General features: G+C 42.1%; 2 protein-coding genes across 2 annotated transcripts in view; both read right to left on the bottom strand.

Moving 5' to 3' along the window:
- The window catches only part of LOC145407841 (uncharacterized), a 205,923-nt gene extending 191,821 nt beyond the window's left edge, over window positions 1–14,102 (bottom strand). The window contains exons 1-2 of the mRNA XM_080278699.1: window positions 13,957–14,102; window positions 9,201–9,439 (exon numbers count right to left, since the gene is read on the bottom strand). Of these exons, the coding sequence (XP_080134825.1) occupies window positions 9,201–9,439; window positions 13,957–14,102 (385 nt within the window). The remainder of the gene's footprint in view (window positions 1–9,200; window positions 9,440–13,956) is intronic.
- A 12,652-nt stretch (window positions 14,103–26,754) lies between these two features.
- On the bottom strand, window positions 26,755–136,154 carry LOC145407696 (uncharacterized). Its single transcript, XM_080278562.1, is given in 19 exon segments — window positions 26,755–31,775; window positions 35,612–35,717; window positions 38,152–38,317; window positions 41,812–41,893; window positions 42,880–43,012; window positions 44,010–44,110; window positions 45,905–45,955; window positions 49,801–50,010; window positions 51,076–51,236; window positions 51,306–55,889; window positions 55,995–56,608; window positions 65,153–65,367; window positions 65,821–65,893; window positions 89,247–89,304; window positions 92,325–92,523; window positions 95,178–95,324; window positions 100,784–100,939; window positions 101,362–101,442; window positions 136,137–136,154. Coding segments are annotated over 19 exon segments (10,284 nt in total). The 3' UTR covers window positions 26,755–28,646.
- Between the last annotated feature and the right edge of the window lie 8,025 nt (window positions 136,155–144,179).

The following is a 144,179-nucleotide window of genomic DNA, read 5'->3' as shown; positions in this document are numbered from 1 at the left end:
GGAATGGGCCTTGAATAGGTTTAGATGCGTCACAGTGAGTCTGGAATGGGTTGGGATGGGTCAAGATGGGTTGGGACGGGTCAAGATGGGTCGGGATGGGTCAAGGATGGGTCGGGATGGGTCAAGGATGGGTCAGGAGCGGGTGAGGGCGGGTCAGGAGAGGAGCGGGGCGGGGCGAGGTGGGGCGGGGCAAGGGAGGCAGCCTAACCTAGGCGACCCACCACAATGCTGCAATCTCACACACACACACACACATACACACACACACACACATCAGAACGCACACACACCGTTCTACCTGCCCCTGGTCTCGTCCGCAGCACTACGCGAAGTCAAAGGGTAAACATCTGTTTCTTTGAATCCTCACCGTAGTCACAACACCGCGCAAACACACAGTAAACACGAGGTAAACAATGCCAAGGCGGGAGGAGAGGGGAACGTATCCTCTCTCCTCGCTGGCCATGAGGTAACTGAGAGCTCGTCTGCTGACTTTCCAGCCGATAAAACACCCTAGCCCCCCCAACAGACCCCCATCTCCCATGTGGAGCCTTCGTTTTCTGTGGGGGCTTCGGTTTTCTTTCTGGTTTTATTCCACGTCTGCTCCTATTGCTTAATTTTTCCCCTAGTAGTTTTGCATTTCCATCCTTTGTTGCTTTTCCTCTTATGGAGTTAAGAACAACCTATTTTTACTAGAGTGCAACAAACAATTTACACAGAAGTTAATTCATACATCAGAATACATTTATACTCTTTCATTTAAACTTGGTATAAAGTTGCAATCTCTCCATGTCGAATCCACCAACCCAAAGCATCACATCCCGTTATTTGTCTGTGGATACACATCAAACGCCTCGGATGCACACAGCATGCACCTCAGATACACCCGAGACGCACACCAACACACCACCAATACTGTTACACTAGGATTTTCCTAGTCCAGTGAGAGTCTTCTAAACAGGGAGGAACACCAAAGCAGGACTCGATACACCTTAAGAGTACAAAGTAAACACAGAAACTCCAGATGGCAAGACAAAAGATTTGTTGACAATAGGTTTCACATACAGTTCAATGTCCGAGATCGTCAAATCTATCTGGAGGAAATGGCCCATTGGGGCGAAGGGGAATTGGGGAGGGGGAAGTCTGGAGGGAGATGTCCCGGAGATGACACTTACACTCGCCGCCGGGGTATTCTCCGCAAAAGGAAGGGGGCTGGGGTTTAACTCTACGTCTGTACGGGTGTTGTGGTGTACTGAATTAGTGGTGATAAGACTAAGTGGGAAATAGGCTACGACCCTGCCTCCGGAAAAGTGGAGGCCCGACGTCTGGCTCTTTCTCCCTCTTAGTCTGGCGATAGGGTTGTGTGCCTTGTGCCCAGAGTGGGTCTAGCGGTGAAGGCAGAAAGGACCGGAGACAGTCGGGACAACAAGTTTATGTCACCACGTCTGGGATTCCTTTTCCTGGGGTAGGAGGGCACTCTCTACCTGTGTGTGTGTGTGTGTGTGTGTGTGTGTGTGTGTGTGTGTGTGTGTGTGTGTGTGTGTGTGTGTGTGTGTGTGTGGCTGGCTCCAGCTTCAGCGTCACACTGGGGAAGCCTGCCGGACTCCGGGGAGTTCATATTCTGGAACTCCTTCTGAGTTGCCAAGCCCCCTCTAGCAAGCTCGGGGATGCTGCATCTGGCAAGTACACGGGAACACAGGAACTCCTTCTGTGTTGCCAAGCCGCCTCTAGCAAGCTCAGGGGTGGCTCAGGGGTGCAACATCTAGCAAGCACAATCAAACACAAGAACTCCTTCTGCGTTGCAAAGCTGCCTCCAGCAAGCTCGGGGGTGCCGCATCTAGCAAGCACACTGGAACTCCTTCTGCGTGGCCAAGCTTCTTCTTGCAAGCTCGGGGATGTCACGTCTAGCAAGAACACTGGAACTCCTTCTGCGTGGCCAAGCGCCTCTAGCAAGCCCAGTTGTGCTACCTCTAGCAAGTACTAAGTTGACAAGCCCTCGTCGCTGCTGGTACTGGTGGCTCAATCTGCGATAAGGGTGGTGTTGCGGTTCCGGGCTAAAGGGACTTAAGGCCGCAGGGTGCGGCGGCTCCCTGTGTCCTTCTTGGGCGGACACTCGTACCTTCGTGACTCAGTTGTCGCTGCACACATTTTCTCCTGACCCTTTATTAGCTGAAACTGCGGTAGATCTTTTGACCCGTCGTGTTGGGGCCCCAGGTAGTTTAAATACAATACAATTTGATGTTATGTTCAAACTCATAAAACTAAGGGTACACCTTGATAGATTTCATCTTTCTAAAATGTGCAATGACTCACTGAGTGAGTGAATGACACAGTTAGGGGCACACAATAGATCTGGCCGTTCCTGTTGGTGCGGCAAAGAAAAAAAAATCATAATATTCCTCCCATTCCTTGGCTTTGTTCTTGTGGAAAGAAACAAGTAACATGAGAAGTTTCTACACTCCTCTTTCCTAGTCTTTCCTTACAAAAAAGAAGAAAAAAAAAAAAAGATAAAAATTTTCTCTCATAATCATGATTTTCTCCCCAGAAAAAACAAAAGGCAAGAGAAGATCCTGTACTCTCGCCCTTCCCATGAAAAATCAATCATAGTTACGGCAGGAAACAGAAAATAAGATTGTTTAAGAAAAATTCAGACCCTGAGAAGTACAGTTGCTGCGGGAATAATTTCAACCCAATCCATAAAGATAAATAATGAGACAGAGAGCAAGGAATTTCGAATGGCACGTGAGATACCGGACGTCAAACTATATTTCACCATAATAGCCTACTATGTACGAATATCATAAATGTCACTACCTCACACACACTCACCCCCTTAACCCCTCTCAATCACTCAATTGCACTCTTCATCCCTCTCATTCACTCACTCTCCTTTCCTTCATCCCTCTCAATCACTTCCTTCACACTTCTCTAACACCCACTCTCACTTCCATCACCCCTCTCATTCATTCACTCTTACCAAGTTCATCTCTCAATCACTCACTCTCACTCCATTAAGCCCTCTCATTCACTCACTCTCATTCCCTTCATCCCTCTCATTTACTCTCACTTGCTTCATCCCTCTCAATCACTCACTCTCACTCCCATCATCTCTCTCATTCCTTCACTCTTATTCACTCCATCTCTCAATCACTAACTCTCACTCTCATAATCCCTCTTATTCACTCACTCCCACTCCCTTCATCTCTCAATCATTCTCACTTTTAATCCCACTCATTCACTCACTCTCACTCCCTTCATTCCTCTCATTCACTCTCACTTTCACACTTACTCACTCATTCACTGAAATAAATGCTCCCACCTATATATACTGTAAATTACTGTAAGGTTGGATATACAGATTTGATCTGATTCCACACCAATAAATTACACATTATTTATAAAAGCGGTTTTACCTCTATGAAAACCTATCATGATGATGAATGAATGAATAAAAAACTGTCAGTTACATCTACCATTCAAGGCCACTGGTAAAAAGAGATAAATAGATATATAAATAATATTATAAACAACAACAGCAATAACAAAAACAATAATATCATCATCATCAAAATATCAATACTGTGCTACTACTACTACTACTACTGCTCTTATAATCTAGTCCACAACAGGTAATATGGTGTGTGTGTGTGTGTGTGTGTGTGTGTGTGTGTGTGTGTGTGTGTGTGTGTGTGTGTGTGTGTGTGTGTGTGTGTGAGAGAGAGGGAGAGAATATAAACAGATCTAGAGAGGGCTACTGTGTGATTAGACAGAAGAGATACAACAACTGGACAGACAGATTATTAGAAACACTGTGGCAGACTTCGTAAGACCCTACTGAAGGTGAGCAAAACCGTCAAAAAAGTGGCATAATATTTAACATTCTCCTGTGATTCACTCAAGTGCATAACATCGTTTGGTATTCGCTGGATTTTTTTTTATTTTTTTCACATTTTCTGGTTCGTAAGACTCAAATGACTGAATATGATCATTGGCATTAGATGGTACAGAATGCTAGAGTTGTCTCTCTCACGAGAGGTTTAATGGTCATCTCTATCTATCTATCTATAGCCTGATGCCTTCATCCTGTATAGGGTGGCTATAAACAAATTGCCTCCATGTCACCCTGTCCCCTGCCATTACACTGTCCTCCCCCCAACTCACACCCTCCTCTCTCACCTTTTTAATGGTAAAAGGATTACTTAACGCTCTCAGGCTCCTGACTTAGGCTCATACAGATAAACTGCCTGGCATCTGATGGAACAGATTGCTAGAGTTGATGTTAATGACTTTTTTTGTGTGAAACACTGAAACTTGTGACTTAAAAATGAAGACTGGCAAGGATGCTGCCCCTAGAGGAAAGCATGGTTCCACTAAGAGTGTCAAGGGCAAGCCTAAAAGGCTAACATTTTCTTTTTTTCGTCTTTTCGTTATATGGTCACAGGCCTCCACCCTATCGCCGCTGAAATCATTTTATGATGATCCCATTATACGATATATCATTAAACAACAGGTTTTCATTTCACAAAATTTCATCACACAGTGAGGTGTAACTACTGTATGTGTGCTGGAGCTCCCTGGGAGACCAGCAGCTTACAACTACTCCTCCTGCAGAACAAATCTCAATAATAACCAGTAATAATCTTCCTTCTACACAAGACGTACATATTCCAATAACCTGTAGAGCTCATCCCATCATACGTACTGATGGGCAAGCCTTGGAGACTGCACTCTTTTCAAATATATAAGCTAAATTCAAATTTCCTCATATAATTCAGTTGTCCCTTTGACAATCCACTAGATTAAAACAGCTTTGATCATCAGGTACTAGATGTGCCACAGCATAAGGAAACCCACCCGCTGGTCTAAATTGTCAGATACAGTAGATGCCATGATTTAACAAACTAACTCAGCCAACCCCTATTCTGTTTTCTCAAATTATCCGCTGTTGAATTCCGCAACCAAGGTTCAACATCAGGGAAATTTTCCAGTATTTTGAGGAACTTTCTGCTCAATCCTTGAAGCCAATGGTCAGGCTGAGTTCCTGTCAATGTGCACCCAAATCTTGCAAACTATGCTAACTCTCAATGCTACATACAGCAGTCTGAACCCATAATTAATATCCACACTTAAATACATTACTGTGTGCAGTACTTACTTAGTAATAAAATATGCACACATAAAGAATAAGGTGAGGATAATGGTGTACCAAAAACAGTACACTAGTTCTTGTATTGTAAATAGGGATAGCAAAATACAGTAAGGCTTAACTTCGAAAATAGGGGGTTCTGCACTTGTTGCAGAAATATGCCAGGCACAGATAGCCATACTGGCCCCCCAAAACCTTTGTCAGGCCTGGGGGTGGTTTAGTCATTGTCAGAGTCATCCTCCATCAGCACCAGAGGTGGTACTGGGGTGACAGTGGTCATACACTTGGGTTTTCTTTACTCCATACTCCTTCATCACCACCCTTGGGCTTACTCCGCACTCCATCTTCTCAATTATTTCCAAATTCTGGATAAGAGAAGGCCTCATCTTCTCCTTTGTTTCCTGAACCTTAGGCATGGTGCACAAAAGCATTGGTTCACTGAAGCAAAACACAAATAAGACCGCAAAACCAATGCAAAGCCACACACACGCTAAGTTACTGCTAACAGTAGGGTGATCACGTGAATACTGTATTGAAAGGACTGCGCGATGTCACCGAGTCCCCCCATTGCCACTACCCAGACAGGTTGGCGGGGGGGTGTGGCAACACTGCACACCGCCGGCCAGGGGAATGGTCTGCTATAGGCTCGATGATGTGCTCGATTTACTGAACTTTTTAAGGAAATTCGATAGCTTTTGGAATGGAATTTCCTTTATGGAATTATACTTAAATTTATGGAAATTTTCCATTAAATGGGGAAGAAAAACAATGGAAAAAAAATTCTCCTGCCATCTTGGTCTTCTGCTAAATCTGCGTACTGTAAGTCGAGCATCTACTGTACATTATTAATTTTTATGAAGTATATTTTCATACTATAAGCTGTTTTAGAACCACATAGTATTTCATTTTTCTTCTCAGGATGACTGTTTTTATATTACAGAGTCTGCAAAGGAGTCTGAGGCATGCCTACTCTCACCACGGTCGTCCAACTCTGACATCACAGTGTTCAGAGTTGCTGCAATCACCAAATGTCCCACATCAGAGGCAATGAAATCAACCTCCCCAGTTCCACCATCAGCAGACCAAGACTCTCCTTCATCTCCCTGAACACTGCCTAGTCCTAACCCAGGGTCAGAGACCCCTCCATCTATCTCCAAACTGGCTACCCCTTTCCCTCGTCCAAGTGGTGAGAGTGGAAGGAATCTGGAGAAGTGATTGGTGATTAACACCAACAACTGGCCTCAAGCCTTGGACAATCAATATTGAACTGGTAAGTGCTCTGATGTTATTTTATAATATCACAAAATCGTGTTGTATTACTTCTGTGGAAGTATTGTGGTGCTTTAGATGGTAAGGTATTATATCTAGGTTGGATTTGGATTTGGGTAAGGGAAAATCAAGTGGTAGGTGGGGGCACTCACCATCCACTCACTCGATGTAATGCTGCTCTCGGGTGACTGCCCTCTCCTCTTTTCTTCCTTCTTTCTTTCCTTCCTCTTCTGTCTATCTTTCCTTCACTCTTTTCTCTTCCTTCTGTCTACATGTGGCTCTACACTGAGTGACAAGCCAAATGGTTTCCTGTACACCAGGAAACCATTTACTAGGCTGAGAGGTAACCATATACCCAAATTATGGCACCTGGTGGTTTAATGGGTAATAAAGGTGCTCCAGTCAGATTGAGCCTGTGCAGGTTTATATCCAAGGGATGGTTGGGGTCTATTGCTCATATAATGCCACTCAGGGATGATTGAGGCTGGTCACTCTCATTTTAAGTGCCAGGACCAACTTGCCTTGCCTTGGGCTCCTACAGTCCTCATGGGGCAACACAGGATTAGATGATGGATGGATTGATGGACGGATAAACTCTGTTTCATACAACCACAAGGAACAACTGACCCTTTTTATCAATGAAGTTAACAATTTAGTACTCAACAGAAAATACTGATAGAGATGATAATGGATGTGTTTGGCATCCTTGAATGGCATGCCAGGGGGAGGGAGATTAGGACTGTAAATGAAGAGCTGAGAGGAAGGATAGGACTTGAAGGCATTAGTGTTGTGATGAGAGGGAGTAGATTAAGAGGGCTTGGACACGTGGAGAGGATCGAGAATGACAAATTGGTGCTGAGTGTGAGAGGTGTGAATGCTGTGGGTAGAGTTGCCAGAGGCAAACCAAAACAAAACCTGGGACGAGGTCATATAATGTGACCTTAGGAATATGGGACTGAATACAGAGGCTGCTAGAGATTGAACAGCATGGAAAGCGCTGCCATTAGGTGACCATGGCCAATGTAAACATGTTTGATGGAACCTTTATAAATGAATGAATGAACAATATACTGTGTTGTTGAGTGAAGACGAAGGGGAGCTGCAAGGCTTGGTGGATGAGTTTGGGAGAGTGTGTAAGAAACGGAATCTAAAGGTGAATGAAGGGAAGAGTAAAGTGATGGTCTTTGAGAGAGGTGAAGTCAGTGAATGTACAGAGAGGTTGGATGGTGAGGAATTGGAAAGTGTGAGTACGTTTAAGTTCTTGGGTAGTGTGATGAGTAAGGATGGAGGTTTGGAGGGTGAAGTGCTTGAAAGGGTACAGCAGGGAAGAAAGGTTGCTGGTTCTTTGAAAGCAGTGATAAGAAACAGAAGTGAGCATGGAAGTGAAAAAGTTACTACATGACAGTACTGTGATACCAACTCTAACGTATGGAAGTGAAGCTTGGACGTTGTTGGAAGGACACAAGTCAAGAGTGAGAGCAGTGGAAATGAGTTATTCAAGAGGAGCCTGTGGAGTCACATGGAGGGACAGGCTGACGAATGAGGATATAAAGGAGCTTTGTGGTGTGGATGTGGATGTGACAGGAAGCATTATGAGGAACACATTGAGGTGGTTTGGCCATGTGGAGAGGATGGAGGGTGAAAAACTGACGAAGAGAGTGTATGTGAGTGAGGTGGAGGGGGGAAGAGGGAGGGGGAGGCCAAGGATAAGATGGAGGGATGGGGTGGAGAGGTATATGAGAGAGGGGGGTGTGAGTTGGGAGCAGGGCAGTGAAATAGCGGGGGACAGGGCGACTTGGAGGCGATTTGTTTGTGGCCACCCCAAACGGGATTGAGGTGTCTGACAATAAATAGATAGATAGATAGATCTTTAATTTTGCCATTTTGACCACTATCGTGCCATTAAATCACAGGCTAAAAATACGGGATGGTGAATTTTTTACCATTTTGCTAATGAACAAAATTCACTATATAATATACATGAAACACTGAATTGAAGTACAGAGAGTCTTCATTATAAAACATTCTTTTTTGCCACTAAGTCCTACGTATGTTACACAAAAATTATGCATTAAACGTCCACTATTACCCATACACCTGATTCGCTGGTTCACCACAATGTACAATATCAGTTATAGGGACATTATATTAATTTTGAAATTATCACTGTCTTATAATTAAGTCCTTACTGAAATTTCATAACAGAACAATGCAGCTGAGAACTTACCAAGGCTTAGTTTCAAATGATGTGAAAAATGCACAAGAGGAACACTTCTTACCTGTAAAAGAAGAATTTCATCAGTTACTAGCCATTTAATATTTTTTTTTGCCTCATAATGCTGTGTTGCTCCTAGCACTCTGGTTAACCTCTTCAACTCATAGAAAAAACTACCAGACGGGTTAACTCTTGATTCCTCTAGATCATTCTATCCTCCTTCTTCACTTCCCAAGTCTCACTACCATACAGCATTATACTCCAAACACATGCTGCATAAAGTGACCCCTTAGCACAGAGGTAGAGCCCTCTTGATGTCAAGACAGGCAATTATTCCCTGAATTTCTTCCAACCAATCTTTACCACAACCACACACACACACACACACACTCTAAACAAATTCCAAATCATTAAATGATGTAGTTAGCAATTTGTCCAATTGCAGACTGCCTGACAGCATTGTCATAACAGCTGGCAATTTAGTCCAAGTTAGAGGGGACAGAATATAATATACACAACTGTGGACATTTACATTAAATGAAGATACTGGTAAGGAGGTGAAATGTGTCTCACCTGATGCAATAAACTGTTGTGTAGCATCCAGCCTGGCTTGGAGATGCAGTGCCAGCCATGTGAGGATGGAGAGTCCAGTGAGTGCCAGCAGCAGTAATGCAGATCTCAGTGCTTCCCCTGGGGTGGCCAATACTACCCCCCTCCACCCCTGACCCCCACCTGCCCCACAACACCCACAGTACCGTCCACTCTCCTCCTCCACACTGCTTGGTGACACACGCAAAAGGTCACGCTCTCGTCTGGAAGTACAGTAAAAAAAAAAATAAAATAAAAAATAAAAAGAAAAAAGAAAACAGTATAATATTTATATAAAGCTTTCCATAACATGGACACTACTATAACAAGAAATTACAGAGAAAATGGCAGTCCCACTGCAGTTGTGCAACATCACTTACCAAGCTGTCAGCATAAAGAAGCACCCCACCCTACAAAGCTTAAGATGAAGCTTTTCCAAAACCATCGGCAGTTATAGGAAACCTACCGATATATAATTAAAAAGAAAAAAAAAAAAAACTTGAGTACAGTTCTTCCTACATGCATGAGCCATATGAGTAATAAGTAACCAAAAGCACTACAGAATAAGAAAGGTGAAATTTTTACTCCTAATACTTTTCTCTCGCCTACTGATCCCTCAGTGGCTCAGTGTAAACCCTACCCCGTTAAACTAACTGCGAAATATTACAGATGAATGACCAAATAAGATCTCAATAATTATCACCTTCCAGAAAACTTCCAGGCATGGGATAACTGTCACTAAACGGTCCCCAAGCTACTTTGTCCCCACAGGACTTGCACACTCAGTTAAACCTCTTCCTCTTCTTTCTCTCACCAAGAACCAGTGCCATTTCATTCCCTTCTACATGGCATTAGGTCTTCCATTCCAATGTTACCTTCTACTTAACATTCAAAGATTCTTATCAGCACCCTATCCACATGCACTCTGAATGTCCATACCACATCAACATGAACTATTTCCCTCTACCAAATGTACCTTACAACTCATTATAATTGTGTGTGATACATCACAAAAAAGAAGTAATGAAAGATGATGAGTGTGGATGTTGAAGAACCAGAATGTTAATGATGCATTCCCTGTTAAAATGTTGAAAATGTGAGAGAATACAAAGAACAGTGTTGGTGTAAGGACCACTGGAACACATTAATACATGGCATCCTGAAAGAAATGGGCAAAGTCTATGACTGGACAAGGGGACCTCTTAGATATAATACATCACAGCAGTGAAATGCCACTGGAGATGAAGCAGTAAAAGAGAACAATTGATTGTTCAGGATTTGGCAAAGGGGCAGAAGTAAGAAGCAGTATCTGGCTGCTTTGTGCAGAACCAAAAAGGGAACTACAGTAGCATGATGCTGTACAGCAGTGAAATATAGGAGGTAAAAGATGATGTTCAAAGAATTACAAATAATGAATGAATAATGGTGAGGCAAATGAGTAATGCCACACACAGGGACAGAAGAATCTGTGCAAATTATGGAACACTTAGGCATTAAGAGTGTTCATGAAGTGATGCACACGGGTTGGCTAAAGTGGTCTGGATATGTGGAAAGTATGTATGTATGAGAGCAACTGTGCAAAGCACTGTACACTACTGAATGCAGAAAGGACAGCCCCGGCTGGAAGGTCAAGGAAAACATAAAATAACATTTTGAAAAGTGATCTCATGGTTAGGGGACCTGACTGCTATGCTTTCTCACTCTATCACACAAAAGACAACCATTAGCCAATGCCAATTAACAACCATTATCCATGCTTGATTATGTTTGCAATATTTATTATAAGGCATAATCAAACTGTGGAATTTTTAATACTGCATGGGAACTACTGTATTTTAGTGACTGAAACTGACACAGATGTGTAAGAAACCAAAAATAATAGGAAAGTTGCAAAAGGTAACAAAAAGTGTTATACAGTAATGAACAATCAACATGTGTGGAATAATAAGAATGAATAAGCTGTCATAGTTTCAGTCAGGGAATTAAAAAAAAAAAAAAAAAAAAAAAAGATGGAAGAAGTGGAATTCGATATAATAGGAAGTGACGTGTGAGTTAAAAAATTTTAACTGCTAGCTATGCATTGTGTAGATAACATAAGTAAATAGAGTGTACTCATATGTGCTGTGTGCTGAGGGACTGTAGCATAAAAGGACTGTGCACACAGGAAAACTGACAAGGTACCGGTATGTGGTGCCATAATGCTGTACGCAAGTACAAGGTTCAGGATGGATGGCAAGAATAAAGCAATAGCAGATGAAGAACACACATTGTGGCAACACAGAAAAGCCACTCGCCTTGTTTAAGCTGAATATTGCAGCCACAATGTGATGCAGATTCTCCTTTTTACACTAGTCTCCTTGCCAACCTGTCATTAAGCCAGAGGTAGAGTATAGCTTGCTCTCTCTCTAGTATGGTATGTATTAAGAACCAGTCTTACAATATATATGCTACAATAAGACAGAAAATAAGTAAGAGTAACAGATGAATAATTACAATACTGTATACAAGTACACATAGTCAGCCAGCATAACCAGGAAGCTGATTCAGTATATCTGGATCTCATCATTAATATCCTACCCTTATTTACCTTTACTTGAGGCCAATATGAGATGTGAGGGATCCAGAAACTTGAAGACAAAAGAGAAGCACTAAAGTTAGAGAATTATCAACAGAGACCCCAGTAAAATGAGCTACAGTACACCTTTTGTTCCTTTCCTCCTTATCCTAATTCCGCATGTTATCTTCTCGTCCATCTTATCAGATCTCTACCGAAAACCACAATCTTTCTCACACCTACTTTTCATTTGTACTTCTGTTTCATTATCCTTCTGCTGCTCTACTTTAACAATTGTATTGCCTTGATTTGGCCTATCTCTTCACATTCACATTTCTAGTACTGTAACTTTTTGTTAAACATCATTTTGTACATCATGGTCCATCAACTCCAGTTTGCTACTCTTCCATCCAGTTATATATATATATATATATATACTCTTCCCTTTAATCAGTCCACTACCATACCGTACAATAATTTCCAACACAAGAAGGATCTCAAATAGTGAAAGAATAAATGAAGGCTACACTGAAACCCCCCAGCTGAAAAAGTCTCTCCTAAGCAGAATAAAACTGTCCTTAATCAGCACAATTAAGCTCGAGAGATAGCTACATCATCGGATTGAAGGGGTAAAAATCTCTGTGTCATACTCATCTTTTCTTACATCAACACATACCGGTACATAATCAAACGGTTCCACTACAGCAGTGATTCATTTTATTAATTTCTCAGTCTTAATGTCTGTGCTTCTGGATGCCCTCACACTAATAAAAGGTGCCTGTTATTTATTAAAAAGCCCAGGAGTGACAGCCTCATACAGGTTCAATTACTTTGAGGTGACCAGGGGTATTCTGATCCTGTTGTGCATCAACAGATGAAGAATGCCCATCTATTCTTAAAGATACTGGGCTATGGTAATCTAGTCTCCGCCTTCTAAACGTTTACGAGTCATTTTCTGGGATTGGTTGTTGCTACTGTGCCATTAAAAAAGCAGTCTTCCAGCAATAAAACACACAGTAATTACGAAGAATGAACAGACGTGAAACATCCCAATTACAGAATGATGCAGAAACTATCTGGAAGCCTGCAGCATAGTGCTTATTGTTCCCACCAACTTGAGTTACAGTACTGCACTACGCATGGCAAACGTACATAAATTTTGAAAACTACTATACACAAGCTCTCCAAACATGTAAAAACCAATCTAACCTAAATCAACCTGACCTACTCAACTACCAGTAAATTAAAATATACATCTAGAGTGTTTAGTAGTATATAATTATACATGAGGGTTTATCTTCATGGCAAAAGAGGCACAGCAGGTATGACCATAAAGCAGAAATTTAATCACATCAAAAAGGAGAATATGATACTGAATTCAATGACAGGAGTAGATTAGCCTATCTTTTGGCAAAACTATGAAGGTAGACAGTCGCTACTGTATGCACTAAAATTAAATTAATGAACAGTATCACATAAAACAGTAATAGCCAATCCCTTTTTGCCCCACTCAGAGCACTGAGGCCTGATGGTAGGCAAGTAGAGTCCATTAACGGTAGGAGACTGACCAATGCCCCTGGTACTGTACAACAGTCTGACTCTTACCTTATTTATAAATTTAATTTGGCTCAGAATTTCAATTTTCATTGATTTTTTTAATATTAACCTGTAAAATACATATTTACTTGGCCAACCCTCCATTTTTCCTGATCATTAAAGCCCTCCCAATTTTGTGCAAATGTTAATGTTGTCACTGTGTTGGAAAGTTCAGACCTTAAAACCATGTCATTTGAGAAGGAATGATCAAATCCGAACTAACTACACCAAAAGCCATTGAAAAATGAAACACTGGTTTCTTCACCAAAATGCATTGGGAATTTAATATAATTAACCATAAAATGAAAATAAATTTGTCTGCACCACCTATGTCCGATTGTTAATTTACCACACTTTTATAATAATGTTTTTGTACATAAGTTAATACTGAGAGATCTGGATGGTCAAAATTATTATTTTTTTTATTTTTTTTTTATTTATTTATTTTTTTTTTTGCCTAGTTAACCTTGCTTATTAGATGATCTAACCTAACTAAGTTAATTAGCCTAGATGAAGGGCGTGGTTGTCCCAAACTCCAATAACACCTAACAGCGTCATATTGTACATGAAAATAAACTGCCACTGCCTTACCTCTTTAGCCTTTTCTTCCTCTGGGGTGGGGGATTGTCTGGCATGGGGGCGAAGTGTATGACTTCATGATCAGATTCCGACCCCGACAAGTCCAGTAATTTGTACGAATCCATACTATTGTTGTTTAAATAAGACCCTGAGATCATTTTGAACACTTGACACACTGAAAAGCGCCACGTTACATTTCAAGAGGTTTGATTACGCTATCAGAGTCCACCTGACAGAATACATGCTGTTAAAGTTCCCAATAGATGGCGTTAGCGCGATGTAAACAAAAGGGTCTTTAACTTTTTAAAGAGAGGGAGTGTTTTAATTCACCAAAACAAAAACACGTGTTTAAATGTATGCCCATGCTGCCTTAAAACTTACCCGTGGTATATGTACACTTTAAGGCAAAAAAGACGACAGTGATTCTGTGACCCCTGTTAAAGCTGGCGGGCTGTGAGCACTGTTATGGGACAACAAAAACAAGACAATTCGCCATCTGGACGATTCCCCGTCGTTTATTTACTACCTGTCTGTCCATCTATTGCCAGACGCCTCAATCTCGAAAGGGGTGGCATAAAACAAATCGCCTCCATGTCGCCCTGTCCCGCACCATTTCACAGCCCTCCCCCAGCTCGCAACTCGCTTTCTCGTATTCCTCTCCTCACCATCTCATCCTCGGCCTCCCCCTCCCTTCCCCCCTCTCCACCTCACATACTCTCCTCGTTAGTCTCTCTCTCCATCCTCTCCACATGTCCAAAGCAGCCCAGTGTATTTTTCATACTTTCCATCACATCCACATCCACACCACAACGCCCCTTCACTTCCTAATTTGTCAGACTCTCTCCATGTAACTCCACATGCTCTTCTCAAATAACTCATTTCCACTGCTCTCACTCTTGACTTGTGTCCTTCCAACAAGGTCCAAACTTCACTTTCATGCGTTAGAATTGGTATGCAATACTATCATGCAGCGACTAATTTACTTCCATGCTCACCTCCCTATTTCTTATCACTGCTTTAAAAAAAAAAAAAAAAAAAATTCTTCCCTGTTTCAAGCACCTCATCCTCCAGACTTCCATCCTTACTCATCACACTACCCAAGTACATAGATGCACTCACATTTTCCATTTCCTCCTCATCCAACCTCACTGCATTCAGTGCCTTAATTTCTCTCAAAGACCATAGCTTTACTCTTCCTTACATTCACCTTTAGATTCTACTTCTTACACACTCTCCCAAACTGACTCACCAAGCCTTGTAGTTACCCTTCGTCTTCATTTCAGTACCATCTCCAAACAACAATACATGAAGTTTCCAAACGCTGCCCTGTCATTACGGCCGCTTCCGCATCCACTTCTGTACCTTTTATCTCTTTCATAACCCCATCCATATACAGATTGACCATGGGGACATGACACATATCCCTGTTTCAATCTAACATCGAGATTTAAAAAATTCACTCAGTTCACTATCCACACGCACTGTAGCCTTAGCACCCTCATAGCCTACATGCTCTTCACGGCATTGAGCAACTTTCCCTTTACTCCATATATTCTTAGTATTCTTCATATTCCTTGTCAGTCCACTCTGTCATAAGCTTTCTCCAAATCCACGAAGGACACATATAACTTATTTCCCATCTCTAGAAACTTTTCCACTAAAGACCTAAGGATGAATATCTGATCTACACTACCTCTTCCCTTCCTAATCCTATCATATACTTTGCCTACTACACAAGAAGACCAATGCCCCTATGATAACCACATTTATTATCGCCCTCTTTTACTAAGGCAGAGCGATAATGTTTTTGCCCGTTATCGCCCGCCTTTACCAAGGCGGAACAATAATGTTTTTTCCCACCCCTGTGTGTGTGTGTGTGTGTGTGTGTGTGTGTGTGTGTGTGTGTGTGTGTGTGTGTGTGCTCCCATTATCTCATGAATGGCTTGAGCTATCAACATGAAACCTTCAAGGTATCAAGAAATGGCCAAAATCTTGGCCGAGTTCGAAAATCGGGACTCAGGGTCAAGGTCACATGGCTGAAGCTGCCCGTTCCCTGCAGTCCACATCTTCCTTTTGTGGGATAGGGAAGGATTTGAGGGACGTTTGTATAACCAGGCAGCTCCACCGCCCGGTTATATCAATACCACCACGTGAAGGTGTTCCTCTCGAGCATCAAAGACATTAATCATTATTAGGGATCGTTCTCAACCACATCTCTCTCTCTCTCTTTCTCTCTTGAGAATCGATACATCCTTCATTATCCCCTTCACGGAGCACACGCAGAGTATATTATTCCTTCAAGGAGTACACAGGGAGTACACTATCCCCTCAAGGAGTAAACAGGGAGTACATTACCCCCTTCAAGGAGGATACAGGGAGTCCATTACCACCTTCAACGAGCACACAGGAGTACATTATCCCTTCAAGAAGTACACAGGAGTACATTACTCCCTTCAAGGAGTATACAGAGAGTCCATTATCCCCTTCAAAGAGCACACAGGTAGTACATTACGCTCTTCAAGGAGTACACAAGAAGTACATTGACCCCTTCAAGGAGTACAGAGGGAGTACATTACCCCCTTCAAGTAGTACACAGGGAGTACATTACCCCTTCAAGGAGTACACAGGAGTACATTACCCCTTCGGGGAGTATACAGGTAGTACATTACCCCTTCAAGGAGTACACAAGAGTACATTACCCCTTCAAGGAGTACATAGAGTACATTACTCCTTCAAGGAGTACACAAGAAGTACATTACCCTCTTCAAGGGGTACACAGGGAGTAGTTTACATCCTTCAAGGAGCATGCTGGGAGTACATTACCCTTTCAAGGAATATACAAAGAGTACATTACTCCTGTAAGGAGCACACAGGAGTACATTACCCCTTCAAGGGGTACAGACAGAGCTCCGTACTCTCCTGGGGTTAGGAAGCTTCATCAGCGATATATTTGTGGATATGGCTAGTTAATATCCTTTTGTATGATATTTATGGAGTATATGGCCATGTTTGAAGGATTTATGTAACACAGAAGAGGACAATAGGGTGTAATAAGCAAAATAAATAGCTAAGGAAGAGGTATTAGGAAGCCTGAGTCCAGCATTCACGCCCTACGATACGTCTAAGACCGAACTGACCCTCCACTGTGACCTTGACTTTCAATTGGTTATTCTCATTTTTTTTTTCTTGCCTGATCCTCAACAGCTCCACTATTTCGTTCATATTTCGAAAGTGTTCAAGCTGACTTTGACCTGTTATCTTGACCTTTCGCTGAATGTTCTAAAAAATACTGATAATAATAATAATGAAAATAATAATAATAATAATAATAACAAGACAGGAAGAAATCAGTAGGATAGAAGTTGTGGAAGCAATGAAGAAAGTCAAATTGGGAAAGCCCTAGGAACTGATGGAGCGTTTGGTGAAATGCTGAAGCATGTAGAAGAGATAGTAGTAGAATGGATGTGGAAGATGCGCAGATTGGCCTGGGAGGAAAGTAGAATACCGGAGGACTGGAAGTCAGGTATAATTATTCCCTTGTACAAAGGAAAAGGGGAAAAAGAAGTGTGTGATAATCATAGGGGCATTTGTCTTCTTAGTGTAATAGGAAAAGTGTATGGTAGGATACTTATTGACAGAGTTAGGGAAAGAACAGAGGAATTAATTGGAGAAAAACAGGGAGGCATTAGGAAAGGAAGAGGTTGTGTAGATCAGATATTAATTCTTAGATCTTTAGTGGAAAAGTTTCTAGAGAAGGGAAAGAAGTTGTATGCGGCCTTCATGGATTTGGAGAAAGCATATGACAAGGTGGATAGACAAGGATTGTGGAAAGTACTAAGAATATATGGAGTAGATAGGAAGTCGCTGAATGCTGTGAAGAGTATGTATGACGGTGCTAAGGCTGCAGTGCGTGTGGATGGTGAACTGAGTGAATTTTTCTCTTTGAAGGTTGTGTTGAAACAGGGATGTGTCATGTCTCCATGGTTGTTCAATCTGTATATGGATGGGGTAATAAAAGAGGTACAAGGTAGGGCAGTGGATGTTGGAGTGGCCCTAGTGAGAGGGGGAAGTGTTTGGAAACTCCCTGTACTGTTGTTTGCAGATGATATTGTGTTGTTAAGTGAAGACTAAGGGGAGCTACAAGGCTTGGTGGATGAGTTTGGGGGAGTGTGTAAGAAACGGAATCTAAAGATGAATGTAGGGAAGAGTAAAGTGATGGTCTTTGAGAGAGGTGAAGTCAGTGAATGTACAGTGAGGTTGGATGGTGAGGAAATGGAAAATGTGAGTACGTTTAAGTACTTGGGGAGTGTGATGAGTTAGGATGGAAATTTGAAGGGTGAAGTGCTTGAAAGGGTACAACAAGGAAGAAAGGTTGCTGGTTCCTTGAAAGGAGTGATAAGAAACAGGGAAGTGAACATGGAAATGAAAAAGTTACTACATGACAGTACTGTGATACCAATTCTAATATATGGAAGTGAAGCTTGGACGTTGCTGGAAGGACACAAGTCAAGAGTGAGAGCAGTGGAAATGAGTTATTTAAGAGGAGCCTGTGGAGTCACATGGAGAGACGGGCTGACAAATGAGCGTTGTGGTGTGGATGTGGATGTGATAGGAAGCGTTAGGAGGAACACACTGAGGTGGTTTGGCCATGTGGAGAAGATGGAATGTGAGACACTGACGAGGAGGGTGTATGTGAGTGAAGTGGAGGGGGGGAGAGAGAGGGGGAGGCCGAGGATGAGATGGAGTGGAGGTGTGGGTTGGGAGCAGGGCAGTGAAATGGCGGACAGGGCTATGTGGAAGCGATATGTTTGTGGCCACACCGTGCGGGATTGAGGCGTCTGGCAATAGATAGATAAATAATAATAACAACAACAACAACAATAATAATCCATCCATCCACCCATCATCTAATCCAGTGTTACTCCATGAGGAGCATAGGAGCCCGGGGCTAGGCAAGTTGATCCTGACATTTAACCCCTTAACCGCGGGTATTGTTTTGGTCTGACTGTCCTCTCCCGCGGGGGTTTCAGCCAAATGTAAACAAACCTTTAAACCTTAATAACTCTGCACAGAATAAAGCTAGAGAAAAAAATAAGGTACCATTAGAAAGTACAAACCTTCAGCTTTCCATTGATGTAGGTTTCATGACTTCGTTGACTTTCACAGGACGGGGAGAGCCGTTAGAAGTGAGGGGTGTGAAATAACTATTTTACGCCCCACACACCAGTACCAAATGCCAACCACTCTCTCATAATAGTAATATAAACATATATGAACACTGTACATACGATAAACACCCACTCTGTGTTCACTGAGGTAGGTAAAAGGCACTTCCCTGCGGCTGCGCCCGCTCTTCACTGCGGCTGCGCCTCACTTCACTGCGGCGGCACTTCGGCTGCGCCTCACTTCACTGCGGCGGCACCCGCTCACTGACGTTTCCTGCGATCTTTTCATTCTTTCTAACTTCTAATATTATTTTACATATAATATGGGCAATGTACATTATATTTACAATGCACTTATTACTATATTGCGTCACTGGCGCATCACAGAATTACATAAGTGCCGCAGAATTCCACAAGTGCCGCAGATTCTCTTATTACAATATCACTTATTATACTGGCCAATATTTCCTTTATTTTCTAGGCAAAATATCCCTTATTACTACATTATCCATTATACAATTATTGGCAAAGCACGTCACTGTCGCATCACTATATATCACTGTCACTTTCAGTATTTACTCAGAGAGTGGTACTCGGCAAAGCACGGAGTTACACATAGAGCGACTTGGCATTCAAGGCACTGGTGTGTGCTCATTTTTCTCGTCGTAGGCCTTCGTGTGGTGGTTGAACATACTCTGCAGCGGCCCTGTGACAACCTGCCGCCTGCTTTAGGAGGCAATTTCACAAGCTGGTGCCGGCTCATGTAATTGCGGCACTCAAGACGGTCAGGTTGTGTGTCAGAGTGTCGCCTCGGGATCAATGCCGTCACCTGACCAAATCGTTCAAGTAGCTGCTGCACGACAGTCTTGGAAAACTGTCTCAGTGATGGTTGCCTTATGCCCCCGACTTGTGTCTTGTAAAGAATGAAGGCATTGAGCATGCACATATCGAGCATGTGCAGGCAAGCCTTCCTGTACCATCGGGTGTTTCTCCTGAGACAGTCTATTTCGCCAATCATCATATCAGACTTATCAACGAGTCTCATATTTACATTATAATCAATGACGGCATCAGGCTTCATGATTGGCTCTCCCGTCCTGTAGCTGACCTTCCCAGTTCTCTTCATTTCCCCCTTGTGGATGGTGCTGATCATATTGACAACCTTCTTGTCATGCCACCTGATCGCAAGAAGCTTGTCTGACTTCTTCAGGTGAACATCTCCCCTGGATGATGATGATGCTTCAGGGGAAACTAGGCCACTCTTTCCTATAGCTCCGTACAGTGCCAACAGTGCCAATGCCGTGTTCAGCAAGGTATTTGGAGAGTTTCGGTGCTGTGTAATAATTGTCTGTGTACAGCACATGATTACCACCAAAATACCTCTCCATCAGCACTTTTACAACGGAGCCAGAGAAGCCAAGGGGGTCTTTCCTGTTCACATCCATTGTGCTAGCCGAGTAAATGACAAAATCCATTATATACCCCGTCTCACAGTCACACAGCACAAAGAACTTTATCCCAAAGCGGTGGCGTTTGCTGGGGATGTACTGCCTGAATTTGAGACGTCCTCTGAACAATACCAGGGACTCGTCTATGACGACTTTCTGCATAGGCCTGAAAAATCGCATAAATCGATCCCTAATCTTGTTGAGGAAATCCCTCACTTTCCACAAAGGGTCAGTTTGGGACGGGTTGTCATTATCAGCGAAGTGCAGGTATCCAAGCAGCTGTCGGAACCGATCCCGTGACATATACTTCCCGAATATGGGGATAGTAGTTATGTCATCCACGAGCCAGTACTCCTCCAACTCATGTCTCTTTATATGGGGCATCAAAAACATGAGTGCAAAAAAAACATACAGCTCTCTGATCCCGACAGGCAACCACGACACTTGCTTTGGCGAGCCAATAGGTCCCAGCCCTTGTGCTGCACACTGAGTTGCATACCTATTGGTCTCATCGCTGACATGCTGCACAATTTCATCATCAAGGAAAGCCAGGAAGTAATCAACAAACTCATCACCTGCGTTGCATGGGAAGGCAGGCTGTATTCCAGCATTTGTCATATCAAACGGTGGATTGTGTGGCTGGAAATCTCCACCGTCAGTCCAAACAAATGCATCAACTTGCCCTGTGCGTGGTTCAGTGGCAGGGGCAGGTTGCATTCCACTCGTTTCCCCGTGAGAAGGAGTTGATGTAGAGGCAATGGGTGAGGCAGGAGGTGAGGCAGGAGGCAAGCGGGAGGTGGGTGAGGCAGGAGGCAACGGGGAGGGGGTGAGTGCGGGGGCGGTGAGTGGGGGGTGGCGCGGGTGAGGGAACTGAGCGGGGGCAGGCGGGGGGTTTCTGACCTGGTGCGTGGTGAAACTTGACCCTTTCTACCCCGCTTATCACCTCGCTTATCGCCTCGCTTATCGCCCAGCTTTGCCCTCCAACTGCCACGCATCCCCTTTGTTCTAGGCCTGCCTGCACGGCCTGCACGGCCTGCCTTCCCTCGCTTTGCAGGCTTTGGTAATTCGTACTCCTCAGATGATGTAGACTGAGGAGAGGGCACGACAGATGATGATGATGATGATGTGAGGGCAATTGGGCTAGGGGAACGGGAAATTGATGGGAAATGCGTACTAGGGCCTGGTGTGGGAGACGTGAGCCTGCGCTTCACTCCCTTCCCACGTGCAATACCAGATTTGCCCATAGGAGCCTTTCCTTTCCCAGAGTAAGTTGGGGGGGGGGGGGGGGAATCAACACGATCACTTTCATCACTGTCACTATCAATGGAAAATGGTTCACCACCAATCACTGCCAAATCATCACTGCTTGCTGTGAGTGTGTCACTTTCACTGCCACAATCAAGAGTAGTACTTACTGTTTTGTCCAGCTCAGTTCTAATTTCAGGAGTGCTCAACCCCTTCTGCCTCGCCGTCGGCAGTTCCTTTACCTGTGTAGAGGTAGAGGGAACACTAGCACTAAACATTGTAGAGGAGGAAGCGAGCGACGATGAGTCGGGACGGAGCGCCATTATCACGCACAGAGCTGGACAGATACTGACTGACGCGGGTCAGAGCAGGGGTGGGGGGGGTCCCCTCGGGGTTGGAGGAGGGAGGTGTGGGATGGCTGGCGTGAAAGAACTCGACAGCTACTCTTGTGTGAGAATATTTGCGCGCCGGGAAAACGCGCGGTGTTCAAAATATTCACGATCATTCCAGAATGCCACCCGCGGTTTGGTCCAGTTTTGTCGCCGTCATTCTGGAATGACACCCACGGTTAAGGGGTTAAGATGCGTGACCAGCCTCACTCATCCCTTAGTGGCATTACGTGAGCAATAAACCCCAACCATCCCTTGGATATAAACCTGCACCGGCTCAGTTCGATTGGAGCTCCATAATTACCCACTAAACCACCAGGCGCCATACTTTGGTCATATGGTTACCACCCAGCGTAGTAAATGGTTTCCTGGTGCACAGGAAACCATTTGACTTGTCACCGGAGTGGCACTGGCCACCCTTGAAATATGGTTGGCTACCCCAGTGCTTAACATAAATTTACGAGAGAACACCACTGACCCCCACCCACGATATTTTCTGTGGGGACTCCATAATTCTACTTGCCCACCATCCCACTGAAAATCCGAGCTACGCTCATGTTTCATCGGCTGTCAACAAATTAATATTGTTCACAGTCTCCTACTGAACATAATTATTTGCCTGGCTATATGAAAACCTGATGAAACAAAGTGTTACGTCTCCAGAGCTCATCCCTGATGCCGCGATAAAAATGTCTTAAGTAATATTTCCAATATCTTTTATGCATAACAGCAGGCACCCCCGAGGATGAGGGGGAGAGAATGAAGAACACTATCCAGTGTATCCATTTATATCCAGCTACATATCACAGAAGGTGACATGCAACTGACAATGCCAAGAAATGTCCTGTCTATCATCTGTACCCACCTCCCCTCCAGGAAAAAAAATAAAAAAACTAACAAATGGATACGGACTAACGAAAACAGTGCTGGAAATCGTCGTTATTAATAAAATATACCAGAGAACATTAAGGTGTAATATGCAACATGCGAAGGTGGTGTTGCGATGATGAGGTGATGTAAATTGGTAGAGCTGGTGACGGCGTCATAAGCACTGGACAAAGACACCAGTTGTTTCCAGTAGTTTAAATCGCCTTCGGTAAGCAAGCCAATATACATTACTGAACTCTACCTATATAGGCTACAAAGCAAATAGATACTTGTGTTGCATTATTAAGCATCCTGTAAGATCGATTTCGTTGATGAAAATCAATATAAGTGATGTTTCCACCACCAAATTTTCGAACTGCCAACTCTGCTGTGTGGACCACGGGAAGCGTGGGTTCATCATCCCCGCCAGAGCATGAGGCGCTGTTGATGGGGTGGGTCATCTGCGTGTTCCTTTCTTTCCCAAAGCCAAGTTACATTAGAACAATTTTTGTGCTCATTTGTTTGTTTGTACCTTTCTGGAGTCACCAAGAAGTAACATGGACGACGAGGAGTGACAGGGGCGTGATGGAGCCACGTGGCGGAGATGGTGAGTAGAGAGAGCTTGTTTTTGCAGGTCCGTGCTCAGGATTCTTCGAGAGCACCAGGCGGAGTTTGCTGTCCTCTTTCCATTTAAACATCATTCCCCATCTCCCTTTTTATTTAAGCATCGAATACTGACAACACCGAAGCTAAAATCGCCCTTTTATACTTATAAGATAATAACAGTAGCAATCACCTGGAGCAGTACCAATAGATTTGAACCGTAGACGCCATCCACTCAAGCCCCGTCAGTTTAGGATTTTCATTTTTTATATAAGGTACCAACAATAAACTGAACACAATGTGCTTCACTGATAATGCATTAACGTTGTGAGAAGTGGATGCAACGTATAGAGCCACACGGAAGTGCGCGTGTACCCCATGACCCCGCCGCTGAGCACGGGCCTGCTCGTTGTTCTTGCAGCAGGAGTGCAGCCAGGATTTTATGATGGTGGGGGTGAAGCGAATGTTAATTTTCAGTGTTTTTGAGCTAACACTGCTTGGAAACTGGGTAGTATATCTAGATGAACAAAAAATGTATCGAGTGTTATATTGCTAAGAAAAGCCCCGGGAAACCGTGACTAATAGCTGAATAAGTAAATAATGATATAAAGAAATTACTATATGTATATTCTTCATTGATGCATTTGAATGAGTTTTGATACATTATGGATGGGGAAGGCATGGGTCTTTAGCCCCCCGTACTGGCTGCGCTCTTATCTTGCAGTGTATATATTTAACTTATTTTCTTTATGCTGTGTCCACATATTTGGTTAATGTTGTGCCCTTCTTGCAATCGTTCTTGAAGTGTACGTATCAGCTTCTATATAGTTTTGTGGTATATATATATGGATATTCACAGATATGTCTAATATCTTGTCCTTCATTCCATCATTCCTGCAGTGTATGTATTTAGCTTCATGGTGTGGTACATATTGGCATAGTTTAAATATTTTGTTCTTCGTGTTATCATTCTTGCAGATACATTTGGCTTCTTTGTAGTTTTCTTTATTTGTGTGGATATTCCCATAGTTATGTAATGTTCGGTAAATGTTATCGTTTTTTCAGCATATGCATTTAGTTTATTCATAATTAAGTCGATATATATGGGTATTCGCATATTTGTTCAATAGTTTGTCCTTGGTTCCGTATGTCTAAATATCCTATTAACTCTGGACGCGCTATTAAATAAAAAAAAGTACATTGATTTAATCTGAGATGAGATACAGCTTTGGGCTGTATTGTAAGTGGCATAGGAGGCTTTGTAGCACCTCCTCCTCAACGATTTATACATATTACACATTACCTTTCTTTTGTATGTTTTATTTATATCATTTTAATATCATCAAAGTTCGTATCAGTAACACGCAAAAAGATTTTGAGGTGTAATGTGCAGAGTATTAGGGCTAGTATTCTCGGCGGGGGAGGAGGCACCCAAACACCTCTTCCTTAGCGACTTACTTTTGGATATGGCTGTTTAATATCCTCCTTATGTCATTTATGCAAAGTATGGCGATGTTTGAAGGATTTATGTAACACAGAAGAGGATAGTAAGTGGTAATAAGCAAAATAAATCGCTTAGGAAGAGTTGTTAGGGAGATTACGAGAATATGAGCTTAATATTTTGCAAACTTTCATTGTCGTTTGGGGTGAATAAAACTTAGCAAGCATTCATTGCCTTTTTGGGAATATTAGGATTTAACAAACATTCACTGTCCTTTACGAAAGACTGCAACTTAGCAATTATTCATTGTCGTTAGAAGGTGTAAGACTTTAACATGCAACCATTGTAGTTAGAACACTATGACAGCAGGCATTCATTGTCACATGGGAAAAAATAAGACATCAAACATTCATTGTCGGTACATGATTAAGGCTTACCATGTACTCATTGTCTTGTGGGGGAAATTAAAACTTAGGCATTCATTGTCGTTTGGGGATAATTAAGGCTTAGTAAGCATGCATTGTCGTTTGGGGGAAATTATGACTTAGCAAGCATACATTGTCGTATGGGGGAAATTGAAACTTAGCAAGCATACATTGTCCTTTGGGGAAAATTAAGATTTGGCAAACATACATTGTCTCCTTTAATGACCTTCTCGTAGTTAATTGGTACCGTATGTTATCTTTTTCCTTCCTCTTCCAGCATCCCTAGCTTCCTTCTTAACAATAACAATTCACTTCTCGAGTTCAGTTTTCAGTCTCGCCTGTTCTTCCTCCTTACTTTATCCCTCTTTCTTCATTTTTTTCTCACTTCACCTTCCTGCTCTTTTTCTTCCTCCTCCTACCTCTGCGTTCCCCCTGCTGCTCCTAATAGGCCACTTTCCTCCTCCCTTCCTTTCTCTCCCCTCCCTCCCTCGTTGCCTATCCATTCCTCACTCACTCTCCATCTCCTTTCCTCCTTCCCTCCATCTCTTTTCCTCCCTTCCTTCATCTCTTTTCCTCCCTCCCTCCTGCTGCTCGTGCTGCTTCTGCTCCTCCTCCTCATTGTTTCCTCCCTCCCAGGCTGCCTGTCTTTTCCGCACTCATTCTCCATCTCCTTTCCTCCCCCGCTTCCTTCCTTACCTCCCCTCTTTTCTCCTTCCTTCTTCCCTCTTTTCTCCTTCCTTCTTCCCTCTTTTCTCCTTCCTTCTTCCCCCTTTTCTCCTTCCTCCTTCCCTCTTTTCTCCTCCCTCCATCCCTCTCTCTTCCTCTCTTTTAGCGCAAGGCTCTATCTTTACCTTTTCGATCCCACAATGTACTCGATTTTATTTAGCTTTAGGAAAGGCTTTTCAAACTGAGGAGATTAGATACAGCTTTTACCGACCCCTTTGTACAAGAGGTCTCTCCTACGAGGGGTAGAATGAATACAACAATAGAATGTTACCAGGCTCAAATGGTTAAGCTGAATAAAATAAAGTTAGTCTACCATCATTATCATCAACATTAAGAATGACTAAAATTAAAGCATTATTAGGCTGAAAGGGTAAATGCTACCCATCATCATCACTACACTAATTCAGTACTTAAACAGACAGAGGAGAAATAATACTAAGTATTTTGTTTTAAAATTCATGTGAAAATATAATACAAACTTGGAGTCATCACAGCAGGGACCACAGGCTGTATTCTTGTTGGCTTAATAGGCTTCTTAGCACTTGTTCCTTTGTTGTTTTTCTGATCTACTACATTTTAACATTCTAATGTATATTGTTAACCTCCAGAATCTAAGTGATGTCCAGTTTTGTGTAGTCTTGCTGGTACGAGACAATTATATTCAAATCAGGAAAGGTCTCTAATACTGAAGAGGTTCATTATGGGTACTGTATGTCTAATCCCTCTAGTTCAAAAAATTTGTCCCAAGCTCAGTATAATACAGTAATGACAAAATGGCAAGAGTAAAACAATGAAAACATTCCATGGCTTAGTGGGTTAATATGGCTTTATGTCGATAACATTTCCATAAATAATGCAAAAAATAATCAACCCTATCACAAGGGATTGATGAAAAAGAGCTGCTATACAGCCTTCTAAGCTCATGAGAATACAACCCCTCATCAGTGCCACCTCCAGGGTCCCCAGAAGATCCCACAGCATGTTTGAAAACCCATAATTTTGCCTAAGTGAATGATGACCAACTTACCAGTCATCATATACGTGTACAAAATACTGTTCTAACATATCCTACAAATACACAGATGAAATTAAACAATGTGGGGCAACAGAATCTTAAACAGGCACAAATTCAAGATTTAACATAACTTCAAACTGACACACATCAGACTAATCATCACTGATGCCCCTAAAAAATCAATAAAAAGCAGTAACTTCTGAACATTTAACGAATTAATTTAAATGAAAACTACTGTAGGGTAAATATTTTCAGTAAGGGGCAAAAATTACTCAGGCTTCATCACCTGACTGTGGCTCTCTCACTGTGCATCATTACCACCACCATGCCAGTACTCCCACCCACAAGTCACATCAAGTATGCTCTGTACAAATTAATTTCTTTAATAATAATAAAAAAAATAATAATAATTTTACACAAAGTTGCTGACTGGCTGCAACCTTTCAGTGATAATTCTTGTGATAAATATAAATTTTCTCTGACAACTTAAAAAGTAAAACTGACAACTGATTATACCATTTTGGTGACAGTTCTTTGGTAGTTAACCAAAAGAACATATGAGGTTAATGGTGCTGGTGGTGGAAAACATCTGAGGCAATGTTTTATCATTATATGTACACACTAATCCTTTATAACAATCTGACAAGTGTCAGAGTAATATGCAACAAATGAGCATAATACTTACTGCTGTACCTTGCATAGGAAACATCAAAGCAAAGTCTGAGCCCCTGTTTAACCCTTCTGTCTTTGGTATAAAAAGACCTGATCAAGGCAGTATGGGTCAATACTTCCATGTGCAGCCATGAGCAAAATATTGCTGACAGTACTCTGCCAACATCATGTCCTGCCTTCCCTATTTCTTGTTCTTCCCTAAAGTACAGAAAGTATCCTTCCCTCTCAAACTCTTCTGTTGTGCTTCATATTTCAATCACATAAATACCGTTCACGAAACCCCTTCCACTGCCACGGCACTGGCAGGTAAGTGTTGACGAACTTTTCCTCATGGCTGTACGGCAAGTCTTCGTCATATGTCACTTTTTTTAATACATTATTTTCTGCTATTATGTCCACAGAAAACTGGAAAAAATTGCTATTAAAGTATCATTGTTAGCTATAATGCTGGTCTGCACATTCCCATCAATTTACAGTACCAGCTATAGGGGGAAAAGTTGTGATACTTTTAAAAACACTTCTAGCATATAACAAGGACTTCATGTATAACAGTAAGCAACGTAATGCCTATCATGCAAATAAATTAAGTTATGTAAATTCTGTGTGCAGTACTATAAGGAGCACTTTAACTGGATGTTCCATTAAGTCAGGTGCACTTCACTCACAGCCTAAATGTGGAATACAAACACCAATAAAATCAGTATGCTCAATTCGAGTCCATTTCATGAGGCTGATGCTTCTCACAATTTTTCTCAAGAGGCTGTGGTACATCTTGGACAGTGGAACTGCTGTTATCACCGACTATTTTGTTTTCAATATCAACATCCATTGGGTCTTCAGATGTTGGTTCCTGAGGTTCATCCTCATGGTGACCATTAGTCATGCTAAGCTCTTGATTTTCTAAACTTTCTTTATTTGAAGAATCAGGCTCCATTTTATTATCTTCATTAAAACAAGAATCTGAAGAAACCAATGGTGCATCGATCTCCTCTTTATTCTCATCAGCTACTTTCTCAGTATCTTCAGTCTCAATTACACTATCCTGTTCTTTCTCATGTTCTGTATGGCTTGGTATTTGATGTTCACAGTTTTGTGTTTTCATATCACACATCACATTTCCATGCAACTCTGCACTGGAAGTACCTGCTTCATTAGCTACAATTTCAGTAGGTTCTACATGATACTGTGCCGATTTTGATCTTGAGGGTCGCAGTGATATCACAAAATCATTTGGTGCATCAACTATATCACCAGAATGGAAGTTAACTTTAATACGTTTTGCTGCAGGAGGATCACAATGATCATCATTATCCTCTTTAGAACTCTGAATAGGTTTGATGTTGCCCATTTCATGAGCAAACACTGTATACTTTTCCGGTGATGGCTTACTACCCCCATCTATGTTTGAGCCTCCACCAGTTTTCCCTTCTACCATACATGGTGTGCTAATCAGTTCCTGCCGGTCATGGCGCATAAATCCTTCAGGAGTGACGTACTTGAATGGACGGAAGTGAACCTTGGTGTGCTCTCGAATGAAATTAGGTTGAGAGGCTGTATAATCACAAAATGTACATCTGTAAGATCCATACCCACCATTAGCATGGTGTCTTAAGCTATGGCTGTCAACTGCATCTCTTCTAACATTAGCATAAGGGCAGTACTGGCAGTAATAAACTCTTCGTTCCCTCTCTTCATCTTTTTTAGAGGAGTCAGCCACTCCCTTTTTATTTTGCAGCAAGAGATGCTGACGCTCAGTTGTTGTTAAGTCAGCCTCTTCCAAGTTTTCTTTATTAACACTACTCTCTTCTCTGTTCCTCAGTTTCTCAATATGAGAAGTATCTGTAGAAATGATAGGTTCATACTTTGGATCTGAATCTACAGGTGGTGGTGATCCCCCTTTCTGGGAAGCCATTCTTTCATGGTATTTATGACGATTTATGTGCATCATGAAGTTGGCATAGAACTTGACAGAGTAATCACAAATGCGACACTTATACTTGTGATGTGAACCATGCAGGTTTGAGTGAACATTGTACTGTTCAACCTTTTCAAAAGCAGAGGGACATTTTTTGCATTTGTATCTCTTCTCACGAGATTTTCCAGTGACCTTATCAATATGCATTGGGTAGTGAAGATTAGGATTCCCAATTCTTTTTGGATCATCTTCTTCCATATCTTCTTTGTCTCTCTGTTCCTTTTGTAATTTATGCTTGCCAAATGTTTGCATTTTACTACTTGAACCTGCATCACAGGGCTTCACTCCCCCTTCCTTTTCCAGTTGAGTTTTGCGGCGTAAAAGGTCCACACCAGACAATGGAACTTGCTCTTCAACATAATATTTAAACTGAGGACGACTCCCATCCTCAACACTGTTGGATGTTCCTGGACGCAACCCGATCAGCTTGAGTTTGATTGGGGGATGGCCAGACTTAGAATCTCTTTCATTGTTTTTGGAATACAACTTGGATTTAATAGTTGCCTCTAAAGCTTTCTGGACTTCCATTTTCTTTGATGCTTCCTTAGCAGATTTTTCAGCCTGGTAGTTTTGGTCATGTTGAGTATGGAGCTGAATGTGCTGCTGTAAGGAATCTTCAGTTTTGCCAGCATAGGAACAACGAGGGCACGGGTGAGGATTCTTGGCCCCGTGCAGGGACTGATGGTACTGTAGTGTTACTTGCTTACTGAATGATGCTGGACATTCGTCACACATATATTTGCTCGTGGGTGGTGGCTGTGGCAGCACAGCTGAAGGAGTGGATGATCCAATGAATGTCTGCTGGTTAGGTCCTCTGTCACCTGTCTGTAAAGTTTTCTCCCTTGCTACATCAATGAGAGGAATATGAAGTCCTGGGACAGGTGGATAACTTGAGGCAGTGCGATGCTGTCCCATCATAGTCCGAGTACGTTGCTGGTACTCAGGTGTGTGAACCTTCAGGTGAGTGAGGAGGTGTGCTGACTGACGGGCGCCATAACTACAATGGTCACATGTAAGAGGAAGGTTGGTGGTATGGAAGCGTGTATGAATCTGAATCTCTTTCTCCAAAAAGAACCTTGCTGGACAATGCTGGCAGTAATATAAAACTTTCTCATCAATTCTGTTGCTTTTTGTGTCATCTACAGTAGACAAAGACTGGGGCAATTCAGAGGATGGAGTAGATGCTCTGGAAGTTAGCTGTTTCAACTGATCTTCATCGCTTAAGGAGGAATCCACAACTGCATGACACTGTCCCATTGAGCCTCCATGAACCTTTAAATGGGCAGACATAACACCAGCATTTACACTCACATAAGAACAGTATGGACAGTGCAGACCTCCAGCTTCCTTACTGATATTTGTTTTATGCATTTTCTCATGTTCTTGGATGTTTGTCTTGCGTAAGTTGACGTGGGGACAATGGCGGCACTTAAACATCTTGAAGAAGCGACGATCTCTTGAAACCCATACCAGAGGGATGTCCTCCATGTGCACTGTGGATTCATCCAATAATTTGGGGAGTTGTGCAGAGTCAGGAAGTGCTGTGTCCTCCCCAGTGTCACCAGTTGTTGCTGCATTGGTGACTGGTGTGATTGTAAGGGATGGCGATGGAGAGTTGGAACGCTCTTCCACCTGGCCCATAACATCACTTGCCGCACTTCCTTCAACACCATCCACAATTCCATGCACCCGGATGTGCTGGGACAGAAGGTGACGGCGGGTGACATTGTAAGAACAATGGGGACAGCGGAATGGTAGCCCTTTGGGTTTGTGGAACTGGCGGTGGTGCATGAGTTTAGAGCGGCTCCTACTCTCATAAGGACACAAGCCACACACAAACTGTCGAGGTCCACCATCATCCTAAAAAGAAAACTGAATATTAATCATGGGTAACAAAATGGACAGTAAATATTTAAATTAACACTGAGATTCAAGCATTCCTGATTTGTAGGCTTTTTTTTTTTTTTTCCCCTCAGTGCTGTTTTATTATTAAATAATGTAACAATGAAGGATGGGACTGGAATGTCCTTGTGTTATGATGAGGAAGGGTTGACTGAGATGGTTTGGGTATGTTGATGTGATGGGAGATAAACAACTGGGTGTGGAAAATGAAAACTGTGAACAATAGGGTAGGGTTGCGAGAGGCAGACTGATAAAGACCTGGGATGAGCTCACACAGTGTGACCTCAGGGATAAAGGACTGGACAGGGAGGCTGCCAGAGATCGAGCATTGTGGAAAGCCGCAACTTAGTGACTTAGGCTGATGCATACAAGCCTTTATAAATGATGCAATACATTCTAGAGCTTATAGTAGGGGGGGACGCTCACCATCTACTCACTTGATGTAGTGCTGCTCTCAGGCACCTGCCTTTTCCTCCCTTCCTTCTTTCCATCCTTCCTATTCTTTCTTTCCTTCATTCTCTCCTCTTCCTTCCGTCTATGGGTAACACTACACTGACTGACAAGCTAAATGGTTTCCTATACGCCAGGAAACCATTTACTATGCAGGGTGGTAACCACATAACCAAATTATGACGCCTGGTGGTTTAGTGGGTAATTACGCGCTCCAGTCGGATTGAGCTGGTGCAGGTTTATATCCAAGAGGTGGTTGGGGTTTACTGCTCATGTAATGGCACTCAGGGATGAGTGAGACTGGTCACTCTCATCTTAAATGTCAGGACCAACTTGCCTAGCCCCGGGCTCCTATGCTCCTCATGGGACAATACTGGGTTAGATGATGAATGAAAGAATGAATGATAACTCTTTACAAAAACATATGAAGCCACATACATTCGCATATCATTAGTCTACTAGGTATCATATTAATATCAGAGATGTTTATGTGGCATGACAGTAGGTCATGTGAAATACAAGCTAATACTGTTTTAAAGTTCAAATACCAGACCTCTATTGCCTGTTATCCAACAAGGTGAGCTTATGAGGTATATGTCATTACAGTAATGTCAAACCAATGGTAAAATAATATTAAACATATTGTAGCTCCAGATATCAAGCAACATATGACTTAATGATGATACAGTTACAACAAACATAAAAGTCCGCACACTTTAACCATGATAACTTAAAAACTTGGATTTGGCATTTTTGTCAGTAATGAACTATATCTAAAAAATATGCAGTATCTTTACAAGTTCCTCCCCTCCTCTGCTGCCACCATTACAATTGAAAAACCCTTTATGTGAAAAGATACAGTGCACTGGCAGATCTGAGGGTGTTGCCCATGTTGTCCTGGTAACAACCCAGGTTTTTCACACACAGATTAGAGGACCTGACATAAATAGGGTTGTGCCGATTAATCGGCCAATCTGCCGATTAATTGGGGCCGATTAGTTGAAGACGCTTATTTTTGTCTTTTATACTAAACTCTATCTAAACTCCATAACATATTAATGTCAGCATGTGAGTAAGGTGATGTTACCAAAACTCTGATACCCTCTCCCAAGCATTTATTTCAAACAAGTTCCACAAATATATATTTGTTACTGGTACCGTACATTATTAGTTTTATGTCCTTCTGCTTATTTTTATCGTTTCCCGTATTATGGAACAGATAGGCAGATAATGAAAATAAAAGAACCAAGATTTTCATCTTATTATAATTATTCATTAAGACTGAAACATTTTCTGTACACTATCATTTCTAGTAGCAATTAGGATCACAACAAGAACAAGAAAAATGGCAGATTCTAACAAATTACAACCAGGATGCACAGAGCAAGATGTTGCAACAATGGAAAACTAGACTACAGAAGAGTGGCAAATGACTAAAACTATTTGCTCTCCATACCGGAGATGGTAGTTGGGCAGTAAACAAAGTAAAAAATAACATTAGGGTGATGTCTTTAACTTTGTGCTACGAATAATTTCATGAAGATTGATCACATGTAAAATTTCTTAATAATCGGCTGATTAATTGGTATTGTTTTCATTTTTGTTTTTGAAGGCTGCAACATCCTTGCATGCGTCGGCCTTGGTAACCTAATGACGGCTCTCCATGCTGCTCGATCTCTGGCAAGTTCCCTATTTAGTCCCTTAACTCTGAGGTCAAACTCAATGACCTTGTCCCAGGACTTTTTCGGTCTACCTCTCACCGCCCTATCCCCAACATTAACACTTCTCACTTTCTGCACTCAATTATTATCCCCCACCTTCTCCACCTGCCCAAACTACCCCAATCTACCTCTCCTCCACACAACACACTCCAGTCCCATCTTACCCCTCAATTCTTCCATCGTAAACCTAGTCCCCCCAGGTGCTGCACTCAAGGACACACTGCACATCCACCTAATCATTGCCATTTCTGTATGTATGAGCCAGTGAATATCCTCTTCCTCTACTGCTCAGGTCTCACTACCATACAGCATTACACCCCTAACACATGCTGCATACAATGATTCCTTAGCACAGAGGGAGAGCCATCTCAATGTCGGGAAAGGCAACAGCTCCCTGAACTTCTTCCAACCACTCCTCACTCTAGCCACAGAGCCAGCTCCTGCCCCACCTCCAGCACATAACATGTCTCCCAAATAACAAAACTCTTCCACACACTCAAGAGACTCATTAGCAAGTTCAATCCTTTCATGCCTGGCAATATCCACCTCTCCTTGACACACTGCACACATGAAATCAGCATTATCTCACAGTCTACCTCTAATACTGCTACATCTCTTATGCACCCACTTATCAAAAACACTGCACAAGATAAAATTACTTCCCACACCCTTGTGACAAATTGCACATGGCCACTCTCCCTCTTCTTTGACTGTACCATCCCCTGCCCTAGATACCATCACTTTTGTTTTATCTGCATTTACTCTTAAGCCCTTGTGCACCACACAATCTCTCCACTTCCTAAATCTTTCCTCTGCCTCTCTTTCATTCTCTGCAATCAACACCAAATCATTAGCATACAACATCACCCACGGGAGTCCATTTCTGAAGTCACTTGAGAGGGCTTCAAGCAACATGATCAACAACAAGGGACTCGAGACTGACCCTTGATGTGCACCAACATTCACGGAAGACTCATCACTCAAATCGCCATTCACCTTTACCTGGGTAGGAGCACCCACATACATGGCCCTAACGATCCTAACCAGCCATTTCTTGATCACAAGCTTTTTCATTGCCCACCTCACCACCTCTCTAGGGACTCTGTGAAATGCCTTCTCCAAATCAACAAAAACAAAGCACAGTTCCCTTTTCTTTCCTGTATATTTTTCCAGAAGCTGTTGAGCAATGAAATTGGCACCAATGGTCCCTTTGCCTGGCATAAACCCAAACTGCATCTCATCAATATTCACTCTTTCACTAATCAAACCTTCTAGAACTCTCTCCATTGCCTTAATTATCTGGTCTAAAAGCTTTATGCCTCTATAGGTTCCTCTTTCCAGGGCATTACCCTTCCCCTTGTACACATTTACAATTACACTCTTCAGCCAATCATCTGGGACAACACTATTGCCAGACGCCTCAATCCCGTTTGGGGTGGCCACAAACAAATCGCCTCCAAGTCGCCCTGTCCCCCGCCATTTCACTGCCCTGCTCCCAACTCACACCCCCCTCTCTCATATACCTCTCCACCCCATCCCTCCATCTAATCCTCGGCCTCCCCCTCCCTCTTCCCCCCTCCACTTATATATCAGTGTGTTTTTACTCCCTTCACATTTTCCTACCTGGTTACTTGGTCCTGGAGAGCTACTGTTGCTCCTGTTCAGGCTAGCTTGGTCCAGGACGGCCCAGGGACAGTCATCATGTAGGCTGAGATGCTCAAACAACTCCCTGAAAGAAAATTTGTAACCATCACGATAATACAATTTTTCGTTACTGCAGTGAGTTGGAATAGCATTAAAGAAAATGAAAAAGTAAAATGCAACTGATAACAGCTGACCACATACTTCTGGTACTGCCATTTAAGTGCACCGGTGTGGGGGTAGACACCTGATGTCCAATACATTTAAGGGTATCAGACTAACTCACTTCCATTGCTGGCAGTGTGACAGAAAACCTCCAATCTCCTCTTGAAGACAGAACACATGCAAGGCTTTCACTCCAAATGGGGTGTTGTAACCACTATGTCACCAGGTACCAATAAGAAAAGGCACACACAAAATTAAGACAAACTATGGCAACTGTGCTCGATAAAATGAGCCACATATCCAGTCACTCATTATTTAGGACTTCATAATATTTGAATCCATCCCTCCGACAATAAATACCATCCAAATATGTACTTGATCATCACTAATTCACTCTTGCAGCACCACTGTAATAGAGTCTTTACATATACTGCCCATATTACAGGGGGTGCAATTCCTTGCAATTCCTTGTCATATATATGTCATCCATCAAGTTCTACAATACCTAATCCTTGTTTTCTAACACAAATGATTACAATTTCAAGCTACCACATTGGCCAACCCCTCCTCGTGCATTCAGCCTCACAGTAATATCCATTCTAAAAGGTCATGCCATCCATGAACACATACCATTTGATCAACAGACTTCCTTACGCCATATCTTTCAATAATACCGTACCATACTTATCTTAATCTGGGTTGCTTAAACTTAGTCTGGCATCAACCGAAGTTACATACAAATTAAATCCTCAAGCTGAAGGAGTTAAAAGTAAGGTAATGCAAAATCTAGTGGTGCATTTTGTAATGATGGTGTAATACAGAAGCTAAAACTGAGAAGTGGAGTGCATGACTGTTATTCCAGCTCTTTCATCCATCCATCCATCATCCAATCCTACACCTCCCCATGAGGAGCGTAGAAGCCCGGGGTTAGGCAGTTGGTCCTGACATTTAAGATGAGAGTGACCAACCTCACTCATCCCTGAGTGGCATTACGAGAGCAATCAACCCCAATCACCCCTTGGATATAAACCTTCACCGGCTCAATCCGATTGGAGCACAATAATTACTCACTAAACCACCAGGCGCCAAAATTTGGTTATATGGCTACCACCCAGCGCAGTAAATGGTTTCCCAGTGTGGTATGAAAATGAAAAGACAAGAGTGAGAGCAGTGGAGATGGGACTGCTGAGAATTATATGTGGAGTACAGAGTGGAGAGAATATGAAATAATGTGATTTGTGAAGGATGCAGAGTGAGGAAGTCTGTGGACACCATAGTCAAAGAAAGTGAACTGAAATGGTGTGGTCATGTGGAGAGAATGATAACAATAGAGTGGTGAAAAAGGTATACGTGAGTGAACTTGAAGGAGGGTGGAAGCAAGGTAGGCCAAGGAGAAGGTTGGGGGATATGGTGGATGAGTGTGTGAGGATAAGAGGTACTGAAGTCAGTGAGGCTAGGGGACTGACACGAGATCAAGCTGGCTGGATAAATGTTGTGAGATGGACATTACCAGGGATTTGGCACCCCTTTTTAACTTGACAATGTCTGGATTGACTCTACTGGATACGTTTATGTGAAGCTGCTGAATGTGGTGAATGTTTTTGGCATATCAGACAGAGCCAGGATTCTGGGGGGCTTGAATGATGAGTGAATGGAAGGGTGGCCCATTGAACTGGGCAAACTTGGGCTGTCTGGACGTTGCTACTCCTAACCCTGCCCCAGGGTGGGAAAGGAGTCCGGATGATATGATGATGATGAGCTATCTATCTGTGGCCATACGTCACAATCCCATATGGGGTGGCCATTTGTCTTTGAGTTATTTGTTTTACAGGGAGGGGCACTAACCCCCCGCCAGCTCACTTGTTGACATGTAGGGAACACGTATGAGTTGATTATATGGTTGGTTATATGGTCTTTGAGTTATTTGTTTTACAGGGAAGGGTGCTAACTCTCTGCCAAAGCACTTGTTGACACATAGCGAACATGTATGGGTTGGTTATATGGTTATCACCCACAGGTGTTAATGGTTTACTGGTTTACAGGAAACCATTAGACTTGTAACTCAATGTAAAGCCATCTGAAGAGGAAACAAAAGTAATAAAAAGTGACAGGAAAGATGAAAGAAATAGGAAGAGAGGAGGGCAGACACAGAAAAAGAATGATAAAGGTGAAGGAAGAAGAATGCAGCACTACATTTTGAGAGGATGATGGTGAGAAACAGGAAATGAGGAGGGCAGACAGAAAAAGAATGATAACAGAGAAGGATGAAGTAGGCATCACTACATCAAGTGAGTGGATGATGGTCACCATCACCTACCACCACGATTATGAGCTAAAAAAAAAAAAAAAAAAATTACCCTTTCGTGGGAACGTAGTATGGACAAAACATGCACTTAAAGATGCAGTCTGGCCGGGCAACATGATACAAAAGGTGGGGCCGCATCTGACTCCGCTTACTGCAGGTGAAGGGACACAAGCGGCAACGGTAGCTTCGTCCAGCCTCACTGTCAGCCTCACTCTCAACTGTAGCAAGGAGGGAGGAAAATGTTAATTATCATCATCCTGACCTCTTTTTCCCACCCAAGGATGGGGCAAGGCTGGGGGGGGGGAGAAAAAAAAAAAAAAAATTATTATTAACCCTATGATGTTTCAACCCCGGTCAAATTATGTCTGTCTCAGATTCACCCACTTTCCCGCAGACCGCGTTTTCACGTAGCGATATATTTCTTTGATTGGCCTGTGTAAATTTACTTTTCATGACTGGATGCTGATTTTGGTGTCATTTTAAAGCTGAATAGCTATACTTTATCATAGTATGTAAAAAAAAAAAAAAAGGGGGGGGAAAATGACAAAATGAGTTAAAGTTAGCTGAAAACAAAGAAAATTATACTTAGCCGTAGAAAAATATTCACCAATTATAAAGTAATAGAGATATATAAATTCTTTTTTGCACCATGCAGAACTACAATAAATTGCCTTTTGAATTATATAGTTTGTGGCTATTTATTTCCCCCTACCCTCCCTCCATGTCCCTGTACTCCACTTTGGCCCTTCCTTTGTGTCTTGTGGTGGTCTCCTCCCATCCCTCCATCCCCATCCACCCCCTCCTGGCCTTACCAGCTCCCCCCACTCCCCCATCCCCCACCCGCACCCCCTAGCACCTCCCCGGCCTCAAATATTTTGAGTATTTTTTACGTTTTATGACACGTGTTTTTGAATCATTACCTGTAATTTATTGGTGTCTGCATACAGATATGCACACCACAATTATTTAGCTGTCTTTAGTTGAAACCCACTTGAAAAAGACATTTTATTTTAAGCCGATGCATGGAAGCATGTTGGAGCCTTCAAAACGAAACAAAACGAAACGAAAACTAGATTTGACAGCTCGGAGGGGAGGGGAGGGAAGGAGAGGAGAGAGGAGGGGAGGGAAGGGAAGGGGAGGGAGGGGGTTGGAGGTTTGAAGAGGGGAGAGAAGGGGAAGATAATTTTTACTATTTATCATATATTTATTGAGGGGTTCATGACCAATTTCCCTTGCTATCAGCTCGGCGGGGAGGGATGGGGGGAGGGGAAAGGGGAGGGGAGGATAGGCGAGGGGAAGGAAAGGGAAGGGAAGCGGAGGGAGGTGATTGGAGGTATGAGAAGAGAGGAGGGAAGGATAATTTTTTCTTATCATTTATTTAGGGGGTTTGTCACTATTTTATTTTTTTTCTAAGCACATTACAATGGTTTATAACATCTATACACACCAAAAAAAAATTGATTTTGGTGATTTTTGTACGTATTGTTGCGAAGAAAACAGGTGCAAGCAGCGTATTTTCTTTCTCGCCAGGGCCGTGACGGTTAACTATTATAAACTTTGATGCCCGTCAAAGTTTATAATAGTTACTATTGGGTCTAGGAGGGTTGGGTTTGCATTTTTAGGTGTGTAAATTCAAGCTTTATAAATCGTGCATAAAACTTTTAACCTTTGAGGAAGTCGAAAAATTGGCCTGTTTTTGCGTCCTGGGGGGCAGTCAAGGCTGGGGAATTGCGTACCCTAGGGGTTAAAATCAGTCATATGACCAGTTTAGCATTGCAGCAGTCATAAAAAAGACAGAATGATTGTATAACGAGGAATCAGGTATTTTAGCAAAAATACAAGTTTTAAAAAAACATGAAAAAAAAAAGAAAAAAAAATGGCGCTAAAATATTAAATCATGTAAGAGAATGATCGCAAAATACAGTAGTCAACTGTAAAACAAGGGTTGGGGATGTTATTGGATTGAAGGAATTAAACAGGAAATAGGAGTGAAAATGAGAAAAAGAACACCATCAGCATGTTTGGTGATAACAGGCCACATATATAATAATTTATCTGTTATTCACATTTTCATAATTCATGGTTTGGCCCACGGGCAATATCATCCAAATGCCTGCCCTTTCCTCTTTTCCTTCCTTCTTTCCTTCCTCCCCCTGCATTTCTTTCCTTCATTCTTTCCTCTTCCTTCTGTCTATGGGCAACTCTAAACTGGGTGACATGCCCAATGGTTTCCTGTGCACCAGGAAACCATTTACTATGCTGGATGGTAACCATATAACCAGATTATGGCACCTGGTGGTTTAGTGGGTAGTTAAGGTGATCCAATCATATTGAGCCAGTGCAAGTTTATATCCAAGGGGTGGTTGAGGTTTACTGCTCAGAGATGAGTGAGGTTGGTCACTTTCATCTGAAATGTCACCCAGGGCTACTATGCTGCTCATGGAGGACACTGGATTAGATGATGACTGAATAAATGCAACAGCAGCAAGGATAAAATAGCAATGACATCGCCAAGATTTAAGTGGCTAATATCCTTTGCCTGATTGATTAAGAAACCATCTAGCAGAAATTGTCACTCCTCTTAAAAAAAAAAAAAAAAAATTGAACTGCACTGAATCTTGAATGCCGAGTTGTAACAGGAAATTAATGATGGAATATGATGCTAACCACTAAAAAGTACTATGAAAAGAATGTACAGCCATAACACTATCTCTTCTGCTGCTGAGCTTTGTGAAACAAGCTACACAAGGCAAAAGTGTGGGCCATGTGAAGGTGAAAGAACTGTAGTCCCACTATATCTGTTATACATGTGTGAATTCTAAAACATTTAGTATGGTGATGAAATACCAAAAACTCTTAAGCCACCCCTCAGTGATTCAAGGCCAATATCGGCAAATGACCACCCTGACTGGTGTCTTGGATCACTGGACTGCCATGCAGCACCTGAGAGTTAATCCTAATCCTGGCTCATATTGCATAGGATGACTGAAATTTAGCAAAACCTGATTTTTTTTTTTTGCAAGGAAGAAGGAACCAAAGGCAACGAGCCAGCAATTATTGTTCTTTCCAAGAGAAAAACAAAATACAAAAGAGAGCCAAATTCAAGATCTGATCATTTCGTGATGCCTGGACATACTGCGTTTGAAAGTCTGTCATAACCTGCTGAGGTTGGAATGTTGTTTTCATTTTAAATGTGCCATCTCCTACCACTGTTATTAAACACAAGGTAGAGTTTTCAAACTGGAGAGGTTAGGTAATAGTTGTTATACAGGTCACCCTATCTATAAAATCATTAGTTTTGCGATCATTTGCCTTTTCATTCTACCTTTTTTTTTTTTTCCATTTTCACTTAATGACTGTTATGACCCCCAATGATGCACCATATTTTTGATATACCATCACCAATTTTGATCGTACGATTGCTTCATTAGATGTACAATTGATCGTTATCCGACCAGTTATTTAGGAACGTAACCCGATCACATGACGAAGCTGGCCAGTATTTGACTTCAGTATAAGAGGCATTTCCCTAGTTGAATAAAAATAATTTGGGAGCAATAATACACAAAAAGAATGTCACCTGGATTTATGGGGTTATTGGCTTTCATGCACGTGATAGGTAACAGTCCTAAGCTGTCTTCTTCTTCAGGAAAAATTATCAGTGAGTACATGGTAGCCTGTATAACATTACTGAATCTTGTTTATTGTATACCTGAGTCCTTGGTTTCTGGATTCTGTCCCTCACATCGGCTAGTTATGCCACCCTGTCCACCGTGGCTTGTGTCAATGTGCATCTGCAAAGGAGAGAATTGCATTATAAATAATATCATTTCATCATCCAATCATAACTGACAATGAAAAATGGAGTGAAAGTATAACAGCAATATAAATGGTATCCAAGTGTAAACTACCCCCCCCCCAAAAAAAAAAAAAAAACTCAACTGATGTCATATGAAACAAACTTGCAAATAGAGTGATTCAATTCATACAATGAAGCTGCCACTAAAATCAGACTCCATTCATGGATAAATTACTATCCTACACAGAAAACTGGGGGGAAGTTAGTTTTATACTGTACATAGCTTTGAAACTTCAATAAGCAATTTCCAGTAATTTATTATGGACTTAACTCTTGGAAATAATGATGTATTACCTGATCTATTTTTACTCCCTCCATGAGATAATATTTACCCTAGTACAGACTTTTCCAACTAGAGTTGTTAGGTATATCCTTACAAAACTTCTCTGTTGGTCATATTCAAAAGCAAATAGGATCATCTGGTAGCTGCAAAAATAAAAATGACATCCCCAAACTGAAGGGGTTAATTGCAGATTAAAAAAAAAAAAAAGAAGGAAAAAAAAAAAATTACATTGACCACTTCTGTTTACTGCCAGATGCCTTAATCCCATACAGGGTGGCCACAAACTAATCACCTCCATGTTGCCCTATACTCTGCCATTTGGCTGCCCCTTCCAACTCATACCCTTACTCTACTTTCATACATCTCTCCACTCCATCCCTTCATCTCATCCTCAGTCTCCCCCTTCCCCTCCTCCCTCCACCTCACTCACATACATTCTTTCAGTTTCTCATTCTCTATCCACTCGACTTGCCCAGTATTTTTCTTAAGGCTTTCAATCACATTCACAATAACACCACAATACTTCTTCACTTTCTCATTTTTCTGCCAGTCTCTCCATTTAACTTGACATCTTATTCTAAAATAACTCATTTTCGTTGCTCTTCTCCTGATGTGTCCTTACTGTACCATATTCTTACCTGAACTGCCCTCTTGGTGCCAGCTGCATAACCACATAGGTCACAACGGTGGACAGCGTGCAGCAGGGACACTGGGCCATTGCGTGTATGGGCCAGACGCACATGATGGAACACAGTCTCACGTTCACTATCCCTGTTAAATTCAGATTTTTATTACTCAGCGACTCAAGTTCATAGACCTTAACCTTGCCCAGATTTTCATCTTTTTGAAGCTCACTTCGCTTAACTCAGTGGCAGAAAAAGTCAATGCCATGGCTCTACATCTTTTTCATAGCCCTTCTTCCTGACTCTATATGTAAACATATCCAATTCTTGGTGAAAATCAGCAGATCTGAATAATGAAGTGGTGACAATGTTGTTGTGGCCCCAGGCTCATCTAGACTTGAACCCGGTGGACTGCTGAAAACCGGTCACCTCACCAAGGTGTTTTAAGACATCTGTTGATGAAGTTGCGTTGAAAGATTGTCTGTTTTCTGGGAGTAATGTGCATGAGGTGAGTAAAATTGTTGTGGTGTGATGGGCTACATTACAGTAAAGGCATAGTGGACTGTTTGTGAGTTGTATTTTGTGTTGTACTGACGCAAGGAAGGATGATAGGCACATTGTATTCTGGCTCGGTAAACTACATATCTCTGGGAAGGGAAACTTCAAAGGGCTGAATGTTCAATGAAAGTGCATGAAGGATGCTGTTTGACTGAAAGTTTTGGATGACTGTGATACCTATGTGTGTAATGTGAGTTTTATTTTGTATGGACCAACTTTCCTAGCCCCGAGCTCCTACGCTCCTCATGGGGCAACGTAAGATTGGATGATGGATGAATGGATGGATGGACTAACATGCTCAATCATAACACTTCCACAATCACCATCCTGAAATCCTTTCCCACCTCAGGATGGAGGGAGATAGGGTCCAGTAAGTGAGGAAAGAGAAAGCAACAAAGAGGGAGGACTCTCAACATCAAGCCCAGTAAAGCATAACAGTGCCACCATGATCATCTTGACTTTTTTTTTTTTTTTTCCACTTACAGATCAGGATAAGGTAGCATCCAGAAAATATAGAAACAGAAAGCATAATAGAGGAAGAACTATCACCAGCACTCCGAGTGTGCTAAAACAAAACATTAACAAACCTGAAATCACAAGAATTGCATTTCCATTCTGGATTGCCCTCATGATCAAGCACCATTCTGGCCACTTCCTTCCCATCCTCCCCTGTTGATGATACTGACACCTGTAGGAAAGCAGAAGTTCCCTCAATAAAAATTTTGAACATATAACATTCAATAGCATTAGGTAACCAAAGTCAACCAAGTATCAAAAGTTACTTGACATTCTGTAACATTTATGAACAATATGCAAATGTAAAATCACAGTATCATCACCATAATCCAACTCAATAATGGATATCCTAGGTCACACAAGCCCCAAGCAAACATGTACCCAGAGCAACCCATGTTTTAAATTATTTCACAATTAAGGAAAAGAAAGTTAATAATATATAATACTGAACTCTAAAGCAGTATATAAACACACAATTCTTGTACTGCAATGTGAATAGGTTCTTATGGCATAATTATTTTACTTCAAGATAACTAAGACCTCATGTAAACTAACTCCAGTAGACTTGGGATTATTTACAGAGTACTTAATAAATCATGTTAAAATTTTGAAAGGTTTATTTCCTCTAGCATTGTTATCAAGATCAGACATGTGTGATCTGAGATACAACAGCACATAATGTGATGAATTGTAAAGCTCTGTGAATTTTGCAGGTGTTGTGAATAAAAGACTGTAATGTGCTAATAAGTTACCTAACTTTAATTATATACTGTTCATGCTGATGTTATCAGTATGTCTCAACAAGATAACACTTAAAATTTTATTGCAACAACTAAATACAATAATGTGCATCATATAAACTTGTGTATAAATGCTGTCTTAGTAACATCTTCCCAGGCAATGGATAAACTTGGTTATATTGCCTACCAATATACTGTAGTTCATTCTTGCCATATGCAGGCAATTTTAATACACTGGAAGAAGACCTCTTGTACTGAAAGGGTTAATGAGGGTCGTGACTAACTCCTCCAGTTTAAAAAGTCTGTCTTCAGACAAATAAAATTATGTGAAGAGAGCATAATTAAAATAAAAAGTATGTCTGGGGTAAACTAACATTTTCCCAAGCAATGGACACATTGTGGATTATATTTTGGCTACTGTCGGGTAGTTCTACTTGGTATGGGGAAATCCTTACAGGTTACTTTTCATCTTTTCAGTATAATGACTTACATTTTTTACCTGCAGCCACCAGGTGACTTTACGAGAGACTATTGAATCGGCGAGGTTAGATACAGTCTTCAACTTCTTCACTACAAGAGGCATTCTCTTAGTTGAATATACAGTAATTACCTGGCAGCACCAAGAATAAAATAAAAAGTCATCATCACAGTGCAAGGGTTAACCTACCAGAAATGATAAAATTATTGGAAACTACTGACCCAGTAGAAATTTTCCACTACATAAATGATACTGAAATTCTGCAATGCATACAAATTCATAAACTATAAAGTCTGTACTACGTTTCTCCTGAGCCTAAACTTTACATAAGGGACTAGAGATGGGTCTTGCTTGTTAAAAAATGAAGAATGACAATTTCTCCCCATCAATTTACATATTTCTTGGTACAGTATATTACACTATGTTAGTTGGCTTTGTATGCAGCATTTTTCAAATAAGTGTTTAACTGTACAGCATCACATAATTTTAAAGCTAAAATATACAATACTTTCAGATGATCCCTGTAAGCTATACATGTACACTCAGTAGAAACTGGCTTACACACTTGACATGGATGTGCAGCTCTACTTTATGTTCAAAGTAAACCCCACTATCTACCATCACACTCAGACAGCACATAAAGAGACATTAGGATTAGTGAGGGAAAGCTGTGTGCAAGGGCAAACAGGCAGTAGCAGCAGCAAACAAAGGCATATTAATCTGAAGGAACAGCATTAAATCTTGTTACCTTTTCCTCTGCTTCTCCCGCCAGGAGGTTGAGCCACGCTAGTAACCTCATCTGGTTACGCAAAAAGAAACAAAAAGGAGAGTTCATTCTTGTCCTCAGGTTACAATATTCACCTGTGCACAAGCTGACACAAGGTGGTATGGAATATTGTAGGCACCCTCAGAATATCAATAAGGCATTTTGTTATAACAGCAATTTGATGCATCACCACCGCAATAAAGTCTACCATGCTCAAGTCAGTGAGGGAGCATTCACTACCTTTCATGCTGTTTTTGTTGTTGTGGCCCCAGACTCATCTGAATAGAATCAATTGGACTCCAGGCTGAATCTGCCTTCCTCCTGCTCTCCAGTCCAGAGGAGGGCAATTTGAGGGATGCTTGTTGTTAATGCTTAACCCTGGTCTGTCTAGCTAAGCAGACCCAATGACCACAGATAAACACTGCTTCTGTGATACTGTCCTACAGGTACAGTACAGTACATACATCATGTAAGGACCAGGCCTTCCCATGTGGTAGACTGCCTCACTCAGGTTGGACCAAGGTCCTTCCCATGGCGGATGCAGTTGTATAACCTGGTAGTACAGCTGCCCAGGCATACTGGTGCCAATACATGAAGGCATCCCTTTCCTGCATTCACTGCCTCTCATACACAGTGTAAATGTACATATTACTTTGGCAGTTAACCCCTTCAACATGACATTTTTCATTATAATCAAGCTACCATCATATCATTTTATCCAACTCTGGGAAAATTTACAGTTGCAAAGAGGTGTAACTCTTTCAGTTTGAAAGGCCTCCTTTATGTTAAATAAAACCATCTGGAGATTGCAAGAATAAAATGAAAAATACATCAACAGGCTCAGGGAATTAATTCAAGATCTCTAACCACTCTCATGCCAAATACATCATCATTCATCATCATTCCTTCCTACACACTGACTCCACTAATCTAAATACAACTCTACCTTTAAAATAATGTAGGCAGCATGCTAAGATATACTTTCCACATTACTGTCTTAAAAAAAAAAAAAAAAAAAAAAAAAAAAAAGGTAATCATGCAAGAAAACGCTTTACAAGATTGTTATTTTGCTCTACACAAAAGGAAAACAAAACAGTCTGAGAGGAAGCTGAAGGTTAAACTCAGGAAAGGATCTACAGCTAAATGTAATGCTGCTCTGTTAATTAATTCAAGAAGCATCTTATCTGTTTTTATGCTTTCTATATCCAGACTATTTTAATCCCCTTTGGCTATAATTTTGAACAGAGGGGTTAGAGACAGCCATCACTAACCCCTTTACAACCAGGGGCTCTACTAAGGTGAATTTGAAAATCAGGAAATACCAAGCACCAAATGACAATTTAATTCATTGCTGTTGTTCTTGTTATTGTTGCTGATTAACCCCAGTCTATCTGGCTAAGCAGACCCATCAATCACAGGCAAGCAACTGCCCCTGCAGGGTTGTCCTGTACAGTGAACCGATGCTGTCTTGCAGTTGACAGTGCCTCACCACTGTGAGGTGCGGGGAATAGTGTGGAGATTTGATTCTTGGATGAACTGATGCACTTGCATTTCCACTCAGCAAACAATGGTACCATAACAGGCTCCACTTCATCACGTAATTTGGATATATAGTTATCACCCAGCATTGTAAATGGTTTCCTGGGTTGCAGGAAACCATTATGCTCATCATTCACAGTAGAGACACCTCAGTGGATAGAAGGGTAATAAAAGGTTACAGGAAGGTAAGGAAGAAGTAAGGAGAGAGATAAGAGGTAGGCAGGACTGCGATGATAGTCACCACCATCTACCACCAGTTCAATGGTTAAGGAAGAATGGAATATGTAGTACTTGTAAAGAACATGATCTAGTCCCAAGGGCAACTTCTGATATGGAAAGACACCCAACTTGACTATTCTAACTTCTACATTATCACAACAGTTAGTACAGTCAAATTTAGGTTTGTCATTAACCCAAACTGTTTTCCATTTCTCAACAGGCCTTGCAAACCCTATTCAAGAAATTAAATAGCAACCATATTCTGCAATCTTCATATGTAATCATAACAGCTCCTAGAAATATCTGTTGTTTATTTCAGATATGCTGTATAGACAATAGATATGCAATCTCACAAATTCATCATCAAGACTCATAATTTAATTACACAGTATTGCTAGTTTATCTTTTCTTGCAGTGACAACCTTCTTTAAGATAGCATCAGTGCTGTTCTAAGAATTACTAATGGAATCTGAATTACAAAAATACCAGACTTTAAAGCCTTATGAAAGTAACTACAGTACTCTGCTTATCATCACAATTCTGGTGCACTGTACATGCTTGCCGAATATTACAGATACCTGTATTACCACTGACCTCCAGCTACGTGTGAGGGGAAAAAAAAAATAAATAAATAAAAAGCTGAACCGTTCATAGGTGACAGTTGATGATGGAAGAAGAATGAGAGAGAGAAATGTGCATGGGCAAAGCAGCTTCCGAGACTTTTCTGTCCACGGAATCCTCTGTATGTCCCTGGCATGAAGCAAGATGTTGGCAAGACAGACAGACTGACAGACAGATCACTGACCACCAGTTTCTTATTATCACTCACAGCTTGTTATTTTTCAACACAGTATCACCACCTCTTAGACATGGATAAACAGTCTCTTTGTCAGAACTCTTGTATTCTATTCCAGCTAATACCAGATGATTTTATTCAGCTGAAAGTGAGCCATGGAAGGCTGAGTGTTAATGTTGGTACCATCAACCATTTCATGGTCAGGTAAAGGTGAAGGTAGAGGGCAGATGCTTTGAGGCACTTGGTGACAGTGCCCATCTCTGTAATTTAGGCCTTTGTACCTGTTGCAGATTATACGTCCACTATCATCCAGGTTCCCATAGTTACAACCCTTAGGTGTTCTCCAAGGAACTTATTTTATCTACCAACCCATAAAGGGTTGATGGACACCCGAGGTGAGTGGTGTCCACAACAGAGTTCAAATTTCGATGCCAACAAGCCAGGAGCTTTGTAGCTAGCTACTTTAACCATTCAGCCACTGTGGCATCAGGACAACTCAAGTATTCTATTACAGCTAATATGAGATATTCATTTCGGTTATGAGTGATTCACAGAGGGTAAGTGTTAACAAATTCACTTCAGATAATGATGATCAATTTTGTTACCTGAGCAATATACTGTTGCAAAGAAACTTCAAAAAGAGTCCAGTACTGAATGATGTATAATACAAATGCATAATGTATCTAGCTGATGACAAAGTTGGCTGAACCAGTTATGGTGTGCATGCTTCATTATCCATTTCAGTATTTTAGCAAATATCAAATTACTGCTTTAAACAACAGTACCTGTATTATGTCAGACTCATATACTGCTGTGTTAATCTATTTTACACAACAATTTCTTGCTGATTTCATCTAAGATGACTCATTTACTGTAACACTTTCCAAGGCAATCAGTGCACTTAGGATTATAATCCAGGACTGTCAGAACAATGTAGCCAGCAAAGGAAACTCCTAGAATGTTTTTAGTCATGAAACTATCCTGATATGGACAAACTGAAATAAAGATTTAATTTTCAACTGTTGTGAAAGGCTTCACATACAGCACTTGAGTGAAAAGCTGTGTGGGTAGTATAAAGAAGGGACATTGTCAGTTTTAAAGGAAACGGAGGTTAAGAATTACCCTAAAACTAATTCATTGGTAGAAGGGTTGGTGGTTAGCTGGGTTAGTCAACAGGCAATGTTATTGATGCACTACAAGCTTTAGCAATTTAGATGCAGCCACAATGAATAACATCATTTTCCATAGCCCATAACCTCTTTTAAGGACTCCATAAGACTTCAGGAGCCTGTATGCAAATTTCCTTTACTTCATCCTGGCTCACCTGATGAGAAACTGGTGCCTGACTGTCTTTATCCTGGGCATCCGCTAGTGAACCTTTGGGCTGCTTCTTAAGTTTAGACAAGTTGGTAGAGCCAGATGCCAGTAGCTGAAGGGTCTCCAAGCTAGTATTGACGGACCCCTGCAAGACCATACGATCACTGCACTGCTTCACCACCAGGGATTTTAAAACCAGCAAGTTTTCACAAGGTCTCTAAAATGGAATGACAGGGAAAGGGGATTGTAAAGCTGTATATTACAACATGCAGTATACAATCTGAACAGTTAGGAATACTCTACAAGGGATGCTGCTGTATATATATATATACCGATACTGTATATTTATGAAAACCAGGGAAGCTGCTGTACCATATTAGCTACAGTACATGAGAACAAGGGGTAAGACATATCCAGCTTTCCTAATTTTGCTATGAAAAATAAAATTTTGATACATTTATTATTAAACTACAAGTACACTATTGTATATCCTGAACACACTTTACCTTGACTCTCTCAACAGAGTGGTTGTCTCAATATGCCATTAACAAAATTGTGAATATTGTGTCATGAAAGAATACTACTGGATATGAAGAGTAAACAAAAGTCGGAAAAGGATAAATGTACGAAGCAGCCCGGGAGCAGTTCTGTCACAACCAATCCCTGTTGAGGGCTTCCCATAAGGGAGCAAGACATCAAGATGATGATGATGATGATGATGATGATGATGATGATATGATGATGATGATGATGATGATGATGATGATGATGATGATGGTGGTGGTGGTGGTGGTGGCATACAGGACTATTGCCAGACACAGTTAAATGATCTTGTGAAAAACTGTAATGCACTTAAATTTGGAATAAAAAGATTCAATTAATAACCTGTTATGACTGAAGGTTGTCACTGTTCTGTATTTCATTACTTAGAGAGGAAGATTACTACAGTACTACTGTACTTGTATACTGCTGAAGCCATGAATACGATAAAAAACATCAATACTAAAACTATCCACACACAAAGTCCTCATTATGTCATGTTGTTTGCACTTAGTTTTTCCTATTAAGGCCACAGTAATTTACTTAAAAAATTGCTTGCTTATGCTCCATTACTACCAAGAAAGCTAATTTGCCTGTTTTCCCTAATTTGCCAAATGTTTCAAAAGGTTGTGATATACTGAAACACATCACTAATATATAATGAGGACTTCTTGTACATAAAAAAAAAAAAAAAAAAAAAAACTCAACAGGACACTTACAGATAAATGGCATAAGGACTGACCTGTGAGGTGATGATCTCGTACTGTCCTGGTGGAACAGATGAACTTTCACTCTCCGTCTCCACCTTGCTGGTGGCTGGGGAGGTTCCTACCCTTGGAGCACCTCGAAGGGTTAGCGGAGGTGGTGGGCGGGTGTTTATTATGTTTCCTGCTGCAGCTGCTGCTGACAGTGATGGTGATGGTGATGGTGAAGGTGATGCTGATGTTGACACTGCTGATACTGCTGCCCTACTTCCAGCAAACTGGACCATCATCTGAGGCCCCCGTAGGATAGGACCAAATGGCATGGGTCCAGGTTGTGAGGTAGGCAAGCGTGCTGGGGCCCTTGTCAAGCGGGGCAAATTCTGAAGGCGTGGCATGACTGGTATGGCCACCATTGGAGGTTTGCGTATGGGGGAGGCAGTTGGGGTTGTTTCCTCTACACCTCCCTCCTCCTTCTCTGGAGTTCGCTTTGGTCGCCCTTTACGAGTTGGGATCCCTCCTTCTGTTCGATGGGCATTGGTTTCATCAAGCTGAATTATGGAAAGATAGCAGTCATATTTTTCATAATTCTTTTCTCCTGTTTCATCAGTAATTATCACCTGAGCATTTGCATGGCTACTGTCACGTGATGTCTTTAACTTGATATGCTTAGTTATGTCCCACCGCCAGTTTGACTTGTAACCACATTCTGAGCAATTGTATGGCTTCCTGTTGAAGTGGCCAACAATATGCACATGGAACCTGGAGGCTGTGGTGGCCCAGAAACTGCACTGCGGACATCGGTAAACCCTTTTGCTGTAGTAATGTTGACCCTGAGGAACGGGGCTTTCTATGTAGTCCAGCTGCCCCTCAAAGGAGACTGGGCTTTTACTGTCACTCCTGCCTGAAGATTTCTTGAGACTATCAGTGGAGTCTCTCCTCTGCCACTTGCCTACAGCTCCCTTTTCATCCACCTCATTCCGGTCCTTCTTATCCAATGAATTTTGATCATCATCTTGTTCTTTCTCAAAGTTGTTCCAAACAAAAACTCTATTTTCCATTGGATGTGCTTCACCTTCTAGTATGGGAGTGCTATCTTCTATGGCAGTCTCATCTCTGCAATCCCCTTTAGAATCATTATCATCATTTTCTTCCTCCTCCTCATCCATATTATCTCCCCTGCCACTGGACATGGAGTCCTCATTCTCGTCAGTTCTGGTGCCACTTGGCCTTCTGCCAGAATCAGTGATTTGGTTCTTACGAGCTTCTGGGCATAGCTTGAGGTGGTGCATTAGGTCATCTGTTGTCTTGCACCTGTGGCGGCAAAACTGGCACCTTGTAGACAGAGATGCAGAGGCATAAATATTCTTTGCACTTAAGTGCAACTTCTGATGTCGTACTGATTCAGACAGACATTTAGATTCATGTCCACAGAATTGACACACCAAGTTCTGTACATTGGAGGTTGGCATCTTTTCTTGGAGCTTGTCAAAAAAAGATGGATTTTTCTTTTTACAGGTGTCTTTTGATGGAGAAGATTCTTTTGTGGTTGCACATTGGTGAAGAGATTCAGGAGATGCATCATGATCAATAGTGAAGTTGCTATCATCCTGGGCATTATCATCATAAGTTTCTTCATTACTTACTTCAACTTTAGGGTTTAACTTACCACTTGGCTCACCCTCTACATCTAAGACACTGGACTCAGAGGGTGCAATGTAACCATCAGTGCGAGGATATTGCAAAATCTGACTAATCACATCATCACTGGCTGTACTGAATGAGTGCCTAGCTAACTTGGATTTTACTGTTTTCTTAGCTTTTCTGGATATATTCTCTGGCTTTGGCAGGGGAATGGAATGGATCTTTTTTTCATGACGAGAAACTTCATTTTTAAACGCTGCTTTAAAAGGACAAAATCTACATTTAAATGTTTTAATATACACATTACCGTGTCTGTGAACTACATCATCAGGATGAATGAAATCCTCTTCAAAGTTGTGCCTTTCATTAAGCTCTTGGAAAAAGGTATCTTTTGGTTTGGAAGTTTTCATTTTAGTCAGTGTTATCTTAATCTTTGGCTTCTTCTTTTTTGGTTCTCCATCTTCATCCCCTTCATCCTCTGCACACATCTGGGAATCATCCTGATTGCCCACGTCTATGTTTGAGACTCGGAAACTATTGCTACCATTCACCTGACTCTGTGAGGTATCTGTTGAGGTGGGAGAGCTTGGGGCACTGAATCCAGGGAGTAGTAGTGCATCTGGGTGTTCATCCCTCTCCAGCCGCAACATCTCAAGTTCTTGGTCATCTGAAGTGCAGTCTGCAGGGTCACTGATCCCAATGGTACGCCGCAACTCCTTCTCCCGAATCTGTTCAGGTGTCAGATGGTGGTTTGATACGTGGACTGTTAGGCTTTGCTTGATTTGTGCTGTGAAGTTACACAAATGGCATTTGTACTCCCCACAGTCCTCTGTGTGGTTCTTTAAATGCCGATCCAAGTTCCATCTATAAGGAGTTCGGAAGTCACAGTAATCACACTTCAAAATTGGAAGCTGGTGGTATTTCATGTGCTTGGTATAGCGCCCTTTTAAGTGCGTCACATAATTGCACTTCAAGCATCGGAAAAACCTTCGCTTAAGATGGTACGATGTCTCATGCCTATTCAGGAGTTTGCGACTTGTACAGGAGTATTCACAGTGCTCACAGTAGAGAACCTTCTTATCATCTCCCTTCACTTGAGACTCTTCCTGGTCTAGTTGTGCATCTTCATCTTCCATTTCCTCCCATGCATCTGGTGGATATTCTGTGTGTCGAGGGGATCTGCCAGGACTGCTTCTTGTTGACTTACTGGGAGACACACTAGCTCTAGTAGACTTCAATGATGAGAAGTTTGAGACTGGAGACTTGATCTGACTTTTGTAAGGGCTAGTTGTGCTAGCCTCTAAGCGCTTTATTTTCAGCTTGTGAACCATCCTTGCATGACGAATCAATTTCTGATGATTCTTGGAGGCATAAATGCACCGTGGACACTCAAAAACCTTCATTTTCTCACCATGATCATCACGTAAATGATACAAATACTCACGAGGGTTCTGTGTATTAATACCACAGTGCATACAGCAGTAGTTGCGCTTTAGTCGGCACTGAGGAAGATTTGCACTATCTGAGATGCTGCTATTTATATCAAATTCTTCCTCAACTTGTTCTTCAGGTTTTCCTTCAGTCACATCTGGACCATTTAGGTCCTTACTTTCTACATTATAATTTACAGCATCTGGTTCCCTGGCACCTCCAGCATCCATCTGTTCTGTTAATAAAAGAGATTTTTCAGATTGTACATGCTCATTCCCCTCTCCATCAGCAACACCATCTGTATGAACAGTATCTCCTTGCTCTACCTTTTCACACTCTTTTTCCACTTCCTGCTGGTGCTCATCTGCAGTTTCCTCTCCTTTAGTGGTGTCAGTATCAATGATTAGATTGGATTTTTCATCACTGTCTACTCCTTCTTCTTCTGCTACATCACGTTCACCAGGTTTTGCTTCAGTATTAATTTCATTATTGACATCAGTACCTATAGTTTTACTATCTACAAAGACTCCATATCCTTTCACATGCAGTGCACCAGCATCAGCGTCTTTATATGAAAACTTGCCATTTTCCTGACTGCCTATATCTGTGCAAGTCTCAGGCTCCTGACTGCCTATATCTGTGCAAGTCTCAGGAGGTGCCATGGCAGTACTTATGGTCTGTGCTACTTCAAGGCATTCATCACTATCCTGAACTTGTGTGTCTTGTGAGGGAGTATGCGGCTCCACGTACTCATTTACTGCATCAACAACTTCCTTCTCCATCATCTCTGTCTTCTCAGCCATGACATCTTCAGCAATCTGACTGGATGACACATTTACTTTATCACTAGTAAATTCATTTTTTTCCCTTTGATCATTCAATTCATTGTCTTCCCCTTGACCAACCAAGTCTTTGTTTCCCCCTTGATCAATCAATTCTTTGTCTTCTCCCTGCTCAACCAATTCTTCCTTTTGATGTACCAATTCCCTGTTCTTTTGATCTTCCAATTCTTTATTTTTTTGGTCTGTTAAGTCTTTGTCTTCCTTTTGATCTACAAATTCTTTGTCCTCTTGATCAGCGAATTCTTTGTCTATATCATGCTTAACCAGTTCTTTGTCTTCCTCCTGATCAACCAGTTTTTTGTCTTCCTCTTGATCAACCAATTCTTTGACTTCCTTTTGCCCGATCAATCTTTTGTATTTTTCTTGATCAAACAATTCTTGACCCTCCTGATTGGTCAAGTCTTTCTCTTCCACTTGATCAACTATGTCTTTGCTCTGTTGGTTGGCCAATTCTTTTTTTTCCTTTTGATGAACTGAGTCTTTGCCCTCTTGCTTAGCCAAGTCTTTCTCCTCCTTTTGATGAACTGGGAAATCTTTGCCCTCTTGCTTAGCCAAGTCTTTCTCCTCCTCTTGATGAACTGGGAAATCTTTGCCCTCTTGATTAGCCAAGACTTTCTCTTCTTCTTGACGAACCAAGTCTTTGCCCTCTTGGTTAGCCAATTCTTTCTCTTCTTCTTGATGAACTAAGTCTTTGCTCTCTTGATTAGCAAAATCTTTCACTTCTTCTTGATGAACTAAGTCTTTGCCCTCTTGATTAGCCAAGTCTTTCTCTTCCCCTTGATTAACTGAGCCTTTGTCTTCCTCTTGATAAATCAAGTCTTTGCCTTCTTCTTGATAAACCAAGGCTTTGTCTTCCTCCTGACTAACTGAGTCTTTAGCTTCCTTTTTTTCAACTAAGTCTTTGTCTACTTCCTGATTAACCAAGTCTGTGTCTTCCTCTTGAATAACCAAGTCTTTATCTTCCTCCTGATCAATTAAATCTTTGTCTTCCTCTTGATCAATCAAGCGTAAGTTGTCTTCCTTTTGATCAACAAGGTCTTTACCTTCCTCTTTATCAATTAGGTTTTTGTCTTGCTCTTGCTCAAGCAGGTATTGATCTTCCTCTTGATCAGTGAAGTCCTTGTCTTTCACTTGATCGTCTAAGTCTTGATCTTCCTCTTGATCAACTACGTCTTTACTTTCCTTTGGAATGTTTTTCGCTGTAACTTCTTCAAGCAGTGGTTTGCTGTATAGATGATCTGTTTCTACAGCCCAATTTACAGCACTGACACTTACCCTTCTAACCTTACATTCACTCTCTATCTGTGATCCCTCTTCCTCCACTTCTGCGTCAGCCACACTACCATCCTTATCTGGGTTCTCTGCACAGCCACTCACAACTGGAACTGGAGAATCTAAACAACTCTCCTCCTGTTTAGAATCAATCTCGGCTGTGGCTCCTACTTCACAATGACCAGCATCTGCAACAGGCTCCCCTGCTGTGCTTTCCCTGTCCTGTGTGTCCACTTCTTTACCTCCTCTGTCCTGGCCCTCCTGGTCTTCACCTTGACTCTCCTGACTCTCTGCTTGGATGATGGTCTCCTCTGTAGCTATACAAGGTTCTTCTTCTTCATCACCAGATCCTCTCTTAGGTTTGTCATCCTCTTCCGGCATTCTCCTGTGCAGATAATTAAGAATGATAAATGTGGAGATTATGATGAACTTAAAGGCAAGTAACATAATAAAGGGGAAAGGATATCTTTAAAAAACAAGTCCACATTTGACAGCTCTCTGTGTTGATAAAGTTAACAGTTGGCTGGTTCTATCTCCTTGAGATGCATTAATGATGCACTGTATTTACTTCACAGGCTCTAGACTTTGGGAAATGACAGATTAAGAAATACTTATTGCACTGTAAGCCAATCAGTCATATAATCCTTCATCAGTGTACTGTACTGTACTGAGATAGAATAATGGCATAAGAATAAAAATAAAATTGGTACAGTAGACCCCCATATTCACAAGGATATCTTGTGTTGACGTCAGAGTGAATGCTAAATTTTTGAGAACAGAGCTATAGACTTCACAAGGTAATATGAGTGGTCTCAAAGATCTTTCCCTATTGTCCCATGTCCATATCTCTGACATCATTTTTTAAGACCCATCCAACAATGTCAGCACAGACTAACTACCATGAATGGCAGTTACATTTAAATAGAACACTTCATCCATCTTGAAAGATAACAGTACCTTACATACGGTCAATCATAACTGGTTTAAAAGGAGGGTATAACAAAAACTACAGTATACATATTAGAATAAAAAATTTTGAAGCTAATGATGGAGATGAAAAAGTAACTACCATTGTATCACTGTTCTCTTGTGTATCTCCTCTCGACCCTAACTCAGTGTGCTAGACAGGGATGTCATCACGTGGTGGCACTGATATAACTGGGCACTGATCTGCCTGGTTATACAAATGTTCCTCATTTTCTTCTCTGTCTCTCAAAAGGTGTTGGTGGAGAAGAGAGAAACTGAGGAGAAGGAAGGAGCACTTTGAGGATTTGTTGAATGTAGAGAGTGAGAGCAGTGCGAGTATAAGTGGTTGGGGAATGGCTGGGAGAAGAAGAGATGTGAGGAGGGAGGAAGAGATCAGCATGGTGGAAGTAGTGGAAGCAATGAAGAAGATCAAATTGGGAAAGGCCCCAGGAATTAATGGAGTGTGTGGTGAGATGCTGAGGTATGGGGGTGAGATTGCTGTGGAGTGGATATTGAAGTTGTGTAGATTGGCTTGGGAAGAGGGAAGGGTTCCAGAGGACTGGAAATCAGGTATAATTGTTCCTTTACACAAAGGAAAAGGAGAGAGAGAAGTATGTGGTAACCATAGGGGTATTTGCCTTCTTAGTGTGACTGGTAAAATATATGGTAGAATACTCATTGATAGGGTTAGGCATGTGACAGAGGAGCTAGTTGGAGAAGAACAAGGGGGATTTAGGAAGGGAAAAGGGTGTGTAGATCAGATATTTGTTCTAAGAAGTTTAGTGAAGAAGTATCTAGAGAAGGGAAAGAAAGTGTATGCTGCCTTCATGGACTTGGAGAAAGCTTATGACAGAATAGATAGGCAAGGTATGTGGTAGGTATTAAGAATATATGGAGTGGAGGGGAAATTGTTGTGTGCTGTGAACAGTATGTATGAAGGAGCTAGGGCTACGGTGCGATTGGATGGTGAGCTGAGTGAGTGCTTTGATCTCAATGTGGGACTGAAACAGGGTTGTGTGATGTCTTCATGGCTGTTTAATATATACATGGGTTGGGTTGTAAAGGAGGTGCAAGGTAGGGCAGTGGATGTGAGGGTGGCTCTAATGAATGAGGGTGAGATTTGGAAGATTCCAATGTTGCTGTTTGCTGATGATACAGTATTGTGTGAAGATGAATGGGAGTTGCAAGGTTTGGTGAATAAGTTTGGGACAGTGTGTAGGAGGAGGAAGCTGAGTGTTAATGTAAACAACAGTAAAGTTATGGTGTTTCAGAGGAATGAAGTCACAGAATGTACAGTGAGGTTGGATGGTGAGGATATGGAGAATGTGAATGCATTCAAGTACTTGGGTAGTGTGATGAGTAAAGATGGAACTTTTGGGGATGAAGTGCATGAAAGGGTACAGCAGGGAAGGAAGGTTGTTGGTTCACTGAAAGCAGTGATGAGAAATAGGGAGGTGAGTATGGAAGTTATGAAGTCACTGCATGACAGTATTGTGATCCCTACCCTGATGTATGGAAGCGAGGCATGGACCTTGCAAGACGGGAACAAGTCAAGAGTGAGAGCAGTGGAAATGAGTTACTTGAGAGGAGCACGTCGAGTGACATGGAGGGACAGGTTGACAAATGAAGTGAAGGAACGTTGTGGGGTGGATGTGGATGTGGTTGAGAAGATTAGGAGAAATACATTGAGGTGGTTTGGACATGTGGAGAGAATGGAGAATGAAAGACTGACTGAGAGGGTGTATGTAGGTGAGGTGGAGGGAGGGAGAGGGAGGGGCAGACCGAGGATGAGGTGGAGGGATGGAGTTGAGAGGTATATGAGGGAAGGGGGAGTGAGTTGGGGGGAGGGTAGTCAAATGGTGGGTGACAGAGCGACTTGGAGGTGTTTTGTCTGCGGCCATCCTTTGCGGGATTAGGGCATAGGGCTATAGATAGATAGATGGACTCTCAAAAGGAGGGGGGCAACTTCAGTTTGCAGGCCATTGGGTTTGTGTCCAGATGAGCCTCAACCCACTACAATTACCCTAACTCTTGTACCCACAACTTAAAAGAGCATTTCCATGAGTATATAGAGAACTTTTACCACACACTGTAAATTCTGGGAAAACTTTAGGGGCAACATGCACAACAACTTAGGCAATGTTCAATTTTTTTTTTCCATTTAACAAGTAGAAAAAAGCATGATGTAAGCTGAATTAGTTTTAAATAAGATATATTTTATGGTTAATGAAATAACACAAGACTGTTATTCAAGTGCATAATTTCACATCTGTTGGACAGTGAACTTGTGCATATGGATGGCCTATTGTACTAGCACTATGAGGTAAAGTAAATCTTTATCTTTGTCTACATACCTTCACTTGCTGTAATTCTAAAATCCGTCTTACCATCTTCATTCCAGTGTTGTATTTTTCATTTTATCCTTCCTATCTCCAGATGAACTCATCCACCTAGAAAAGACTACTGCAGAGTCAGCTATACCTTTAATTAACCCCATCTGATCAAGCAGTCTTCCTTATGTTGAATAAAATCATCTGGAGGTAGCAAGGAAAAAAGTCACTGGATTGATGCAGTTCGTGAAACAAATATGCAGGTCAGCTTCTTTGAGAGTAATGCTCACTAGGCTGACAAATGTAATTTTTTAAGTACTGACATTCTGGTAAAACTGTACTACAGTGATTATACGGAAATTCTCATGTAAGTCAAATAAGCCCCTCCAAATTATTTACCACCAAAAGAGGAGACATCCATGCAATTATGATCCATCCCTTTCATAAAGTGGTATGTGTAGACTTCCACTCAAAACAGTTCAATGAATATTCATTCCCTCAATCTGGTGATGTACTTTTACTGTTATTTTTGCTACCACAACACAATATTATTCAGTGTGAGAGGATCTGTAAACTGGAGAGGTCAGATAGAGCCTTCATTTTCACCTTCACTGGTACTGGAGAAGGATACAGTCATGAGGTGGCACTGATTTAAGTGGGCAGCTATGCTGCCTGTTATACAAATGCCTCTCAACTCCTTGTTCCTCAAAAGGAAAATGGTGGACTCTCATATGGACTGTAGAGAGGCAGTTTCAGCCTTCAGTCCACCAGGTTCATGTTCAGGTGAGTCTGGGGCCAAAACAACCACGACCATTCCATCACCATAAAAGATTCCTTCAAACTGAATATACAGTACATTAATAGTCTGAAGGTAGCAAGAATAAATAATAAATATACATCACCTGACTGAAGGGATTAAATATCACACTTACCGGGGAGGTTCTATGACTGGAAACTTCAATGCATTGCTGTCTCTGATATCTAAACATCTTTAATCAAATGATATATTCTCTATTTTATTCCCACTACCTTCATATTATTTTCTTTTAAGTTAAGGAGACACATCTAGTTATGAAGCACTTAAATGAGTGTTTTTATCCCAGTCACAACAAATGGTCTCTCCAAAGCTTAACTATCCACAGGTAGCAAGAACAAAATACTGTACGTATATTACAGTAGCTATACGTCATTGTGTTAAAGTTTGTTAAAGCAAATTATCTTGTATCCTTTCCCAATGATACTACATAACTATGCTACACCTATCCAGTAGCTGTACTCGTATTTCCATTAATTTTTACTATAATGGGTACTGTGTATTGCAATGCAGATACATGCTGCTTGAAGAAAACAATCTAGTTCTTTAAGAGCTATTCAATACTTTCAACTGAAGTACTGTAATGATACTTATCTACTGTGTACTACTAATGAAGAAAGAAAGTCTACAGTACGGTACAGTATGTGTTGCTGATCAAGAATTCAGCTTATAAAGGTTGCAGAGAGCCACTGCATGCATATCCATAACTTGGAAGAAGTAATTTGGAAAGGATACAGAAGGAAGGCTACAGTACATTCTAACTTCACTGTAAATATTACCATCTCACACTGGGGAAACTCCATTTGCCATGGTATATATCTGCAGCTACCAGACCAAACCAGGCATATATTTCCTGCAAATTTAATTTTCAAAATTAATCATTCCGAATCTAGGCTATACACAAACAAAAAAAACCAGTGCTGAAAACATAAAATTTAGTGATTAACCATGACAATGAGCCATAAATATATATTGGAACATATACATGCATGCAACAAGATGCTAATATAAATTTATCAGATAAAATTCTAAGAGACTGTCAGCAGTGCAGTAAATCATATTGTGACTTGTGTGTAGCCTACTTAACATACAGACTAACTTAATTAAGCCAAGCAGGGAGACTAAACTGCCACACACAATACAGTATTTAAACTTTCATTTGCATAAACTAAAGTACTATATTCCCTTTATAGCATTTACCAGCTTCTTCACTGGGAGAAAAATTTAAAAAAGACTGAAATATATGGCTCAGGATACTGATAAACAAGCTGTGGTGAATTAGTAACCAAAATATTATATGAGAATGTGGAATGAGATGATGAGGAAATGGAAAATGTGAGTGCATTTAAGTACTCAGGTAGTGTGATGAGTAAGGATGGAAGTTTGGAGGATGAAGTGCTTGAAAGGGTACCATGGGGAAGACAGGTTGCTAGTTCTTTGAGAGTGGTGATAAGAAACAGGGAAATGAGCATGGAAGTAAAAAAAAAGTTGCTGCATGATGGTATTGTGATACCACCTATAATGTATGGAAGTGAAGCTTGGACCTTGCTGGAAGGACACAAGTCAAGAATGAGAGCTGTGGAAATGAGTTATTTGGGAGGGGCATGTGGGGTTACACAGAAAGACAGACTGACAAAAGCAGAAGTGAAGGAGCACTGTGGTGTGCATGTGATAGAAAGCGTCAGGAGAAATACAGTGAGGTGGTTCGGCCATGTGGAGAGGATGGAGAGCAAGAGACTACTGAAGAGAGTGTATGTGAGTGAGGTGGAGATGGGGAGGCTGAGGATGATGTGGAGGGATGGAGTAGAGAGGTATAATAGGGAGGGTGGTGTGACCTGGGGGTAGGGCAGCAAAATGGCAGGGGACAGGGTGATATGGAGGTGATTTGTTTGTGGGTACCCCTTAAGGGGTTAAGGCATCTGGCAACAAAGAGGCAGACAGAATGAGATATCAGTCAATACAGCTGCTAAAGTATTAACTGATTGTAAGTAAACACTAGTTGCTGGAGAGGGATGCCTTCATGAGGCACTAAAATAAAACGGTGATTTGGCTGCCTGGTTATATGAATGTCTCTCAGTTCCCTCCCTGTTCTCTGAAAGGAGAATTATGGATTGTAGAAAAAGGGCAGCTTCTGCCTGCAGATATACTAGATTCAAGTCCAGATGAACATGGGACCACAACGACAAATAAACTAACTGCAAATATTACCCACATTCTGGCCACCATAGCTCAGAATATTCAAGTACATGATTGAGTTGTAACAGATAACTAAATGGAACTTGGATAATGAAAAATTAAACAGACTTCTTTATACTTGTGCAGGAATATGGCAGCAACATTGTGCATATATTTTGCTGTGAGAAATCTTGTACTTTCTATGACACCACACTAACTGCTTACAGTCACCTTCGATCATCTCCCAAAAAATGAAACATTCCTGGTCTAGATTTCACAACTCTTTCCAAAATCACTGAGGCAAGTCATCATTACTGAAGCATCTATTTCACCTTGCCAAAAACAATAAACAGGTAGTTTTGGTGCGAAAGTGAATTATCGAATTATCAGAACTGTACTTTTGTTACTACTTCATCTTATCTAAAACATAAATTAGGTAGTTTTGTTTAACTGTGCAATGCTGTATATAGGATGATTACCATACAGCCAAAGACACCCGAAGCACAGCAATCACCATAAATCAAGGTCTTGGTGTGAGGACCATGTTCCAAGTGGAACCTCTTCCTCAGTTATTTATTTTACATACTACTACAGTATTAACACTCCCTTGTATGTTATTTGTTTTGTTTTCATATAATCAGACTTTACATTAGTACCATACAAGAGGATAACAATGTGTAATGTGTGGAATAAATTGCTAAGGAAGAGGTGTTATGCAGTATCCAAAGCTTCTGTACTCAGAATACAGTACGGCCCTGAGTGACAAATCCAGGGAAAGTTTATGATCTTTTCTGCTGACCACAATGCACCTAGAACACAGTATGGTACCACTAACTGTGGAGAAATTAGTCACTACATCACTGCTACCAAACAGCCAAGAAATGTGCCATATAACTGATGTCAATTAAGGGCATTTTTTTTAAAGACATGAGTATTATACTTGACTTGGAAAATTAATACACTGAACCATACAACAGAGACTAAGTAATCACAAAAAGGTCAATTACTTATTTCATAACCATTGCTTCAAAACAGATTTCAACATTTATGTAGAATACAATGTTTGCATTCAAGTTAACAACTGAAGTACTATGTGAATTATTATAATCACACCCTTGACCATTCCAACAAAGCAATTACTGCACTAATATAGTTGTTTTTTGTGCCATTTTAAACTACCTAGTACAAAAAGTGATTTGGCTAGCTTGAACACCATACATGTCATGGCTCTGTGGATTATCTTTTACAGCATTCTTATGTAACACAGCTACTTAGGCCTATAAACATAAGTACAAAACAGCAATACTGTCAATTACTAAGGTTACATGGTATTAATTACTGTATACTGTACAGTTCTTCATTCATTGCCAGACGCCATGTATCCCACACGGGGTGGCCAAGAGCTTAGAGTTAATTGTTTTACAGGGAGGGGCACTAATCCTCCACCAACCCCACTTGCAGTTATTCGTCATATATACAGTATTAAATGTTCATTGCACAGCTGTACATTGTCCCTAAACAAGTTTATATATATATATATATATATATATATATATATATATATATATATATATAATGTGTGTGTGTGTGTGTGTGTGTGTGTGTAGAGTACTCTATATTTCTACCACATAAACTACTGTGAGGACTAATATAAATACTGCAATAAATTAAATGTCCGTCGTTTGTTTACAAAAATGCTACACGTGACTAACATAAATATTGCTATCAATTAAATGTCCGTCGTTTGTTTACAAACAATACTACACGTGACTTGCGCTTGTGTCGCTTTAATCGTCGGCGAACTTATTTACGATGGTGCGATATGATATCGAAGTTTGTTGTTGTATTAGCCTGTCCATACCTACTGATAGATTCGTTCATATAATAATACTTTCTCAATAAAATAAGCAATAACCTCTCATTCCTCTCCAATCAGTGCCATGTACAAAATAATCACAAGTATCAATATTATAAACCTGACATCTGTAAATCAGCAACCGTGATTCATACACTGCCCAAGAAATGGCAACTTCCTGCAGAAACAACACCCGTACTACAATATCCTCTTCACCCCACAAGCCCCTCCCCCCACACGATCTCATTCAGGTCAAAGCATAATTCATTGCGTGTTACTGCTGAAACTCATCACCACCTGTTACAAAAGACTACGAAGAAAGCGCGTAAATTTCATGGGCATAGCGGTGTAATATGTCAAATGATTCACTAAGTGAGAGTCCAAACTTTGTTACTGTGGACGACCAGCTGTCTCCCCCAATCTCCCCCCCCCCCCAACAACCCACCGCCAGACCCCCACCCGAAGGTCTGCCTGCCAGACGTACGACCACAGCTCCGCCACGTAAACAACATCCAGAATATCGAAAATACATATTATTTCGTTATCAACACTCTACAACAGCAAATATCATGCACATCTAACATAAACATCCACCAAAATAACCAACACTACGAAAATATATACGTAGAAAGAGAGAAATAACTGAACAATCACCCACCGCCGCCTGCCTTGGCTGGGTAGTCTCTCAGGTTCACCGAAGGTTCATCATAAAAAGTCTTTGATTTCTGCACCAATAAAGTGATTCTGACCAAAAAGGTAAAGCTCAAATGAAACCTTGCAGTTACTTACGCTCTTTCCAAGAAGAATCAACGTTACACTTTACTCCATTTACGCACATTCGCAATATAACTGATGGTTGATCCTGGCCGGAGCGACTTGTATGAGGTCTGGGCTAGCAATGAGCCTTCCTGCCCCCTGGTGGCTGCTGACTCAACCAGCGCAAGAACAGCAGAGCTCCTCCTCCGCAGCCGCGCCACCACCACTACCACCACCACAGCCTGCCACTACCAACGTTCTTCACCCAAAATATGCCTTTACGAAGCTCCCTCCAAGTGGAAGGCTGGGGACTGCAAACCATGGCTTAAGACCACCGTAAAGGATGCTCTTAGCAAAGCTGGGGTTTCAAGATGCTGGCCAACTTGATTCTTTGTCAATGGTGTATAGGTTGATTTTTTTTTTTTTTTTTTACAGAAATGGGCTGTATTTCGAAATTCAGTAATCTGAGTATCATTCTTCAGGCATTTACAAAAAAAAAAAAAAAAAAAAAAAAAGCAAGCTCCGGTGGTGCGCGGCCGTGCATCGACTTCCACAGTACAGTGATAGATGTCTTAGACCTCAGTGCAAACCTACACTCTCTATATCATGACCGAGTACAAAGTAAGGCTGGAAAATTTATTAATGCACTGGCTATTGACGCTGGTGCTTCATCCGCCTCTGGTGTCACATCATGAGCTTACGCAACCCCGCCACAGCTCTCGGGTGCTGCCAGCCAGCCAACCAGCAGACAGCCAGCAGGCCGCGCTCACCCACCTACATCACACGGAACGTATATTTTGTTGCTTCGCCTTGTATGCTGGAAGTTATTAAGGCTACATTGGGATATAAGCTACCTATGCGATTAAGACACATCGAAAATAATTATATATGTATAGTAGGCAGAGATGTGCAACAGTAGGTATCATGATCTGAATTTTGTGTACAATCTGCTGTTACCTAGTTTCTAATGTTACAGTCGTGATACCAGCTTGTGGAGGGATATTCTTGATCATAACTTCCGTAGGAACAAAGGCAAGCCCCCAAATGCATTCTTTTGCTTTCTAGTCGTACTGTTAGGGCACTCAGTGAAGTAAGGTTAGTCACTTAGTGCCGAGTGCAGTGACATTACGGTGCAAGTGCAGTGCGGCAGGGCAGGAGGCAGTGTAACGGAGCAGGAGGGCGACTCAGTGTCTGCTCCCGGTACCCCCATCCCCACCCCATCCCCTTCCCCTTTCCCTCCGTTCTCAGTGCTCTCGTCGGCTCTCTTTCTCTCTATCCCTGTCTCACTCTTGCTGGTTCATGTAAGTTATCACCTCCCGATCAACCTTATCTGTCGGTGCTCCGGTGGTTTTATCAAAAGCCGTAGTCCCAGTCGCCAAGTGTCCTGTCACATGAGATATCTCAATGCCATTTACCTCTACACCTCCAATGATTCCATTTTTTAAAGTACATGTTAGCTAAGCATTGGTCTAAGGTCTCATTATGTTTGAAAAGTAGTGTGAAATGATGTGGAGATGATACAATGCTGGACCGTAATACTTACACGGGCTCTCTCTCTCTCTCTCTCTCTAGTAACTTAATTTGCTCTTCTTTTTTTCACGGTTTAGGCGCTGTCATTTAAGTACCATAAATAAAACTAAAACGTTTGGTGTTGGTCAACGGATTAACTAGGACAGAATATGAACATCGTCGTAAGAAAGAAATGGTTCAACCCTTTTCTCCCGAAGGGTCTTACCTGAGTTCCATAAAATCGTCCGACGTTAGTCTTAAACTATAAAAGTAGGTGTTGTTACTGAAGGTGTTTGACGGCAAGAGCACCACATGAGATTCGTGCATATCAAAAGGTAACGTGAAGGTCATTTGTGAACACTACTTTTTAAACCATCGCTACTTCTGGTCTCCCGAAAGTTTAAAAAAGAAAATAATGGGACGGTAATAAGAATAAAATAAGACATCGTCCTGACGGTATTAATTAAAAGTCTAAAGCCGTCTGATGATGTAATTTAGACAATGCAAACTTTACCGCTCTCTGCTTATGTGAAAAACATTAACAGAAACAGCAGTATTCTCAGTGTCATCAAGGACAACACTTTTCAAGGCGTTAGTTTTGCATAGCGTACTCAATTTTCCTGTATATCATATAGTAAGCTAGGTGGTACCTGGGCTGTGGGGTAGGTGGGGGAGTCCACCATTCATTCTTGACAGTGCAACTTTCAGGTGGTTACACCGAGTGATAAGCCTTTTTTTTTTTTTTTTTTTTTTTTTTTAGCTCACGAAATATAACTGTGTCGGATGGTAACCATATAATCAAATGGACGTGTGCTGATTTAGTGGGTTAAGGTGCTCCAACCGGATGTAGACCTTGAGGGTTTACATCCAAGAGGTTGGTACTTAATCCTGACATAATGCCGTTCAGGAAAGGGACTGCTTTCTTGCTTGCAATGTCAGAACTGAGTAGCTTAATCCCGGATTCCTACGCTCATGATGATGCAACAAAGGACTATGGTAGAAAAAACAGAGCATTTGTTCTCATCTGACACAGGTCCGTAACCCATTTTCAGCATAGCTGATGGCTAATTGTAGTCAGATTGAAGGATATAATTGACGTGTAGAAGACTCATTCATATTTCATAACTAAGGCTCGTCGAATTCCATGCAGCCACGACTTAATATTTGAGTGGAGAGAGACCCAGTTCCGTCACTTGAAATCAAACCAACAACAGTTAAAGAAGTCTGTGGCCATTATTGTTTGTGGAGGCGTTTTAACCTATAGACGACAACAAGCCCCTCCTTAGGGGAATAAAAACTTATAGCGGTAGCAGAATTTACTATAGTTCATTTACATTAATGGCTCAGATTTTCGTCCTTTTGCTGCTTTTTTTCACGCAGCTCAATGGCAAAAGACTACTCCGGCTGTACATCTCCATAGCACTTTTTCGTGAATATGGTGTTCATCTGTTGTTATAACTGGACAGTGAAGATGGAAAGATGGTAATTTTGAGCTAAGTTAGTCAAATGAATATAGTTCAGGTTTGCCTTTACGTAAATGGGTTTTTATATACATAATTTCCATTAAGAACTTGCGGGAGGATATCAAAATGTAATGTGCAAAATAAATCGCCCAGAAGAGGTGTTAAGAAATCCTCCAAGCCAACGAAAACACGGTCCATAGACGCCTCTGTGGGTAGTATTCCAAGTTGCCATAGAAATTTCGTAACACCTCTTCCATGGCGATTTATTCTGCACGTTACACAGAGACATCATCGTTTCTGTTATTGACGCAACCTGTGTCAATATTAAAACGATATAAATAGCATACGAGTTTGCTAAGATGTCATCAGCTAAATAAATCGCAACCGCTAAGGATTATGTGTTAAGGCCCTGTGTAAGAAGAGTCAAGAGAACAGGGACCTCGAATTTACAAACACACTTACTGTAAGATGTACAAAATGTATAAGATGTAGAAATGAAGATATGAATAAGTAGCCCCCCCCCAAAAAAAAAAAAAAAGTGCTGCGACGCCTCCTATGCCACCTAAAATATGACCCTATGGAAGAGGAGTCAAGAAAACAAGTCTGTGAGATTCATATATTTACGATCTGTTCTCTGTAGTACCTAAGATTGTTTTCCCAGGGCACACATAAAAGATGTTGAGGGGGGGGATCCAGTACTCCCCTAGTCTGGCCCCCTCCCCCCCAAAAAAAAAAAGAGAGAACTGTAAGTTTTTGTTAGAACACAAGGATTCAACGTCGTCCTCATTGCCTTTTCAGCAAAGCACAGGTCACAGGTACGACAGGGAGGCGATTGTAAGTTTTGCTTGAGATATACTAAGATTCTGCACTCTCCTTGTCCTTCCTCAAAAAAAAATGAAAAGAAAAATAAATAAATAAGCTTGAGACCTCATCGTGAGAAAGATAGTGCATTATCCACGTGTCGCCCTTCCTTAAAAAAAAAAAAAAAAAAAAAAGGACGTGTAAGAAATGAATCACAAGTTTGTGATGTAAGAACAAAAGAACAAGAGGCATGGGACGATTCTACATTCCTCTCATCGTCCTTCCTGGAAAAAAAAAAAAGTTCATTTTTTCGAGAGGAAGAACAAGAAGCAAGGGAATCTTCTACAGTCTCTTCTCCTTGGCCTTCCTGAAAAGAATAAAAAAATCATAGTTACGACAGAGAACTGATTGCAAGAATATGCTGGGAGAACGAGGGATATCATCCATTTGCCTAGTGTGTGGGGGTGACGAAGAAAACAAATACTGAAAGAACCCTCAAACATTAACGTTACTACCCAACAATGATCCCTCTCTCCATCCACTACGTTTCGATGTCTCTCATAATACTCCACCACTTAGTCCTTCAACCTGGTTCTCTGCCTACCTCTTTTTCTCTTATCGAACTTTTCTTGCACTTCTCCACCTAAATCTTATGTCTCTTCTCCCACTCCCCAACTTTCATTCATATACTCCCTTTGCGTGGCTCTTGGTTTCCCTTTCTGCTCGCATCCACCTCGCTTCCCTGTATCTACTCCTTCCGCCTGGTTCTCTTCTACCCCTTCTTCTCACATCCACACCACTCTTCTTCATTTACTCTTGTTTATTTCTCTGCCTACCTTCTCGTCTGCCATCCACACCACCTTATGCTCCTGCCATCTGGTTCTCCCATCCACTCCACTGTTCCATATACTCGTTTCATCTGGTTCTCGGTCCACTTCTTCTTCTTCTTCCATGCACCCTGCTTCTCCTTATCCTTCTTCCCTCTATCCCCCATAGCTTCCTTCATATACTCCCTCTACTTGGCTCTCTGCCTACCTCTTCTTCCATTCATCCCACCGCTCCTGGTTCTCTGGGTATCTCATCCACCCCATCCTTCCTCCCAGCTCCCATCCACACCACATTTCCTTATATTATTTCCAGTTGGTTCTCCCCCAGTCGTCCTACCACTCCTTTTCCCATAAACGTTTCCTTATACTCTTTCCAGCTGATTCTCGGCCATTCTGTTTTTCTCCCAGCCACTTCACCGTCGATCATAAAGGTTCACATTCATGCTGGGATGAGAAACGATAGCACTCCTCTCTTAGCTAATTATTTTGCAAATTGCACATAAATATCTCTTTTATTTTTCTAATATCGTCACAGTTTGAACCAGTAACACACCTGAGAATAACGAGGTGTAACAGCAAAATAAACTGCGTAGGAAGAGGTGTTGCGAGAGTTCCAAAGCAGGCGAGGACGCGGCTCATATACTTCATAACATAATCCTTCCATTACATTCTCGGCCCACCTCCTCCTCTATGCATTGCCATCCCATCATCATTTAACCTCTTACGTCCGCATTCTTGGTGGGATACGAGGCTTTGCAGTGCCTCTTCCTAAGCACTTTATTTTACAACTTACTTTCTCGTTTGTGTTATGTATTCATGTTAGTATCGACAGAGAGGCAGGTGGAGGGACAAGATAATGAAGAAATGCAGGTAGGGACAAGATAATGAAGTATATGAGAAAGGGGTGTGGATGGGAAGAGAGGAAGTAGGTCGAAGAGAGTGAGAGATTAATTATAGTCGGCTTGTTTTCACCTGAAGGACCTTTCTTCACAATCTGAAAACCACTTCGTGCTGAAATTCGATGGGATTTATTATATGAGGTAGGAATGAATCACTTTGGTTGTCAGTCATATCTACACTCTAGTCTGGCCACACTTGGGCATCAGTTGGGCTGAAAGTGATTTGGAATTTTTGTTAGGTTAGAGGAAATACGCTAACGAAGAGTTAATGTGAGTGAGGAGGCTGGGAGAAGAAGAGAAATTAGGCCGTGAATCAGGTGCAGGGACAAATTAGTGGCACATATGAGGGCAGGATGGCTGAGAGATGTTGGTAGAGAATCTAAAGTAAAAAAAAAAAAAAAAAAAAAAAAGTGGAGGATATTTACATTTGTGCAGGAGGGTTTATGAGGTTCGTGTGGCTGGAATATGAAGGAAAGCAGACCGATAATAAGGCTGAGGGACTAGGTAGTGGTGTAAATGAGTCGGGTGATTTGAGGAAGAGGTAGAGCGAGAATGTAGTGGAGGTATAACTGAGTACATGAGTGTGAGCAGGAAGATTTATGAGAGACTTTCCTAACTGAAAAAAATGAGATGTGGTCTTGATTAATCCCTTCATTATATGAGTTCTCTCATATGAAAAAAAAAAAAAACTTATCTGGTGGTAACAGAAAATAATATAATAGTTTATCGTCATGATGGAGTTAGAACATCTTGGTGGCATAGGGGGCTTCGTAGCATCTTTTTCTTAGCGATTTATTTAGAGTATTATATCTTGATAGTCTTACGCACATTATTTCTATGGCTTTAATATTGCCGAAGTTACATCAGTATAACACAATGGATTACTACAGTACAATGAGTAGAATAAATCACAAAGGAACACATGCCAGGAAATCCCGAAAGCCAGTTAGCATTACGGTTTTGAGTGCTCAGAGTTTAAGGTATGAAATCTAAGCCGCGACGGACATATAAAATGGGTTCCATGGATATTACGCCACTTCATATGTTTGCATAATGTTGGCAACCTGTCATTTCATAGCGATAGCATACAGTACAGACTGACTCATGAGGAAAATAGTCATTACAACACATGCAATGCTCATTTTGCATATTACACTTTTTTATCATCTATTTGTAAGTTCCAGAGGCAAACTTCGTCGATGTCGGTAGCAAATAATTAACATCAAAAGTGTAATAAATTGCTCCCCGCAAAAAAAAAAAAAAAAAAAAAAAAAAAAAAAAATGCGTGCCATGAAGCCAAAGGTGCCATCTAGATTTCGACCCTCTGACCCAGTAACACCATACAGGCTGATATTTTCGCGACATAGCCCTCGTTTGCAGGTCAGTCAGGCAGGTAATGAGAAAGGAAGATGAGGAGCCCTTTATGATTGCATGGGGGGAACCAGTGATGGGAAGAAGGTCTCTGGAGTGTAACAGATTCATTGGGAGAGACGGCGTGGAACGAAATAAAAGGAAGGTTGGCTTGGTGGGGGAAAACGAGATGGACAGAACAGAGAGAGATGCAAGCCAAGAGAGATAGTGTGGAGTGATATGAAAGGAGCTTGGAATGGTGGAAAAAGACGTGATGGAGAGAGCTTGGTATGGTGGAGGAAGACGCGTTGGAGAGAGCTTGGTATGGTGGAGAAAGACGTGATGAAGAGAGCTTGGTATGGTGCAGGAAGACGTGATGGAGAGGGCCTGGTATGGTGGGGGATGGCGTGATGGAGAGAGCTTGGTATGGTGGAGGAAGACGTGATGGAGAGAGGAGAGAGAGACTCTGGAGAGATGGCGTGGTTTGGTGAAGGAAGACATGGTGAAGAGAAGAGAGAGATTTAGATGGGGAGATAGGGTGAAATGAGAAACAAGGAAGCTTGATTTAGTGTAGGAACATTTGATGCAGAGAAGAAAAATGTGCATAAAAATTGTATGGAACGAGATAGGGAACTTGGTTTAGTGGAAGAAGACGTGATGAAGGAGGGATGCCGTAAAGCGAGTCAAGGGGGAGCTTTGTCTGGTGTAGGAAGACGTGATGGAGAGATGACGTGGAGAGAGATATAAGAGAGGGTAGCTTGGAGAAAGAAGGCGTGATGGAGAGTTGGTGTGGAATGAGTTAGGAGGGAGATTTGTTTGGTGGGAGATGTGATGGAAAAATGTTGTAAGTCACATGAAGAGGGTTGTTTGGTGGAAGAAGACGAAATAGACATGGTATGTAGAACGAGATGCGATGAAATTTGATGTAATGGAGAAAGACTTGGTGGAGAGATAGTGTGGAACGAGATATGAGAGTTTGGTCCGGTTGAGGAGGACGTGATGGAGATAGATGCTGCATGAGATGCAAGAGAGTTTGAATCATGTAGTGGAGGAAGACATAATGGAGATATGGCGAGGGACGATATGCGAGGCGGTACATTCGAGTGGTCGATCCCTTGAGATGGAATTGAGACGTAGTAAGAGGCGGGTGAAGAAGAACAAAGTTGAACAAAATTATTTACGACGTGAGGGGGAGTTTGGTTTGGAGGAGGGGGGCGTGATGGACAGAGGTTCCTGGAGACGGTACTAGAATGGCCGAGTCTCATTTGAGATTGAGACGTAGGAGGAATCGAGAAATTAAGGACAAAGATTAGCAAAATAACTGAAGAGATGTGTAAGAGTTTGATCTGGTGGAGGAGTATGCGATGAACATAAATTCTTGGAGACGATATATTATTGGAGTGCTTAGTCTCTAGTGACGGAATTGAGGTGTGGATGAAGGATTTGGTCAGGCAAAGGATAAAGATGAGCAAAATCCTTTACGATTATGCTCTTCTCGCAGTTAAGTTATAAAATCATGTTTTTGCCAGAGGATGAACAAAATTTTCTAGAGATATTTTAGAGTGGTCTAGTCCTAGTGATGGAACTGAGGCGTAGGAATCGGGCAGTTAAAGGTTAAAGATCATCATATCAATTTACAAGGTTAAAAATGGGGGTTCGGAGGGATTTAATAGCTAAGAATGGATTTACCATTAAGGTTTGATATATAAAGTATAAGAAATATATAATAAGGTACAAGCAAACTAAGGCCACATTTAAAAAAATACTTTAGCATCCGGCCACTTCATTTTTTCACGGTCGGGCGGACTTTTTGTTTATATTATTTATTTTTTTAATTAGTATAGCAGGATAAGCGAAAGGCATGGTGTACAATCATAGCCATGTGGCATGGTAGATGTATAAAAGGCCACAGAAATCGTGTATGAAGCTAAGAAGAGACGAGAACATGAACATCTTGTTGAATCCTTTGTTTGAAAACATTTTGCCGTATTTTTAAGCATTAAAAAAAATGAAGGTCGGGATCATTTTCACGGTCTGGCGGGGACGCTAAACAAGTAATGTTTTTTTTTTTTTTTTTATGTGGCCTAATTTAGACTGCGAGAAATGGAGGGTTTAGAAAAGGTTTAACAGCCGAGAGGAGGTTTAATCTTCGAGGATAAAAAATATAATGTACATGAAATGTACGTATTTTAGGGAGAAAAGGTTTACAGCCTCCCATACCATATTTTCCTCCCACAACTAGTTTTTCCATTTGCAGCGGGAGCAAGAGAGATGACGCTTCCTGCAATAGCAAATGTTAGTGACAAGATTATCGTGTTACTGTATAAACTTATACCAGATCTTTTAGATATCCATGGTTTTTTGAATAATCATAATCATAATAATAATAATAATAATAATAATAATAATAATAATAATGTTTCCTTTTTATTATTATTATTATTATTATTATTATTATTATTATTATTATTCAGCTATGAGGTACATAATGCATGTGAGGTCGTTCTTAGGTGCGGTTTACTCAGCAGTGTGTAGGTGTCCCTAGATTCTGAAACATACAACCATATTCTGGCTGTCATAAGAGACTTTGTGGTGCATTTTTCTTACCGATTTATTCTTCATTTTACGCCATATTTTATCCTGTATGGTATACATGTATATCTGCTTAATATCGACACTGCGTCAGTAAGATCCATGAAGATTATTCATTTGTGATGTTCGAAATAAATCGCTGGAGAAAAGGCGTTAAGAGATCTCCAAGTACATGAATAACATAAAATGGCATATACAGGATGTTATGTAGTCTAAGTTACAGGCATGAACAAAAATTATCCGACATTTCTCTGCTGGCTGCGGCAGTAGAGGGTAATACATGAAGTATTTGTATGTGACAGCATATGAAGCACACAACATAAGTACATGGGAAGGAGGGACACTCTGACCCGTATTCTCGTTGGTTATCGAGGCTCCCTAATACCTTTTCCTAAACGATTTATTTTGTTTATTGCATCTTACTGTCCGGTTCTGTGTTATATAAATCTCTCCAATATCGCCAGACTCTGCATAAATTACGTACAAAAAAGTACTGACCAGCCATATCCAAAAATAAATCGCTAGGGAAGAGGTGTTAGGGAGCCTCCGTACCCGACAAGAAGACGGGCCTCACTGTCGCTTTTAGAGGAATGAGGAATGAGGAAGGTAGACATAATGCTGGAAGAGGAGCGTAGACCAACTTTTCCTAATGACTGCACCAACATAATCCTTTCAGCCTGTGTACGCCATGCTACCGATAAATGATTTAATTCAGCTTAGATGAGTAGTATTATAAGTGATTGTTGGTAGCAACCCTCGCTTAGCGATTCATTCTCCATATTACAGCCCAGTTTTCACTCGTTACGTCATGGAAGCAAACTACGTCAGTATGAAAGCCGTAAAAACAGTATGCAAGCGAATGTTAGGGCGTCTTATGCAAACCAAATAGCTACGAAAGAGGTGCTACGAAACTTCCTAGACCACTGTAAATAAATCCCCAAATCGTTCACTGTGATAGATTTTTCGTAAGCAGAAGAAAATCGTCTGGTGATAGCTAGTCATATAAAAAATGCGTCACCATAGTGAAGTGGCTAACTGATCCATTTGTGTCTGAGGAATCTGATCATACTGCTGGCCATCGGATCCCAGGGGCGCGATATGTTCTAAGTGGCTGAGGAGACTTCGTAGCACCTCTTTCTTATTAATTAATTTTGCGTATGCCTAGTACGTCTTCACTAATTGGTATCGTTTTCATCAGTAACATAGCAGAGGATCCTGTGTACATTGCCCAGAATAAATTGGTAAGGAAGAGGTGAACTTTAGCCGCTTGACCGTCAACCCACTTCCTCCATAGTCCAGCTAAACTCTTGAACCTCACCATGGTCTGTCCAACCCCATCACAGTCCCATATAAACTAAAAGACTCTGCATTTCAGTTATCCTTCACCTGAATCAAATCAGACCCCTGCAATTCAACCGTTCCAGTTTAAACATAACCAGCCTTGCTACTCCCTCCAGTCTGAAACCAACCAGACTGAACATCCCTTCCAGTTTGAACCAAACCAGGCTGAACATCCCCCCCCCCCCAGTTTAAACCAGCCATTCTCAACACCCCATCCATTTTGAACACATCCAGTCCGAACGTCCCCTCCAGTTTGAACCTAACCAGTCTAAACGCCCCCTCGTGTGAACCCAGCCAGTGTGAACATCCCCTCGTATGAACCCAGCCAGAGTGAACATCCCCTCGTTTGAACCCAACCAGTCTGAAGACTCCTTCCAGCTTGAACTAATCCAACTAATCTGAATACCCCTCCAGTTTGAACCCAACCAGCCTAAACCTCTCCCCCTCCCCAAACCTGCGCCCCCACCACGGTCCGGTTGGTGACCCCAGCCAAGGCCTTGCCCCAGCCTGTCTTGTCTCCCATCTCTCTCTCCCTCCTTCCTCCATCCCTCCCTCTCTCCCTCCCACCGGTGCCCAAAATAGGTCGTCCCCAGGAGCTCTCGCGGGAGGCTGTCTCATGGCAGCCACTGCTCTTAAATTCTTTAATGCTGTGACGTATTTTGAATTTTTTAAAATTCTTGTTACCATCAAGCGATTTTAATTAGTTTTGAGAGGATATGTCGAAGCAGAAGGGTTAAATACAGTCTTCATCTACCCCATTCACTGCTGCAGTTCTTTCCTTATTATTATCACTATTGCCGTCATCATCATCATCATCGTCGTCTTCGCTTTCGATATCATAATCCTAACCGTCTTTTTCACTAATTAAAGGGATGGGAGGGCTCCAGAAACTGACACCAGAAAACAGAGAAGTCGGAGGACTATCGAGCAGAGTCATATAGTGAAGTGGTCCGCACATCCATGCACTTATTGAAGTCCTCGAAATTCTTGGCTTTACATCACAGCCCAAACTATCCAAACAAAACAGCGCTTGATAATTAAGGCCTAAGTTGAATCTAATCCTCTGGTGGAGTCCGGCTTCAAGTTTTCGTGGGCGAAATGAATAGTCTGGAGAGATGCAAAGCTCGTAATTAGTACGTATCGGGCAGTATTGTAGAAGGCTTAAGAGGCTTCGTAGCTCATCTTCCTTAACGATTTCTTTTGCACACTACACGTCAATGTTCTCCTGTACATAACTGATGTGTACACTGTCGATAAAAACAGTGTCAATAACACACAGGATTATAAGTTGTAAAATGAAAATTATATCGCTAAGGAAGGGATGTTGCGAAGCCACCTATGCCGCCCAGAATAAGACCCAGTGTTTTATCAAGTTACTACTACTGTTACAAGATTTCTTACATACGGAGGAGAGAGAGAGAGAGAGAGAGAGAGAGAGAGAGAGAGAGAGAGAGAGAGAGAGAGAGAGAGAGAGAGAGAGAGAGAGTTTCCACAAGGAAAGGGTAGGAGTGTGGGGTAGGCCATGGGATGGTGGGTTGGGGGATCGCGTCTTAGATACTGCCAGCCCACAACATCACGTTAGCGGCGTTACTCTTGTCATCAAGTTAAGAGATACCGTTGCCTAAAGTATATTTACTCTAACTTTACAAACATTAATAATCCCATTCAGCTAGGTTGATGGCCACATATAGTCGGCTAGGGTTGATATGCTGTACTTAATAACCAAGAAGATTCAGTTCTACCGTTTAACTATAATCAGTGCTTATCGAAACTCATGCGACTACGACAAGTAATTTTCTAGCTGTGAGAGTGGCCCACTGATGAAAACGAACCGACCAGTAACGGGTAGGTGGCCGGGTGGTGGGGTAGGGAGGATCAAGGGGGAGGATGGCCTCATTGAGATTGCCACACCACAAGATCACTGTAGTGGCGTTACTTTTGCCATCAGGCTATATAGGGTGGCCAGCGAAACGTGTGCCAACTTCAGGAGGTAATTTTGGAGTTTATTTTGAGTGAATAATGTTTTATCATCACTGGTCCAGTCCTCCACCGTTAAGGAGATATAATTTATTGATGACCTTCTGGGCGAATAATTTTGGATACCATTTTCCTCATAAGGCCAAGAGTTGTTATAGCTCTGTTACGGTTGACCATTAGTCCCATGATGATACATTTCTTAATCAAAAATAATCCAAGAATAGCCTTCTGAAGTTAGACACACGTTGCACAGGACACCGTGCATTCGTTAAAGGACGGTCATTGAGACACATACCATTAGTGTCAGCCATAACATAAAGAGGTATTAACGAATGCAAAATTACTGACTACTTCAAATTTCAGTCTTATTGTGTGTCCGAGCTAGCGGAGATTAAGGGTTGTATTTTGAGTGTCTTGGAAATTTCGTAAACACCCCTTCCATAGCGATTTATTTTGCATATTTCACCTTAACCTTCTCCTGTCTACTATCTATATAGTTGTCATATTTAATATCGACATAGCATCAGCAACACGCAAGAAGATGCTGAAGCGTAAAGTGCAAAAATAAATCGCCAAGGAAGAGGTGCTACGAAGCTTCCTTTGCCATCTAGAGTACGGGCTAAAGGTCCATTAAGTTACTGTTCCAACAAGATTTCTCTCACACGGATAAAGAAGTAGCAGCAGCATGGAATAGGATATTGAGTAGGAAAAGAGAAAAGATTGTTGAAGCTGTAGTGAGGAAGAGAAGAAAGAAGTGTTATAATTACGCTAATACATGAACGCTTTTTTTTTTTTTTTTTTCAGCCGAGAGTAAGTATATCGAGGGTTAATGACAATAAAAGCATCACTACTCTTGGTATTATGGTACCGTATAGATGGTGTGTGGCCGAGTTGCCAGATAAGTTCCATCGAGTTACTACCACTACAAGGTCTCACACACAAGGAGAAAAATACAGGGGAGGGGAGAGGAGAGGCAGCAGAGTAAGGAGTATGGAGGAAGGAAGAGAGAGAGATGGGGGGTAGGGGTAGGGTGAGAGGGAGAGACAGGGGAGGGGGAAGGTAGCGTGCGGAGTGAGGAGGGAGACGTGGGGTGGGGGAGGGGGATGGGGTGGGGGAGGAGGGGAGAGGAGGCTTTATTCAGACCATGCTATTGCCCTAAAAGATGACGTTAGCGGGGTTACTCTTGCCTTCAGGTATAGGGAGAAAACAGTCTCTCAGAATCATATCACAAGGGATTTAAGACAACAGTCACTGCCCTTTATACACTGGAGTATCGTGCGGTAGCCGAGAAGATGGAGTTAATTTCCATCAAGTTACTGTACAGGCACAGGGAGAGAGCAGCAGCGTGGGGGACTGAGGTGAGAGGTGGCGGGGATAGGTAGAGGGGTTGTGGTGAGGTGGAGGGGGATGTGACGTCATTCAGACTGTCACCCAACAAGAACGTGTCTGCAGTATTACTCTTGCCATTCAGAAGTGTTAATCATCCCATAGCAGTACTACTCTTGCCTTGTCAGCAGTTGTATTCCTCCCATATCAAAAGTATTACTCCTCCCTTGTCAGCAGTGTTACTCTTGCCATGTCAGCGGTGTTGCTCTTGCCACGTCAGTAGTTTTACTCTTGCCATCAGGATATATTATTCTTTAGGAAATGCAGGGAGAACCCTCACCAAGACCAGAATTTATCCCTTAGAAAGGATTTTAACCTCTTGAATCTGGGTGATTTTTATTTAGTTTAGGAGTATTCTTGCTGCTACCAGACGATTTTATTCATCTTAGGACCGACGGGGAGTATTAAACTGCTACTATATTTAACCTCCTCAGTTTCGAAAAGCCTGGCCAGTGCTTTAAAAATCGTCCAGAAATGACAAGAAGAAAATGAAGAAGGACGTCTCGCGTTCTGTGGGTTGACTGCAGTATATATATAATCATTTACTTCCCTTCCCATTTCGGTATCATGGTTTGGCCGAGCCGAGGGAGATAGAGTTCCATCAAGTTACCGCCGCTACAAGGCCTCTTATACGTGGGGGGAGAGAAGGAGAGTAGCAGAGTGGAGGTGTGAGAAGGATAAAAGAGAGAGGTAGAGGGCAAGTTGTGGTGAGGTAGAAGTGGGAGTAAAAAGGTGGGGTGATGGTGACGTTGTACTACGTAAAATAAATCGCTAAGGAAAAGGTGCCACGAAGTCTCATATGCTAGCTAGAATACGGCTCTACATAATTAGACATCGCGTCAAAATTATGGCATCTCATTGTGGCCGAACTAGCGGAGATAAAGTTACTGCCGTTACAAGGTCTCTCATACTCGTTGAGACAGAGTAGCAGCAGCTAACGTGAAGCGCGCGCGCGGAGAGAGAGAGAGAGAGAGAGAGAGAGAGAGAGAGAGAGAGAGAGGTGGCGGGATTTGACGGTGGGGTGGAGGGGGTTAAAGTGACTTCATTCAGATCTTTCAGGAAGCTTGGTGGCTTGGTCGGTTTGTGCTGACTTTGCAGTAGGAGGGAGCTCTAGAACCGTATTTCTGGCAGCACTGTAGGCTTCGCATCACCTCTTCCATAGCGATTTATGTTGCCTAGTGAATCTTAGTATACTTTTGTATGTCGCTGATGTAAACTATGTCTATGTTAAGGCAACTTGAAAAGAATAAGATGTAGCATGCAAAATAAATATCCGAGAAACAGGTGCTACGGAGCCTCGTATGCCACAGAATACAGCCTTTCGATTGGTGGGTACGAGCCCCACCGATCGCTACAAAGCTTGTGGGGTGGATGCTCAGATTTCACAATTTCAACGCAACAAGGAAACCAAACCTAACACCGTGCCACTGTCTAATATCACTGCCTTCTGTTTCACTGTCTGTGTCTTGTATCTGATCTACCCTCTTTCTAACTTCCCTCGGACTCGGACTTAACCCTTTTCAGACCTTTCCACGTCAGCAGCATTTCTCTTGCCATCTGAGTATTCAAATCATCATCATCATCGTCATCATCATCATCATCATCATCGCCGTCGTCGCCGTGGTCGTCGCGATCTATTTTTCCATCCAAGGATATGGTATGGTAGGGTCCAGAGGGCAAGAAAACCTTGACAGAGCGAGAATAAATCAAGGACTGGAGAGAGAGATATGCGAGAACTAAAGAACAGAAGACTGAGAAGAAAGGATATAGCGAGAACTAAAGAAGAGGAAAGACAGAGGAGTCGAGAGGAAGGCTAGACCGTGAGCTAAAGAACAGAGGAGAAAGATCAGAGAAACGTGTTTACTCAGGAACAAGGAGAATGTAGACGCAATCAGAAATCTAGGACAAGATAATCGTTAACTTCTCTCTACACTACGGTCTCGTGGCATATAGTTGAGTAAGACAAAATTCCATCTAGTTACTGTTGGTGTTAACCCTCTTCACACACACAGAAATGGAGGGAGTTGGCTGTTAGCGTGGAAACGTTAAGTGGCGTAGAGAGAAAGGCATGTGGGATGAGAACATAGGGAGGTGTGAACGGATCAGAAGAGGGTGGTGTTTGTGGTGAGATAAAGAATGAGTGTGTGAGGTGAGAAGGAGAGAGGGGTCTGTGGGAGTGAGAAGGAAAGATGTACAAGTTGAGAAAGAGAGGTTTATGGGACAAAAAGGAGTAAAAGAGAAAAAATGAGTGGTGATAATTGAAGGAAATGGAAGGAGACAAGGGTTGGAATGATGGGTATCTGGGGGAGAGAGAGAGAGAGAGAGAGAGAGAGAGAGAGAGAGAGAGAGAGAGAGAGATCGCAGGATTAGGAAAGAAGGAAGGAGAAAGAGATGTGCAGAGTGAGAAGAGGTGCGTACAGTATGTGGGGTGGGGGATGGGGTGAGGAGTGGCCTCATTCAGTCTGCCATCCTACAAGATCACGTCACCAGCAGCGTTGCTCTTGTCCGACATTGATCCCTCTCCCCCGTTGTGGCACGTTCAGCATTAGTGAGCCTGGGGCCATTTTTCTTCTTCCCCCACACACCTTCACAACGTCAGACGGATATTACCCTAAAATAACCCACGCTGCTTCGAGTTGCTATGTTCTTTTGTTTTCCGCTTTAGTTCTTACCTTGAGCTTATAATATTCTCTTTAGGTACTTTGCTATGTCTCATAATTTTTGTTCCTCTGCTCACACCTTTACACCACCAGAAGGATATTATCCCAGCGTAGGCCACCCTGTTCCGAGATGTTATGTTCCTTTGCCCACCCCCTTGAGTTCTCATCTTAATGTCATCGTAATGTCTGCATTCTTAACACCTACACTTTTACACCACTAGACGGATATTACCCTAATGTACACCACGCTGCTCCGAGACGTGTGTGTTTATAATCTTATCTCTCCTCTTCCTTTACTATATTTAGCGCGTTTATGTTAAGCTTACAAAGATTCCTAACCCTGTCCAGATCGACTGATGAGCAGATGTAGTCGGGCTGGATCGTGAAGTTGACTAGTGCCCAAGGAGACTCATTCTTACACCATAAAAAATAAAAAGCTAATCGACATTTTGAAGTTGTGAGAGTGGCCCAAGTCTCTTATATGAAAAATCATTTGTGTATTGTTTTTTCTTTCGGCTACTGCGCTTTTTATTTTTCGCTAGTCAGTTACTTCTTGTTCCCAGCACTTTCACATGAATGTCGCGAGGAGATGTATTTTCTTATCCCCCCCCCCCTCTCTCTCTCTTTCCCATTAAGTTTATAGGACTGGTCCAGTTTCCTCAGACGAAAGCAAACTAGCTGCAGCAGTGTGGTTTCCCATTTGGCCATTGCGCTTCGTCTCTTTGCAGATCAATTTCTTCTTGTCCCCACAGTTTGACACCGCTGCAGAGAGGAAATGCAGTTATTTTTTTTTTCTTATCCTCTCTCTTGCTCCTCCTCGAGGTAATGATATCCTCTACAACTACTTCAGTTCGTAGTTTACAATATTCCCTTAATCTATTTCAGTTCGCCCTCTGCCTTAATCCCTTCAGGTGTGTAAGTTCGTCCTACGTATTATTGCTTTTAGCCATTTCAGTTAGTCCTTTCGTAACAGTCAGCTACTTCCTGTGCTCCTCTTTTCCAACTACTGGACGGATGTCAACACTTGAGACACTCTGAGGTTGTTTCTTCCCTACCCTCTCTCCCTTCCCCCTACCCTGAGCAGTCTGTAACATCCTTTCTATATCTTGCACCTCAGCTCTTATAGACGTTTAAAACTAAGTGATCGATGGTGTTAACAATCCCCTAATATTAGACGTCATTTATGGAACGCTTGTAATCGTTAGATGTGGCTAACGTGCATTCCACATTACACACTGTAGTCAGCAACGATACAGAATGGTCAGACATGCTCTATCATCATCATCATCATCATCATCATCACATGCTTGAGAAATTATTGTAAAAAATCAGGTGCTTATCCATATTTTGGTGCTCTGACTTTCGATATTATGGCCTCAGAAGCATTTAAAAAGAATCTGACGCAGACACAACTTTGCCTTCTTCACGTGTTTGGAATGTGTTGGCCTTAAAAACAGGCTGAAAAGTCGTGGTTGCTTAATATTACAGGCATCAGTCATTTCTCACATTTCTGCTGTTTCGCTGGGCATGCGTTTGGTTACTGCTTCTCGTGTCGTGTGTGTGTGTGTGTGTGTGTGTGTGTGTAATACCTTTGCTTTCTGAATCCTACCGAACCCATCCTCAGGTTAGAGGTGATGATGATGATGATGATGAAGATGATGAATGATTTTTGCGATACGTACTGTTGTAAGCAAAAAGAAAAAAAAGAAAAGAAAAGAAATAGGAAACTACCACGAGCTGCCGAGTCTCATGAACGTATGTCATGGATCCAGTTATGGCAGAAAGAGTTATATATATATATCCATTAAATCACTCGGAACTGAGGCACACATACACACGTCAGGGAAAAAGTTCGTACCGCAGTCTTTCAGACGTCACCAGAAACGGCATCAAGTTCTAAACACCTTCGATTCGAGAGCATTATTTATACTTTCTCTTCTTACTCGATTATTTTCTTTAAATTTAGGAGGGGCCTGTAGCTGAGGAGAGGTTTGAAAGTCTCTCCTTACTTTAATAAAATCATTTGGAGATAGCACATTTGATGAAGAAAACACCATAGCTACATATCTTTCGGTGTGTCATATCCCCCCATCATTGCCCTTCGACATCATTTTTTTTTTTTTAAGTTTAGCAGAACCTTCTAGCAGTGGAGGGGTCATTGTAAGCTACATTTAACTCCCTCCAGTTAGAAAAGTCTTCTGATCCAAAAAAAAAATCGGATGGGGACAGTATAATTGTATGAAAAAGACGTCATGGTTCTAAATGGGGCAGAGTTGTATTAATCGACGGAAAGAGTATCCTACACATGTATATGAGGTTCATCTATAGAGAAAAGTAAAAAAAAAAAATTGTGCAGGTGATTTAGTTTGTGAGGTGGAGCCAAGATTACAAAAGCTGGGATGACGCAAGACTGACACGATGACCTCTTTCACTGGAGATGCATTTGAGTTGCTTTTTTTTTTTTTTTTTATGGATCCTGTCTCTTGGGTAGGAATTGGATTGGAGCCATCCAGCGTACTGCAGTTATCCTCCTTCCTTTGTTTTTATGATGAGTATGTTGATGATGGAGCCAGAGTGAGATATACAGGTGGAGAGGGAAGTGGTGATTGATATGGAGATGGAAGTGGAGATGAAGGCGATGATGATGGAGCATCAATTTTCAGAAGGGTCAGTGAGTACAGATATTAAGCGAGAAGCATACGTTAAATGAGTATGATACTAGGACCACCATTCATTATTCCCTTCAGTCCTGTGGAGTCTGTGTGTGAACTACCTACAGACGATTTAACTTGTGAAAGATCTATGAGGGCTGTAGTCTATGCAACTTCCTCTGGAGGTATCCTGAATAAACTAAAAATAAAATGAAAAATACGTGATTTAAGAAGCTAAGCAACTGGAAAAGTGCTTAATGCCCTCAATAGTTCCCCAGCCCCCCAGCCAGAAAAATCAGCCTGAGGGATAGAAAATGACACCATAGTTCTGAGTAAGTTAATGGGGATAGTTTCTAACCCCTTCACCAAGAGAGATACATCCAAGCTGAATAAAATCGTCTGGTGATAAGTGGCACAAAAGTATAACAAAGAGGTCTTAACGTGCTGAAGTGTTTGATATAATTTTTGTATCCAGTCAGAGTTAACTTCTTCACTACGAGAACGTAATTCGTTTTACTTAGGTTACCTTCCGCCAGTTATATTCTTCAGAAAGGACTTATGTATTTAACTCCTTCACCTCGAAATATCTCTCCAAAGCTAAATAAAATAATCTGGAAAGGGCAAAAAGCGTAAAAAAAAAAAAAGAAAATCGCCATCGTACTGACGGTAGCAGACATTTCAATCATCAGCATGTATTGCATTGTGGTACAACAGATGCTGTAACATTATGGTTTAGTAATGGTACAACAAATGGTGTATTACGGTGTAGCAGATGCACCTGGCACATGTGTCACGAAGTATGTCACAATTTAGGCCTACACCGTACAGTTGCCGTCAATAGATCATTTACATTGTCTCGTATCTATATCAAAATTCACGGAGATCTAGCTGAAGTAAATGCAATATTTAGGTCATCATAATCTCGTGTTACTAATTCGTAACCACAGATGTGTAACTGGTTTATACTATTTGTTCTCTAACTTGGCCCAGATTATCGTCCTTTTGCAGGTTCTTTCACGTAGCTCCATAGCATAAATAGACACTGCAATCCTTTCTACATACATTCCATGGCGTATATTTGTGACTAGCAACATAACCTAGTGCCACTCTGTTTTTCCAGCTCAACTTTCAAGATGAAGATATGGGAATTTTGGGTCAAGTTGGAATAAAACGAGTATAGTAAACGCAACAGGAGCCATGAACAAAAGTTCGCCAACATTTCTTGACCGTCTGTAGCAATGAAAGGTCTTTCATGAACTTTTTTTTTTTTTTTTTTGTTATAGCAGTATGAGTCACACAATAAAAGAGTATGCGAAGAAAGAATACTATGTCGATTGGGGATGGGAAATATGGAAGGCAAGACAACGCTGACAGAGGACCGTCTGTACATCTAATTTTAGGCTCTTTTCCGTCTACAGATATTTCCTCGTAAAATCATCACATTCACCAGTTCTAGGACACTTCTTATGAGTTGCGCAGTGCAGCAATGAATGAGGAGGACAGGAAGATAAGGGAGCCATATTTCTAACTGGCTCTGTAGATTTCGTAGTACCGCTTCCCTAGCGAATTATTCTCCACATAACACCTCAACATCCTTTTGTATGTTACGGATATGAATTATGTTGATAATTTAAAAAGATACAATTAACATTTAAGACAGTGTTAAGGTATTATATGTAAATTAATTCACCAAGGCAGAGGTGCAACGAAGCCTTCCATCCCGAGAACGATGTGGTGGGAAGGAGGGAGGAAGTGCCAGTGTGTGGGGTGTGGTGATGGGCTGTTTCCTGGAGCCTTTTGTCTAAGCGGCATTAGGGAGGCACCTGATGCACTGTTTTCATGGTGGGTACAGCTGAGCACTGAAGAAATTAGGTGGCAGGCATTATAAACATTTTGTGCCCTAAGTCATCTATCAGCATAATGCTCGATTAATTTTGTGTTGTAAATGATCCGTCAAGGTGTACAGGAAGTAGCTTGTCACAGTGGTCTAAGAGACGGTTGTGTCGGTACCTCGCTTGGCTGACTCTGACATTTAACATGGGAGTACAAACGAAAGCAAACAACATCTAATCTATCGAGGTTGTTTGTTAATGGGTCGCATATTACTACCGCAAGTATTCTATGAGTCAAAGACAAGGTTAGGAAGGTTGCGAGGGGAACACTTTTCTCTGGATCCCCAGCAGTGAACCTGCCTAGTATGGTTGCACCTGCTTAGAATAGCTCCACTGATCAGTGAGACACAAATTTCTTTTCCACGTCAAGGCATTGCTTATTTCCCATGTCTGTCGTAATATAGCCCAAGGTCTTGACGTCAGGCATCGCTAAGTGTCAAGGATGCAACGTAAAAGCATTTTCATGATCATAACACTACTGTACACTCTTCAGGGGCTCAGTATACTCATTTTGCTCAAACCTGGCCTAAAATTGCTATCTTGCCAGCTTGAATGCTGAGCAGTAAATTAACATTTAAATATGATGCCAGTTACGAGAAAGAACTATGGAATGGAGGTAGAGCCACATGTCATTTTTTATTTCCAGAGTTACGTAAGATACGCCGAAGATGGACGAAAATATAGGCCAGGTTAAAGTGAGAAGAGTATAATATTAGAACTGGCTTCAATGACTCCGTTACTATGACTGTATTAGCAGACACAGATTGAGTACTGACGTTCAGGAATTGCCAACGCCTCGTTCAGGACACTGCCACCACCTTGTTCAGAAAATAGCCAACACCACGCTCAAGGACTGTCAACACCGGTTCAGGAAATTCCTGATAGGTTGAGAAACTGCCAACACCACGTTCAGAAAAATGCCAACGTCACATTCAGGAAACCGCAAACCACACTTTCAGGAAGCAGCTAATACCGCCTTCAGGCAATGGCCAACACTACGCTCAGGAAAAAGCCATCACTGCCAACTTGGGGAATAAAAAAAAAAAAAGTACGCAGTTCTCCCTACGTGGCCCATCACTGTCATGGGGTACGTTCCAAGAAAACTAACGCGATATTCATGAAGGACCTGAGTCAGTTTTACGCAGCGTTAGTTACCTCCGCCAACGAAGTTGGAGGAGGTTATGTATTCACCTATGTTTGTCTGTTTGCTTGTTCATCAACACGATAACTGGAAAAGTTCTCAGTGAATTTCAATGAAATTTTGTGGAAGGGTGGGCAATGGGCCAAGAAAGCTTTGATAAAGTTTTGGGGTGGATCCGGATCCTGTGTATCCTGCCCAATATCTCCAAAAGCTCTCAATGAATTTCGATAAAAAATTTGTGTAAGAGTGGGCAATGGGTAAAGGAACAGCTGATTAAATTTGGGGGCGGATCCGGGTCCTATGTATTCCACACAGTATCTCCACGGATTGGGATTCGGATCCTTTTTAATGGCACTGGCATGGCGGAGGTATGCGCTCTCTGAGTGCTCTCTAGTTATCATTTGGAATCATTTAGTTTTTTGTCATACTGTATTTTTTCGCTTTATACTTCGCTGTCGTTTGGCTGACAAGTGTTTGGTATTTGTAAGAGATAAGGTAAAAGCAAAACCTAAAGCAATGTAACAGCGGGAAAGTTCATTGCAATGCGGCCAATGATTGCATTCTTCGTAGTTGGCTGCATAAAGGAATTTCGTCACGCCACCCTCGTATTTCACCGCAACTGGGACGTTTGGTTTACCATGTGTTTTGGGTACTCTTGCAGTGGCTTTTATATTCTTGCAGCATCCAACATAAATTCCCCCCAGAGAGAGAGAGAGAGAGAGAGAGAGAGTTAAATAATTTAGGTGCCATTAAAAAAAGAAAAAAGTCAACGGAATGCACAATGACCTTTTATCCTTATGCTAGCCAATACTGAAACTCTTTAATAGTCCAGAAATATTTTACAGGTAGGGGCAATGGACAAAATTATGGAATCTGAATGCACACATCATGTACTCTTGCCTTTGCTCTATATCCTTGTGTTAGCCGATGCAGGTACTCAAAATATTTCAGAAAAAGAGTGGACATAACGAGTATCTTCACGCTTGTTCTTTATCCTTGTGTTAGCCAATCTTAAGACTCCAATGTATTCCGGAAACCTCTTCATAAACAGGATGTTACGAAAAGATGTGGCGGATATTCGACTATGGATGGCTGAACTCTTTTACGATCCGACAGCACTAGTATTCTATTCCAGCTAACGTCAGACGATTTTACTCTGAGTTGCAGGAGCCTCACTGTGTAAATACTGCAATAATTAGGTGTCATGATTGGGACAGTTCTAGCAGTTTACTCCAGCTAATGTAGAACGACCATTTTCAACTCAGAATAAGTAAAGTGCTTGCGAGAGTTAATTAACACCTCACTCTAATCGATTTATTCTGCGCTTTACACCGTAGTACCGGACGAAGGCCTGTCACCTCCCTCCACCCCAGGTCGAACAGGTCTTTGGAGACTTCGTAATATCTAATTTCTAGCGATTTATTTTGCACGTCACTCATCAGTATCCTCTTGTATGATATCAGTGCACATGATATCGATACTGAACGATATAAATAACTCAAGAGAATGTAAAGATGTAATATGCAAAATACTAAATCACTATTGTTGAGGTGTTACGTCATATCCAAAGCTATTTAGAATATACCCCGAATCTCCCCTGCCACGTCAAAGACCTCTGTCCTCTCTCTCCACTCTGACCTCTTGCCTGTGTCATACTGCGAACCAGATAACTGAACTTCCACCACAATCCCAGGGACTGTCAGACGTTCACAGAGATTCGTATTCTAAGTGGCTCTGGAGGTTTCGTAACACCCCTTCGTCTGCGATTTATTCTGAAGATTACACTTCAGATCATCTTGTATTGTGCTGATGCTAACTATTGACTGTCGATGTTAAACGATTTAATAAACAAGGGAACGTTAAAATATTACCCACTAACTAATCGCTTCTCGGCCTTTTGGCTAAGATCAAAGTGTAGTACCCATTAACTACACACGAACTAAGGAAAATGTATTACGTCTTCTACAAAGCCACTTGTAATGCTGCCGTGCTCACTGTAGGCCAGAAGTAAAGTCATAAACTACAAGACACAGACGGCGAAGCAGAAGACAGTTGAAGTAGACAGTGGTGTGGTGTAGGCTTAGTCCCTCATCGCCCACCATCTCCCACCACTCTGACCTATTGGCTGTACCACACTGCACGCCAGATAGCTGAACTTTCCACCACAGCCTCATGGACTATCAGGCAACACCCCCACAGATCCTTACTGCGGTTCCACACCCTCCCACATTAACCGTTCAACACTCATTCCCACACTTCTCACTCCCACACACACCCAGTACTTCCATACTGTCCCCCATTCTTCCACATCCTCCTACAGTGACGCTCAATCTCTCTGCCACACTCCCTCACTCTGTACTCCCACACAATCCCAGTACTTCTACATCCTCCCTTGTGCTTCTACACCCTAACGCAGTAATATTCCTTCACTCTCCCACACTTCCTAACGCATATGAAGCACCCACACCCTCATGCTATTCTTCTACACCCTTCCCACAGTAAACCCCTCAACACTCATACACTTCCCGTTCTCTCACACACACAACACTCTCACACCTTCCGTCAGTCCTTCCACACCCTCCCACCCTTCAACACCCTTCCACATTCCATCACACCCCCTCACTCCCACACACAATTTCCTAAATAAATACACTAAGCAGATCCTGTTCCGTATCAGCAGTAAACGATGCTCCTTTAATAAACCCATCGACACTGCAGAACTTAGCGACACTAAACCAGGAAAAAATACCCAGGTAATCTACGGGAGACTGAAGTATGAAACACTGAGTCCTTTATCTTTGGCATTTTCTGTGGTAATCAAGAGATTCGCAGTCGTGCTTAGTTTTTTTAGTATGGTGATGCTTATTTATTAATTTTTAAATTTACTTATTCATTTGCTGTTTCCAGAAAAGACTACTTAGATTTGGAGATTTTTTTTTTTTTTCGTACTAAAGAGCGTAGGTATATTTGGTCTTCACTAACTCTTCATCCATTATAACTAGGTCCAGATTTTCATTCCTCTGCAGCGTGTTACACTTAGCTTAATGGCAGAATAAGACGGTATCACAGCCCTGCATCCTTTCTCATAGGACTTTATCGTGACTGGCCCCCTATCCTAGTGTTAATCTCTTCCACCTGATGAACAGGTTATAGATGTCTGTCCAAAGTTGGATAAATTGTCACTCGAATTGAAGGGATTAATGTTTGTGTCATCACACGCTCGGCCAACTGAATTTTCCACAACTTTCGGCTGAGAGGGTCGTGTTCTAGTTCTCGAGGGCTGTAAGGGTTCACTATGGCGTGTGTGCTTTCACCTGACGGCAGTGGGCCACTCCCATAACTTGAATACTAAATGGCGGTTGCATGAAATTCGACGAGTCAACGTTATACGTTAAGAATGATGTCTCTTTCTTTAATAATAAATTCGACCCTCAAATCCGGTTAACTTGACCATCAGCTGAACTGAAAGTGGTTAGGGATATTCGCCAGGTGAAAACAAACGCGGTATAGCACTTTGTAAGCCAGTGCGAAGAGGTATATTACACGTGCACATATTTAAAACGTAGAAATAACATGCAATAGGATACATATCGTCCCACAGGAACAGGTGCAACTGAACTTCCATAATCCTCGAGAACAAGGCACTAAGATACCACGATTAGGGTGGCCATGTCTGTAATCTTAAAATGAACATTTAGTAAGGCAGTGATTCGCCGGACCCAATGTGAAGTCCATACAAGGTTCCGTATCGTGTGAGGAATGGTTTCGAAAAAGAGGACCTCCAGACGTTAGGGTCTGTTCTGACCCGTCGTCCACGACACAGCACCGTCCCCTACACACACTGTCATACCTAATCTCTCCACCTCGTTATCCTTCTCCCAACCACATTAGTGTCGTACACTTTCTTCGTAACAATTTTTTTTTACTACTAAATACGTGATACGATCAGTTTCATTTCAGTTCACTCGTTTCAAGTGGATTTACTAGAAATCAGAGAAAGTACATCCTTTAATAAGTACTGATATTCTGTTTCTTTTATTACATATAATTTAAATTTTAAAAATCAATCACTAAAATGGAAATGCATTACTCCCTTAATTATTCAAGTTGAATTGGATAGTCATCCAAACCTGCTAAATAAACTAAGGGCCAAAGCAAGTATTCACCATTGCTAATTACATATTTGCGATACATCAGTCCTTTCCTTAAACCAATGTGATAACGCTTATATATACTGTATATAATGCGTCCTTAAGCCAATAACGCGCAGTCGTAACATCGCGGGAGAAAACTAAATATTTTGTAGACCATACCCAAAAAAGGAAGAGAAATAAGCGTTCGGCAAGTGATGGTGACAGATAGAGGAGAAAACGTCAAAAGACGGACTATTCCAGCTAAAGCCAGGCGTCTGGACACCCTACCACGACCTGCCTGGTAAACTGGAGAGTTAAAGCGAGTCATGAGATCATAAATTTTGGTCGACTTAGGGTGATTTGAAGGAACGAACTAATACGATCTAAGTCTTCTTTACTAAGCTAAAATGGTAAGGTGCTGTTGGTGAATAGGAGTAAGCTGATGAGTGGCAGGTGATTCACGAAACGACTAGCATACACTTCACCTTCCTACGTTGAAATAATGAAGTAGTTGGGTCTGTCTGAAGGGAAGAAAGCTGATCCGTCCTACTTCATAGAAGAAATGAATTAGCATACACATTACCTTCCTCAGAATGCTGAAATCTTGATGTAGTTGCAGTTTCTGAAGAGAAGAAAGCTAACCAGTCAGCCTGGAACACCGACAACCTGAACACCTCGTTGCCAACTGTGGAGCCATCGGCTCTGCCTCCAGTCGAGGCTTCAGAACTTAGGGCGCGAAGCATTCTCTCTCTCTTTCCAGGGGTTTCTGCTGAAGGCTTTTGCTAAGGGTCATGCCAAGAGTTTATGCTATGGATTTTTGTGTTGCTAGTGAGGGAATTTAAAGTATATTTCCATGTGCACTTTTGTTTTTTCACTACGACCGACTTCGATATTGTGTAAAACCATCTAGTGGTAGCGAAAATCAGTGAAAATGGCGCCTTCGCACAGAAGCTGTGAAATGGATGGCCCAATCCGTTCACCACAAGGTGTCTCTCCAAGGTACTGAAAAATTCACTTGAGGTTAGCCAGAATGATCAAATCTGAGTGCACTGAGATGTAAAGAAGCCACTATTTTTTTTCTTTTTAACGGTAATGTATGGAAGATCTTTACTGTCCGATACATTTTTTTTTTTATCATCGCATGCTTCAGAGAAAAAAAAAGTAAAAAATTTGGCTGCTTGTCTACACCTTTGAGCTTTCAGCTTTATTTTTTCCCATCTGATTAAGCATTTTTTCTACTTTATTCACGCTGCCACCACACGATTTTGTTGAACTTAAGACAGACTTCTAGTAGTCCATGAGTTAATAAAGGCTTTAGTAAACCTGTACAGTGCAAAAAGCATCTCCAGATCCGAATGAACTCGTCTGAGGGTGGCAAGAATAAACCATGCACCACCGGACTTAAGGGGTTCTCTCCTTAAGTATGGTGACGTCTTGTTTCGTTCCTACTACTACCAGATATTTTACTCATCTCAGGAGTGACCTAGTAATGAAGGGATAAATGAAGGCTATTAGTAACATCCCCAGTTCAAAGTCACCAGGAGACAGCAAGAATACGATAAAAAATTACGTGACCGCATTCAAGGGGTTAGTGAAAGTCCATTAGATTAAGACCCCATGACTGTTTCTTTCTCTAGTGCCTGGAAAACCAACTGCGCGTCCCTGGAAAATCCCCGTGACAGAGGTGCGATTCATGGGACTGGAGAGCGTGTTGTCATGGTGGGCTTAGAAGATTCCCTGGCACCCCTTACTTGGTCACTCATTTTGCGTATTTTAAAGGTGCGGACAAAAATAGCGTTCCAGTGTAATTTTACGTTTTTGTTGGGTTCGGAACCTTTCTATACCTTTTTACTTTAACCTGGCCTGAAATTTCTACATCTGTCTTGAGTGCCGAGGTATTAGTATAGATTAACAATAGAATATGATGCCAGTCATAAAGAGGTGCTATGGTGAAGATGTTGAGCACTGTCTTTTTCTGTCATTGAGTCATATGAAATGTTCTTCAAAAGACCGAAAATACGAGCAGGTTAATGTAAAAGGACTCAAGCACCTTATCATTAGTGATCTACTTTCTATGCCATACATTAATTTTCTCATGGTTACTGTATACATCATTTTAGCATCGATACAGATTGTACAACTATCACAGACGAAATTAGTATCTGAATGTGAACTTAGTGGACTGCAGGTTGAACTTGCCTCTCCTTCCATGCACCATCATCCTTTTGAGGGATAGGGAAGGAGCTGAAGCATGTGTGTCACTAGATAACTCCACCGCCTGGTTATATCGGTGCCACCCCGGGAAGACATCCCACCAGCACATGAGTAGGGTGTTGGTGGTGGTGTGGTGGCCAGCCTTGCCTTGCCACACCACCAGTCAATACCACACCCACTCAGCACACGCACAGGAGCTGGACAGGGACGCCTACATATGGTGGCGTCGATGTAACTGGGCGGCTTAACTGCCAGGCTATACAAAAGCCCCTCAACTACTTCTCTCTTCTTCAGAATGAGGGTGGTGGAGATCAGGAGAGGGGTATTTTGAACCTGCAGTCCACTGGGTTCTGTTCGGAGTAGCCTGGGGCTGCGATTACCACTGCTACTATATTAGCACATCTCACTTTCCTTAACCTATACTTTGTTCACCTCCTTAGGCGGAAAATTACTATCTCTCCACCCTGCATACTGAGTTATAACAAGAAATTAACACTGGAATATGGTGCAAGTCACGAATATGTGCTGTGGAAAAGGATGCAGAACCACAGTATTATCTATTCGGACACGAAGCTACAGGAAATAAGCTGCAAAAGGACGAAAATCACAGCCAGGTTAAAGTAGATGAACTATGGTGCAAAGACAAATATAATTTAGACCATGTTGCTCCACCTCAGAAGCTTGAAATTAAGCCTGAGTGTGAGTGAGATGAGCTTGAGAGTAAAACGAATTATGAGCTAGGTCTAAAACTGAATGAGAGAGAGAGAGAGAGAGAGAGAGAGAGAGAGAGAGAGAGAGAGAGAGAGAGAGAGAGAGAGAGAGAGAGAGAGAGAGAGAGAGAGAGAGAGAGAATAAAAGAAGACTCTGAGCGTAAGTGAGGTTAGATTAAATGTAAAACGGGTCAGGTTATGGAAAGTTCTTAGGTCGAGATGTTCCTCGTGAGAACGGTATACGTTTAGTAGATGCAAGGGAATAGAGACAGCGAAGTGTGAGAGAGAAAGACAGGGACACTGGGAGGACTGTGATGAAAAAGTAGAAGTTGAAGAAACATACCGGTACGCAGCAGATCTTTGGAGAGCTGGAGAGGTGTATATAAAGTCTCAACTCATTTTTACCCTAAACGGTGACGAAATATAATCAGAAAGATGTTTTGCATCGTCAGTTATTTTTATGTTAACACTCCGTCTTGTTTGGTCAAGCATAAGTAGTTGACGAATACAACCTTCTGGAGTACGAAGCTGCTCATAACCTCGAGAACATAGGAATGGGGACTTATGTGGAGCCGCTGGGGTACAGAGTTGTAAAGACAATGGGGGGACGCATGTGGCGAGTCCTTGAAGGGCACGTTGGGGTACAGGGCTATACAGAACTGGAGATACACAGACACATACTTCAACAATTCTGTGATGTCTTGCTTTGATCTTGCTACTACCAGCCGGTGTTGCTCAGATTAGGAGAAAGCCTCGCGATTAAAGGGGTTAAAGGAGGCTACAGCTAACGTCTCCACGTCCAAAAGTCCCTCTCATGCTAAACAAAACTCTTTGGACTTTGCAAGAATTTAATAAAATCGATGTTATTGAAGGAGGGAAGAATATAATAAAACCAACGTCATGCTACTGAAGGAGGTACAGTATAATAAAACCGACATTACCTTATTGAAAGGGGGTAGAATGTAATAAAACCAACCTTATCTTACTGAATGTGGGAGGAATATAATAAAACCAACGTTGTCTTAACGAGGGGAGGAAAAATATATAACCGACGTCATCTCACTGAACAGGCTCTTTCATTAAGATGACGCATTTTTAGGTTATTTTTGCCATCAACAAACTATTTTCACACAATTAATGAAGGATACCTAGTTATAAAGGAGTTAATTAAGGCTACATATTATTCCTTCATTACACACACACACACACACACACACACACACACACACACACACACACACACACAAAATGCCACTTGTGCTGAATAAAGTTGTATTGAAGTAGCAAGAGAACTTAAATATATGTCAGCGGATTCAAGGGGTTAACAGAGCTAGTGCGGTACAAAAGTAGAAGTTACAGAACTTGAACAAGGAACATGATCTTTGAAGGACTCGGGTACAAAGCTGCACAGAATTTAGAACAGGTTTTCAAGTAAGAAGTTGCACAGAAACTGGAGAAACAAAGAATCGGACTTTGATCCATCAAACAAAGAAATATAGGAAAGGATCTATGGAGGACTAGGAATGAAGCTGCACAGGCTTTAATGGAGCTGCTCAATTAAAAAACTACACAGAAACTGAGGAAACACATGACGGAACTTTGATGGAGAAACATAGGACTTAACCCCCAGGGGACTAGGAAAAAAAAATGCATTGAATTTAAGAGAGGCCTCAAGTACAAAGCTATAGATAACAGTGAAGAAAGCAAGACAAACTGGGAAGCAATGGGAAGCGAGGCTGTGGAGGGCCATTGGGGTACAAAGCTACACAGAAATTGGAGAAACACTGCAGCGTCCCTTCGTGAAACTGCCATAGGGTGCAGTATAGGAGAGGGCTCTGGGGAAGATGTTGAGGTATAGAGCGATTTTCATATAATATAGGAGCGGATTAGTAAAAAGCTGTTGTGGTAAAAAGCTATTTAGGCATCATATAGGAGACGACTAGGATACCTGATGGTGAAATGATTGCAACTATTCATAATATAGATGTTGGGAGCTTTTTTAGGGTATAATATAGGAGAGGACTTTTTGGAGAGCTGATGAGGTAAAATGCAACTATATTTCTTTTAAAATAACTTGGCCCAGATTCTCGCATTGTTGCAGTTTATTTCACGAACGGCAGCCCAGTGGCAGAACAAGTCGATACAAAGATGGTGCATTCTTTCCACAGTACCTTTTCGTAACTGGCACCACAACTCAACGTTCAAGATGGAGGGATGTTAATTTTAGGCCAAGTTAGAATTAAAACAGTATAGCTGCACTCAGACCATGGAACCGTATTGTTATGGACACAAAGACCCTCAGCACCTCTTCCTTAGCAATTTATTTTACGTATTGCACTTTCTTTCTTTTATCTTGTTTTATCCGCATGGTATGCATGAGTCAAATGCACGAGAATACCGACCCTTTCACTCTAAGAGGTGTCCCTTAATTTGAATATACACTTTTGGCGATTAAAAATATATAAATACTCGTACGTAAATAAAGATAACGTGCAGAAAAAAAAAATGTTAATGGAGATAGTTCGAATCCTTTTACAACGAGGGATTATTCCACAGCTGGATTAACCAAAAAAAAAAAAAAAAAAAAAAACCGCGATCAAGGGGTGGGAGAAATCTGTTTGTTGAATAATAACGTCTGGTGGTAGTAAGGAGAAGTTAATAAATGTGTTAACGTCTTGACACGCCATATACAGAAATATACTGCACGAGAATATGATGTCTTCGCTAGTAATGCACTCCAGCAAACGTCAGACGATTTTAATAAGCTAAGAACGAGTAAAGCAGCCAGAGTTAATAGTCACCATCAACTCTCATAGTTCGCACAGCTCTAGTCGTCTGTTCCAGTTAACGCCAGGCAATTTTACTTTGCTATGAGTAAAACACAGGACATTTCCCTAGGTACACAGGCAAGGAAAAAGTGCCAAAGAATGTTCACATCACATTAGAAGCAAGAAGTCAAGACTGTTGTGAGGGATCAACAGAGACCCTAAGAATCCACAACCAACCAGGCCATCAACTACTCAGCCTTTGAAAGCGAGGGGAGGATGAGGTGATTGAGGGAGACGCGTGGGTTGTGATGGGGGGAAGGGGGTGATAGGGGGAGGGTGGGTGAGTCAGGGTGGCGAGAATGTTGTCCCACGTAACCATCGGGAGCCACGCCAGACGCACCCTCGCCCTTAACCTCACGTCACTCTCTCACAGACGGACAGCCACACCCTTCTGCAAGCAATTTAAGCACATCCACAGACATCTAAGACAGCCACTTCCTCCACGATACTGGCACAACCTTTCTACAGACAGTCACACCCTTCCACAGAAAATCAAGACTTCCTGCAGATAGCTACAACCTTCCTACAGAACAGCCACACTTCAGCAGAAAATTAGGACTTCCTGTAGACGGCCATACCCTCCAACAGACAGCCACACCCTCCAGAAGACAGCTACAGCGTTTTTAAAGACAACTACACCCTTTTACAGACACCTACAGCTTTCTGAAAGACATCACCAATATTCTTACAGACAGCTACACCCTTCTGCAGGGAGCCACACCCTTCTGCAGAAACCAGACCTCCTGTTCACAGCCACAGCTTTCAACAGATAGCATAATCTCACTCCCGACTGTCCTCTCACTACAGACTGTCCTCTTTCCATTTTGAAGGCTAAGCTGTGACAAGATATTAACACTAGATTACGGTGCTAGTCAAGTAGTACTGTGGAAAGAACCAGTGGTGTAGTGGAGGGGGTATTAGGGGGTACGGCGTACCCTCACTATTTTCATGGAGGGAACGGCGTCCCCTCACTTTTTCAGGGGACGAATACATTGTTCTGTGATGCCACATGCATCATACTCGAACTCTACTTCCTTGAGTGACTCTCTTTCTCTCTCAAAGTCTCTGTTGAGTTAAGGTGGACGAACTTCAGATTTCTCACCGATGGGTCAGTCTAAAGCTGAATATAATCGTCTGGTGATGATGATTATTGAAAAAGACGTCATCCATTTTTTTTTTTACTGAGGAAACACAAGGGCTACATGCAAACGTAAATTCTAATTCGTTCTTCAGTGTAAAGTTGTATTTTATTCTGCAGAGATACAAGGATGTACAGCCTTGAGGAAAAGTTCGCCGACAGTCTTATAGCACCATTGTTTCCTGCCTTCCATATTTCTCCTTCCTTTTCTAATGGCAGAATATCATTCCTTCTCCTACTCTTTTCTTTTGTGCTTCATAGCGTATCACATAAAAACCTTTCCATGTAACACCTTCCATTGCCATGTAAGCAGAGAAGTGTCAGCCAACTTTAGCTCACGGCTGTACCATCATACTGCACAAGCACCATTACAGTAAATCGTTGAAGGCAACACATGATAGGTAATAACGTTTTAAGTATAATTATAGTGTAAGTTAAAGTGCAGTTATCTTCAATAACATAGGATATTTTGGAAGATAATGTTTCTTCTTATCTACTTACCTGTCCATCTACATATATCTATCTCAAATTAGTATTTATACAGTACTGTATATGATTATACGATTAGTCTGTGTATTTATCCACGTAACCGTATACCATTTTGCAAGCTCACGCGTGTACTATGCCTGTCTGTCTGTCTATCTATATCTGTCTCTATCTATCTATCTATCTGTCTGTCTGTACATATCTAGCTGTCTGTCTGTCTGATTTTATGTATTCCTCTATACGATGACTTCTTGCTGGCGTCTGCACATATTACATTTCTCTCTGTTCTTCTGAAAGTCAAACTTAAAGTAACAACGTAATTTAACGCGACCGAATATATACCAAACTAGCCTAACCCAAACTAACCACCCTCTCCATATCTCATTTTCCACATACCCATCTTGCTTTCTAGCTCACTTGCTAGTTATCACCTTCCTACTTCTTTACTAACCCTCCACCGTGCTCTGTTATTTCCCTACCCAGTTATCACGTTTCGTCCTACTTTGCTGTCCACTTTTTTTTTTCCCTTCGTCGTCTTCTTTCTCCTCCTCCTCCTCTGATCCCATTACTCCCATGCATCAGCCTTTCAAAATACTCTTTCCTTTTATTGCCTACCTCACGTCCATTTTCATCACTCACACTTTCACATTCCTCCCTCGTTCTTTATTTTCTCACTTTTTTTTTATATTAATTTTCAGAGCAGTTTCCAGTCATTTTTCTTCCAAGATGTTCATTAACTTCATTACTTTGTTTTCCCCCCTCATGTTACTTATTTTCAGAATATTCCCCCCCCCCTCCTTTCAAAGGAACCCCTTTCTTTCATCCAGTTTAGCTTGTTCATTCTCTTCACTGCTCTCTCACCCTCTACATCCCACATCCCACATCCCACCTTTCTTAATCTTGTAGGTTTGTTTTTGCCTAACAAAGATCTTTAACCGTTTTCAGGATTGGTTGATGGCCAGGCGTATTCATACGGGATAAATTTGACCAGTAACCAAGGAATCTCATTTCTATCTCATAGCCCAGTTTCATCAAATTTCATGCAACCATAACTTTGCATAACGTTGCAGTATTTATCAACTTCCGTCAGATGAAAACAAACCAACTATAGTTGCTGCCTTCCCGACTTCACACACAGCATTAGCAAGGAAGACCAAAGACTTCCTGTAAGCACTGTACAAGCTTGCCCAATCCTTTTGCTTCCAGTTCACTGACTCTAACTCCTCCATTGCCTTTTCATGTATCCATATGTCACTGATTTGCTTTTCAGCTCTCCACTTTTGGTTTTTCACTCTAATTACTCCTTCCCTTTTACCTGTGACGCATCTCTCAGTTTTACACGCCATACCATGATCGTATGACCAATAATCTTCGCATTGCCCTCTTACCACCCTCGTAACACTCCCGAGCATCGTTTTCTATACAAGCACCTAATGAGTCAGGCTTCATTCAGAGCTGCCCAATCTTTCTATACTACTTGTGTGTACCTCTTAATCTTGGGGGAGATTTTTGTCTTTTTGCAGTCAAATTCTCATTCCTTAATAGCGGTCTTGAATCCTTTCCATATCTTTTTTTTCGTGACCAGCACCATGGTTTAGAGTTAACATCGTCTTATGTCTCAGCATTCTCTCTCTCTCTCTCTCTCATTCGTATTCCCCATCCAAACCTTGTTTTCGCCGATCTCAGCTTTCCTCTGGCGGTGTTCCCTCCTGCCCTGGGTGTGCATATACGTGTCCTGGCGACGACCATGACACGCCCTTGTTGGATGGTTGCCTCGGAAACACACCACATCCACCACCACCATCACCACCACCTTGCCACACTACCACCAGAACCACTTATATATAATCTTAACCAACTTCCAACTTTTATCACAGTCCGTTTGGTTTTCCGTATTTTTTTTTTTGTTTTACTTGTATCATCACTCTGGTTTGATTGTGAAATGTTCGCTAGCAACAGGAGTGAAGATAAACATGTACATAAGCTGTTATATATACAACTTTAGCGTAAAAGGGTTTATAACTATGGTCCTTGGTCGTTGCCTATTTGCACCACAACCCGCACCATCACACTGTTAACGTTTTCCAAACACCCATTTCACCTTCACCTCCACCATTTAAGAAACGTCAGTCAAACTTCGCAGATCCATACATCGGTAAAAAATATGGTGTTCTATGAAAGGATGGGTGAAAATAAGATTAGTTTTTCCTTTCTGGCGGCGTTTGGCGACCCGGCACGGCTTACCAGCTTGTACACAATGCTGTTGACGTTTTGTTTCCGCTGCAGGTCAAAACTTTCCAGCCCAACCCCGCGCCTTTCACCAAACTTGTGTCAGAGTCATGTCATCACACTGGCGAAACACAGAGCTCATTCCGTACTCAAGGTGGCACTGGAGGCTTCGCAGAATCCCCTCTTTAGCGATATATTTAGCACATTACACTTTGCCAGTCTCTTGTTACTTATATACTGTAGTTTTAATATTGATATAGTATGCATCAGTAACACACGAGGATATTGAGATGTAGTGCAGAATAAATCGCCTAGGAAAAAACATTGCGAAATCTCCAAAGGTTTATATATTACGATCCTCAAACCGGAGTGGGAGTAACTCTTAAGGTGAAGGAGACTTGCTTTCAGCGTGGTCCATTGGCGAAGGCGACTCTTGACTTTGGCGACATTTTTGGAGTTTAACTGTTATTATACTGCAAACGTATAATGCCTTCTTTCTTTAACTTTGATGTGACTCGAAATGTAAATATGAGAAAGTTACTTTTGGCTGGTATATCCCAGAATGCCTGGAAGAACAGAATATAAGATGAGAAATAAAAAAGGATAACTACAGTAGGCCAGGTGACATTAACTACGCAGCTCCTCTAAGAGTAAGATAAGGAAGATGGTTTCGTCTGTGTGGTTGTACCAAGAGTTTCGAAGACCTGAGTAATTGGTTTGCCTACTTATGGGTCATGTCACTGTGTTCTCTTCAGATAATGATCTATTCTAGGGTTTTTCGGTTTTCTCTCTGTCGATCCTGCTAACCTCGTATGCTACCAGAAGACTGAGTTATGATGCTGTTGCTGATGATGATGATTACCTACTGTTATTACACTGCTAGCTCAACATGCCTTATATTCTTTCGTCTTATAAAACTGATATAACCCAGTGAGGATTTTGCCTTTGGGTTAGAGACAAGAACTGCAGGCTTGAATGGATGTATGGGATCCATTTCATTGTGTCCTCTTCCTTCACTACGGTACTCCGTATGACCGAGTTGTTGCGGCGCCGAATTATTATTTAACGTTTTAATTCTCTTTTAAAATTCACTATAGTATTGATAACTCTTACACTCGTGTTTTTTCTTTTCGTATTGGTGTAGAAGAGGAACAGTTTCATGTGGTGCAACCTGTATAACTTAGTATGTGTGTCCAAAAAGGATTCACGTTTCAGATGAACCTGGAGATATACCAATAATTTTTTCCTATGACTACAGACTTATGGAACACCTTGTATAGGACCTTAATAAAACGACCTCATAAATTATACTGTCGTCATATTCTTCCTCACGAGACAAAGGAACGCGCCACACAAAAGCAACACAGCCTGCTGGAATGATATTGTTGCTTTGTGAATGCTCCGTGTTGTTCATGATCTTGCTGGATGGTATTCTTCGCGGTTTGTGTCTCTGATGATGATAATATTAAGAGGACATAATTGGCTAGACGACGACAACGACATCGACGACGATGGCGATGATAATGATGATGATGTTGATGATGATGATGATCTTACTGGGACACAACTGGTCGAAAGCTGCTGCTGCTGCTGCTGCTGCTGCTGCTGATGATGATGATGATGATGATTGGACACAATCGGCCTGATCCGGTGGGTAGGTCTAAGTACATAAATTTTGCGTACGGTACCTCAACTGTAATGCCTGTTCAAGCTCCAAAATACCAAGGAGTGCAAGGGAGAGCAAGAGCAGCAGATTAAATTATCCTTTCGAGGCAGTTAAAGAAGACTATGACTATGATGCATAATTGTATCGGCTCAGACTTCTTTTGAGGCTGTACATTGGCCTTTGTCTGAATAAAATACATGCGGCGTCCCTCGAGATTCAGGGCTGAAAGAGAGAATATCCTGTAGAAGTCTGGATGACCTTGACCTTTCCTCGGCTGAATAAAATCGTGTGAACCTGACAGCAAAAGTTAGGAACATCATTGGAGTTGCGAGGATAGATAAATTGAACTCATCGATTGTCATGGATTTTCCTCGGCTGTATGAATCCGTCTGAGCCTGCTGGGGGGTGGGCAAGGAACTGCGTCACAGGAGTTGTAATAATAAACATAATTATTTATCCTTTTGATTATCGTGGGCTTTCCTTCGCTGAATAAAATCGTCTGAACATGAGAGAGAGAGAGAGAGAGAGAGAGAGAGAGAGAGAGAGAGAGAGGCATTCTGTCGCAGGAATTGGAATAGACTGGTTATTCATTCCTTTGGTTATCATGGGCTTTCCTCAGTTGACTGGAATCGTCTGAAATTGATAGGGAGAGGGGGATGGGCACAGCGTCACTAGAGCCTATGAGCGTCTTTACGAGGTGGCGGTGAGGGTGAGGCAGGGACAGACAAGCATCTCTGACGACACGCCCTCCATGACGTCACAGACCAGGCATGATATTCCCGCCGGACCTTCATCCCGCTCTAAGGTCCTGCGCAGCTCCTACCACTAGCGATCTAGTCTTGTAGTGCATGGTCTTGAATAGGAGGGGGGGTAGACTGTAGGTCGTAGAGGGTAGAGGGCAGTGTGTATTGTGCAGAACAGTTCATGTGTTTATGGAAGTGTATAATTTCTATTATCAGTAGTTATGGACAAAAAAATAATCTTATCACAGGGTTGTTGTACGTGGGATATTGTGGAAAAGGTATCCAGCGTATCACCTTTTGCCTTTGCTGCTACCAAACGATTTGATTAAACTTTGGAGATGCCTTTTGCACTGAATGGGTTTACTAAGGCCATATCTATCCCTTCCAGTCTGTAGACGTCTGTTCCAAGCTGAATTAAAACGTCAGGAGATGGCAAGAACAAAATTTTAAGATGTCCCCAGCCTCTGTAGGGCAATAAACTCCTTCAGGGTACGTGACTTTTCCTAAGTTGAATAAAATCGCCTGCTAGCAACAGGAGTAGGTGCTGGTGAGGGACTCCGCTGGGTGGCACTGATTGGGCAGGCAACTCCCCTGCCTGGTTATACAAACGTCCTTTACTTCCCTCCCTGTCGGCCATAAGGAGGATGGGAGACTGCAGGAAAAGGTTAAATTCAGCCTGCATTCCACTGGGTTCACTACAACAGCAGGAGCAAACTAAAAAAGGATGTCAACCAGAATCAAGGGGATCTCTTTTTTGGCAGGGAAGGCACGTGAACGTCTTGGCTGTTTCGTATCTTATCAAATATCTCATGATGTCACCTCCAAAGCACGTGGATGTCTCGCTTGTACACCAGGCGAAACTTACAACCTGTTTTATATTTACTGCCGAAACACGTGAATGACTGGTACGCAATGCAGGCAACTTTCAAGGGCCCCCCCCCCCCCTTTTTTCCCTTCTACCTAAAATATTACCTATTTTCTTCGACATGAATCATCTTTTTTTTTTCTGTCTCCACAGCACGTGTACGACTGTTGTCATGCCAGTTTTTTTTTTTTTTTTTTTTTTTTTTTTTACTGCCTAAGCACGTGAAAGACTGACCCCCCAGACAGGCAAGATTTGCGGCCATTTCCCTTTTTCCCTCCGCCTCAGGACGTGAGAAATTGGTTCCCACAATAAGTAGAACTTGAAACTTTTATATAATACCGCCAAAGTAAAACATACATAACTGGTTTCCAGACACACAACACTCACAGCCTTGCTACGCAGGACGATTACCGGTATATTAAACTTAAACACCGCTCGTCGAACAAGGTATCTTTGCATCAAGGAGTTACATAAGATATCAACTTTTAATGCAAAAACTTAGAACCAAGGCTGGAGGCGTGCGGAAAGTTATTCTTTTTCTTTCCTTCATTCGAGAGAGAGAGAGAGAGAGAGAGAGAGAGAGAGAGAGAGAATTAAGGTCGGTTCATTTCAAGATGCTAGGTCAAACTGCATGGGGTGTCCTTTCTGCCTTTCATTGCTGGATCATACAAATCTATGCCTGGAGTCCGGTAAAAGAAATACAAGCAGAGTGTTAATTTATATTCCAGTTAAATGCCCACAAACTCCTGAAAACGCTGCATACACTCCAGTTTACGTCAAGTCCTTCCTTATCCCAAGTGACTTTCATTCCTCTCTTCCCTTTCCCCTTCTTTTCTCGAACACCACGCTCTTTCATTCACTTTCATTCGCTGTTTTTACTATTATTCACTCATTAGTAGAAGCACACTCGTTCTGCTCTTCCACATATCAATTTACACACATAATTTTATATTCACGGCAACAAAATTGTTTTTCGAAATCAGTACGGATGGTTTCTTTCAAACTTTAGGTTCAGAAAAACTTCCCTGTTCCCATATAAATAATCTACCTATCTATCTTTATGTATGTATGTCTATATCTTTAATTTTTCCCTTTCCCTTCGTTCTTTTCTTTCCATTTCCTTTAACCTTCCTTCTTCCTTTCCTTTCCATTTCTTCTTTCTTTTCCTTTCCTCTTCCTTACTTTCTTCCTTTCCCTGATTCTCATTTCGTCCTTGCTTTTCCTTAGCTTCCTATTCCACTACCTCCTCCTCCTTATTTCGTCCTTGCTTTTCCTCCATTTTTTCCCCTTTCCTTTCCTTTTCTCCTCCTTCTCCTTCAGTTCACCTTCTTTCCTCTTTTCTTCTTCTTTTACACTTATCCTCCGCCTACTTCTCCTCTTTCTTCTTCTTCTTCTTCTTGTCTCCGCACCGACATCCCTGCTCACATGAGGTCGATTTCTCCACTCTTGTCATACTTACCCATCGCCATCGTCCGTTATCCTTAGTTTTTATTATCGTATTACAGTCGCATCACCATTCCATTTGTCCTTCAAGTAAGTTTATAAAGAGCGGTCCACAATAACGTCCCCCTATCCATTCAACCGGGTGATTTTTCGTACGTTGTGGGGCATGAGTTAGTCGGTGTTATCACTGTCTACCCTGCCTCATTTATTCATTTTCTTCTTCCACTGCCACACCTACGCCCACACCAGCAGTTTAAGCCGTCCCTGCAGCACATAAAAGATACGTCAGGCGAGCTCCTAGTGACGGGCTATTTACGGACCACCAAATATATTAATTCACTGAACCCTTTAAGTTGAATGGCGCCATTAGTCTTAATTTTGATTCTTTAAGTAAAAACAATAGACAGAAAGATGCCACCGTAATGAAGGGTCTAAAGCAAAAAGGTGGGACTGGAAGGAGAGGGTGTAGAGGAAATGACCCGAATTCACCTGGGACATGACCTGGGGACGCTTAATGTCATTGCTTATACCTCATCCTTTCACCTCCCCACCCTACACCCATCTCTTCACTCATGGGCGTCAGTTATCATTTTTTTTTTCTATCTCTGGTGGATTTTCTTTAGCTACGAGAGCCCTGTAATAGAAAAAGGGTTAACGAAGGCTATATCTAACTCCTCCATTTCGAAAAGTGTCTCATAAACTGAATAAAATCATAAGGTTTGTAAAGATAGAATGAAATATAGAGTGCAGAATAAAGATGGCGTCCATGAGCTGAAAAGGAGGGTGGGGTGGGGGGCGAGAGTGAGCTAGGTGCGATAGGGGGTAAAGGAGGGTTAGTATAGAGGAGGGGAGAGGGAGGGGAAAGGTATAGGAGAGGGGAATGGAAAGGATGAGGGAAGGGAAATGGAAAGGATGAGGGGAGGGGAAGGAAGGAGGGGAAGGGAGGAAGAGATGAGGGGAGGGGAGGGGAGAGGGGTGGAAGAAGGTTGGAAGGGAGAGGAGAATGGAGTGGGAAGGAGGTGGGGAGGGGAAAAGAAGAGGGGAGAGAGGAAGGAAGAAAGGGCAAAGAGGAGAGAGAGAGAGAGAAAGAGAGAGGGGGGGGGGAGTGAGCTGGAAATGACATGTCCTTACCTGGGGATCTGACCTGGCCTTCGGTCACGGCATACGGCATTTCCTGTACAGCGTGCCTAAAAAGTGCCAAAATCTTTCCTTCCACAGAAAATCCGAGGAAAGCCAAAATGAAAATCCGCTCGTTGCTGATTATACGTTGCTGTGAAATTGTATGAGTGAATAATTATTGATCCAACTATAATCTGAGCTCATTTACACTGCATACTTGTTAAATATTTACGAGATCCACTTCGCTCTCTCTTTATTTTGAACTAAAGTGCACTGCTTGCTTGCTGTACTTCTGCCGTTATTCAGTTTTTTCCTTGGCTATAACTTGAGTGCATTTAGACACTAGACATGGTAATCTCATGGACGCATTATCAAAATTGAGTGCGTGATGGTGAATACACCTTTTTTGTTATCTTTGTCTTACTCTAGTAGTTTAACCACACTTATCGAAGCTGCCCAAGATGGACCAACTGATCCATTGCAGTTATACTCTCTCCTTATGTTCTTAATTTTTAACCACCATTTTATGGAACACCTGTATTTGCTAGATGTGATTAGTCCGTATCCCACATGACGGTGTAGTCTGCAAAGATACTGGAAGGTAGAAAGTGTTCCATCATCACAGGCCGAAAAATTGTCTTAAAAACTGCTCTCAATATTAACAGAGCTGCACCTATTGATTTGGTTCTAATGTGGCCATAACCCAAGCTAATTAATTCATTCAGTACGCTCGGTAAATTTATCTACGATTCGTTTTGCTGTCGCTAAAAATTTTATCTAATACCCACTACTCAGCAACTAAATCTCAGTGATTTGTTTTTTTTACTCTGGTCATAAAATCTGCTGATACATACACCACACTTGCTAAACCTCAGTGATTTACTTTTGATGTGGCTGTAACCTCAGCTCTTTCATACGGCACACTTGCTAACCTGGTGATTCCATTCTGCTTTAAAACCAGCTGGAGATTATAATACTTTCGTACTAACTCCGCCTAGGATTGTGTCCTTTTGAAGGTTATTCTGCGTAGCTCAGTGGCAGAAAGAGACAATGCTACTGCTGTACGTGAATTCCATAGTACATCTTCGTGACTAGCATCATACTGTAGTGATAATCTGTTACCACAACTGAGCATTAAAGGTGGAAAACCGGCAATTTTAGACCAAGCTAGAGTAAAAAGAGTAGGATTTTTGTGCGGACATGCAAAATTTTCTACTGCTGTACGTGAATTCCATAGTACATCTTCGTGACTAGCATCATACTGTAGTGATAATCTGTTACCACAACTGAGCATTAAAGGTGGAAAACCGGCAATTTTAGACCAAGCTAGAGTAAAAAGAGTAGGATTTTTGTGCGGACATGCAAAATTTTCTTATATATTATTATTATTTTTGTTACGCTAGTGCAAACCCAGCTCATTCTCACTATATATAAATTAACGACTATCCGCACAGCAGTAGGTCGGAGTGTGTTGATCTGAAGGAAAAAACATCATAGATACGTGACGATCACACACCTTTTTGACCTGCAGTGGCGAGATGGGTTTAAGTCCTACACAGATAAGGATGCTTTACGGTACGATGTTATTTCAATCACACTGCAAAATTCATTGGTGATTTAATTTTGATTCGGCCATTATCTAAACCAGTTCCAGCTGCGTATTATCTTCACTTTATAATTCAGTTGCTTTAATAATATCCTAAGCGAAAACGCGCTACTTCATTTAGTGGTTTATTTCAGCTCAGGGCATAACCCATAATAATTGTTCACAGCACCTACCAGTCTCTCTTTTGTGTGTATGTGTGTGTGTGTGTGTGTGTGTGTGTGTGTGTGTGTGTGTGTGTGTGACATTAATATTATTACCATTAACCGTTTCATGCTAGGAACAATTTTAGTATTCTAATGCAACTAACACCAGACGATTTTATTCATCTGAGAGTGAGTCATGGGAGTCTAGGACTGTTCATTCCATCGGTATAATGAAGTCTTTATTACAGATTATTCTTGATGATGGTGATGATGCTGATGCCAGACGATTTCACTTAAGCTAGCAAAGTCCCCTTGGTTTGACAGTCAGTTTACACCATTCAAGTGGCACCACTCCTAAGCTGACCTAAGGGAGGAGCGAATGAAAAGGATATGGCGACACTGGTAGAGGTGACATCATTGTGGGTCATACGGTGAGTCGGGATGATGTCTGTTCCGTAGTATGGTGTCCCGCTACCACACTGTTAAATTCCATAGTCGCATCTCATGGTAATATCCCACACTGCTACACCAAACACTGATTCATCTCTATGCCTCACACTGCCACACCCACGTCACACTACCATGCTGTTACATATTAGTCACATTTCACAATCAAATCTCACTCTGTCACACCTCACTGCCACTATTCAGTCACACCAAACACTAACCCACCACACATTGCCACATCAAATATTGCCACACTACACATTGCCACACCACACACTACCACACCACACCACACAATGCTTCCGCACCTTATACTGCACACCTCACCTTGTCACATGCCACACTACACACTATCACACCTCACGCCGCCACACCACACACACCCACACCATAGTTCAGCAGTAGTTAAAAAAAAAGTATTCATCTATAATAATATACACACAAACATAGCAGGGTGGCAATTATAGTATATTCTGAGTAGTTGGCAGTTATGGTGTCCTGATGGACCCAGGTTCGAATCCTGGCTGGGGCAGGGAACAGTTTAAGGATTTGAATTTCATAAAAGCAGACTTTCCTGATCTACCAGATGACCCGCCGACATGTCGTAAAAGTACCCCCGCTAATACCAATACACCAGTCCTGTATGAGACAGCCCTAGCATGTATTCAATATGGACGGTGGGTGTTAGCGCCGAAGTGGTGACATGTAGAGAGGTGTATGATATGTAGGAGGACTACTGGGCCTTGAGAGCAGGCTGTAAAGCCTATGCCCAGAGTCGGACACATTAAAAAAAAAAAAAAAAAAAAAAAAAAAAAAAATTCTGAGTAGTTGATCATAAAAGCGACCCTAATTTTGTTTTGTTCTGTTGCTGTAGTTGGTGTATACAAAGGAATACAAAGGAGTACAAAGGAAATCAAACCACAACAGTCATAGTGGCTCTTTCATGACCATTTGTTATAGGGAACACTGTGACTATGATATTCTACTATAATAGCTGAAGATGAGGACAGCAGAACAAGAAGGACCTAGGTTCATGTGGAGCATGAACTCAGTGGACTGCAGGCTGAAGTTGCCCGTCGCTTGCAGCCTTCTATCCTCTTTTCAGGGGAAAGGGAAGAAGTAAAGGATGTTTATATAATCAGACAGGAGCCACCCATTTAATTGATATCACCAAGTGAAAGCGTCCCCTTGTAGCACCTCATTTTATGTAAACTGCTAATACATGACAAGGCACTAATTCGCAGCAAGTCACTCGCAGAATTTGCCGTCTCATTACTAAGGCCGTGTTTGCTATTGCCTAGAGCACGGGCAACAGGGTATCTGGAAAGTCTCAGAGCCGTTGTCTCAGTAACATAGGGGGCTTCGTAGCACATCTTCCTTGGCGATATATTTTGCACGTATCTCAGTGTCCACTTCTGCGTTATTGATGCAAATTATGTCGATATGAAAACTATATATGACGTAATATGCGTAATAATACCCAAGGAAGTGGTCCTATGGAGAGAGAGAGAGAGAGAGAGAGAGAGAGAGAGAGAGAGAGATGTACCTACTTGCTTATACCCAGTTTTAATATTCATGATCTGAGCCTAGGTGATGTTTTTCTGTCTTCATGTCTATATTTATCCAGCATGTGTGTGTGTGTGTGTGTGTGTGTGTGTGTGTGTGTGTGTGTGTGTGTGTGTGTGTGCGTGGTAACCTGTCGGGCCGCAGCATCGAAGGCAGGAAGGGAGGGGCAGGCGGGGGGGGGGGGTCGGAGGGGGTCGGCACTTCCTCTGCATAACAAACTCAAGAGACTCGAATCCCCCTCACGTATATGTTAGTACAGCGCCACCACCATACAACAGGGCAAGGCATTTAATTCCATTTCTCTGAGAATGAGAGACTGACTAGAAGAGTGCATGGGAGTGATGTGGTTGGGGAGAGGAAGTGGGAGAGACCAAGCATGAGATGGAGGGTTGATGTGGAGATACATGAGAGGGGGGGGGGAGTGAATTGGAGGAAGGGCAGTCGGGTAGCAGAAGACATGGTGACGTAGAGGCGATTTGTCTGTGGCCACACCTTACGAGATTCAGGCGTCTGGCAATAGATATACAGATAGACAAACTTTGACTGTAGGGCGACGCCTTGATATGGTGGTACTGATATAACTAGGTGGTTCAGCTGCCTGGTTATACCAACGCTTCTCAGCTCCCTTCCTATCATCTAAAAGGAGGAGGATGGACATTAATTTCTTTCAATACGTCCTCTTACTAATGGTTACTTTACTAAGAATATTTTCCGTATTATCATCGTAAATATTTGCGGCTTGAGGGACCAGGTCTAGATTTTCCTTGGTGAATACTGATATGAAATAATTATTTAGGATGGAGCAGAAGACATGGTGACGTAAGGTGTGGCCACAGACATTTCTTTATCTTCACTGGTAATGTCACCTGATTCTTTTTTGAGTGGTCCTATGCTGTATTTATTTTTCGTACGGTACATTTGATAAAAACGCTTGGGGTTTTCTCTCGATTCACTAGCAACCTTAAATTCATAACTTCTCTTTGCTTTCCGTATCTCCCTCTTTACTTCTCTTTTTAAAATCGCGTACCGGTTACGTAAGTGTTCCACTCCACGTTTTACTTTTCTATATATTTCTTTCCTTTGGCCTATGACGGATTTTAATCAGTTGTTTAACCATCTTGGTTCTGAATTATTCGTTCTAAACGGTTTTGAAGGGATACATCTATCATGGCCTCCATGTATTATATTTACTAACACGTTATATTTCTCACTGGCCGAACGTCTGCATGGTACTGGACCTGAGATAATCCTCGTCACCTGTACTACACTCCCACTTATGACCTCACCTTCCTCTGAGACCTGGAGCATATTCCCACCCGTTTCCTGCTCCTCACCTATGACCTGGGGTTCCCCACTGACCTGGCTCTCCCTAAAGTAGCTATCTTTCCTATGGAATACAGTTCTAAAATAAGCTATTAATCCACCAAAATCTCCCAGACGAAAATTAGGAATGGTGGAGGTATTATCGGTGGAACAGACATCCTAGATAAATTTGAACTTAATTTCCTCATGATCACTATTACCAAGTCGTCCACCAGCCTGTATATCACTAATGACATTTTTTTATTAGCTAAAACCAAATCTAGTATATTATTACCTCTGGTGGGCTCCCTGGTATACTGATAAAGGAAATTGTCCTGTACTATCTATAGAAATTCCTCTGACTCTTCATCCCCCGTCTGATTTCGCCAATCAATCCTTGGCAGATTAAGATCCCTTACAATTATTACTAAGCTGGACTGAGACGCATTCCTAATTTCCTGCCAAAGGTATTTACCATCTGCTCGACTTAACTTTGGCGATCTGTAAATAGCTCCTAAGACAAATTTCTCCCTGTTGTTATTGATTTCAACCCAGACACTTTCGGTGTCCCTATTTGCTTTAATGTCTCCATTATTGTAACAGTTTAATGAATCCTTTACATAAACAAGCTACCCCGCCCCCCTTTCTTCCCAGACAATTTGACACAAAAATATTATAGCCTTATATTCTGCTAAAAATTCTCGATTGTCTGTATTCATCCAAGTCTCACTAATAATGGCAATGTCTATTTTCTCTGCACAAATTAAAGCCCTCAGTTCATCCATTTTATTTCGTAAACTCCTGCTGTTTGTGTAGTACACTTTCAGATTATTACGAGTTGCTATACCTCTGCCTTGGGACTTACTTTTTTAAATTTTGTTAATAACTGGGAAACTCATTACTTTACTAATATAAAAAATTTTTGTACTATCACTTGTCGCCCCTCTGTCATCGCTTGTTCTGTCCTCTATCATCGCCCGCTCATTTTGAGGTGCCTGAGTGGATGTTTCTACACTGATGGTTAAGCTGTTGTTCTTACTTTTGCATGTCTTGATGCGTGTACCCAAACCTGATGATAATGATTTTTGAGTGTAGTTGCTTGATTTCTGAGTGTAGTTGCTGCAGCTTCCTGTACAGCTAATTCTCAACCTCGAAAAAAAAAAACTTTAACTCTCTGTCTATCATTCCAGCTAAAACATAACTCCCTGCCTACTGAGATGAGTCCCATCCCAACTATACATGGAACTCCGTCCATAAAACCGGTCCCAGCTGTCAATAAAAGGTATTGCATTATCTTTGCAATACCTTTCAATGCGGCAGTTAAAACCTCTCGCCCTGCTTAACCGCGGCCCGGGCTCCAACGCCGCTGATGGTGCAACACGGATGGATGGATGGATTAATATGGTAAGTTTGGAATCGTAAGGTAATATTATGAAAATTCTCTCTCTCTCTCTCTCTCTCTCTCTCTCTCTCTCTCTGTCTACCCAACGACAGATACACAAATGCTGACGAGATATCCGATCAGCAATTACAATGAGGACAATATCTCTGGGGTCACCTGAAGGCTTTAGTCTGCACTGAGAAAATATTGAGCTGAACATGCAAGTAGCATAAACATATTTAACACTATTAATGTTGATACCACTGGCTTCATGCTCATAGACTATACTCCATTTACTCTAATTTGGCCTGAAGCTACCAACTGTTCATCTTGAATACTGAATTGTAATAAGAGATTAACACAGGGATATGATGCAGGTCATGAAAAAATGCAATCGGAAGGATGTGAGTGTATGCACTGTCTTTTTCCTTCACTGAGCTACGTGAAATAAGCTGCAAAAAGACCAGGTTAGGGTAAAACGACTATAGTTACTTAGTCATAGCCTACCCTATAACAAACAGCCTCGAAAAGGCCGCAAGATCTGATGCTGTTTGTCTTCCTTTGTACTCCGTTGTATTCGTATGTATCATAATGGTGGACAAACGGGAACCCTCCCGTGAGTAGTCATTTTCAGTATTTTGTCCCATGATTCTTTTGGGACATCCTCTATGGTGAACACACTGAACATTCGCTGTGAATAGAAGTCATTTTTAGCATTTTGTCCGAAGATTCCAGACTTTTTTTGCAGCTTGTTTCACGTAGTTCAAGGGGGGGGAAATATACCACGGCTCTACATCCTTTCCATAGCACTACTTTTTGACTACCCTCGTATTAAGTGCTAATCTGTCGTTACAACTCTACGTAACTCTAGTACTGCAATTATCGCCAGACGGCTTTATGCAACTGAGAGTGAGTCCTAAGAGTGTAGTCACCATTAACCCTCTCATTGTCGGGACGTATATAGTATTCCATTTCTTCTAACACCAGACGGTTTTATTTAACTGGGAGTGAATTGTAAGAGCCTGAAAAGGTTAAAAAAAATCCTGATTCGTGTTTTAGCCGGTAATAACTCTACATCTCCCTCCCAACTAACGCCAGACGATTTCATTCATCCCAGTGAACTTAACCGAGATCAAAGTGTTAATGAAGTGGAATGTTAATCTCTTGAGGAAGATGGCCTCCCTTTCTTGTTGGCGCTGGACGATTTAATTCAGCGTAGAGGAAACCTATCGCAGGCTCCAATGACTCAGAGCTGAACAAAATCGAAGTATCTCTAATGCTGGTGTCTAGTCCGAAACGTTAGAGAAAGGATGAGCTTAATTCACTGCCTGTGTTTGGCTATGTGGAGTGGAGAATGACAGACTGACTGGAAGAGTATATGTGAGTGAAGTGGAGGGAGGAGGGGGAGGAGGAGACCGAGGATGAAATGGGGGGATGGGCTAAAGAGTTATACTAAGAGAGGGGAGTGTGGGTTGGAGATTTTTTTTTTTGGGGGGATATTCGTCCCAGTTAAACTGGGACACGGGCTGGGGTTGGAGAGAGGGCACCACACAGTCATGGTGGAGTACAGGGCGGTATGGACGCGATTTGCTTGTAACCACCCCTTCCGAGATTTAAGGAATCCGGAGACAGACATACATACATACAGACAGACAGACAGACACAAGAGAGGCAGAGGCATACAAGTAGATAATTAGATAGACGGATAGATGGTTTTGCATCTCACTTTTTTTGGACCTACTAAGACCCCAGACACAGACGACCTAAGCCTTCACGTTCCCAGAGCACGCGAGCTAACGAGAGGGAGGGAGGGAGAGGGGGAGAGAGAGGAGGAGAGAAAGGCGGGTTAGGGAAGAGGAACAAAGAAGCTCTACCGTGGACCTCTGCCTCTCTCTTTGTCGCTGCTTCCCTCCAACTCGCTCCCTCTTCCCCCTTCCCTCCCTCCGTTTCTCCTTACTACACTGTATTTTCACGTACAAGAGATGTATCCATATACTGAAACTGTAGTTGCATCATTATCATCGTCATCATCATCGTCATCATCATCATCATCCAGACCTCTTTTTTCCACTCAAGGATGGGATGAGGTAGGGTCCAGATAGCAAGAAAAACTCATGAGAGAAGATGAAACCAACCAAATGTGTGAGCAGCTCAATGGACCAGACTCATTCAACTCACAATTCAAGCCCCAGGAATCCTAACTTCACCTGCTGTATCTGCGTTGTAAAGCATAATTTCAGTTTTTAGGTATGATTCTCGCCTTTGAGTTATTCACGGCACATTTACACTTAGGTTTAACACGTAGATTTTCCTGGTGATTTATACCCGGAGTCACATTTATCCTTGTCTTCCTATCTACTTCAACAATGCAACTTCTTTTCTTCTTTTCCTCCCTCCCTCTCAGCTCTCAATATTTACGTGTAGATATTTTTTCTACTGTATTATTGTGTTATTTTTATCTTATCTCCGCTTGAGCCTTGCAATTTCCCTCCCTCCCTTTTCTCGCACTTGAACTCTTCTGTCAGCTTTGTCTGTTATCTGTCTGTATTTACCTATCTGTTTGTTTGTCTGTCTGTCTGTCTATCAGTCAGTTAATCAGTCAGTCTATCAATACATCCATCTATCCATCTACAGCGTAACTTCAGAGAAAGCACCCAATCACCCTCCCAGACTTGGACAAGCTTCCATGGATTTACAGATCTGGGTTCCTGTATTCAGTTCTAGGAAAGGGACAGACAAGGGAGAGGAAAGTCCTGCCCATTGGTCGCAAGAGGAGGGTTCAGAAATTCGTCACCATTTATTTATACTAGTAACAGTGCGATTTTACTCAGGTTAGAACTGGTTACCTGAGATCATAAGGGTTAAAACCGTCTCCAGAAACCCTGTTAGGATATAAGCAGTCATAACTATTTCATTTTTGCTACTGCTACGTGATCTTATTCAGCCAGGGAGTGGGTTCCAGTCCTCATAAAATAAAGATGGCAGCCAGACTCATGGACTTCCTCCACGTTTCTCTCTCTCTCTCTCTCTCTCTCTCTCTCTCTCTCTCTCTCTCTCTCTCTCTCTCGTATAAGCCCCCTACAGTGCCTGCTGATCGTCCAAGAAGGAAGGTGAAACAATAAACAACACCATTAGGATGATCCCCTGAAGAGCGTGTGGAATTACTTCTTCACGTGGTTACTCTCTCCCTCTCTCAGTCTTGCCTTCCTCTGCTTTCTCCCTTCTGTCCCCGCCGTTCTCCCGTCCTCTCTCCCTCCTTCCGCTCTCCAACTTGCTTCACCCTTACTCCAACATGCTTTCCTCACCCTCCTTCCCCTCCTTCACCCTCTCTCCCCTGCTTCCCTGTACCATCCTGCTTATCTCCTCTTTCTCCAGTCCCTCCACTTATATCCTCCTCTCCTTTCCATTTGGTTTCCCTTCTCTCGCCACCTTACCCTGACTTTCTCCCTTGTCTCCCTCCCACCTCCATCCTGCCTCCCTACTCTTTCTTCTCTCCAGGAAGCCTCCCTCCTTCCTCCATCCTGTTCCCTGCCTCAATTTCCTGCTCTCTCCTTTCCTCCACCATCCTACCTCACCCTTGCCATCATCCAAACATCTCGCACCCCCCATTCTCCCTTCCTGTCAGACAGTGGCGTCCCTTCTCCCCATTCTGCTCCCCTTTCCCTTTACTTCCTTCCCTATTCTCTCCCCTCCTGCATCCTGCCTCACCCTTACCCTCACTTTTACATCGAGCGTCTCCCTCTCTCCCCGGTCATCAGACAATGGCGTCCCTTTCTTTACATCTTACTTCCCCCCCTCTTTTGCCCACCTCTCCCTTCCCTCCACCCTGCTTCCCTCCTTCCCTCCGCTCTCCCTCTCTCCTCTCCACCTCTCCTTCTTCCATCCTGCCTCACTCTTAACATCATGCCTCTGTCTGTCTGTCTGTCTGTCCGTCCGTCCGTCCGTCCGTCCGTCCGTCCGTCTGTCTGTCTGTCTGTCTGTCTCTCTCTCTCTCTCTCTCTCTCTCTCTATCTCTCCTCTCCTCTCCTCTCCTCTCCTCGGCGTTGATTCAGAGACTACTTGCGGTAGTTATATAACAGCCTAAAAAAGGCTCTCTGCTTTCCTTTGTACTCCCTTTGTACTCCTCCTCTCCCTGTTTCAGTCCTCACTCTTGTTCTCCCGTCTTCTCTCGTGTTCCGCCCTCCCTTCCATCCTGTCTCTCCTCCTCTCTCCTTTCTTCCCTTCTGCCTCCGAACCGCCCTCACCCTAACATATTTGGTCATCCCCCCCTCTCTCCCTCTCCAATAAGAGAAACAGCGTCCCTTTCCCTCCGCATTACTCTCTTGTCTTTCTCTTCCCTCCAGCCTCCTCAGCCTCCCGTCTGCCCTTTCCTATCATCTCTTCCTTCCGTCCATCTTATATCTGCCCTCCTCTTCCCTCCATCAAACCTCCTCTTCCTCTTCCGCCTCATCTTGTTCCTTCCTCTCTCATCCCTTCCATCCTATCCCCTTCACTTTTTCCCACTTATTTAATCAGTTTTTCTTCTCATCCCTCTTCCTTTCCTACGCTCCACCCTGCCTTCATTGTGCCTCCTCTCTCACTTCCTCCATGCTGCATCACCTCTCCCCTCTCTTCAAAGGGATCGTTTTCTCTCCATCCTAGTTTTCTCGTCTGTTTCCTCTCCCACCAATCTATTCTCCCTCCCTCACCTCCATTCTATCTCTCTTTCCTACCTCCCTCACTTCCATTCTGTTCCCTTCCTCTCTCCTCCTTCCATCCTACCCACTACTCTCTGGCGTCTCTCTTCTACCTCTTCTCAGTCATGATTCCCTCCTCTTCCTTTTCTGCTTCCATTCTTCTTCCATCCTCTACTCCTCTTCCCTCTATCATGCTTTCCCGCTCGTATTCCACCTGTTCTCTTCCCTCCATCCTGTTCTACTCCTCTCTCCTTTTCCCGCTCCTTCCCCTTCCATCCTGCTTACCTCCTTCTCTCCCCTTTCCTCACTCCTTCCTCCGTCTCATCCTTACCCTAACGTCTCTGGTTCCTCTGTCTCCCCTTCCCTTCATACATTGGCGTCCCTTTCCCTCCATTCTCTTCTCCTTCTTCTCTTTCTCTTCCTTCAGTCCCCCTCCCTCTCTCATCTCCCCTTTTCTATCCCGTCTCTCTTCCTTCCATCCTATTTCTGTCCCTTCTTCCCTCCATCAAATCTCCTCTGCCTCCGCGCCATCTTGCTTCGCTCCGTCCTTCCTCCTGCTTTCCTGTCTTCCTCACTTTTCATCCATTTCACCCATTTTCCTTCCTCATCCCTTCTTCTTTCCTACTATCCACCTTGTCCCCATTCTGTTACCTCTCTTCATTCCTCCCCCCCTCCTCAGTCTCACCCTCACCCTAACATCTCTGCTCCCCTTCTCTCCCCTCCCTTCAGACAATGGCACCCCTTTCTCATTTGGCGAGAGCAAAGCAGAGCGTCTCACAAGCCCACCCTCACTCCAACGCATAGGGCTTCAACAGGGGGAACACAGAGGTACAGGAACAGCGTGAGAGCAAGGGGACAGCATAAAATCATAAAGGAACACGGGAAATGCATGAAAGCGTTAAGGTGAGGCATAGCAAGATGGTATAAATGAACAGCAGAAAGGAACGGCATAAAGCAACAGCTACAACATAAAAGCATAAAGAAACAGTATCAAGGAACACAGGGTACAGCATAAAGGCAAAGGAACAATATACAGAAACCCATGAAACGTTAGGCATAATGGAGGAAACACAGGAAAAATGTAAAGGCATAAAGGAACAGCAACACAAGAGCTGCATAAAGAAGCAGTGTAAAGGCAAGGAAAATCATTAACAAACATTATGAAGGCAAGGAACAGCATAAAGAGAAAAAATGACATAAAGGCACAAACAATGTAAAAAAGACGGAACAACATAATGGTACAACGAAACAACATAAAGACACAAGGGCTAAAAGGAAAGAATAAGGGCACACAGGAACACTATCAACGCACACAGGAACTGACTAAAAGCACAAGGAAAGCATTAATCTTCATTAGAAATCACTTAGATATTAAATTCTGACTAGCGCAAGACGTTCAGCCAAGGGGGACTCTTCCTCGATGCTGAATTAAGGCACAAAGGTCTAGTGTTACGGCACAGAGATACACTGATATGGTAATTGTAAAGACACATGTTATCAACCCAACACAAGATGGATATCAAGGTGCTTATCCACATGCAAGGAAATCTGAATCTAATCTTTCTATCTTTTGTCTGACGCCGCATCTTGTAAGGGGTAGCTTCGACCTCCCTCCTTCCCTACCCCCCTACCCCCCCCGAAAGAAAAAAGTATTTTAGTTTCTACTCAGTAATGATTCTCTCCCACACCACCCTTCCTTACACACTCTCGTACCTAGACATCTCCATCTTGTTCTCTCTCTCTCTCTCTCTCTCTCTACAACTACTTCACTCTCCTAGTCAGTCTCTCATTTCTATTGGCTCCATATGGCCGGATCAAGAGCACCTCTGCTTCCTCCAACCTCCTAATTTTCATACACTCTCGTAGTCAGTCTCTTAGTTTCCATTCAGTCTGTATCGACAGACAAACTCTATTTGTCCTCGGTATCTCTTTCAACCACCTCATTTCCATGCACTCTCCTAGTTAGTTTCTCCCTCTTCATTCACCCAGTATCGCTGGACCAACTCTACAACGTCCTCAGTCTCACTCTCCTTCCAAACATCTCACTCGCTTCACTCTTCTTGTCAGTCTCCCACTTCCATTCGGCTATCCTTCAGAAACCATAACGATATACTGATCAGCCGTTTAACCTAAGCTGAGGAAAATCGTGCGAGAGCAAGCAGAAAAAAATATGATAGCATTCCTGGGGTAGATATAAATCGTCACATCATACCAGTCGAGTTCATCATCATCATCATCATCATCATCATCATCATCGTCGTCATCACCACCACCACCATCACCACCACCACCACACCATCATCATCAACAACTGCATCAGCAACAGCATCCTAACCCTATTTACCGCAGTTTAATATTTCGTTAGCTTCGTCCATTTTCAGTCATCGTCTCTCTACTTTCTTCAACCCCCATCTTTCACGAATCACATTATTTCTTATTCTCTTCACTGTAATCAGTCCCTAAAAGAGAAGAGAGAGAATGAGTTAAAAAAAAAAAAGTAAACAAAAACGCAATATAGGATAACTATAATCGAAATACCGAACGAAAATGGAAAGTCACACCTACGCACATCAACTCATCGCTCAAGCCACGGAGGTAAAATAGTATCCGCAAGACACGAAGAGAAATGGCCATCAGTTTACGTGGGTGAGAGCCAGGGGTGGAAGGGAGCAGACAGTGCCAACATACGTAGGTGGGTGTCGTGTGTAAGGGTGGGTTGGGGGGGGGATTTAAAGCTTCATTAAACCACTCCAGTTCGATGACGCATATCCGATACTATTCCTGATATCCTCAGACTATTTTATTCAGCTCAGGAGGGATTTTTTTGGAAATGTAGGCGTTCGATAAGACCCTCGTTAAGCCTAGGAGTCTTCAGGATAAATGGACGACACCTGTAATGTGGTGTATGGATTGTTATTTTTTATACTTAATTTGTTTTTCCATCCTCTGTTCATCTTCCGTAAAAAAAAAAAAAAAATGTAGGCATCTTTCTTCCAAAAGATGTCACGGTACAGAAATATTAACCCCCTTGGAAAGAATGACGTCTTGCTGTAATTTATTATAGGTGCTGCCAGTAAATCAAATTAGTTTATGAAAATAACGTTCTGCAAAAGAGCAATGAAGGCTGTATTTAACCCTGTCTGTTCAAAAAGTCTCACCTTGGAAAAATATAATCGTATGGTGGATGGCAAGACTATGATCCGTATTCTCATCGGCTAAGAAAGCTCCCTAACACCTTTTCATATGTGATTTAATTTGCTTACTGCACCTTTCTGCTCTAGTATGTGCTATATAAATCCTTCCAACATCGCCATACTTTGCACAGATAAGATACAAATGGATTTTAACCAGACATATCCAAAAATAAATCGCTAAGGTAGAGGTGCTAGTATACACGGGCCTATGATACAAAGACACCACGGGATTCACAAGGATAGCCACAGTCAGGTGCTTGGTGTGCTACTGAGAAGAGACTGTGTTATTGTATCGTATTCTAGGTGATTTAGGAGAGTTCTTAGCACTTCTCCTTTAGCGACTTATTTTCCATGAGACAGAAGCATTCTCTTGTATACTCTTTTTATCCTTTGATTTTGAGGTGTAATATTGTAAAGTCGCTATGGAAGGGGTGATAAGAAATCTCTATGTATTCTAGGCGGCATAAGAGCTTTGGTAGAGCCTCTTCCTTAGCGATTTATTTTGCTTATTACACCTTCGCATTCTCCTGTACACCATTTTTATAATTTAAGAATAGATATAGATCGTATTAGTAACTAACAAGAGGATCTGAAGAGCAACCTTTTGAATAAATCGCTTGCGAAGAGGTGTCACGAAATCCAGTAAGACTGGAGAGAGGAACAGACAAGGCCAGTTTCATTAGTTAGTAGGAGGGAGAAGGTGATGACCGGAGGTTGTGTGTGTGGGAGGGGGAGGGGGTGCGTGTTGGTGAGGTTGAGTGCAAGAACGCGTGTGTGTGAGTTTCGGTGTGCGTGTGTGTAAGGGATGGGGTGTGTGTGGGTGAAGCTGAGTGTCCTCCTGCGTGTGTGTGAATGTGGGTGTCCGTGTGTGTTCATATGTATGCATGTGGGGGTGAACTTGTTTTTGTGTCCGAATCTGGGCATAGGACGTTCTGTGTGTGTGTGTGTGTGTGTGTGTGTGTGTGTGTGTGTGTGTGTGTGTGTGTGTGTGTGTGTGTGTGTGTGTGTGTGTGTGTGTGTGTGTGTGTGTGTGTGTGTGTGTGCGCGCGCGTTTGTAATCTGATGTGTACTAGTGGGCGGTCGTGTGTCAGTGAGCAAATGTAGGTGTCTGAATGTGTGTGTGCGCATGTGTGTGCGTGTGGGTGTGCGTGCGTGCGTGTGTATGTGTACCAAGGCAGCTATGGTCCGTGGGGCTCCCAACCCAACCCTGGCGTCTCTGCCCTTGGTTCCTTGCCAGGCCTCAGGTTCACAAACACATACGATCAATTCTGTGCTCGTAATATTATCGTAAAGTGTAAGAGTAGTATGGGAAATGAGACTTAGTTAGAGGAAAATAGAAGTTAGGAGTAGCAACAGAAAAGGGATGAGTAGGAACAGCAAGAGAAAGGGAAGAGGAATATGAGTAAAAGGATAGACAGGACTGGTAAGAGGAAAAGAAATGAGTAGCAAGAGGTGACTAAGGTATGCAGGAATAGCTAGTGAAGAGGAAGAAGATTAAGAACAGTAGAAAAAGAAATAATAGCAGCAAGAGAAAAGGAAGGTAAACTAAGATCTGCACAAGAAGAGGAAGGCTAAGTAAGATCAGCAAAAGAAGAGGATAAAAATAGTAATAAGAGAAAAAGAAGGTTAAGTTAGAGTAGCAGGAGAAAGAGGATAATGAAGAGTAGCAAGAAAAAAAAAAAGTAAATGTGTTCTTACAGGAAGACGTGGAAGGATTTTGCATTAGTCTTTCTTTGTCCTCCCTGAAAATACTGTAATGGCGACAAAGCTGCCATCAACTTCCTCTCATACTGTAAATATGACTGTCCGACCTAGAACGTGGGAAGGATTGTACAGTCGTCATTTATCACAAACTAACCTTTGATCACTTCCAGGTCATTAATAAGATTTCCTAACGGCTAAGAATTAGTTTTGCGGGAAGACATCTCAAGATTCTACAAATTTCTTCTTGATTGTAAGATTTTTGTAGCTGGGGGATGTTTTTGCGGGGGATAAAGAGTCTGCACATTCTCTTTCTTGTCCTTGCTAAACATATTTTGATTACGACGAACAAATACTTGATTCCCTCTCCTAAATAAGATTTATTTTTGAAGGGCGCAGAAAGATTCTGCAGCTTCCTTTCCACGTCCCTTCTTCAAAAGAGAAATACAGTAATAGCTTCCGCAAAAAATTGATATTAAGCATCTACAGGAACAGCAGGATATATAGAGAGATCCCGCACTCTCCTTTCCATATGTTTCCTGCAGTTACAAATCACAGTAACGACAGGAACGTCAGAACTATGTTTTTGATGATACTGCACGCTGCTTTCCTTGTACTTCTAACAGTTATAAGTCACAGTTATGATAGGCAATTAACCAGAGTTTTGCTTAGGGAGATTCTGCACCCTATTTAACACATCTTTCCTAGAAAAAACAACACATTCCCAACTCTCCTTCTCTCATCGTTCCTGCAATAACAAATCATACTCTCCTTCTCCTATCTTACCTATTCAGAAAATCACAGCCTTAACAAGAACTGAATAAATTTGTATCTCAGCGTCCTGGGCTGGTAGTGGTGGGCGGATCAAAGATTGGGTGAATGGCGGTCTCAGCGAAGACTCGGGAGATGCAGGACGGGGGATGGGTGGGAGGGGGAGGGGGGTACAAACCAGTGGCTGAAACATGGAATATGGGTGTAGCAGAGAGGAAAAGTTTGAATGTAATGGAGGTGAAGTGTCTGAAGAGTATGTATGGAGTGACGCGTTTGAATTGAGTGAGAGATGATGAAGTGCGAAGGAGAACTGGAGTTATGTGGTGGTTTGGGCATATAAAATGGATGAAGAGCGATTGGTGAAAAAGATAACTAGACCATATTTTTTTTTCTAAATACCCTCAGACGATTTTTTTGTTAGGATAGATTTTGGAGCCCCTTCAGCCCGGTGAGGTATTTTTCATTATATTCATGGTATCTAGACGACAGCTTGTGTGTGTGTGTGTGTGTGTGTGTGTGTGTGTGTGTGTGTGTATTTTGTATTTGATTTACATTTTTATTTTGAGGGGATTGAGGAGATATAGTTACGGATTTTTTTTTTTTTTTTTTTTTTTTTTTTGAGGTGGGGTCGTGGTGCGCCCCCTATATCTTCGTCAGACTATTAATTACTTATAAGAAATGAGTAGTGTTATTTATCAGAATATATTTAGTAAACATCTTTAATAATTTTTTGTCAGAATTCCAATAAAAAGGAATTTAGTAATAAATTTTAGGGACTTGTAATTCCACCTGAGTTATCTGTCTGTCTAGCTGTCTGTCTGTCTGTCTATATACTCACACATACGTACACAGACATGTATGGTGTACTGACGATTTTATTCTGCTTAGGATTGACTTGGGGTGGTACTCTATTACGGTTACGAAGCTTTCTAACACCTCTTCCTTACCGATTTATTCCTGTTCTACTCCGTTACTACTGGTACATTCTTTTGTATTATTCAGCAAGCTTACCAACACCTCTTCTTTATTGATTTATTCCTGATTCTGCTTCGTTACTGTTTTTTTGTGTGTAATTCAGGAAGCTTACTGACACCTCTTCATTACCGATTTATTTCTGAGCCTGCTTCGTTACGGTATTCTTGTGTGTTATTCAGGAAGCATACTAACACCTCTTCATTACAAATTTACTTCTGATTCTGCCTCGTTACTGTATTCTTGCGTGTTATTGAGGAAGCTTGTTAACACCTCTTCCTTACCGATTTATTCCTGGTTCAGCACCGTTACTACAGTATATTCTTGTGTGTTTTTCATGCCATCTATGTTAGTACTGAAAAGACAGAAGCAAACCAGGGGATATCAGTGAATAGTTTGGAAAATAAGTCGTTAAGGGAGAGGTGTTGGGGAGCCTCCTTACCAACTAACACCTCTTCCTTACCGATTTATTTCTTATTCTGCACCGACAGGTTACTGCATTCATATGAATTATTCATGCCATGTAGGTCGGTATTGAAGACATAAGAAACAAACCAAGGGATGTTAATGAGTAGCTTGGAAAATAAATCGTTAAGGAAGAGATGGTAGGAGAATACGAACTATAGCTCTTATTAACCCCTTCATTGCCATACTATTCTAACTTGGCCTAAAATTGCCACCGATTTTGCATACTTAGCTAAGACACTAACACTAGAATATATAGTACTAGTCACGAAGAGGTGCTGTAGAAAGAATGTAGTGTAGAGCTGCAGTATAATTTTTACGAGAATGGGCTTCGCACGTAACACGTCTTTCTTCGAGAATTATTCCATATATTGCACCTTAGAATCCACATGTAGGTAGCAGGAACAAAACCATGCTTTATATTGGGAAGGGAGGCCTCGTACGTAACACCTCTTCCTATGCGAATTATCCCATATATTGTACCTTAGTATCGGCATGTAGGTAGCAAGTATAAACCCATGCGTTATAATGGGAGGCCTCGTACGCAACACCACTTCCTTTGCGAATTATTTTATGCATTGCTTCCCAGTATCCGTATGTCTGTTACTAATACCGGCTATGTCAGTGTGATAGTGTGAAATGCAAAATAAATGGCAAAGGAAGCGGTGCTTCAAAGCAACATAATGAGGGTAAGTGAGACTTCGTGTATGCTTCCTAACTCGTCCTTCTCAGCGAGTAATTTTTCACATTCTACATTCTCTCTCTCTCTCTCTCTCTCTCTCTCTCTCAGCCTAGGGGAGATTTTTCGAACAGGGGGAGGGTTAGATGTGGCCTCCATTAACCCCTTCAGTCTGATTATTTTTTCTATACACCTTCCAGACGATTTTACTAAGTAATGGAGAGATTTTTGGAGAGGGAGATTTTGGAAACAGATTTCTGGGGGTCGTTCGTTTGAGAGAGAGAGAGAGAGAGAGAGAGAGAGAGAGAGAGAGAGAGAGAATTATTGTTTTAGTTGTAATTTGGTAGTGGTGTGTGTGTGTGTGTGTGTGTGTGTGTGTGTGTGTGAGAGAGAGAGAGAGAGAGAGAGAGAGAATATTGATAATCATTGATAATTACTGCTACTGCTGGTATACTGCTGGGGAGGCGGTGGCTGAATCGGTAGAGAGGCGGCTTGCAGTCCTGATGGACCCAGGTTCGAATCCCGGCTGGGGCAGGGAACAGTTTAAGGATTTGAATTTCATGAAAGCACACTTTCCTGATCTACCAGATGACCCGCCGACATGTCATAAAAGTACCCCCGCTAATACCAATACACCAGTCCTGTATGAGACAGCCCTAGCATGTATTCAATATGGACGGTGGGTGTTAGTGCCGAAGTGGTGACATGTAGAGAGGAGTATGGTATGTAGGAGGACTACTGGGCCTTGAGAGCAGGCTGTGGAGCCTATGCCCTGAGTCGGACACATTAAAAAAAAATACTATGTCGTTTGTGATAATATTTACCAACATATTCTCGTGTTCTTCTGTGGTCACAGCTAAACATTTAAGAGGGAGAGATGGAAATTTTGCGCCAAGTTAAAGTGAATGGAGTAATATGTAAGATTTTATTTAGCTTTGAATAGACTTTTTGAAGAGATTTTTCGAATTCAAAAAACTCTGGAGAGGGATGCCTTCACGTGATGGCACCGATATGTCTTGATAGTGAAGCTGCCTGGATACACAAATATCTGTTTTCACTTATTTTGTCTTCCTGCTTTGTTATCCTTCAGCTCATAAATTAGATACCAGTATCAGTCATTGCCGTCTCCATAACAGCCTTAAAAGGTCCTCTAGGTCTGTTGCTGTGTGCTTTCCTTAGCGCTCCTTTGTCCCTCAAAAGGAGGATGGTGGACAGCAGAAAGGGTACTTAGGCCTGCTGTTCCCTATATACATTTCAGACGAGCCTCCTCCTCCTCCTGCACCTTCTCCTCCTCCTGCACCTCCTTCTCCTCCTCCTAAGCTAGATCATACCCTAGCAAGTAGATTCCCTTTTCATTTTACACAGTTCATGTTAAGGTAGGTTGTACCATAGCAAGCAGATTTTACTGTTCCTTTTACACTGGTAAAAGAATCCATGTAGGTTGGATTGTGCCATAGCAGGTAGATTTTCTATTCTTTTTATACTGGTAAAGGAAGATAATATATAAAAAGTAAGTGAACCTCCCTAGAAATTCAATATCTCATATATAGAGTAAATTGACCATTTGTAACAACATCCATTAACCAGTTGTATACTATTTTTTATTTGTGTGGGATTGTGGAAATATTGCTGCAAAATGCCATCTACCCTAAAGGCCTGCCAGGAGTGTACTGGTCGCTTTGCGGCTCAGTATTTTTCAAATTACTTTTCGACGCCTGTGTGCAAACTATGCATCTTGAGAAAAGATCTAGAAAATGGTTTAGCTGAATCGCAGAGAAATTACAGGGAACTCAAGGCAGAGTTTGAGACACTGAAAGAGTTTGTAGTGGCAAATGTAGGAGTCAGCAACAGCACTCGAGAAGGAAGAAGCGTACAAACTGAGCTCGTACAAGCCCCCGCCCATCAGGCAGTCACAAATAATAGTGTATCAGTATCTTCCTCACCCAGCGATTCAGTACGTTCCTCGCCAAGCGAAGTCCCCTTTACTATGGTAAGAAATGGCGCAAAACCCGGAAAAGATTCGAGGAAGCATCTTCCCATAACTACGTATAATCGCTACCAGATCCTTGCCGAAGCGGTAAATGAGACAGAAGAAACAAGGCTTATTGGGGACTCTATTGTACGCAGTCAGCTGGAGGAATTTTGTGGACGTGCCCCCATCAGCAGAAAGAGGTACTGTTTTCCAGGAGGTGGACTAAGTGATATCACAGAAGCCTGCGATGAGGTCACAAAAGACGCAAATGATCAAACTCTATACGTTATCCATGTTGGTACAAATGATCTGAAGCGCAGTAGATCAGAGGAATTGCTAGCAAAGTATCATGAAATGATCAAACGATTCAAAACTAAGTCCACTAATATGATAATATCTGGTATACTCCCAAGGATCAAGGCAGAAAATAGTTTCTATGATAAGGCCTTCAGCACAAATAACCGGCTCAAATCTCTCTGCACGCAAGAGGGAGTCGACTTTGTCAATCTGTGGGACCAGTTTTATGAGCAACATACTCTATTCCAGAAAGATGGTCTCCATTTGAACTCAGTAGGAGCGGCACGGCTAGGTAGACTTCTACACGATAAAGTTGCCCTCTTCAGATCAAAAACGCGGCACGTCCAGGAACAGTAACCTTAACGTAAATACCCACAAAGTCAGATCACCAACTGTTCGGAACGGAATTAGAGTCTGCTATGCTAATGCACGTAGTCTACGTAACAAGTTTGAGGATTTAGAATCTCTAATTTACCTAGAAAATTATGACATCATTGGCATCACAGAGTCCTGGATTAACACATCTGACCGTGACTTTCTAGCGGAATACTCACTAACAGGGTACAATATTTTCAGCTGTGAGCGACCACATCGAGCTGGTGGCGGTGTTTTACTATATGTGAAAACTAGTCTCCATCCCCTTGTGCTATCCAAACCCAGTATTACCAACATAGATGCCAGTTATGTTCAGCTAAGTATTAATTCACACAAAATAAATATATGTCTCATCTATCGTCCGCCAGCACAGTCAACTGAGACAGATGAAAAACTTTATGATCAAATTGCGGAAATTTGTTGTCAAGAGGATAGCGTAATTTTTGGAGACTTTAATCTACCGGTAACAAAGTGGGGTGAACCACTGACGGCACACTCAGGACAAGAGCTTTATACGAATCTTCAGGAAAGCGCCCTTTCCCAACACGTAGAATACCCAACGAGAGGAAACAATATCCTAGACATCATCTTGACTACAAATGATAACCTAGTCAACAACGTTGAAATAGGACCTGAGTTTAGTTCCAGTGATCATCGAACTATACAGTTTAATATTACTACTGAAAAAGTAAAAGAAACGGAGAGCAAAGAAAAGGTCCCAGATTATCGTAGAGCTAATTTCAACAGGCTCAGAGCGCTACTTGCAACTGCAGATTGGAATCAAATGTCTGAAACCGATGACATAAACCAAGCATGGGAAATATTCACCGAAAAATTTAATGAAGTGGTAAAGTCATGTGTGCCACTACGTAACAGACGTCCAGCTGGAAATAGTAAACCAAAGTGGTGGTCCAGTGAAATAAAAAGTAACTTAATAGCCAAAAAACAGGCATACCATAAATATAAAGCTACACAAAATAATGATGATAAATTACAATACGATAATCTACGCCGCACATCGAAAAGACTTATTAAACAAAGCAAAAGAGCACTGGAGATCCACATTGCTAATACGTGCAAATCAAATCCTAAAGAATTTTACAGTTACATTAGAAAGAAAAAGGTTATGACTACATCAATAGGTCCTCTAGAAACAAACAATGGCAGACACACTGAAAATGAGGTCGAAATGGCAAAAATTCTTAACGATTACTTTGCGTCTGTTTTTACAGTAGAAAACACCACCAGAAACCTACTGTTACCCACAAACCAAGCAAATAGCACAGTCCTTAGTAACTATGCTATTGATAATAATGATATCCTTTCAGCCATAAATAGTACGGACATAAACAAAACCCCTGGCCCCGATAAAATATCACCGAGAATTCTCAAAGAAGCAAAACATGAGTTACTGCTGCCACTCTCTGTCTTATTCAATAAATCATTAAGTACTGGGAAAGTTCCACGCGAATGGAAACTAGCAAATGTAACACCAATTTTCATAAAAGGAAATGAGTCGCACCCAGGAAATTACAGACCAATCAGCTTAACATCAGTAGTGTGCAAGTTAATGGAAAAAATCATAAGAGATAAAATAGTTAATTATCTAGAAGAAAATAATATAATTAAAGACTCGCAACATGGATTCAGACATCGTCGTTCATGCTTAACTAACCTACTGGACTTCTTCCATGATGTTTACAAATCATACGATGACTCAAGAGCAGTAGATATAATTTACCTCGACTTTCAGAAAGCATTTGACACTGTCCCTCACAAGCGTCTCATGAGAAAAATAGAAGCACATGGAATAAAAGGAAAGACGCTAAAATGGTTACAAGACTGGCTGTCAGACCGAAAACAGCGAGTTGTGATAAACGGAAAGGAATCCAAATGGCGTAATGTGATCAGCGGCGTTCCCCAAGGCTCAGTACTTGGACCGATACTTTTTATTATCTATATAAATGACATTGATGAGGGTCTAAATTGTAAAGTATCCAAATTTGCAGATGATACTAAAATAACCAGTAAAGTCACTTCAAAATTACAGTGGCAGCAGTTACAAAATGACCTTAATACTTTAGCAAGCTGGGCAGAAAAATGGCAAATGAAATTCAACACAGAAAAATGTAAAGTACTTCATATTGGAAGTAACAATGTCCATGCAAATTACAAAATGAACAATATTCAGTTATCAAGTACAGACAGTGAAAAGGATCTTGGTGTGATAATATCAAATGACCTAAAACCAAGCAAGCAGTGTACCGATGCGGTAAAAATTGCAAACAAGCTAGTGGGTTTTATTGGAAGAACTTTCGAGTTTAAATCGGAAAAAGTCATACTTGCCTTGTACAACTCGCTAGTGCGCCCCCATCTTGAGTATTGTGTGCAATTCTGGCCTCCGTACTACAGAAAGGACATTGAAAAATTAGAGAAAATTCAGCGAAGAATCACAAAAATGGTACCACGACTTAGAAACAAACCATATGAGGAACGCCTTGAAGAACTTAAATTATTTAGCCTAACGAAGCGCAGGTTAAGAGGGGACCTTATTGAAGTTTTCAAAATCATGAAGGGATATGACAACTTAGACATGAATAAATATTTTGATATAGACCGGTCTAGTCAAACCAGAAGTAATGGCTGCAAAATCATGGGAAAACGATTCCAATCCCACGAAGCAAAATACTTCTTCTTTAACAGAGTTGTAAATATCTGGAACAGATTACCCTCAGATACCGTGAACAGTATCTCAATTGAGACATTCAAAAACAAATTAGACAAGTATTTGCACGAAAATCCTCAGCTGACTCTTTTTCTGTCCGAATAACTTGCTTTTATAGCTACGGCACATGTAAGTTCATGCCTCCTTAGTCTACAAGACACCCCGTAAACAATGTACCCGTACATAGTGTTGCGTCACGATATTATACATTTTCAATTTATTCGGTGCAAACAAAGCAATATAAGCACAGATTAGGATCTGCACAGATAACCCTGAGTTAACGGTCACTACTCTTACTTTCGACCTGTGATGGGCTGTGGATCACTGAGGGTCCCTGTTAGTCAAGTGACCACCATCGGGATTTTTTAATGTACCAGGGGTCACTGCTTCAGGATGAAACTTGTGTACTGTCCCACATGGGAGAGTTCCTTGTCTCAGTGGAGTGAACGGAGCTATTGCCTGATTGACTGCTGCCTACCTAAAAAGCGCCAGGGAAGGTTGCCGCACCACCCCTAAACATCCACTCTGTGCATTGCACATCCACACTGTGCACTGTGCAGTCCCCTTTCATCTAAGACACTCGTCCTATATACTTTTCAGTCTCCCCAGCGCAAAGAAAGCAATATAAGCACAGATTAGGAGCTGCACAGATAACCCTGAGTTAACGGTCACTACTCTTACTTTCGACCTGTGATGGGCTGTGGATCACTGAGGGTCCCTGTTAGTCAAGTGACCACCATCGGGATTTTTTTAATGTACCAGGGGTCACTGCTTCAGGATGAAACTTGTGTACTTGTCCCACATGGGAGAGTTCCTTGTCTCAGTGGAGCAAACGGAGCTAGGGCCTGATTGACTGCTGCCTACCTTAAAAGCGCCAGGCAAGGCTGCTGCCTACCTTAAAAGCGCCAGGCAAGGCTGCTGCACCACCCCTAAACATCCACACTGTGCAGTGTGTAGCTTCCACGTTATGTCCACAGACTTCCCATTAACTCAATGTAACTGGTTTATAATGTCATGCCGTAACTATTATTTTATTTGTTTACTTTCTCTTTCAGGTTACTCTATCGGGTAGCTTATAGATAAAGTATTATAGAATGTGACTTTTCCTTTCCAGTGTTTCCTATAAAATTTCCATGTCAGTTTTTCCATGCTGCATGGTGGTTTTTCTCACTTTTTCCTGGAGGGTTTGGTGGTGGGGGGAGCCTTCTTGCTTTCCTATCCTTATCCTTCAACATGTAGAGTTAGATCTTGTAGTCATAGTTTTCTCTAACAAGCAGCCTCGAAAGGACCATAAGGTCTGTTGCTGTTTGCTTTCCTGTGTAATCCTGTGTAATCCTGCACCTCCTCCTCCTCCTGCACTTCCTCCTCCTCCTCCTCCTTCTCCTGCACCTTCTCCTCCTCCTGCTGCACTTCCTCCTCCTCCTCCTCCTCCCGCACCTCCTCCCCCTCCTGCACCTTCTCCTGTTCCTCACACCCTCTCATCCTCCTGCACCTCCTCCTCCTCCTCCTGCACCTCCTCCTTCTCCTCCTGCACCTCCTCCTCCTCCTCCTCCTGCACCTCCTCCTTCTCCTCCTGCACCTCCTCCTCCTCCTCCTGCACCTCCTCCTCCTCCTCCTGCACCTCCTCCTTCTCCTCCTGCACCTCCTCCTCCTCCTCCTCCTCTTACTCCTGCACCTCCTCCTCCTCCTCCTCTTACTCCTGCACCTCCTCCTCCTCCTCTTACTACTTCCCCTTCCCCTCCTCCTTCCCCTTCCCCTCCTCCTCCTCCTGCACCTCCTTCTCCTCTTACTCCTCCTCCTCCCCCTCCTGCACCTTCTCCTATTCCTCATACCCTCTCCCCCTCCCCCTCCTGCATTTCCTTCTCCTCCTCCTCCTCCTCCTTCTCCCGCACCTCCTCCCCCTCCTGCACCTTCTGTTCCTCATACCCTCTCCTCCTCCTCCTCCTTCTCTCCCTTCCACCTTCTTCTCTTCCTCCTCTCCCTCCCCCCACCTCCTCCTCCTCTTACCCCCCCCTGCATTTCCTCCTCCTCCTCTTCCTTGCTTTCCCCCTTCCTGCACTTTCTTCTCCTCCTCTACCTCCTCTTCCCTCTCTCCTGCATCTCCTCCTCCTCTTCCTCCTCCCCAGGTCACTACTACTCCTGCTCCTCCTCCGCTTTATCTTCATCCTTTTCTTCCTCCACCTCCTCCTCGTCCTCCTCCCTCCTCCTTCACCTACTCCTCCTCTTCCCCCATCCCCCCCTCCTCCTCCTGCTCCTCCTCCCTCCTCTTCCCCCTCTCCCTTCTTCCCTTCCTCCTCTCCCTCCCAATCCTCATCCTCTTCCCCTTCCTGCACTTCCTCCTCCTCTTCCCCATCCTGCACTTCCTCCTCCTCTTCTCCTTTCCTCCTCCTCTTCCCCCTCCTGCACTTCCTCCTCCTCTTTCCTCAGTAACATACTGATGTATATTTTCTTTCTTTTTCAGGGGCTGGAAGTTACAACCGCAGAACAGCATTAATAAATATATATTTTCTTGATGTTACTTTCCTTTTCCTGTAAATGGTGTAATCAATCAATCATTTCCTGTGGCACCCTCGGGGATGCATAGGGCCTCGATGAACTCACACCACCACATCCTATCTTGTGCTAACTCCTCAAGATCTCCCCAACACTCATCTCCAGCTTCTCGTCTCATTGTCCTCACCCACGTCTCTTTTGGCCTTCCTCTACCTCTCCTACCAAGTGCCACCCACCCTGGTGTACCTCGTACTATTCCCTGTCTCCTATACACATGTCCTAGCCACTTCCATCGTGAGAAAACATATTCATCGATCGGCTGCACTCCCGTTATTTCTCTAATTCTACTATTTGGTATCCTTTCCCACCACTTAACTCCTAATATTCTTCTAAGTGCTTTGTTTTCAAACACCAAGAATTTATTTTCCATAGTCACTGTGCTGTACCAAGACTCGTGTCCATAAATTAAGATACTCCTAACCATTACCTTATAAAGTTTGATTTTTGTATGCACAGAGAAATTGTTATTATTCCAAATATTTTTAAGCATTCCCATTGCCTGATTAGCCTTCTTTAACCTTTCCTCGAATTCAAAGTTCAAAGAACCATCCTTGGCTAAATAAGTACCTAAATATTTAAACCTATCAACTTGCTTTACAACCATACCTCCAATTACACATTCCTGCGCATTTTCCATATTCATATTGATTATTTCAGTTTTTCCACAATTAATAACCAAACCCACCTTGCGACCTTCACTCACCAAACAGTCCAACACTCTCTGCATCTCTTCTGGCCCATCACAAATCAAAACTATATCATCTGCATAATCTAAATCCAAAAGTTTCCTGTTCTCTCCCCAAAGTATACCTGCACCGGTTTCTGTTCCAACGCGTTTCATAATGTAATCAATGACCAATATAAATAGTAAAGGCGATAGAACACCACCTTGAATTACTCCGGACTTGACTTGGTGTAAAAAAAAAAAAAAAATCCTCCACCTTAACAGTAGGCGGAGGGGAGAGGGGATAACAGTGGGGGTTAGGGGAAAGGGGGGTGAGAGCGGGGATACATCAGGAGAGGGGGTTAAGTGCCGGAGGGTGAGTGCGGGGGTAGCGGCGGAGAAGGGGGGTAAGTGCAGGGGTAGCTCGAGAGAGGGGGGGTCAGTGCAGGGGTAGCTCGAGAGAGGGGGGGTCAGTGCAGGGGTAACGGCTGAGAGGGGGGGTCAGTGCGGGAGAGAGGGGGGGGCAGTGCGGGAGTAGTTTCGAGAGAGAGGCGGTGAGTGCTGGGGTAGCTCAAGAGAGGGGGGGGTCAGTGCGGGGGTAACTCGGGAGAGGGGGGGTCAGTGCGGGGGTAGTTCAAGAGAAGGGGGGTGAGTGCGGGGGTAGTGGACGAGAAGGGGGGTGAGTGCTGGGGTAGCTAGAGAGAGGAGGGTGCGTGCAGGGGCAGCTCGGGAGAGGGGCTGTCAGTGCGGTGGTAGTTCGGGAAAGGTTTTGAAGGTTAGAAAGGCTTATTTTAGCAACTTCAAGTGGGCTTTTGGAGTAGGGCAAGGTGGGGATGCATTTTACTACAGTATTAGGAGAAAAATATTCACAAAAAATCAGGAAAACAACTTTATTGAAAAATATTGGTATGGACATAAACTTTAGGTAAAGGGCTACCTTGGTGATGTTTACCATTATTCTTAATATGATACAAGGCACATTTATTAGCATTTTCCCTGAAGGTACCCCTATGTATGGACCACTCTATATGGGCGCGATCTGTACGGTGCCTGGGGGTGATCCATACATCACATTTTTCATGAACATATGTCCCGACAATGTATTAAAGGTTATTCTGTAATAAACTGGATCGAGAATAATGAGCAGTGAGAATTATTACCCTCTTGACTTGGAAATAAACACTCATTCATCACTTCACTGTTACCACCTCTTGTTAAGGCAAAAAAAAAAAAAAAAGTTGGAGTCTTGAAAGCCAAACAGGCCTCATAAATAATTACACAACGAACGTATTTAAACTCACAAAGCTGCAACATACTGAACAGGCTGGATCACACAGCTAGAAAGTCTGTTCTATCTCAGATTGAAATTGTTTACAGGGTGCTTGAATTTCAATAGTCTAGTAGGCCTATGAGTTTTGGCTTTCATAGGTTCACACAAGAGTCCCTTCACTTTATCCCCGCTCACCTTACTAACATCCTCCATCTCTGGAAAGTAGAAGGTGTCTTAATGACCTACTTTTGAGCTTATTCATAAGAAGGAAACATCATATTCAAAATTGTCCTCAACACTTAATATTTTGCCGACATAATGTATGGTACATCCTATGTTTCTGGTTTCCTCTAACTCAAGCTCATTTAATATGAAGTCACTGGTTTGTGGGGTCTTCTCCTGGAAAGGGTTGGGCTCCACGAACTCCTCCTCTTCCACCTCACCGGAGTACTCAGATGAATCATCGAGATGCATTTCTTCATCAGTGCTCACTTGATCCTCACTTGATTTATGTTTGGCATGAGGCATCCTCTTCCTCCCCTTCTTCTCTCGTTTATCTTGATCCTTCTGAGACTTGAGTCTTCTGTTTTCTTCATTCTTGATTATCCCAACAAAGGTCGAGGTGGCACCACATTCACGAGAGATCTGTGACACTACTGGCTTCCCCTTCTCACAGATAATCTTGACGAGTTTCATGACCGAAGAGAGACTACTTTCATCAATGTCGCAGATTCTGTCAGAAGGAAACTCATCTTTGTCCATAGCCTCAGTATATGCTTCAAAGAAAGCATTAACAGATGCTGGGTTAAATGCTATAACTCGGGCAACAGACATGCCTTCAGGGGACTTCAGTGATAACTCTGGATGCCGAGACATCTGCCTATCTATCTATTGCCAGACGCCTTTATCCCGTATGAGGTGGCCACAAATCGCCTCCATGTTGCTCTGTCCCCCGCCATTTCACTGCCATACTCCCAGCTCACACCTCCCTCTCATATACTTCTTCACTCCATCCCTCCATCTCATCCTTGGCCTCTCCCTCCCTCTCCCCCCCCCTCGACCTCACTCACATACACTCTTCTCGTCAGTCTCTCACTCTCCATCCTCTCCACATGGCCAAACCACCTTAATGCTTTTCTCCTAACACTTCCTGTCACATCCTTACCACAATACTCCTTCACTTCCTCATTTGTCAGTCTGTCTCTCCATGTGACTCCACATGCTCCTCTCAAATAACTCATTTCCACTGCTCTCACTCTTGACTTCTGTCCCTCCAACAAGGTCCAAGCTTCACTTCCATATGTTACGAGTTGCTATCACAATACTGTCATGTAACTTTTTCACTTCCATGCTCACTTCCCTGTTTCTTATTACTGTTTTCAAGGAACCAACAACTTTCTTCCCTGCTGCACCCTTTCAAGCACTTCACCCTCTAAACTTCCATCCTTACTCATCACACTACCCAAGTACTTAAACGCACTCACATTCTACATATCCTCCCCATCCAGTCTCACTGTACATTCACTGACTTCACTTCTCTCGAAGACCATCACTTTACTCTTTCCTACATTCACCTTTACATGCCGTTTCTTACACACTCTTCCAAACTCATCCACCAAGACTTGCAACTCCCCTTCGTCTTCACTTAGCAACACAGTATCATCTGCAAACAACAGAACAGGGAGTTTCAAAACACTGCCCCCTCTCACTAGGGCTGCTCCAACATCTGCCCTACCTTGTATCTCTTTTATAACCCCATCCATGTACAGACTGAACAGCCATGGAGACATGACACATCCTTGTTTCAATCCAACCTTCCAATAGAAAAATTCACTCAGTTAACTATCCACACTCATTGCAGCCTTGGCACATATAGGCATAATACTAGTCAACAGATGAAGCTTGCTCCTTCTTCCAGACTGCTGGAATACAGTGTGACTTGCAACAGCATACTTGTAGGCAAGCTTCCTAAATTCTGACCTGGGCAGTCCATAGAACATTTTAGCTATCTTAATTGCATAAGTGGACAGTGACTACTCCTGCTCATTAGTGAAGACCTTCTGTGTGTTGGCCTTTGGTTGGATGTAGGTCTTGCCATCAGAGTGCTTCTTTGAACGCTTGAAAGCATCCTGCAATGAATAAATAAAGCTTGTTTAGTTTTCAAAGGAAATATTTAGCACATGCAAATAGGCATAAATATTTGGTTTTGGGCCAGTATGCCTACTCTATAAAATCAGGGGGATTGCCTTGAGTGAATACATAATTAAAAAGAAAATCATATTTGGCATATTAATGAATTAAAGAGGTTGATTTCTTGGTAAGCCCTGTGTATTAAAGCTATATAATTAGTACCTGAAATAGTTTAAGGCATAAATAAATTTGCTTACCTGTAGGGTCATTATTATGACTCCATATTGCTTGCAGGCTTTCCTGATGCTGCATTCGGTCCTCACCCGATAGTTGAAGGCTTCCTCAAGCGCTGACCTGTCAGTCTGCTTCAGCCCTTTCGGCACAAACTTTCTTGGCATTTTGGCATACCTGTGAAAGACATTAAGTGGCATGAGTAATTGAAAAAAAGAAGAGGGAAGGATATTAATAAATAAATTGCACAGGGGAGCACCGTACAGCTCTCTTTGGCATAGTACGGACTGCCCGTGAAAAAATATGTAAAAAAATATTTTAAATAGTAAATAACACAATAGTCAAATTTAGCTGTAACCTATTTATCAACTTCATAAACCTCAAATACATCATAGATATCTTCCAGTAATTATTATCATTATATGCCTAGAAAAAGCATCATAAATATACACAGCAATCTAATCTACTGTATGTTGCACAACTCAAACATAATTTCATGTTTGATACTTGACAGAGGAAGCTTGTACACAACTAAGTACTTTATTTATTTATTTATTTATTTTTTTTTGGGGGGGAGAAGGAAGCTTAAAATACCATTGAAATAGGGGGCACTCCAACAGTATGATACCCCCATAAGGTTTGCCCCACTGAGCCCTATAATATGGAAAGGCTATCTCCGCAGCGAGTGTGTAGCTTTGGCCGCCACATTGAAACACCACCACTCGCCGCCGCCACCATGGAAATGCCGTTGGATCACGGTACTTAGCTTGCTGTTTCTGTTTTGCTGTTGCTTACGTACGCAATGCAATGGGCCATGGCACAATATTTTCTGAATTCATCGGTTGATTTCAAAAGATTTGGACGTCAGTGGTGTAAACATCAGCGCCGCCCTAGGCCCCTGGCGGCTGTTACACAAACTATGTGGTCCTACCCATGAGAAAGCCTCTCCATATTATAGAGCTCAGTGGTTTGCCCCCGTTGGACCTTTAATGTTTACACAACGGTAATGGAAATGCCTAGATGGTCACATACCTCATCAGATATCAATAAAGACAGATGGTTTTCAGTACTGAGCATCACACAACCAGAATCAGCAGGTACTCAGGGCCATGAAACACTGTAACAGAAATTAGAAATACTACATAGAAAAAAAAAAATGAAAATCTTACCTGATGGCCCCGTTCGCCGCGATGTAAACCTGACTCGGCCGCCAAGTTGATGCGTCCCATACAATACAACCCCAACCAACCCTGCACAGGGTTTTGCAAAGAACAGACTACAATACTGTTCATAAAGTAACTTACAAGATTAAACAAAAAGAAATTAAATCATTCATTTACTGACTGGAGAATTATTAAGATATAATACATTATTCTGACTGTTCTTCATTAGTTAAAGCATTCCATTCTCTCTCCTACAAATTTAGCCAATTTAAGAATAACTGTTGTTAGATGCTGAATATCTGTAACATCTTATCCGTCACTGGGTTGTCATAGAAATATCTCTTCATATATAGTATCCTTTGCAAAATGAAATATGGACACTTAAAACAATGAAATTCGTCACCAATATCACCATCATTACAAAGAGTACACATGCGTTCATTTAAATTAATGTTGTCATGTCTCCCCACTGAGCTTTATAGTATGGAGAGGCTATTTCCGCCGCGAGCGTGTGACTTTGGCCGCCATATTGAAACACCCACACTCGTATCTTAAAATACAAAAACATACGGATTATTGTTTTTTTTTTTCTTTTTGCCTACTTCAACGATTTATATGGGGTACCTTTAGAAAATGAAACAATGCCATACGTTACTGCGGTGCAGAATTGACCCTTCATGACACTTAGACTACCCATGCCATGAAACCGAATGTCAGAATTGGTAAATGCCAGAAGAAACATGGAAATATCTGCAAGAGTGTGAACAGAAGAGAAAGACTGGAGATAATGGGGCCCCTTTTAGTCGCCTCATACATACAAGGATACTGGGGAAGAATCTTCCCGCCCCTCCCCAGGGTGCAGTATTCTTACAGAATTAGCAACAAGATATATTTCTTACTGGTGAAATGTAATGCCTGCTTTCTCTGACGAACTCCTGTGCCCATTTTTGCACCCGTAAGCTGCACGGTGGACCATGGCACTATATTTTCCGGAATCATCAGCTGCTTTCAAAAATCCACTGAGCAGCTCGGTACAAAAAAAGAAAAAAAAAAAAAGAAAAAAAAAAAAGAGAGAGAGAGAGAGAGAGAGAGAGAGCTTCACGTGGGGTGTAACATGGCTGCCGCTACACCAGTACCGCCCTGGCGGCCGATACACAAATTACGCGGTGCTACCCATGAGAAAGCCTCTCCAAGTGCATGGGAGGGGGTTCTGTTTTCTGCACAGTGCTGGGGATTATTAAAAAGACATTTTCCTGCCTTCAGTAGTATCTGGTGTCCTTGAGTCGATATTTTCCTGTCTTCTGTAAAATGACAGGAAAACAGGTATCAGAAGCAGCATCTTCCTACATTCTGTATGATACCTCAGAGACATTTTTCCACCTTCGGTAAATACTCTGGGAAATATAGGTGTTCCAGAGGCGATATCCTTGTGCCTTCAGTAAAATGTAGGAATTTCCCATGCAGAGACGATATTTTTCTGTCCATTAGGTATAGTTATAGGAAATATTGCTATCCTAGAATCGACTTTTCCCACCTCCCGTATTATTCTTGGAAATATATCTCAGAGATGATGTTCTTATGTCTTCCATAAAATGAAGGAATTATAGTGTCCCAAGTAGAGACGATATAATTCTTAGTTTATTCTTGCTAACACCAGACTATTTTATTGAGCATCAAGGAAAGTTTTCGAACTGGAAGGATTAAACATGGCCTTCATTAACGCCTTCAACAAGAGAGATCCTTCCCAAGTTGCATAAAACTGCCTGTCTAGCAAGAATACAATGCAATTTATAGAATCGGGCTGAAGAGAGTTGAATAGGGTGTCAGTTTGTGGGTATACGATACGAGCAGTTTCTTCCATTTGAACAAGTCATACTCCTGTGAAATCATGGAACGGTTAATGGAAAGTCCTTCTGACCTCTTTACACTAACAGGTCGTTATTAAGCTAAACAACATGGTCTGGAGGTAGCAGCAATAAAAAGTCGACGTCAGTGCAAAGATGAGGTTATGTTAGACAATTTGGCTCTATCACTACTGAAGTTCTCTTCTAATGCTGTCTGAGGTGGCAATGATAAGAGAAATACTATTGCTCTTCTGGGGTTACTTGGGCGTTTTCCTGACCCAATCACTACCATACATCTCTCCCAAAGTTGTATGCATATTATGTAGCAATTGTAGGAATGAGAGACATTATTGTACCGGGGATTACTAGGGAATATTCCTAACTCCCTTCATTCCCGCAAATCCCTAAGCTGTATAGATATTATGTGGTGGTTGCAAGAAGATAAAAAAAAAAAAACGTTATTGCACTGAAGGGGTAAATGGGGATTGTTTCTGACCTCTTCCCTACCACAATTCTCTCCTAATCAGAATAACATACAGCAGTCTGGCGATAGCAACAAAGAAGGGGGGTTTAGTGGACATTTGTTTCTGATTCACTTATTACCAAATGTCTCCCCTATGCCAAGTAACATCGTCAGGCGGCGGGAAGATGAGATGTTATGCTATTAAATACCATTAACTTGGCCTAAAATTGCCTTCTCTCCATCAAATTCTAGTGTCTGTTGATATGCCGAGGCATATAAACAGACACTAGAATTTGATACTAGTCATGAAAGAGAGCAATGGAGGGGATGCAGAGCCGTAATGGTTTATTATTCTGCCTCTGAGCTATGTGAAATAAGCTACCAAAGGACGAAAATGTGGGACAAGTTAAGGCAAGAGAAGTATAGCCGTAGTACTCGTAGTAGTTGCAACCCCAGGCTCAACAGAACGTAAACTGAGTGGGCTGCAGGCAGAAGATGCCCTCCTCCTGCAGTCCACCATCTTTCTTTCGAGGAAAAGGGAGGGAGGTGAGGGACGTCTGCAAAACTGGGCAACGGAGCAGTTTAATTATATCGGTATATGAGGTCCCCCTAAGTCTGGTTGTGTACATGGTTTTTCATTCTCATTTTCTAAAGATTTTTTTCACCTTAAGATAAACTTTTCGAATAGCAGTGGTTAGATATAGAATTAATAAACCCTTTGAATACGTGAAACCTTGCCTAAGTAGAAGAAAATCGTCTGGAAGCTGCAAGAATTGACTGAAATGATGCCACACGGATCTAAGGAATTGGAGACGTTCTAACTTATTAACTACCGGAGATCCTTTTTATGTTGCATACTTAATGGCACTGAAGGATTATGATGATGATGATGATGATGATGATGATGACTGCTATCTCTACAGTCATCATCCAAGTCCAATAAAACATTTATATCTAGCTCCCTTATCCAAGCCCCAGCATCTTCGCCCAGTAAACCACATTTTTAACCTTTATTAAGTCTAAGTCTCATGGGCGCCTTTGTTACAACTAGGTTGACAATAAGGCAAGGTTTTAGTTATGTCTACGATGCTATTATCCTAACCTAGTAAAGCAACATTAAAAAAAAAAATATCTTGTTGCCATTCCTCTAGGTAATAATGCAAGACCTAGCGATGGAATATAAAGTCCTTAAATCCAGGGGGCCCTTTTTAATTTGTTCTTGTTCCTACGGGGCGAATTTATTTAACTTGCGAAAGACCTCTTGTAGTGAAGGGATTATTAAGGGTATATCTACACCCTGCATAAGAGGGATGAAATTGTTCAACTAAGGCAAACTCTTTCGTCGCCTAATGGCTAAAAAACAGTCTGCACTAAGTCACTGGGTCATCCTTGGGTGCCACTGTCCTATGGCAATATAACGAGGTATTGGTTATATTTAGCTAGTGTGGACCTGCCTGCCCTGCCACCCACCCCAGCCTTCTGCCAGCCCGGGAAACATTAGCTTCTTGGCTCCCATGCTACTGCCACAGACCCCCACCCCCCATCAGACGACTCCACCCCCATTCAGATGCCCAGATGCCATTATCCCCATTTAGAAGCTATCCCCCCATTTAGAAGCTATCCCCCAATTCAGACGCTATTCCCCTATTCAGACGTCATTCTCCCCATTCCGACGTCATCCCACCCCCACCAAGATGCCATCCCACCCCAATTCCGACGCCATACCACCCCGTTCAGATGTCATCCCTCCCCATTCATACCTCATTACACATCACTTATTTTAACGTTTAAGCTTTGAACCACATCACCTGTTTTGGCGTTTAACTATGCTTTGAACCACATAACTTATATCAGCACTTTAGCTTTAAACCCCATCATGTATTTTAACGCCTAAGTAAGGTTTGAACCACATCACGTATTGTAACGTTTAAGCTTTAACCCATACTACTTTAACTCCTTCTCTATGTTATGCTTCACTTTAGTCTTGCTACCTCCAGACAAGTTTATTCATCCAGGGGGAGATGTAGTGAAGGGTTATTGAAGGCTATATCTAACACCTTCAGTTCGCAAAGTCTTCCCTAAACATAATTAAAAATCCGGTGGTGGCAAGAATATAGAACAAAATACGCCATAAAACTGAAGGCGTTAAGAGACCTGGAGGCAGCAGAGGAAAGGTAAGCCAAGAGCAGGGAGGAGGGACGAGGTGGGGTAGTGAGTGAGGGTACAGTTTGTTCTCATGGTGCTGGAGAGGGACGCCTTCATGTGGTGGCACTGATATAATTAGGCTGCTCCATTGCCTGGTTATACATAAGTCCCACAGTAATTTTTCTGACCCCCGAAAGCAAGATGGTGGACTGCACGAGGAGGATAACTTAAGTCAGCAGTCCACTGGGTTCACGTCCAGATG

Source organism: Coenobita brevimanus, chromosome 74, assembly GCF_032717465.1.
Source record: "Coenobita brevimanus isolate Jiangsu-jjx chromosome 74, ASM3271746v2, whole genome shotgun sequence".
In the NCBI taxonomy this organism is placed as follows: Eukaryota; Metazoa; Arthropoda; class Malacostraca; order Decapoda; family Coenobitidae; genus Coenobita; species Coenobita brevimanus.
Note: the sequence above shows the minus strand (reverse complement) of the source record. Positions and strands in the feature narration are given on the sequence as shown.